Genomic DNA, 144,179 nt, shown 5'->3' on the forward strand with positions numbered 1-144,179 from the left:
AGTATTTATGAAACTTCTTTCAGACAGTCCTCTGTTATAGGTAAGTGCATCATCTGCAGAAGGTCTGAGCTTACTACTAATATTGTCTGCAAGGTCATCGGAATACAACGTGAACAGCAAGGGTCCCAACACACTTCCCTATGACGCACTCAACGTTATTCCAACATCTGTCAATGACTCTCCATCCAAGATTACTTACTGTGCTTCCCTACCAAAAGTCTTCAGTCACAAATTTCAGTTGGTACCCAATATGATCAAACATTTGACAATAAGCCTAGATGCAGTACCGAGTCAGTGCTTTTCAGAAATCAAGAAATAGATCTGCCTAACTACCTTGATTTTAAGATTTTAGTATGTCATGAGACCCCCCCCATGAACCATGGACCTTGCCGTTGGTGGGGAGGCTTGCGTGCCTCAGCGATACAGATAGCCGTACCGTAGGTGCAACCACAACGGAGGGGTATCTGTTGAGAGGCCAGACAAACGTGTGGTTCCTGAAGAGGGGCAGTAGCCTTTTCAGTAGTTGCAAGGGCAACAGTCTGGATGATTGACTGATCTGGCCTTGTAACAATAACCAAAACGGGCTTGCTGTGCTGGTACTGCGAATGGCTGAAAGCAAGGGGAAACTACAGCCGTAATTTTTCCCGAGGGCATGCAGCTTTACTGTATGATTACATGATGATGGCGTCCTCTTGGGTAAAATATTCTGGAGGTAAAATACTCCCCCATTCGGATCTCCGGGCGGGGACTACTCAGGAGGATGTCGTTATCAGGAGAAAGAAAACTGGCGTTCTACGGATCGGAGCGTGGAATGTCAGATCCCTTAATCGGGCAGGTAGGTTAGAAAATTTAAAAAGGGAAATGGATAGGTTGAAGTTAGATATAGTGGGAATTAGTGAAGTTCGGTGGCAGGAGGAACAAGACTTCTGGTCAGGTGACTACAGGGTTATAAACACAAAATCAAATAGGGGTAATGCAGGAGTAGGTTTAATAATGAATAGGAAAATAGGAATGTGGGTAAGCTACGACAAACAGCATAGTGAACGCATTATTGTGGCCAAGATAGATACGAAGCCCACACCTACTACAGTAGTACAAGTTTATATGCCAACTAGCTCTGCAGATGACGAAGAAATTGAAGAAATGTATGATGAATTAAAAGAAATTATTCAGATTGTGAAGGGAGACGAAAATTTTATAGTCATGGGTGACTGGAATTCGAGTGTAGGAAAAGGGAGAGAAGGAAACATAGTAGGTGAATATGGATTGGGGGACAGAAATGAAAGAGGAAGCCGCCTGGTAGAATTTTGCACAGAGCACAACATAATCATAACTAACACTTGGTTTAAGAATCATGAAAGAAGGTTGTATACATGGAAGAACCCTGGAGATACTAAAGGTATCAGATAGATTATATAATGGTAAGACAGAGATTTAGGAACCAGGTTTTAAATTGTAAGACATTTCCAGGGGCAGATGTGGACTCTGACCACAATCTATTGGTTATGACCTGTAGATTAAAACTGAAGAAACTGCAAAAAGGTGGGAATTTAAGGAGATGGGACCTGGATAAACTAAAAGAACCTGAGGTTGTACAGATATTCAGGGAGAGCATAAGGGAGCAATTGACAGGAATGGGGGAAATAAATACAGTAGAAGAAGAATGGGTAGCTTTGAGGGATGAATTAGTGAAGGCAGCAGAGGATCAAGTAGGTAAAAAGACGAGGGCTAGTAGAAATCCTTGGGTAACAGAAGAAATATTGAATTTAATTGATGAAAGGAGAAAATATAAAAATGCAGTAAGTGAAACAGGCAAAAAGGAATACAAACGTCTCAAAAATGAGATCGACAGGAAGTGCAAAATGGCTAAGTAGGGATGGCTAGAGGACAAATGTAAGGATGTAGAGGCCTATCTCACTAGGGGTAAGATAGATACCGCCTACAGGAAAATTAAAGAGACGTTTGGAGATAAGAGAACGACTTGTATGAATATCAAGAGCTCAGATGGAAACCCAGTTCTAAGCAAAGAAGGGAAAGCAGAAAGGTGGAAGGAGTATATAGAGGGTCTATACAAGGGTGATGTACTTGAGGACAATGTTATGGAAATGGAAGAGGATGTAGATGAAGATGAAATGGGAGATATGATACTGCGTGAAGAATTTGACAGAGCACTGAAAGACCTGAGTCGAAACAAGGCCCCCGGAGTAGACAATATTCCATTGGAACTACTGATGGCCGTGGGAGAGCCAGTCCTGACAAAACTCTACCATCTGGTGAACAAGATGTATGAAACAGGCGAAATACGCTCAGACTTCAAGAAGAATATAATAATTCCAATCCCAAAGAAAGCAGGTGTTGACAGATGTGAAAATTACCGAACTATCAGCTTAATAAGTCACAGCTGCAAAATACTAACACGAATTCTTTACAGACGAATGGAAAAACTAGTAGAAGCCAACCTCGGGCAAGATCAGTTTGGATTCCGTAGAAACACTGGAACACGTGAGGCAATACTGACCTTACGACTTATCTTAGAAGAAAGATTAAGGAAAGGCAAACCTACGTTTCTAGCATTTGTAGACTTAGAGAAAGCTTTTGACAATGTTGACTGGAATACTCTCTTTCAAATTCTAAAGGTGGCAGGGGTAAAATACAGGGAGCGAAAGGCTATTTACAATTTGTACAGAAACCAGATGGCAGTTATAAGAGTCGAGGGACATGAAAGGGAAGCAGTGGTTGGGAAGGGAGTAAGACAGGGTTGTAGCCTCTCCCCGATGTTGTTCAATCTGTATATTGAGCAAGCAGTAAAAGAAACAAAAGAAAAATTCGGAGTAGGTATTAAAATTCATGGAGAAGAAATAAAAACTTTGAGGTTCGCCGATGACATTGTAATTCTGTCAGAGACAGCAAAGGACTTGCAAGAGCAGTTGAATGGAATGGACAGTGTCTTGGAAGGAGGATATAAGATGAACATCAACAAAAGCAAAACAAGGATAATGGAATGTAGTCTAATTAAGTCGGGTGATGCTGAGGGAATTATATTAGGAAATGAGGCACTTAAAGTAGTAAAGGAGTTTTGCTATTTGGGGAGCAAAATAACTGATGATGGTCGAAGTAGAGAGGATATAAAATGTAGACTGGCAATGGCAAGGAAAGCGTTTCTGAAGAAGAGAAATTTGTTAACATCCAGTATTGATTTAAGTGTCAGGAAGTCATTTCTGAAAGTATTCGTATGGAGTGTAGCCATGTATGGAAGTGAAACATGGACGATAAATAGTTTGGATAAGAAGAGAATAGAAGCTTTCGAAATGTGGTGCTACAGAAGAATGCTGAAGATTAGATGGGTAGATCACATAACTAATGAGGAAGTATTGAATAGGATTGGGGAGAAGAGAAGTTTGTGGCACAACTTGACCAGAAGAAGGGATCGGTTGGTAGGACATGTTCGGAGGCATCAAGGGATCACCAATTTAGTATTGGAGGGCAGCGTGGAGGGTAAAAATCGTAGAGGGAGACCAAGAGATGAATACACTAAACAGATTCAGAAGGATGTAGGTTGCAGTAGGTACTGGGAGATGAAAAAGCTTGCACAGGGTAGAGTAGCTTGGAGAGCTGCATCAAACCAGTCTCAGGACTGAAGACCACAACAACAACAACAACATGTCATGAGAAAAGTGCGAGTCGGGTTTTGAATGAAGTTTCTGGTATCTACATCTACATTTATACTCCGCAAGCCACCCAACGGTGTGTGGCGGAGGGCACTTTACGTGCCATTGTCATTACCTCCCTTTCCTGTTCCAGTCGCGTATGGTTCGCGGGAAGAACGTCTGTCTGAAAGCCTCCGTGCGCGCTCTAATCTCTCTAATTTTACATTCGTGATCTCCTCTGGAGGTATAAGTATGGAGAAGCAATATATTCGATACCTCATCCAGAAACGCACCTTCTCGAAACCTGGCGAGCAAGCTACACCGCGATGCAGAGCGCCTCTCTTGCAGAGTCTGCCACTTGAGTTTGCTAAATATCTCTGTAACGCTATCACGCTTACCAAGTAAACATGTGACGAAACGTGCCGCTCTTCTTTGGATCTTCTCTATCTCCTCCGTCAACCCGACCTGGTACGGATCCCACACTGATGAGCAATACTCAATTATAGGTCGAATGCGTGTTTTGTAACCCACCTCCTTTGTTGATGGACTACATTTTCTAAGGACTCTCCCAATGAATCTCAACCTGACACCCGCCTCACCAACAGTTAATTTTATATGATCATTCCACTTCAAATCATTCCGCACGCATACTCCCCGATATTTTACAGAAGTAACTGCTACCAGTGTTTGTTCCGCTATCATATAATCATACAATAAAGGATCCTTCTTTCTATGTATTCGCAATACATTACATTTGTCTATGTTAAGGGTCAGTTGCCACTCCCTGCACCAAGTGCCTATCCGCTGCAGATCTTCCTGCATTTCGCTACAATTTTCTAATGCTGCAACTTCTCTCTATACTACAGCATCATCCGCGAAAAGCCGCACTGAACTTCCGACACTATCTACTAGGTCATTTATATATATTGTGAAAAGCAATGGTCCCATAACACTCCCCTGTGCCACGCCAGAGGTTACTTTGTCTGTCGACGTCTCTCCATTGATATCAACATGCTGTGTTCTGTTTGCTAAAAACTCTTCAATCCAGCCACACAGCTGGTCTTATATTCCATAGGTTCTTACTTTATCAGGCGACAGTGCGGAACTGTATCGAATGCCTTCCGGAAGTCAAGAAAAATAGCATCTACCTGGGAGCCTGTATCTAATATTTTCTGGGTCTCATGAACAAATAAAGCGAGTTGGGTCTCACACGATTGCTGTTTTCGGAATCCATGTTGATTCCTACATAGTAGATTCTGGGTTTCCAAAAGCGACATGATACTCGAGCAAAAAACATGTTCTAAAATTCTACAACAGATCGACGGTAGAGATATAGGTCTATAGTTTTGCGCATCTGCTCGACGACCCTTCTTGAAGACTGGGACTACCTGTGCTCTTTTCCAATCATTTGGAACCTTCCGTTCCTCTAGAGACTTGCGGTACACAGCTGTTAGAAGGGGGGCAAGTTCTTTCACGTACTCTGTGTAGAATCGAATTGGTATCCCGTCAGGTCCAGTGGACTTTCCTCTGTTGAGTGATTCCAGTTGCTTTTCTATTCCTTGGACACTTATTTTGATGTCAGCCATTTTTTCGTTTGTGCGAGGATTTAGAGAAGGAACATCAGTGCGGTCTTCCTCTGTGAAACAGCTTTGGAAAAAGGTGTTTAGTATTTCAGCTTTACGCGTGTCATCCTCTGTTTCAATGCCATCATGATCCCGGAGTGTGTGGATATGCTGTTTCGAGCCACTTACTGATTTAACGTAAGACCAGAACTTCCTAGGATTTTCTGTCAAGTCGGTACATAGAATTTTACTTTCGAATTCACTGAACGCTTCACGCATAGCCCTCCTTACGCTAACTTTGACATTGTTTAGCTTCTGTTTGTCTGAGAGGTTTTGGCTGCGTTTAAACTTGGAGTGAAGCTCTCTTTGCTTTCGCAGTAGTTTCCTAACTTTGTTGTCGTATCACGGTGGGTTTTTCCCGTCCCTCACAGTTTTACTCGGCACGTACCTGTCTAAAACGCATTTTAAGATTGCCTTGAACTTTTTCCATAAACACTCAACATTGTCAGTGTCGGAACAGAAATTTTCGTTCTGATCTGTTAGGTAGTCTGAAATCTGTCTTCTATTACTCCTGCTAAAGAGATAAACCTTCCTCCCTTTTTTTATATTCCTATTAACTTCCATATTCAAGGATGCTGCAACGGCCTTATGATCACTGATTCCCTGTTCTGCACATACAGAGTCGAAAAGTTCGGGTCTGTTTGTTATCAGTAGGTCCAAGATCTTATCTCCACGAGTCGGTTCTCTGTTTAATTGCTCGAGGTAATTTTCGGATAGTGCACTCAGTATAATGTCACTCGATGCTCTGTCTCTACCACCCATCCTAAACATCTGAGTGTCCCAGTCTATTTCTGGTAAATTGAAATCTCCATCTAAGACTATAACATGCTGAGAAAATTTATGTGAAATGTATTCCAAATTTTCTCTCAGTTGTTCTGCCACTAATGCTGCTGAGTCAGGAGGTCGGTAAAAGGAGCCAATTATTAACTTAGCTCAGTTGTTGAGTGTAACCTCCACCCATAATAATTCACAGGAACTATCCACTTCTACTTCACTACAGGATAAACTACTACTAACAGCGATGAACACTCCACCACCAGTTGCATGCAATCTATCCTTTCTAAACACCGTCTGTACCTTTGTAAAAATTTCGGAAGAATTTATCTCTGGCTTCAGCCAGCTTTCTGTACCTATAACGATTTCAGCTTCGGTGCTTTCTATCAGCGCTTGAAGTTCCGGTACTTTACCAACGCAGCTTCGACAGTTTACAATTACAGCCCCTCGCTGGGTACGCCCATGGTGTGGGATGTGAAATATGTATTACTGATAATCACAATAACTGCAGACCTGCAGAAGTTGAAAGTATATGCCAAAAGTTTGATGGCCACACAACTAAGTGAACAGCAAGAATTTAAGAAATGGGCCACCTCCACCTGAGATGCAACCAACTCAACAAATAGCTTGAACTGAAAAATCTAGAACTGTTTATTAATTTAAAGGTGAAATGTTGTTACCAAATTGTTCATGAAATTTACATAATTTGTAAGCCCTTATTCTTGATGTAGCTTCACTGCAAGAGCTCCTGAGCTGCTCTTCCATGCTGCTGTACGAAAATCATCATACAATTCACTAAATAAGTTCCAGATACAGGTTTTCCACAAAATTGTTTTTTTAGAATACAGGATGTTCAGAGGTGAAAAACATGTAAACAAAGTTCTACATGCTGTGCTGCTGATGACCGGTAACAAACTGCTCTCCTGCCATATGCAAACTGCTAGTATATATAAGATTTACAACAATTATTGGCAATCGGAATTTACAAACTTTATGAAACGACAAGTAAGTGCGTAACAAAATTAACTCACATACATAGAAAAATAATGAAAATGATGCTTTACAATTTTATGTGGTCATAGGCATAATTTCATTAAGAATTCCAAAGTGATTTAAAAGTTTCCAGAAAATAACAATACATAGTGCATTTTAGTTAACTGCAGTCAAAAGAAATAATAAAAATATTCCTACCGTGTGTATGAATTCCAAATAATATGTTTATCAACATTAGTTAGCAGATTTGCATAAAATAAATTTGTAAGCTGGAAAAATAAATTTTGTAATCACTGGCATAGCAAGTTTACACCAATTACTTAGTAATTATTGAAAGCAAAATATTCTTGTCATGTTCAAAAACTTTTACTGAACACAGAATACAAAAGAAAACTCAGATTTTATGTAAAATACAGACAGACAGACTAACTACCACTTTAGTTGCATTGTAAATTAAAAAAATTAACCAAGCATAAAAAATATGTAGTCTCTTCGGGAGGTGGCAAAGGATGCCCATGGGGCTGTTTAATTACAAGTGATATCCATGCCTAGAACATTAGAGAAAAAAGTGACTACTATTATCCATTATTAAAACTGTCAGTGGCTCAGAAAGGAGTTCAGTAGGTAGAAACAAATCTTTTTGGTCATTTGCCCAATACTATGAAATATTCGACAGGTAGCAAACCTAATTTTAAATCTAACTAAAATTAAATTCTCCTGAACAACTCATTCTATTCTATAGAAATATTTCTATTTAAAAACTGGTTACCTGCAAAAAATAGTTTTCATATATAGTTGCATGGGTAAGACTAAGAAGTTATGTGTTCATGAATGGCAACACTAATCATTTATACATATCCTGAAACTGTCTTGTTCCAAGTAATTTTAATAGATTAATAACTTAAATGATTTCTGGAACATGTAACTAAACTGTGAATTTTCTTCACAGGTATCCAATTAACCCTCTACCAGCAACCTGGTATTATGCATGTCACATTCATGGACACCAGAAATGGTGAGTATACATTCTTTTGTCTGGCTCTCATATCAGGACCTTTTTTGCAGCTGTTTTTGAGATAAGATATGATGCTGTATGATATTCTATCAATGTTCTTGTAGGATACTGAGTAAGAACAACAAACATGAATTTTAATTGAGTGCAAATACTACACTTTCCACACACACAAAATCACTAAGTAATATTTTCATTATTGCTGCATTGGTTGAGCAATACTCACTGTAACCACTCACTCACAAGCTTTAAAATAATCAGGTACAGATTTTAATACCAATAAAATGTAGGACACAAAAGAATGATAGTAGGGATGTTTTTAAAATGTCATATTTTATTCAACTGAGTCATCAATCAAATTTGTTGAGATTATGATCAGCAGGTCGTCAGCAGGAGGTCCATCAAGCTGATTGTTATGTCTATATCTACACTCTGCAAGCCACATTATAGTGTGTAATGGAGGGAACTTCATGTACCACTTTCTTCACAACTGCTAGTTACATTTTTGTACATCACTTGGTCTATCAACTTCTTAAATATAATGTTTTAGGATAATTCCTTTCAAACTGAGAAACTGGATTCACATTTTTCAAGGGCTTGTTTTAAGTCTCCATTCAGTATGGTTCCTTTTGTAAGGCACAACCAATACCTTTCTCTTGAGTTCCTCAATGGAGTCGTAGCTTCATCTCTAATTACATAGTTCTAAAAAATTGTCCAAGTAGAATAAAACAGCCATATCACACATGTTAGTATTTATTGATAGAAAAACTGTGCACACCATCAAAGCAGAGAAAGATTAAACTTCCTTTTTTCAACAGAACAAATATAATTGCATTTTTAAAATGTCAGTCACAGAAATGGAATAAATAAAGGAGCTCTTGTTCACTTATTTAACTCTTAACAACCCCCCTTGAAATTATATGTAAAAGTAAACACACATATCATTTTGAATGTAACATTTTCTTACAATGACATTCATTAACATTTTGATTCAATGGCTTGGTTAGCAAGTCTGCTTGATTTTCGTCTATCAAAATGTATCATATATCAGTCATTTCACATACTACATTCTTTCTGACAGAAGGCTGTTTTGTGCCAGTATGTTCTGTTCTTTATTTGTCTATCTGAATCTTGGAGTGAATAACTGTCACAACACTTGATTTTACATTCAGTCCTTTCAGGTCAAGTCTCTTCAGTAACTTCTCCATCCACACCTCCTCTCTTGTGTGTCTGCCAATGACAAATATTCTGCTTCAACTGCAGGTTATTTGACACTCCTGCAGCACACTGGAGATCCTGCAAGTATTACCACACATCCAGCAGTAATTTTGTGATCATTTATACAAATAACTCAATCAGCATCAGCGAAAGCATCGGTTATTTGACCAGGGGTACAGTATGTGAATTTGTAATGTGTTGTTTCCGTCACATATCTTAGTACCCTTTTTGCTACATTCCAATGGTTCATATTAAATGTTGAACAACATTCCAATTGTTCATATTAAATGTTGAACAACATTGTGACAGATTTTCCACTGAGGAAGCAGTCTTGTCAAATCATCTAATGGTAGAGTCCACCAGTAAGATCATGACATGGAAGTTTTATAACTTGATCCTCACACTTCTCATCAAGGAAATTTGATTTAATTTCCATTGGAATCTTGGCTCCCTCAGCATTTTGAACTCCAAATCTGTCAAGTAGTTAATGTACATATTTCCTCTGAGAAAGAGTAACTGTGGTGTGGCAGCCAATTTTGATGCAATGACAAGAGACGCAGCTGCATGCCCAGGTCTGACAGTCCCGTTTAATATTTTTCCAAATGAAACGCTCAGATACGAGCCGTGTGGTGGCTTTGATGCCAGGGTGAGTGAGGTTATGCCAGGCGTCGATGGCTTGTCGGTGCAATGTGGGCAGAAGCAACAGCCACAGGGTGCCGGTAGAAGAATCAAAGCACACCTTGTCCAAAACGCTGAGGAACATGGCTTTGGTAAACAAAATAGAAGTTTGAGGATCTGTGAGGAGAGCTTGAGATTCCTCGTTGGAGGCCTGGAGAGCGACCAGGTTAGATAAGTTGATGCGTGAGACAGTATTGATCCGCGAAAAAAAATCAGTGGGTTTGTTTTCTGTGCCTTTGATGTGGCAAACATTTGTTGTGAATTGAGATATGCCGAAAGGGTGGGTCCTCAGGAGGGTTGCAGAAAGCATCCACTAGTCGTTTGTGATCAGTAAGGATGAAGAAAGAACGCCCCTCGACGTCGGGACAAAAGTGTTGACAGCTTCATAGACCACCAGAAGTTCCCTGTCAAAAGTAGAATATTTCTTCTGAGCTGTAGACAGTTTTTCAGGGAAGAAATGAAAGGGACAAACCACGTTGCCTTTGTGTTGCTGTAGTACTGCCCCCGCCGCGATGTCGCTGGCATCCGTAGTGATGAACAACTCGGCAGACGGGTCGGGATGGGCGAGTGTCATGGTATGTGCTAAAGAAGTTTTTAGAGCCTTGAAGGCCTCCAGCACAGGTTCGGTCCAGCGAACTGGTTTAAGTTCTGAAATCTGTTTGCCTGACAGCGAGTCTGTCAGCATGGCCTGCATGGTGGCGGCAGAAGGCAGATGCCGATGGTAGTAATTTATTGTTCCCAAGAAATGTCAGAGTTCTCTGTAAGTATCCAGAGGCAGCAGTGATGTGATGGCCTGCACGCGAGATTTGGGAGGCAGTATTCCATCTGTGCAGATGGTGTAACCCAGAAATGTGACAGAAGACTGGTGCAATTGGAATTTGTCCTTGTTCACCTCGATGCTGTTGGAGTTAAAGGTCTGGAGGACCTTGGATAAATGACTTTCGTGTTCCTCAGATGAGTTGCTGACAATGAGTATGTCATCCAGATATTCAAAGCAAAACTCGAACTGTCGTAAGATTGAGTCAATGAAACATTGCCATATTTGTGCCGCGTTTTTCAGGCCAAATGGCATGAAGTTGTATTGGAACAAACCAAGTGGCGTGATAATAGCTGTCTTTGGAATGTCTATCAGTGCAATGGGAATCTGGTGACAGGCACATTTACATTCAATAACACTGAAGATTGTGGCACCCAATAAGATGTGAGAGAAATCGTGTATGTAATTGTCCATGACGGTACGAGTGTTTAAGTGTCTGTAGTTGCTGCACATTCAGAAAGAACTGTCTTGTTTGGTGATGAGGTGAAATGGTGAAGACCAGTTGCTGTCCAACTGTTGCAGGATACCTGCCTCCAAAATTTCGTTAATTTGCTGCCAGGCCACAGGCAACTTAATGGGGTTGAGGCATCTAACCTCGTGCCTAATAGGAGGGCTGGCAGTGGTAACTATCTTATGTGCCATTCCGTCAGTGACTGAAGAAACTGCAAACTGCACACGAGACTCAGTAATGTTCTGACGTGAAGTTTTTGGCCGAGTGGGAAACAACGCTGTGTAACTGTTATAGTGAGTGGGAAAAGGCAGAACGAATGTCACATTCCTACTATGTGAGCATGGCATGCACTTGTTTGGAGAGGGCAGTTGTGCACGCAGCGCGGAGTAGGTTGGAATGCTCTGCGACGGTCTGTTGTCAGCCTTGTCTTGGGTAACCGGCGCAGGTGAGAGAGGCATTGGTGATGAAGGTGGCTTCAGTGTATCTTGGAAGGCCTGCTGGTCCATGGTAGGAGGGGCCATACTGCAGCCCAGCACCACAGGCATAGGTGTGTTATTGGCAAGTACATGCAAAGCAACAGCAGATTGAATTGCCCTTGACATGTCGCGAAAACATGACGCGGCTTGCACAGTTGGTACCATGGAAATTAGTGGTTATGCAACATGTGTGGCAGTCCTGTAAACTGGACCAGAGGTTAGAGGTACAGATTTGAAATTGTCCTCCTCAGAAATGACTCAGAAGGCTGGCATGGCACACACAGGTGGAACGGTGGGAGAGGCAAGTGGCCGAACAGTCAGAATTGGGCCACTCATGCGTATGGGGGGGGAGGGAGGGGGGGAGAGTGTTGGTACTTCATGCGACAACAGTGTGGGTTGTCTGCGCACATTGGGAACACACCCCATGTGGTCAGACTATAAATTACTGGTGAAACTTGCTAAAGATCACATTGTTGCAGTAAAACATTCCTGGAAGGCGAAGCACCATAATATGTGCTCGAGCCCATGGGGTCGAAAAACTGAGCAACTGGTCTGTTGGGTGAGCAAGAGGAATTTGGTGCATGAAAATGTCAAGTGTTAGTTTGAGAGTGAGGCAAAATTGGAAAAGGGTGATAGTGTGTTCGTTTTGACAAATGGCGGTGTTGCACACGGCACAACTGTAACCAATGTTGCGGCCCGTTGAGAGTAAAAGTATGTGTGCAAATGTACATCACTTTGAACATTACACAACTGATTGGTAGTTACAGTTGTGAAAATTATCCACTTAACATTTCACATGTTAGCGAGCACAGTCCAGCGACACAAAACCTGAGTCCATTGTTTGAGTTAACAGTGTACTGCTCGACCGTTGTAGAACAACATAGTTTGAGGTTAACTTGGTTGGAGATCGCAAATCTCTGTCGATTAGTGGAGAGCCAGCTGTTGGTGCAGGATTGGAGTGGCCTGGTTATCATAGCTGGGCCTCCAAATCTTCGAACAAAGCATTGGGTGAGGTAGCCATGGCGTTGTGCGCATAAGCTGTTGATTTACAACACCCGGCGTGGAAGTCGGGGAAGTTGTAGAAACTTTGGGGTCACCAGTATGGGAACGGGTTAAGATCATCGGTTGAATGCAATAACTATCCCCATTAAATTCCACATAGAGAGATATTTTGTAGTTAGTCATAAATGTGTACACAGCTTGAGATACAGAACAGAACTAAAAACTAACATGGAGGCTCGGCAGAGCAATAAAAATCCAAAGATAGTGTTAATCGTAGTCGATATGACCTATCGATGCCACAAGATCGTTTTGAGATTTCACTATGTCAGCATTAATATGCTGAAGCATACACCAACAAAGTTTGGAGAAGTTATTTTAATTTTTAATTTCATTTTTAGATTATGGCATAATATTTCATATGCTACACAAAGGTGTGGTATGATGATGTGACACTGCTAATAGTGAACTGAGGTAAGTCTCAGCACACTCATCTCTGTACTTCTCACAATGATAAAGCATTTGCTTCACCACAATGTGTTACACCATTCCCATGTGCTAGATTTCAAAGCACCTTTCTAGAAGAATTTTCATCTTCCGCCCCTTCTCATCTTTCTGTGCAAATGTAAGCATGTCATCCACGTATACTGACAGAATAGCTTCCCGTACTTTGCACCAAATTCAAGTGCCTTGCTTAACTTGCAAACCAAACTTCTTTGACCCTTCTTGATGAAACTTTCTGGCTGGATAATGAATACATTTTCCTTTAATTTTATGTGGAGATACAGACTCTTCTCATCATACTGCTCAATGTGCCAATTTTTCTCAACACTGCCTGCTGTCAGTAGAGGAACTGTTTCAAAATTTGAAACAGAGGCATAAATCTGATCATAGTCTATACCTTCTACTTCTCTAAATCCCTTTGTAACTAATTGCACCAAATGGTGACTAGATCTATTTCCAAGGATCATAAATTCTTCAAGGTATAGATTGTATCATTCATTGCAACTATCCATTCTGTTAACTCATCAGAATAATGGCTTCACAATACGAAAATGGTCTGTTATCATTCTTTCCTTGTGTGACATTTATTTGTGCTGCTTCAGTATAAGCCTTCCCTCTTGTGATGGAGCCTTGCCCTGCATATAATTGATATATTGTAAAATGGTTGACAAAATAAAGTTCCGATCGAATTCTGTCAGAGAAAATTTGCTTGACATAGAATTGTTTTAGTTATTTGCAGGATAGGAAACCTATAACACCTTTCTGTTACACTATTTGTTACAGAATGTTCATAATTATGACAATATGCATCGTTCTTTTTGAGGCTGAAGTCACTGTTGATGTTGAAGCTGTTGTTGAGTCTATTGGTGGTGTTGAATGCCAAATAGCTGTGTTCTCAAAATAACATAAAAAGATATTAAATGTAACTTCTTCAAAATAAGACAAGAGTAAATAACTTCCATACATACTCTTAACTTTTAACTAATCACAAAATAACTTCTCCAAATTTCTTGATACATTAACAACATATCCCATTTAGGTATAATGGAAACAGGTTACATTTTGACTAATTTCTTCCACAGCACACCACCAAATCTCCACTACTGCTCGCAGCAGTATAAACATAAATCAAAGATACATTTATATTGACAATTCAGAGTATGATTCACATTGATAAATGCGTCATGATATAATTAAATTTTCTTAAGTTTGAATAATCAGATAATTTTTGAAATATTTTTAAAACAATGGATAGTAAAAAACATGACCTAAAAAATATAACTTCTCAGACATGAATTTGAGCCATTTTGTAGGCTTTCCCAGTGTAATAAGTCATGAAATTTTCATTGGGTTTGCTGCCGAATCCTAAAATCAAATAGATTCAATATTTCAGAAATACAACTGGTTGCCATCTTCAGGAGAATGCTGCTTCTGCTGATGAGTCCCACTGAGAAATGAAGCCAGGCTGCAAATCGACATCCTATATAGGCCACTGTGGCATATCTTTTAAGACTGGAAGAATTTTAAGGAATTTTAACATTGAGTGTGTTCCATATACCTTCTAAGATTAGGGCTCTACTTGGCTCTGTGAAAGATGATTTGGGGCTTAGGAAACCTGATGTATACAAAATTCCACGTAGGAAGGCTTACATCGGCCATTCGATTTGCACAGTTCATGACAGTTGTGTGGAACATCGCTGTCATACAAGGCTACAACAGCTGGAAAAATCGGCAGTAGCAGAACTCTGCTTAAATGAAGGACACAGTATCAAATTTGATGAAACTGTGATAGTCGTCAGCACTTCCGGTTTTTGGAACAGTGTCTATTAAGTGGCAATTGAAATTCAGTTGGTGGATAATTTAATTAAGAGAGACAATGGGTTTCCTGTACTATCCTGCATCAAAACAGAATTTTTCTCAGTGTGGCCATTCCAAGTGTTCGAAAATCATCCCTGAGTGCAATATATCGTTGCCGCTAGTGTTCTACAAAGGGCAGCACTAATCTTCCAGTCTTGGGCAGCAGCAACTGTGATGGCCAGTGCATGCACCATGTATGGTACAGTGGCCTATATATTACATCAACTTGCAACCTGGTGTCAGTTTTCAGGACGACTCATCAGCAGCAGCATTCTCCTGAAGATGGTGACCAGTTTGATTGCCAAAATGTCGAAGAGTGTTGATTTTAGGATCAGGCAGCAAACTCGGAGGCTTTCAAGGAGTTTGAGCCAGTAATCTCACACTGAAAAAAATATGCATTGCCAAAGCTACAAAATACACTACTGGCCATTAAAATTGTTACACCAACAAGAAATGCAGATGATAAACCGGTATTCATTGGACAAATATATTATACCAGAACTGACATGTGATTACATTTTTCATGCAATTTGTGTGCATAGCTCCTGAGAGATCAGTACCCTGAACAACCACCTCTGGCTGTAATAACAGCCTTGATACACCTGGGTATTGATTCAAACAGAGCTTGGATGGCCTGTAGAGGTACAGCTGCCCAAGCAGCTTCAACACGATACCACAGTTCATCAAGAGTAGTGACTGGGGTATTGTGATGAGCCAGTTGCTCGGCCACCATTGACCAGACGTTTCCAGTTTGTCAGAGATCTGCAGAATGTGCTGGCCAGGGCAACAGTCAAACATTTTCTGTATCCAGAAAGGCCCGTACAGGGCCTGCAACATACAGTCATGCATTATCCTGCTGAAAGGTAGGGTTTCACAGGGATCAAATGAAGGGTAGAGCCATGGGTCATAACACACCTGAAATGTAACGTCCACTGTTCAAAGTGCTATCAATGTGAACAAGAGGTGACCGAGATGTGTAACCAATTGCACCCCATACCATCACACCGGGTGATACACCAGTATGGCGATGACGAATACACGCTTCCAATGTGCGTTCACCACGATGTCACCAACATGGATGTGACCATCATGATGCTGTAAACAGAACCTGGATTCATCCGAAAAAAATGTTTTGCCATTTGTGCACCCAGGTTTGTCATTGAGTACCCCATTGCAGGCACTCCTGTCTGTGATGCAGTGTCAAGGGTAACTACAGCCATGGTCTCCGAGCTGCTGCAAACGTCATCAAACTGTTCGTGCAGATGGTTGTTGTCTTGCAAATGTTCCCATCTGTTGACTCAGGGATTGAGACATGGCTGCACAATCTGTTACAGCCATGTGGATAAGATGCCTGTCATCTCGACTGCTAGTGATACGAGGCCATTGCGATCCAGCACGATGTTCCGTATTACCCTCCTGAACCCACGGATTCCATATTCTGCCAACAGTCATTGGATCTCGACCAACATGAGCAGGAATGTCACGATATGATAAACTGCAATCACGATAGGCTACAATGTGACCTTTATCAAAGTCGGAAATGTGATGGTACACATTTATCCTCCTTACATGAGGCATCACAACAACATTTCACCAGGCAACGTCAGTCAACTGCTGTTTGTGTATGAGAAATTGGTTGGAAACTTTCCTCATGTCGGCATGTTGCAGGTGTCCCTACTGGCACTAACCTTGTGTGAATGCTCTGAAAAGCTAATCGTTTGCATATCACAGCATCTTCTTCCTGTCGGTTAAATTTTGTGTCTGTAGCACATCATCTTCGTGGTGTAGCAATTTTAATGGCCATTAGTATATAATGTAAATAGAGAATGTATCATAATGTACAATTGATTTGGGGTGCTTCAGCAACTAAAATACCCCAGCATTGGATAGGTGTAGCCTATTACATTCTGGAATGAAGTGGCACTGCATGAAAGTTACCGAAAGTTTTGTGTGTGTGTGTGTGTGTGTGTGTGTGTGTGTGTGTGTGTGTGTGTGTGTGTGTGTTGAAATTTGAGCATGTTCCACAAGTTCCTGATTACCTTCAGTTTCTTCCAGATTTTCCTCTTCATGTGAGAACCCATAAAATTCCTGTTCAGTAGAGTATTAGGATCTCTTTCACTTCATACTTGATCTTCAATACTTGGAAATGGTAATGCTCCTCCATTGTATGGTTGAATAAATTCTTTCTGTTCCTTATTTTCAAAAATTCTTTGAATATACAGTCCCGAGGTACCACATTTTGTTTATTTTCTGGCATCCAAATCCTGAATCCATGGCATGGTGGAGAATATCCAATAAGAATGCCTTTATTTGCCCTTGTGAATGATTTAGGAGGACATTATTGTTTGGGTATGTTGACAAAAACCTTTACATCCTATCACGTGTACATCCTTTCACCTCTCCAATTAATAAGATATTTTGTTGTTTTTGTGGTTGCTCATAACATGATCTCTTATGTATGTCACAGTGAACATCAACTAAGTCCATGGACTTTTTGTTAAATTGTTTCGCAACAACTGTGACCTTACATCATCTGTTAATGTTCTATTGAGCCATTCATCTATACCATTTGCTGCTGTGTAAAAGTCATAGTTACTTCATTCCAAATTTCTTCAGATTTATGGGTCTGTGACCATTTACATGGAACAGAACTCTCTCATTTTTAGTGTGCTGCCTCACAGATAAGAATGCATGGTCAATCTCAAGCACAAGTGGTGATTTTTTAGCTACAAATTCCTTAGCCAAATTTCATTGTTCATTATCTTTGCCCTTACTATAACTTCCCTTATGGCTTGAGTTGTTTTGACATCAACTAAGGTCATGATTTCGATTAAAATATGTTTGTGAATAGCTAAAAAATATTTATTTGGAGCCATGTGGTTAGTTGCTCTGGAATCCACTATCCAGTTATCACTATTCTTTATAACCATGCCACAGGAAGCACTCGTATAACAGCACCTCATTTCTTTCACTTTTTAAATTTTTATATTTTAGGACAATTTCTGGCTATGTGAATGTCTTTGTGACACTTGTAAGAAAGAAAAGTACTTTTTGATGTTGTTTCTTTCTTTCTTTCTTTATTCCTTTACTTGTCACATTGTTCCACAAGTGACATTTCCCAGTGCCTTTGAGTTCGAGCAGTAGCTTTCAAGGACAATGCAGAGTATGTATCTCCATTATATTCAGGAGCTCTAGCATCTTCAGCAAGCACATAATCTTTAATTACAGCATACTTGAAACCATTATTTGGCAAATTGCACAAACCCTAACTACTGCGTCCCATTCGGCTGGAAACCCATAGAGAATAGTCATTGCTAGATCTCCATCTTCAGTTTCATGAACAGTGCATACCAGATCTGCTACAGTTTAGTTTATCAGTCATAGCTAATTTCCCTCTGATTCACAGTTCATCCTTTAGAGAATATAATATCTGTCTCAGTTGCACAGGGTGAAATCTGATGTCCTTAGAGATGCATAATTTTAGGTTGTTATAATGTAATCACCTTCTTTGCTTACCACAACTGGATACTCCTTGAACTTAATAATTTGAGGTACATGTATATCTTTGCTGCACTAATCTCCACCTGAAAGTAAGTCTGAACTCTTTGTGTGTCAGCGGTGTCTAATCAAGTTAATCAAATCAAATTTATGTGGCTGAAACAGTTACTTGCTTTAGATAAAATGGTTTATTTTCACCACAAAGATGTGGCAGCCCACTGCACAACCATGCGAATGCTAGAACTACTATCATGGCTGACAGCATTCGCAGCACGCGCACGCAGGTCTACCATTGGCCAAAAGCCCAGCAACGGCATGGCACACACCGGACATGTGAAGACAAAGCGAGAGCTAGTGTGAGCCAGGCATTGCACGAAGGGCTGTCCTGCCTAGCTGCAAAGCACGTGGGTCAAGTGATAGCAGACTCCCCACATGTGCTAGTGCTGGGAGTCAGCTGTACAGACACATACCTGCGAATACATGGCTACGCGACATCTTGCGGAGTGTACGCCCTCCGGATCGTGCACTGCTCCACCTCAAACCGTCAATGGTGGTCACACAATCGGCGATAGACTATATCAGGCTGGATTGTATGCACCTCAATCATTGTAATAAATGTCTTAGCCTCAGGCTGGTTTTTCATTTGTATTCAGTCACCTTGGCCTCCTCTGAACAGGGTGCGTGGGTGTGACTATAGGGTTGGCTCGTCACACAAATAATCTTAAGCAGAATTACAAGCAATCCTGCTACACTGGTGACCCTGACATGATCTGAAGGCCAACGCGTGGTGACAAACTTTTCTTTTTATGGTACACCGTGCCCCGTGCTACGAACTGCTTATCTATGCTTATGATCTAACACAATTATGATTTTTTTTTTTTCCGAACCACAGTTCTATGTGAACAGGAACTTAATAGTGATTTTTGTGTTAAAATTTTGTGTGAATTGTCTAGTATTGTGTAAGATGGCAACCACAGAGGAGCTGGAAAGGAGTGTCCAGGACCTGCTAAGGCACAACCAGGCAATGGAGGCTAAGTTATGGGCACGAACAGCCTGCGAGGAGCTGCTGCCAAACTGGAAACCTCTACTACAAGCATGGGACATATATTAGTTAGTCTGCTGCCATTCTGGCCACGCAATCCTTTCCTGTGATTTAGCCAGGTGGAAGCAGTGTTCTATAGCTACAACGTGACGTGTTAGCCTGTGAAATTTAGCCATGTCATAAGCCAGTTTGGCAAGAATGTCACTGTCGAAGTGCAAGACATTATCACCGCCCTAACAACACAGGCTGCATATAAGTGGCTGAAGGATGGACTAATCCAATGTCTTTCAGCATTGCAGAAGCAATGGGTGCATCAGCTGTTGCAACATCAAGAATGCAGTGATAGGAGGCCCTCGCAGTTCCTGCATCATCTCCTGGGCCTGGTGCAGCCCCTATGCTCTCGGATTTGCTATTACACGCCATCTAGGTACACAGCCTGACAATGCGAGTACAAGCAGTGATTGCAGCTCGAGCTTCCCGTGCCGCCAGCCCCGCAGCACCTGTACCCACCACCGCCAATGACACACAGATGACACCGGCTGTCATTCCGCTTCCAGCTGTCACATCACCGTGTGCATATCACCCCACCCCACCCCAGCCAGCCAGTGCAGCAGCCTGAAGCAGCCCCACCACAGCCACCAGTGGACTGTCATGTGCTCCAGCCTCTGCGTCCATTTCAAATGCCCATTCTGCATGACAATTGCGCCTTGCCGCCAACACCAAATGGGCGAGATCTCGGCTTGCCAGCTGCCACCTGCTGTAGTGACTGTCTCCAGCGGGCCTCCTCATCACTGAGCCATTACCAATTGAGCCCCGGACTTTGGCGCCCGAGTCACTGGTTATGTATCCGTCAGCGCTCCTTGGACTGCATCCGCACCGTGTTGCCTTCACCATGTTGGGTGTCAAGGCAGGTTTCCCCCGCACTGGTCCCCACAGTTGGAACCGTGTCCACACTGAGATGCCTCTGCTCCACCGAGCATCAAGGCAGTCCTACTCCTGTGCCAGTTACTGTAACAGTTTCCCCGTCGAGCTCCAGACGGCGCCCCCATTCCACCGGACCCAACTGTCGCACTTCCAGGACTCGCATACTAGTCATGACGTCACAGAACTGTGTGCTTATGGCGTGTGATGCTTCAGACAGTTCGGAGCCAGCGCTGCCAGCTGCTCCTGTCATAGCTGCTGCACGGGGGACACGCCCCCCATGTGCCCTGTAGTACTACCTGCCACCACTGCCATTAACCGTCTGTGTATGTGCAGGTGTGTGTGTGTGTGTGTGTGTGTGTGTGTGGGTGTGGGTGTGTGTCCAATTTTTTTTTTTTTTTTTTTTTTTTTTTTTTTTTTTTTTGCGACTCAGCACCTCTGCTATATGGTCAGTAGCAACTATTCTATTCTTTATATTGTTTCAAAATTTTTAGGCATTGTGAACATGCCCTGTAAATGACAATATTGAAGATATAACATAATTAACAAAAAAATTGTTGTTCTGAGGGGTAGAAAAACATAACAGCTGGAAGGAATCCATTTGCTTTGTGAATAAAGCCAAAATAAATAAACAGATGATAAATTATGGTTGCCCAGGGAAGAACGGTTTGGGTTCTAGAGAAATGGAGGAACATACAAGGCAATAATTACCTTATGGCTTATACTAGAAGATAGGATGAAGAAAGGCAACCTACATTTATAGCATTTTCAGACTTATACAGTGTATCCAACAGTGTTGACTGGACTGCACTCTTCGAAACTCTAAAGGGTTACACACAACTTGTGCAGAAACCAGATTGCAAGCTGCAAGAATTTGAGGATGTGACAGGAAGCTGTAGTTCAGAAGGGAGTGAGACAGGTTTATACTGAAACCATACAGTGAGCAAACTGTGAAGCAAACTGAGGAGAAATCTGCAAAGAAAGTATCAGGGAGAAAAACAAAAACTTCATGATTTACCAATGACATAGTAATTCTGGCAGTCAGCAAAGGAGCTAAGAAATGCTTAATGCAGTGGATAGTGTCTTCAAAAGAGGTAAGATGAATATCCACAGAAGTAAAACAAGGATAATAGAATGTAGCTGAATCGAGCTATGCTGATGGAAAGAGATTAGCAGACCAGACACTAAATGCAGTAGATGAGCATTGATATTCAAGCAGCAAACAAACTGATGATGATCAAAGTAGGGAGGATATAAAATGCAAAGTTTCAATAGCAAGAAAGAGTAGAAAAGGAATTTAATGTTTTATATTGATTTAAGTGTTAGGAAGTCTTTTCTACAGATATTGTCTTGAGTGTGGTCATGTATTGCAGTGCAACATTCACAGTAAGTAGTTCAGCTAAGAAGAGAATGGAAGCTTTTGAAATATGATGCTATAGAATAATGCTGAAGATTATAGGGGGTTAGAGTTATAGATCATATTTTACGTTCAAGAATTTTGGAGATCAATAGTCTCCTATATAAATATCAACATGGATTCCTTAGAGATGTTGTGAAATATGGCTCACACTGTTCCTTCACAAGATCGCTTATGCCGTAGACAATGGTGCTCAGGCTGATGCTGTAGCATATTGACTGGTCAAAAAACAAAAACACACCAGAGTGGAAGTGAGTTATGACAGACCCAGCCACAAGCAGGTGAAAGGATTGAGTTTCAAAGCAAAGCACAGTCTACTGGTACTGAAAAGCGGAGCCAGCTGGGTACGGTACATTATCAACAGCCGACGCTACAATACACTAGTGGAAGGATGGAAGCCTTTCCTTTCTTGCCACTGCAGAAGTATTTAAAGGGCATACCTTAAGTGCTAAACATAGTCTGAAGCATATAAGTACTCAACTATTCATGTACTAAATGATTCTTGTCTCAATATCACAGCCTACACCACAAGCCTGTGACACTTGGAGCGACATCCTGTAATGGAGTACGGAGTCCACTGTTTGACCAGAAGACAGGGCAGCCTGTCCTGAATTGAGAGAGGCCCACCTGCTCACTGGATGGAGTTCACAGCCATTGTCACTTGCGCTGCCATGCTGTCGTCGTGGCCACAGTCACAGCCAGACATGTCAGAGACGTCACTGACAGTGACGTTCCAGCAATGCCAAGCTCGGCCCCACTCTTTGCACTGTTAGCAATGCTGGATGTCTATTGTTTTGCATGAGAGGCAAATGGATGCCTCCTCCAAGCTGTTCCTGATATACAATGGCCAAGGTCATAATAAAGAAATTAACTGAACAAGTCTACTGCCATCCTGATTTCTCACTTCACTCTCTGTGACAAATGAAGGGTCATTTAAAAATGCCATGTTCCTTTACTTCAGGAAGGCATTTTACACCATCCTGCACTGCTGTTTAGTGGACAACTACAAATGTACTGAGTATCACACCAGATCTGCATTGGATTAAAAATTTTGTTGCAGATGGAACTCGACACATCACTCTTAATGGAACAAAATCGGCAGTTGTAAAGGTAATTTATAGAGTACCTAAGGATTTGTGATAGGACTGTTATTTTTACATTGTATAAAAATGATCTAATAGAAAGCACTGCAGCTCTTTAAGACACTCCACAGATGATACGGTTGCAGATCAGAAAGTAGTAATGCCAGAAGGCAGTATCAGTTTGAAAGATGACTGGCAGAGGACTGACAAATGGTGCAGGCTGTGGCACATGAACCAGAACATAAATAAATGGAACATATTACACATACATAGGGAAAAAATCCATTGATGTAAGACTACACTGTTGATGACAAATTGCAGGAATCTAGGAGTAACTATCCAGAGTGACCTCAGGTGAAATGAAATGACCACATAGAACAAATAGGTGGAAAAGTAATGCCAAACTGAGATCTGGAGAACCTTAGGGAAATGTAAGTTATCTATAAGGAATGTGGTATACAAGTTGCTTGTTTGACTGATTCCTGAGTATTGTTAATCAATCTGGGATCCTTAGAGGTAGAAGTGATGTAAGAGATAGTGACAATCTAAAAAAGAGCAGCACATTTTGTCATGGCATCATTTAGTCATTGTGAGAGCATTACAAGGATGCTCAACAAACTCCAGTGACAGTCACTACAGGAGGTGTTGTGCATCATGGAAAGGTTTACTATTGAAATTTCAAGAGAGAAGACTTTCTGAGAAGTGTCAGACAGCGTGTCACATCCTCCCACGTATATCTTGTGAAATTCCCTAATGAGAAAATTCGAGAAACTAGAGATGACACAGAGGCTTACTGACACTCATTCTTCCCACACACCATTTGAGAATGGAACAGAGGAGGGCAGATGAGTTAGTGGTACCAGAAGTACCCTCCACCAGACACTATCAGGTGACTAGCAGAGTTCAATGTAAATAGGTAGGAGATGGTAAATTTGGAGAATGTGGTAGTACTAAATTAAATTGGGAGAAAAAGACATTTATGGGACTATTTGAGTAAAAGAAAAGATCAGCTGATAGGAGACATTCTGGTGTAACAAAGTATTGGCAGTTTAATAGTGGAAGTAAGCGCTTGGGTAAAAATTGTAGAGGGAGACCAAGGCTTGAATGCAGTAAGCAGTTTCAAATAGATGTAAGTTGTGGTAGTTCTGCAGGGATGAAAAGGCTTGCAGAGGATAGACTAGCACGGAAAGCCATTTCGTACCAGTTTTTGGACTGAAGATGATTACAAAGATGGTGGAAACTAGTAGTAGTGTTAAAATTTCAGAATGAGAGTTATTAGACCTTCAGTTTATGATATTCTGCATTCAGTATAAGATCATATTGTCCTTCATGCTCAGTAGTTGCATACCTGCTCATATAATGGCTGGTAAGAGAGCTGTAAATACTGATACATCTGACAACTGGAAATGACTGTAGGCAGTGATTCCTCCCAGGGCAGTGACACAGCATTAATTAAAAATGACCACCCTTCCAAAGTACCAGGTGGTTATAATTAAAGTGCAGCTACTCATGGAGGTCCAATACCCACTCGCCCACTAACGTGCTGCTTCCTGGACTCAGGTAGGCGTGCCGGCCCCAGATCAAATCCACCCGGTGGATTAATGACAAGGGCCGGTGTGCAGGCCAGCCTGGATGTGGTTTTTAGGCGGTTTAGCACATCCCACTAGGTTAATAATGGGCTGGTCCCCATGTCCTGCCTCCGTTACATGCGTTGCAGACAATTGAAACATATCCGCACTATTTCAAGATCTACACTAGATGCAGACAGTTGGGGTACACTGATTCCGTCCTGGGGGGAGGGGGGAGGGGGGAGGGGGTGGCGGCAAGAAGGGCATCTGGCTATCCCTACCACTAACATTGCCAAATCTGATGTAACCACGCCGACCCTGCGATCGCTGTGGGACTATGGCATCAGCGAAAGAAAAGAAAAGACTTGTGGAGGTCCAATGTGAGCTGTAATTGCCATAGGGCAGCAAAACTTTATAGAGGGCTAATGTGTTAATGCAGAACTGATTTGTGCTCGAAAAGAAAATCGGTTCCAATTTTGGCCACCAGGTGCAAATCTGGCACTGTGAATGCTACAAACGTTTACAGAAATATTTCCATATGTAATGGATTAGGAATGGGACATTGGAAGTAAAGGCCAAACAAATGAGAGAGGCATAATGTTGATTTTATTATTAACTACTGTTTATACAATTTGTTAAATATGACCACTGTAAACATCATGAAATGTTGCATCTGAAAATTCACATGATCAACAGTTGGTTGCAGCAGTTCTCATGGAATCTGAGCAACATACTCCTGTGTACTGGCAGATCAGGTACACAACAGACATGTCCCTGGTAAACACATTATTTTAGATATCCCAGAGCCTAAAGGTGATTTTGATAGCCATGTATTTGGAAATGAAATGAAATGTCGTGTGGCTAGGGCCTCCCGTCGGGTAGACCGTTCGCCTGGTGCAGGTCTTTAGAGTTGACGCCACTTCGGCGACCTGTGCATCGATGAGGATGAAATGATGATGATGATTAGGACAACACAACACTCAGTCCCTGAGCGGAGAAAATCTCCGACTCAGCCGGGAATTGAACCCGGACCCTTAGGATTGACAGTCTGTCACGCTGACCACTCAGCTACCAGGGGCGGACTGTATTTGGAAAAATCTCTGGCTGTTTGTGGGAGGTAGTGTTAAGCAGATTTTTCAATGGGTGAGCAACAGGAGGTATTGCCCCATTCTGCATTAAAGCAGTGGTTTTCATACAGTTGTGCTCTTCCAAAGCAGGAATCAGATGCTGTACAATAAAGTCTAGATAATGTGCAGATGTCACAGTACACCTGACAGGCTCTATAGGTGTATACTCTTCAAAGAACAATGGACAGAATAGAGGTGCTCTTGAATCTATGGTGATGCACAACACATGATTCAACAGTATCCCAAATTTGGCATTTCTGTGTATTCAGTGCACTCTTTGGTGCAAAATGTACCTTGTCACTTCATAGAATATTGTCCAGTCAAATGTCATCAACTTTCATCTGTGCCAGAAACTGAATGGAAGTTTTGGACCTAGCTGTGGATCATGAGGTTTCAACTGCTGCACCATATGGATCTTTCACAGATATTAGTGCAATATAGGTGGCAAAAAAAACTTTTTACTGCTGGCCATGGGGTGGACAATTTTTAATGCATGAGCACTGGCACTACTTGGGCATGAGCTGCATGATCAGTTTTGGCAACAGCAATCTTGTCAATAACTTCCACTGGGATACAATGCCTTCCCATTCCAGTTTGCCTGTGTTTTCAAATTTCATTGTCTACTTTAAACCTTTTAATGAGATTCAGTCTCTCCTCAGACAATACAGTCAGCAATACTTTCTCAATGCAGCTCTGTAACTACTCCCATTCATATAACAGTTTCGTTAACAGCACGGTTTCGCTTCTTGATAGCTATACTGTTCACTCATGTTATGGCTTTTCAAATGACTACATGGATGTCTTTCTGTCATACAAACTGTGTACAATACCAGATTTACAACTGATGGCCAAAACTCGAACTAATTTTTTTCCAGCATAAATCAGTTCCACATTAATGTATTGGTATATTTAACAAGCTTTAATGCACCACTGGATCTCTGTGAGTAGCTGCACTTTTATTATAACCATTCAGTATACTGTAGTGTGTCTGATCAGTAGTTAGAGCTATCAGTAGTCAGAGTTGAGTAGAGAATCATTGTATCACATTTTTCTTAGTGTCTCTGTTTACTTTGTTATTCAGGTTGATCAGGCTGCTGATGTCTGTAAGCAGAAAATGTGACCCTAACTCGCTGCTGTCAGTAGTGTATGAGTGTGTGACTTATATACCGTTTATAGAGGATGAAGAAGTACCGAACTCTACACTTCAGTGTATGTTGGATTTATGTCTTGAACTTGGTTTTTCAAACAATTTTATCATGTCAAGGATTTGGAGGAAATTCAGGAAACCAGGTATGTCTTTTGAAAAAAATTGCAAAATTACTAATTCTGTCTATTGCTTTTGGGAATGTATCATAATTGTCATAATTTTTTTAATTATTACACAATCATGATGACAGCCTACTAGTTGAGTCAGATCTGCTAGTGACCTCCACTAAAATATTTAGGTACTACCTGACACTTTTGAATTATCTGTTCAACTCAAGTGACAAAAATGTGATATACTATGTAGTGATACATTGGTTTCCACAAAGTTTCTTGTGCATGTTTCTATGTGTACTTTCCAGTTCTACTTCAGTGACATGTCAAATACAAAGAATTGAGCAAAGGTTCAGAGAATAAGATTACTCAACTTAAAAATGTATGAAAGTGGTCAATGAATAGCAAATATTTATGATGTGGGTAGAAAACATTTTCTCACAAAATGTCAGCAGATAGAAAAGCACAAAGACTTAACACTGTAAGCTTCCAGAACCATGAGGTTTTCCTGGCATAAGCTGGGGAATGTTAGGAAAAGAGGAGTTACAGGGCTTAAGGATATAGAGTAAGTCACAGAAGTGGTCACCCTGAACCTTGGGCCTATGCTTGCTAGACAGGATGAGACAGAAAATTGATTGCAGCTTTTTTACTGTGACTTTAATCCTTACCATTCTCTCTTCCTCCAACTCTTCCTTCTCTTAATGTGGAAAGAAGAGGCTGTGGCCGTAAAAGCTAGCAATGGTACATCTTTCTAGCCTCACATTTCAACGAGTCTGCTGCACGTGGACAATGTTGCTCCTCTCCTGCTTCAGTCAAATCCCAGAATTATCCACTGTTGTTATAACTGCATAGTCTTTGGTGACATGGTGACTAGTCAGTTGATGTGAAAGTTTACTGAATATTACACTGTCATAATTTTAAAAAGCTACACTGGAGAAACAAGTGTCTCGGCCACAATTAGTGGTCTCATTCTGGATCTACTGGTCTGCTTTAGTTCTGTTGAGTCATTTATATTTTGACATTACTGCTCACTGAGCATGATGTTCCAACACATTTTCAGAGAGATAATTGTTATGATTGGTCTTTTTAGATAAAAGGAGCAGAAATTTTATTGTAAGTTGCTGCAGCAGAGGAAGTGGGAAGAGGTACACATCGATGAGACCAGCAGGCCTGTACCAGAGTGAATGCAAGAGTGGAAGCACTTACATTCATATGGGACAACATGGCTGAACCCTAGTAAGACTGCAGAAAGGAAATCAAATTTAACAAAATCTGTGTCTTGGCCAAGCAGTTGGATTTTACGAAACACTTGATCAGAGAAGTGATGGAAGTAGTGAAACATCTTACAACATGAACAGAGAGAATGGATAGAAGCTTGCCTCATCCTGGCTGGCTGCCCACACAGCCCAACCGGCTGCACTGACAACACGTAACACGAGCACTACTGGTGAGTAACTTCCGCCAGGTGGCCTGCGTCCAGCAGAAGGAAAACAAGAGCCCACGCCTCATTCACCAATGACCACAAATCATAAGAAACATTGCAAGAACAATAGACAACAACAACAGCAGCAGATCTCCACTCCCTCCATCATTGCAACCTATTTTGATTGAGTTCCTGCTCTGCCTGCCTCAGGTGAACGATCATTACAACCACCTTCTGAAATTATAACATAATATCATGCTCATTGAGCAACAATGACAAAATACAAGTGACTCCACACAGCTAAAGCCCATCAGCAGACTCAGAACAAGGCCACTGTAATCATGGCTGAAACTTTGGTTTCTCCAATATGGGTTTTTGATGGTGGCAAGGTACGATACTTAGAAAATTTTTTGTTAACACTTATCTAATGTTATCTGAAATGTGGCTGGTAAACTGCACCTTTTCATCTCTTTACATTTTTACAGGTATAGTTTTTTCTACCTTTAAATCTATATAATTAACATTTCACAAGATGTACAACGTATCTTCAAGAAGTAAGTTTTTTTTAATTTTGCAAGTGTTCCATATTAGCTTTTAAATTTTTTATGTTTTATTGTTTTTTATTTTGTTGGTATACATTTTAGAGGTAGATGTTTGCATTTTAAGCTGTTTTCAATATTTAGTTCGTAGGCAATTGAAAAGGTTACATGCAATTTCGAGTGTTTGCTAAAGTTTTACTTTTGAAAAATATGGATCAAAGAATTTGCATTAAAATGGAATAAACTGCAGCACCACCTTCAAAATGTGACTTTTGCCTTTAGTAAATCTGCTATGAGTTTACAAGTGGTATAAACAAAGAGGGTGGTGGTGGTGGTGGTGGTGGTGGTGGTGGTGGTGGTGGTGGTGGTGGTGGTGGTGACGGCCCTGGATGCCCGTGCACATAAATTACTTATGACAATGTAGAAAAAGTAAAGAAAATGGTTCAGGAAAATCACCATGCCACCCATCAGAGGGGTTAGTGATGACATAAATGTATCCTTTGGCTCATGGTCTTTTGGACATGAAACATGTAGCAGCAATTTTTTTCTTCAAGTAGCTGAATTTTGACCAATGACAGTCCCATGGACATGGCTCAGCAATTTTCTGAGTGAAGTTGACAGTGATCCAGAACTTCCAAAGGAGATTATAACTGGGATGAAACATGGTTTTGTGGGTATGGTATTGAAACAAAGACCCAATAGTCCCAACTGAACCTGTCTGAGGAGTCAACATAAAAAAAATTCAACAATTCTGATCACATGTGAAGGTTCTTCTCACTATTTTCGTTAATTACAATGGGACAGTGAATTGCGAGTGCATACTTTATGGTCATATGGTCAATAAGGAACACTAATTGAAAGTTAAGTGCCATTTGTCTCAGTCAGTCTGAAGGAAGTGACTAGAATTGTAGCAAAACCATTTGTGGGAATTGCATCACAACAATCCTCCCACACTCACCTCAGTGCTTGTTTATTTTTTTCTCAAAAAACGAAACTACTATGTTGCCTCAGCCACTGTTCACTGGATATGGTTCCTTGTAACTTTTTTATATTCCTGAGGCTGAAGAGAACTGTGAAAGGATGGCATTTTGCCACCATTGATGAGATCAAAACAGCATCACTGAAGGAGCTGATCACCATAATAAAGAGTTCCAGCAGTGTTTTCAAGACTGGAAAAAGTGCTTGCATACATGTAATATCTGAGAAGGGTTACTTTGAAGAGGACAAAGTTGATGTTGATGAATAAAGAAAGATTTTTAAGAAAAACAGAAATACTCATTACTTTACCAATCTAAGTGGTGCACTGGTTAGCACACTGGACTCGCATTCAGGAGGATGATGATTCAAATATGTGTCTGGCCATCCTGCTTTAGGTTTTCCACAATTTCTGTAGATTGCTTTAGGCAAATGCTGGGATGATTCCTTCAAAAGGACATGGCTGGCTTCCTTCCTTTATCTGACTGGACCAATGACTTCACTGTTTGGCCCCCTCACCAAACCAACCAACCCTTTACTTTTTGATCACACCTCATATGTGTAATTCATTAATTGCAAAGGGCACAAATATTTTATTGCTGTCCAGCAATTATCTTTCCTGAGTGGCACACAGATTTGTTGGAGAGCCCTATTAAATTCCCCTCCTCAGTGACCCCCATACAGACATCAAGCTACAAACTTCCACATATCACACTCTCTGATTGTCCTACAGCAACATCCAACTTCTCACACACTATAACATAAAATCTCTATTAGAAACCAGAATAAAACTTAAAATCCACACATTTCCATTACCAATACATAACAAAATTAGGGCTAGAATATTGCAATTTCTTTGCTCATTATTTATCCTAGTTCAGTTTATTCAGAACTGAGTTCCATAACATTTGAGCTGATGACATACAATCATCCAAAATGCCATTTTTTTTAAAGATTGCCATGCTTTGGTCTTCATGATTTTTCTCTCTGGTTGTACTTTATGAAATATCTGTGTAATATGAACTCTCATTATGGTCTGCCAATGTATAGCTAAAATTGTCAAATGTTAATCAAATAAAATTTTTATCAATTATGGATGAGGATCACTGTGACTGTGATCAATAAAGGTTTCAAGAAACCTTTAAATGTTAGTTAATTCCAAGTCCTACAGCTGATTTGCACAATATACATCAATGACACAGAAAGGAGTGAAATATTAGAAAATCTTTGACCATTTACCTAGTGATATGAAGAATCTAATACATAATAAAATTAACTTAAATCTAGATTGAAATTATATCTCCTCAACAACTCATCCTACTCCATAGGAAGATTCTGAATTTGTAGCAATATAATGAGTGTCTAAGAATGAAAATGGTGGTAGAATCACACACAATAATTGTTACACTTGCAGCATCTTATGGCCTATACATCAGCAAAGGGAAGTAACTTGTAATGGCTTCCCTAATAAAGGTAGGTATTAGCACAGCTATCTCAGATGTGAAGTCCATATGTAGAATGGACCCTAATTTGGGTTTTGTCACTGTGACTGCAAAGAGTACTAACAATGGTGCAACTGTTAGAGCAAAAATACACTTGGTGTAGTCAACATCTTAAAATCAAATGAGATGAAAGACTAAAAACTTAACACCATACTGTTTGAAACTGATTCTGACATGTATTTTCACTTCAACAGTTGCACTAATATATTTTAATGTGTTGTATGCTGCCATAGTGACAAAACCCCGATTAGGTTTGTGCTTTTTCCATTTCAAATATGGACTTAATACAAGGAGTAGTTCCACACACTAAAATCACTCCCTTCACTCATTTTTGCAGTGTAATCCTGAACCTTTCTTATTATAAAAAGGAACAGTTCTAAATGAACATCAGCATTTTTACTTATCGTTCGCTTCCCTCAAGATTGGTTCCTGTGCCATCCATGAATGCATACAGAGAAGTGTGGCACAAATGGTTGCAGGTTTGTTTAAGTTGTGGGAGTGTGTGTCAAAGATACTGAAGGAACTGAAACGACAGACTCTTCAAGACATATGTAAACCATCCCGAGGAATTTTATGAATAAAGTTTCAAGAACAAGCCTTAAAAGATTACTTGAAGGATATACCTCAACCCCTTATGTATCGCTCACACATGGATCATGAGGATAAGGACATTAACTGTGGTACCACTGACAGACTTTACATACATATTGTTAAGATTATTTATTTAAAACAGACACACACATGCACACTGGCTTGAGTTTTGTACACCCTCCATACTACTGTCAAAAGATTTAATTGTACACGTGCAACAAAGATATGAAAAGCTCGCATCACACTGATATTACACTACATTTCATTTTTCTTTTAATATTGACACTTCCCCCAAAGAAAAATAAAAGGTGTGTACTGAATTTCTCATGGATTTAATCTTCTGCACTCCAATGCTTTCACACAGCATCTTGAGTCAAACCCTTTCCAATGGCTTGGTTAGTAGATCAGCTAATTGGTTGGTCCTGTCAATGTGTTCTAATTTAAGATCCCCATTCAAGAATCTTTCCCTGATGTAGAAATGATGGAATTCTATGTTCTTTGATTTTCAATGATACGGTCTGTTTGGACAGTTTTACTGTACTTGCATTGTCAATGTACAGTGTAGGATGTTTCACTTGTTTGGAAGTTCCAATCAATTCATACAACAGCCTTTTTAAACAAATTAGCTACTTTGCTCCCTCAGCGGCTGTTATTATTTCTGCTTCCACAGTAGGTGTTGCCACTGTCTTTTGTAATTGACTGGTCCATGATACAGCCCCATGACTGATAGTTGTGACAACACCTGTTGTTGAGTACCTCGTGTGCATCTCACCACCATAATCAGCATCACTGTAGACTTTCAACCTCTCTTTGTTGTTGTACTTATTTCTGTAGTCCACTGTATTCCTCCAGTACCTACAAATTTATTTTACTTGATTCCAGACTTTAACTGTAGTAGGATGTTCCATCGTTCTAGCTGTTCTGTTCACTGCAAAAGCAATATCTGGACATGAGACTTCAGTGAAATACATCAGACAACCCACTGCATCGTGATGTGGAACTTTGGCTGTGATCTTCTTTATGACATTATTTTCTTCATGTCCAATTGGAGTAGAAACTCCATTAGACTCGGCTATTCCAAATCTTTTTCAGAATTTCCTTTGTGTAATCCTCTTGGTTCACTGCTATTGACCCGTCTTCATTTTGCTGCTTCTTCATACCCAAGAAGTTGTTGAGAGACCCTCTAGGTGTATGAAACTCCAGCTTCAACATTTTCAAGAACTCTTCAATATCTGCTCTGTAGCTGCCCACAGCTAAACCATCATCAACATAGATTGCAACATATAGACAGTTCTTGTTGCTCCAACAGAAGAAGAGAGACGTTTCAGCATCACTGTTTTCATATGTAGCCTTCATCATGAAGTCTAGGAAACATTTGTACCAACAACGTGGTGCCTGTTCAAGAGCATACAGACTCTTCTTCAGCAAACAAACATGCTCAGTACCATCATCAAAACCTTCAGGTTATTCCGTGTATACATCTTCTTTGAGTACGCCATTTAGAAAAGCTGTTTTGACTTCAAAGTGGTGGAGCTTCAATTTCTCTGCAGCAGCCACTGCCAAAAAAGTTCGAATTGTATCATAATACATGACATAATACTATCAGTTTAATAAGTCACAGCTGCAAAATACTAACGCAAATTCTTTACAAATGAATGGAAAAACTGGTAGAAGCTGAACTCGGGGAAGATCAGATTGGATTCTGTAGAAATATTGGAACACGTGAGGCAATACTGACCTTATGACTTACCTTAGAAGAAAGATTAAGGAAAGGCAAACCTACATTTCTAGCATTTGTAGACTTACAGAAAGCTTTTGACAATGTTGACTGGAATACTCTTCCAAATTCTAAAGGTGGCAGGGGTAAAATACAGGGAGCGAAAGGATATTTACAATTTGTACAGAAACCAGATGGCAGGTATAAGAGTCGAGGGACATGAAAGGGAATCAGTCGTTGGGAAGGGAGTGAGACAGGGTTGTAGCCTATCCCCGAAGTTATTCAATCTGTATATTGAGCAAGCAGTAAAGGAAACAAAAGAAAAATTCGGAGTAGGTATTAAAATCCATGTAGAAGAAATAAAAACTTTGAGGTTTGCCGATGACATTGTAATTCTATCAGAGACAGCAAAAGACTTGGAAGAGCAGTTGAACGGAATGGACAGTGTCTTGAAAGGAGGGTATAAGATGAAATCAACAAAAGCAAAACGAGGATAATGGGATGTAGTTGAATTAAGTTGGGCGATGCTGAGGGAATTAGATTAGGAAATGAGGAGACACTTAAAGTAGTAAAGGAGTTTTGCTATTTGGGGAGCAAAATAACTGATGGTCGAAGTAGAGAGGATATAAAATGTAGACTGGCAATGGCAAGGAAAGCATTTCTGAAGAAGAGAAATTTGTTAACATCGAGTATAGATTTAAATGTCAGGAAGTAGTTTCTGAAAGTATTTGTATGGAGTGTAGCCATGTATGGAAGAGAAACATGGACGATAAATAGTTTGGACAAGAAGAGAATAGAAGCCTTTGAAATGTGGTGCTACAGAAGAATGCTGATGATTAGATAGGTAGATCACGTAACTAATGAGGAAGTATTGAATAGGATTGGGGAGAAGAGGAGTTTGTGGCACAACTTGACAAGGAGAAGGGATTGGTTGGTAGGACATGTTCTGAGGCATCAAGGGATCACCAATTTAGCATTGGAGGGCAGTGTGGAGGGTAAAAATCATAGAGGGAGACCAAGAGATGAATACACTAAGCAGATTCAGAAGGATGTGGGCTGCAGTAGGTACTGGGAGATGAAGCAGCTTGCACAGGATAGGGTAACATGGAGAGCTGCATCAAACCAGTCTCAGGACTGAAGACCACAACAACATGACAGGGCTGAACGTTTCTTCATACTTAGTTCCTTGTCTTTGTACATGTCCTTTGGCTACAAGTCAACCCTGGAAGTGAACTTCCCCAATTTTTTGCTGTTTTCTTCCATAAGACCCATTGATTTTGCAAAATCCGTACACCACTTGGACGCTCAACTGATATCAAAGTATTATTCTCTTTCAAGGACTTTAATTCTTCATGAATGGCCTCCAGCCACTGATTTTTTTTCCTAGACCGCAAAACTTCTGCATATGAACTTGGATCCTTGTCTCTGATGATAGGAGTTGCAGCCATGTACACATAATCTCCACTGGTCATCCATTCTGGTTTCTTCCGCTCGTGTTTGCTTCTTCGTTTCTCACTCAAAACTTTGCTTCCTCCAGAACTTGTTACCATACCTAAATCTTGTCCTCTTTATTACTTTCTCCGGAACTTGATGTTGTATCCAAGTCTTCTTCCACTTCACTTACTGTTTCTGTTCTCTCACCATGACTGGCAGCTTCTGATTCCTTTTTATCATCAGAAGTCTTATTAGGCTGACTCTGTTGAACAGTGTCTTCACCAGCGACTTCAAATTCAGCAGCACTGGTGTGCAGATTGCTTACAACTTCAGGCTTGAATTTTACATCATGACTTAGTACAACTTTTCATTGAGATGGAATCCAGACCCTAAAGCCAACTCTGTCATTTACGTACCGCATCAAATGTCCAAGCACAGTTTTTTCATCAAATTTTGCATGAAAATTATTATTCACATGCACATAACATTCTGTTCTAAAGTATCTCATATGATCCAGGTTGCCTACTGGTTGTCCATATCACAGTTCATATGGAGGTTTTTCAGTGGAGGAGTTCCCAGTATTGCATGCTTCCACCTGCAGTTCCTTTGGAAATTTACTGGGGTTCAGCATAGAATGTGCGCACTCCTCAATAGTGCAGTTTTCTCTTTCTGCAACACCATTTTGCCATGGTAAGTAAGTTCGAGTGATGCGACACTCTATGCTTCTTCTTGCCAGCAATTCTGAGACTTGCTTGCTGTTGAACTCTCTCTCACACCTGAACTGTTTGACATGACCATCTGTATTGGTTTCATTCAAGAACTGTTCCAGAACTGATGACTTCACTTTTCTGCTTAAGAAATAAAATTTTACAGAACTTGCTATAATCATCTTTGAGACATACATAATAGCAAGCTATTCTGAGAGACTCTGTAGACATAGATCCATTTACGTCAGTGTAGATTTGTTCACCTGTAACCATTGGTAGATTCATTCTGTTTCTGAATGGTAGTCTATGCATTTTTCCGAGTGCGTGTCCATCACAGAATTCTTCTTGGCACCCATCCACATTGAAGTTCATCTACTTCAAAATGCATTTTATGTGTCATTTGTGATGTCCAAATCTCTCATGCTTAACTAGTAGCATAACTGACAATGTCACCAAATTCACTTGAGCTGGCTGTACTGGTTTAACAAAATCTATGTCAAGAACGTAGAGACAATGGCTGACATGATCAGTCATCACTGTTTGCACAGTCACTCTTTATTCAATTTCAACACTTTTGTCATCAAGTCTGGTCCAAAAACCTCTATGTGCTGCTGCTTTGACAGAGAAAAAGTGAGCACTCCCTTCAGGAACATAAAGTACATCTTCCAATTCACTGATTTTTCTGACGTTATTCAACTGCATTTGAATTTTCAGTTCCCTGTCCATGAGCCAACATGTTCACACCACTTTTCCCAATAGAAATTTTTTCAGGGACGACAAATTTCGTATGTGATACGAAATATTGTTTATTTGCAGTGATGTGATTTGTGGCACTACTGTCACAGTATCAAGTGTTGATTCCAACCAAGTTTTTGACTGAAGCACTAAAAACATGTGACAAAAATGCAACATTATTTTCTATGTTCTTTTCAGAATGATTGATGCATATGTTATCTGTCTTTTATGTTGGACACTCTGCTGCCCAGTGGCCTACCTGCCCACATTTGTCACAAGGAAATCATTTTGCGCATTCAGTATCGTTTTTCGATTTTTCACTACCAATATCGTCACTTTTTTTTCTGAATTATCTTTTTAGGGCAACTACATGTAACAAATGCAGCTGATTCAAACATACTTTGATCACACACTTGAATTGTGCACAGTTCTGCAATCAAAAGGTTCTCACTTTTATTTTCAGATGGAATCATGTCCCAGAGGTCATATTATTGCCTAATGTGGAGAGAATTCAGCCATTTAAAATTCTTTTAGACAGATCATTTTCATTGTGCTTCTGCAAGTTCTCATTCAAATCCACAAAAAGCTTCTATACTTTAGCAACATGTGTGCTAATGTTGTCTTTGATGTTACATTGAACACAACAAAATGCTTCTATCAACATGCTTACATGGTGTGTACTCCTTTATTCAAAACATGCATGTAGCTTACCCCAAGTTTCACTTGTGTGGATGCATGTTAACACAAGCTTGGCAATGGATTATCTTAATGCACTTGCTAGTAAACTTACTCCCTTTGCATTGTCTTTCAAACACTGTTGATGTCACATTTTTCTCTGCTGTTGAATCCTGTGGCATTTCATGACATCTGTACATACTGTTTATGATGTCTTCAAGTGCGTATGCTTGCAACAGCATAAAAATGTGCCACTTCCACTTCACCCAGCCTTCGGGTGCTTCGAGCTTTTCTACTTTTATTTTGTAATCAGCAACACCAGTTGCAATTTTTATTGAACACACAAACAGGTCAATTCATGTTATTTCAGTCATGAGTGAAAACAATTACTTTGCTACTGTATGTGGCCTGGGCCCATAACCTGTTAAGATTATTTATTTAAAACAGACTACAAAGTGTGTAAGATTTACAAAAATGGGTTTTTGGGATGTGTCTATACATGGCAGTAATTGAAGGCATCTGGATTGCACTTCTTCAGCAAACTGTGTTTGTTAAAATCTCTTACCTGTAGCTTTATGCTTTGTATCAAACCTATTGTTGCCATTCTTGATGGAGACCCTTATTCTAGGGAGGACCCTTCTCATTGTTAACCATTCTACAAGGTACAGATTCAGCCACTGTTTGATCAACTGTTCTCCTGCATTTGAGCCACAGTTTCTCTGCATTCTTTTCCCCAGAGCTAAATGTTTTGAGTTCCGCCTTGGGATACGCCACTACTTCCTCTAGTTCACTGAACAGAAAAAATTCCTACTTGTTTCAGTTGCCCTTTGTACTGTGGAATTGCTGTTTCCAGAAAAATACTTTACCAGCTACAAACCCACAAAGAATATTCCCCTTCTGAGATAATTGAGAAAATGTTGAGGAAAAACACTGGTAGTGGTTGCTGTTACAACTGCCTCGTCCTCAAAAAGGTAAAGTCTATTTGTTGTCAACATATAACATATATAATATATTTCTGTCGTGAGTGGTCTTCTAAAGTATCTGTTCTAAGCTGTTTCCAGAAAAATCTGAGGTTATTCTAGCTGACTACTGGGCTATTAAATTCTTGTCCAATGATGATCTACATCTATACACTGCAAACCACCTTGAGAAGTGTGACATTGTGTACATCCCATTGGACCAGTTGTTAAGATTTCTTCCTATTCCAAGTCACATATGGAGCTGGGGAAGATTGTTTGATGTCCCCCGTGCGTGCAATAAGTAATATTATCCTCACAATCCATATGTGAGCAACAAGTAGTGGGTTGTATTAGATCCCTAGACTAATCGTTTAAAGCCATTTCTAGAAACTTTGACTTTCTCCCCATAGTTTACCTCTGTCTTCAAGATTCTGTCATTTCAGTTCCTTAAGTGTCTTTGTGACACACTCGCATGAGTTAAACAAACCTGTGGCCATTTGTACTGCTACAGCAATATTCTAGAACCAGTCACACAAGTGATTCTTAAGCAATCTCTTTTGTACACCGATTGCTTTTCCCCAGTATTCTACCAATAAACCGAAGTCTACCATTGCCTTCTTTACTCATGGCTGAACCACAGTATGATGGTAGTATATGTGATAGTGAGCTGAAGTCCTTAAAATATTCAATTACATCTGGGAAGACGGCCAGGTGGTTGGTGTAAGGACCCAGTTATAAATTTACGCCCACTATATATAATGAGTCTTGCACAAATGACAAAAGCAAGTTCAGTTCTATCTTGATCGATATGAGATTCTTGTCTACTGTCATAAATTCACCATTTCCATTTCCCATTAGCCTACACTTTTCACACAAAGATTCACCTCAGAAATCTCACTGCAATCAGCTTTAAGTTTTAGGTGGCTTCCTGTAACTAGTGTTATGTAAAGTGTACCTCTTGCTGGTCAAATGTTTCAGTGAACTGAAATGAGCCTCCCTATGACTTTCACAATGGATTTTTGTCTGAATTTTCTTAACCAAACAGTGTGGGTAATGGACAAAAGGGATCTCAAATTACATTAAAGTAATCAGGTGATTAAGAAAAACTTCAGTGGCAATTAAAGCAAAAATTGAAATGTGTGACATACAATTAATGCTGTTGAAAACGAAGTGTCTGGCATTAGGAACTTGATTATTAATAATAGTGATGCTGTAACTGTTGGTTAGCATCTTTACAAACTACAGCTCGTTGGCTGTCCTTTTCTTTAATGACAAACATCTCACATGCAAAGTAATAGTAATGTCTCTTAAGACAGCCACCAGAACAAGCACAAATAGAACACGAAGTGACACACATGTTAGATATAGAAGAAAAATTTCAGCTGACATATATAGAATACAAAGACGCAAATACAGACAGACCATTCTTGCATAGACTGCCAAATAACCCACAAGTTGAAACAACAATAAAAACTATAAACACAATCATACACAACAAAATAAATGAAAACACAACTATGGAAGAGTTACAACTACTGGTTTATATAGGAGCACTCACTACACTAAATATACACACTAGGCAGAGATCAGAACCAACCAACACACAGAAGAAACCCACAAAACCAGCATGGCAACAAAGGGTACAGATCAGAATAGAAAAACTGAGAAAAGGCATCGGACAGCTAACACAGTTTATAAAATATGAACTGTCAGAAAAAAAAAAACGAAAAAGGTTAGGTAAAATCTCACAACAAGAAGTGATAGAGCAATTAGATGAAAAGAAGCAGAAATTACAAGCATTGGCCAAACGACTTAGAAGATACAAAAAAGTGAAAATAGAAGGAAACAAAACCAAACATTCAACACAAACCAAAAGAAATTTTACCAGACAATAGATAACACACACATTAAAATAGACAATCCACCAAACATAACAGACATGGAACACTTCTGGAGCAACATATGGTCAAACCTGGTACAACATAACAGGCATGCACGTTGGATACAAGCAGAAACAGATACGTACAAGATGATACCACAAATGCCTGAAGTGATAATTTTGCAACATGAAGTCACCCAAGCAATTAATTCTACTCACAATTGGAAAGCCCCTGGAAAAGATAAAATAGCAAATTTCTGGCTAAAGAAGTTCACCTCAACACATTCACATCTAACTAAATTATCTAAGTATCTATCGGCTGTACTGAGCTGAGGTAAGTACTGGCCAGCCCCTCTATCTCTTTGTTAGTATTTGTTTCACATCTTATATGAGATTTTCCATTAATCATTTACATCACCTATATGGTCCACATCCTTCATTGTTTTGTCCCTTTTGTTAGCTATCACTTACGTCTGTCAACTTAACACTTTCTCTTCTTCTGTGTTTTATATATACATAAATAAATATTTTCTTCACCAACTGTGCTAGTTTCATCTTCCTCCTATTATCTTGTTCCGTTTATAGTCCTCTTCTCTTTTTTATTTATTGATTTATTTATTCAACATTCCATAGTTTTAACGTTCGTTATTCGCTGTTTCCCAGCCAACAATCACTGCCAACAATCTCTTCCACACCTACCAGTATCATCCATTTCCGTCGATTTCTTGTTGCTGGCAATATTTTTGTGCCATTGGCTATCTTTCTCTGCCACAAGAAAAATTTTTTGGGACATTTCTGCCCCACGCGCGATCTTTTTTGCGGCACGCGCGATCTTTTTTGCGGCACGCGCGATCTTTTTTGCGGCACGCGCGATCTTTTTTGCGGCACGCGCGATCTTTTTTGGGGCACGCGCGATCGCGATCGCTTTTGGGGCACGCGCGATCGCGATCGCTTTTGGGGCACGCGCGTTCTTTTTCCCCTGATCTGGACATACTAGCTTGGTCTGGTCAACTTTTTCCGTATTTTTCTTATTTAGTGGTCTTCCTTTGGTATTGAACATTACCAACACAATTTCTTTCCTTCTCGTCCTTCCCTCCGTGTTTTACTCCTTCTTATGATTACTATTTCAACTTTAGTTATTTAATTTCCCTACCCACCAGTTACCCACTATGTACCCTAATCCTATACCACATTATTTACATTCATTCCGGAAACATGCATTCACCGTAGCCAAACTGCAATCCCACATACTTTTCCTCCAGTCCTGCTTAACCTTTGGAATTACCCCTAAAGGGCTCACCTTAAAAGTTCCCATCTCCGGGTGCAATTCCTCCTTCCACCAGTCTCTCCTGGACTTCCAGAACCTTCAATCCTTAGCCCTTACCCAACTTGTCCTGAATCTCTACACTACTTCATGTAACCACCACTCCCAACAGCTCCTATCTCTCTTCAAAGTCCTCCACCTCTCAAACCCTTGCTTGGAGAACACACTGAGGAACATCATCCTAGAAGCCAGCTGCAAACTTGAGTTCCATGCCACACACCACCTGAAAAAACTATCCACAGTGCTAGTGCAACACCTAAGAAGTGGGGTCCCTCTCCCTATCCCTCACAAACAGCAACCACAACAGAACCTTCAACAAACCCCCCTCATAGCCAACAAACCTAGCCTAGCCACCCTACTGAATCTCTCCATCCCAGCACATACCCCACACAGACCAAATCTCAACTATAACCACAGTCAAATGCCACATATCACCAGTCCCAATTCAGTCCTAAACCTCTCATCCAGATCCCTCTCTCCTCCGGAGACATCTGTTCTATCAAAAGGCTTAACCTTTAGCCCCACACCTAAATTCAACCACACTGCCCTGGTTAAAGATCTCCTCTCATTCACCCGGAACCTCAACTGGACATATCACTTCACTACCCAAACACAGCCCCCAAGTACTAGACCCAGTGTTGAACCCTGTCTAGAACAGTTCCGACTGCCTTCTCAAAGGGATCCTCCTCCCCTCCCCCAAAACCACCCCTTGCAGACATTTCAGGAATTCCTCACATCCAGTGTTGCCTCCCAGTCCTTCTTGAAGAACATCCCGACAACCCCCAACATCACCCCAGCTGAATCCCGTGCCATTGTTGTTGTTGTTGTTGTTGTTGTTGTTGTTGTGGTCTTCAGTCCTGAGACTGGTTTGATGCAGCTCTCCATGCTACTCTATCCTGTGCAAGCTTTTTCATCTCCCAGTACCTACTGCAACCTACATCCTTCTGAATCTGCTTAGTGTATTCATCTCTTGGTCTCCCTCTACGATTTTTACCCTCCACGCTGCCCTCCAATACTAAATTGGTGATCCCTTGATGCCTCAGAACATGTCCTACCAACCGATCCCTTCTTCTGGTCAAGTTGTGCCACAAACTTCTCTTCTCCCGAATCCTATTCAATACTTCCTCATTAGTTATGTGATCTACCCATCTAATCTTCAGCATTCTTCTGTAGCACCACATTTCGAAAGCTTCTATTCTCTTCTTGTCCAAACTATTTATCGTCCATGTTTCACTTCCATACATGGCTACACTCCATACGAATACTTTCAGAAATGACTTCCTGACACTTAAATCAATACTGGATGTTAACAAATTTCTCTTCTTCAGAAACGCTTTCCTTGCCATTGCCAGCCTACATTTTATATCCTCTCTACTTCGACCATCATCAGTTATTTTGCTCCCCAATTAGCAAAACTCCTTTACTACTTTAAGTGCCTCATTTCCTAATCTAATTCCCTCAGCATCACCCGACTTAATTAGACTACATTCCATTATCCTTGTTTTGCTTTTGTTGATGTTCATCTTATATCCTCCTTTCAAGACACTGTCCATTCCATTCAACTGCTCTTCCAAGTCCTTTGCTGTCTCTGACAGAATTACAATGTCATCGGCGAACCTCAAAGTTTTTATTTCTTCTCCATGAATTTTAATACCTACTCCAAATTTTTCTTTTGTTTCCTTTACTGCTTGCTCAATATACAGATTAAGGAGCTGAAAATAGACCGCTCTATTGTCATCCTCCCGGCGGATAAAGGCTCCACAACTGTCATACTTGACCGTGTGGAGTATGTGGCAGAAGGACTGTGTCAACTCTCTGACACCTCAACCTACAAAGCTGTTACCCAGGATCCCATTCCCTCCATCCAGACTGAGCTGCAAAAAATCCTAAAAATCCAAGGTCCCTCACAAGGCCTCACAACGGCTTCCATAGACTTACTCACTCCACCTGCGCCACGTACCCCTACCTTCTACCTATTACCCAAAATCCACAAAGAGAACCATCCTGGCCGTCCCATTGTAGCAGGCTTCAAATCCCCAACCGAACGTATCTCAGCTCTGGTAGACCAGCACCTACAACCTATCACCCGCAGACTCCCATCCTACATCAAAGACACAAACCACTTCCTAGAACGCCTCAAATCCATTCCCACTCCTCTCCCACCTGAAACCTTTCTTGTCACCATAGATGCTACATCCCTTTACACAAACATCCCACATACCCATGGTCTCTCCGCCCTTGAGCACTACCTCTCCCAACACCCACCCGAAGATCTTCCAAAAACCTCGTTCCTTATCACACTTACCAACTTCATCCTCACCCATAATTACTTCACTTTTGAAGGCCAGACCTACAAACAAATCAGGGGAACAGCCATGGGAACCAGGATGGCTCCCTCCTATGCCAACCTCTTCGTGGGCCGCATGGAGGAGGCTTTCCTGAAGACCCAACAGCTGCTTCCCCTGGCCTGGTATAGGTTTATAGATGACATCTTTGTGGTCTGGACTCATGGTGAAGAAACACTCCTTAATTTCCTCCATAACCTCAACTCCTTTTCGAATCTGAATTTCACCTGGTCCTTCTCCAAAACCCAAGCCACCTTCCTGGATGTTGACCTTCATCTTGTTGAAGCTCACATCCACACCTCTGTCCATATCAAACCCACAAACAAACAACAGTACCTTCACTTTGATAGCTGCCATCCTTTCCACATCAAACGCTCCCTTCCCTACAGCCTAGGTATTCGTGGCAAACGTATCTGCTCCAGTGACGAATCCCTCAACAACTACACCAATAACCTGATCAGTGCTTTCCTCTCCCGCAACTATCCTGCAGACCTTGTCCACAAACAGATTTCCCGAGCAATACATTCCTCCCCGTCCAACAACAATGTTCCTACCCCCAGACCACACAGAAGCATCCCCCTTGTCACCCAATATTATCCTGGCCTCGAAAACATCAACAAATTACTCCGCCAGGGATATGACTTTCTCAAGTCAACCCCTGAAATGAGATCATCCCTTGACAAAATTCTCCCCACACCACCCAGAGTTGCCTTTCGTCGCCCCCCTAACCTCCGTAACATCCTTGTTAAACCCTACAATATTCCCAGACTACCTTCTCTACCCAGCGGTTCCTACCCCTGTAACCGACCCCGCTGCAAAACCTGCCCCATGCATCCCCCCACAACCACCTACTCCAGCCCCGCTACTGGTAAAACATACACAATTCAAGGCAGGGCTACGTGTGAAACTACACATGTCATTTATCAACTGACATGCCTGCACTCCACAGCCTTTTACATCGGCATGACAACAACCAAACTGGCTGAGCGCATGAACGGACACAGATGAACTGTCCGCCTAGGAGATGCCCAATACCCAGTAGCGGAGCATGCCCTCCAGCATAATTCTAGGGACCTAGGAACCTGCTACACCGTATGTGCCATTTGGCTTCTCCCACCCAACACCAGTCCCTCTGAACTGTGGAGATGGGAACTTGCACTCCAACACATCCTTTCATCCCGCCATCCCCCTGGACTGAACCTACGTTAAACAACCTCACTCCCATTCACTCTTCAGTCTTCTCCTCTTTCCCTTTCCTCTTTAGCCATTCACGCATCTTTTCATCCTACATAGTTGTGTTTATCTTTATACTATATACCTCTTTGCTTCTGTATGCATCCTCTTTGGTTTGAAGCTGGCACAGTACTTACAGTAGAATATCTTTGGCTTCCCTCTGACAACCATGCCTCCATCCTTGCTACCCTCCTTGTTTACCTTTCCCTGTTACTTCATAACCTGGGTTGTGAGTAATTGAATCCACTTTCCCTTCTTCCCTTTTTTCCCCTCTCTCCTCCCTGATGAAGGAACAAAGTTCCGAAAGCTAGGAATGTAAATTTTCAGTTCTGTTTTATGTGTATCTATCGGCTGTACTGAGCTGAGGTAAGTACTGGCCAGCCCCTCTACCTCTTTGTTAGTATTTGTTTCACATCTTATATGAGATTTTCCATTAATCATTTAACTAAATTATTAAACAGTTGCATTGCAGACCCATACACATTCCCTGATACACTTACACATGGAATAACTTATCTGAAACCTAAAGATCAAGCAGACACAGCAAACCCAGCAAAATATCGCCCCATAACATGCCTACCAACAATATACAAAATATTAACTTCAGTCATTACACAGAATTTAATGACACATACAACACAGAACAAAATTATAAATGAATAACAAAAAGGCTGTTGCAAAGGAGCACGAGGATGTAAAGAGCAACTGATAATAGATGCAGAGGTTACATATCAAGCTAAAACTAAACAAAGGTCGCTACACTATGCATACATTGATTACCAAAAAGCTTTTGATAGTGTACCCCACTCATGGTTACTACAACTATTGGAAATATACAAAGTAGATCCTAAATTGATACAGTTCCTAAACATAGTAATGAAAAAATGGAAAACCACACTTGATATCCAAACAAATTCAAATAATATCGCATCACAGCCAATACAGATTAAGCGTGGAATATACCAAGGAGACTCATTAAGTCCTTTCTGGTTCTGTCTTGCTCTGAACCCACTATCCAACATGCTAAATAATACAAATTATGGATATAATATTACTGGAACATACCCACACAAAATCACACATTTGCTATACATGGATGACCTAAAACTACTGGCAGCAACATATCAACAACTCAACCAATTATTAAAGATAACAGAAGTATTCAGCAATGATATAAATATGGCTTTTGGAACAGACAAATGTAAGAAAAATAGCATAGTAAAGGGAAAACACAGTAAACAAGATGATTACGTATTGGATAACCACAGTGACTGCATAGAAGCGATGGAAAAAACAGATGCCTATAAATATCTAGGATACAGACAAAAAAATAGGAATAGATAATACAAATATTAAAGAAGAACTAAAAGAAAAATATAGACAAAGACTAACAAAAATACTGAAAACAGAATTGACAGCAAGAAACAAGACAAAAGCTATAAATACTTATGCTATACCAATATTGACCTACTCATTTGGAGTAGTGAAATGGAGTAACACAGACCTATAAGCAATCAATACACTTACACGATCACAATGCCACAAATATAGAATACATCACATAAATTCAGCAACAGAAAGATTCACATTAAGCAGAAAGGAAGGAAGAAGGGGATTTATCGACATAAAAACCTACATTATGGACAGGTAGACAATTTAAGAAAATTCTTTCTAGAACGAGCAGAAACTAGCAAAATACACAAAGCAATCACTCATATAAATACATCGGCTACACAACTGCAATTTCATGACCACTTCTACAACCCTTTAGATCACATAACATCAACAGATACAAAGAAAGTAAATTGGAAAAAGAAAACACTACATGTCAAGCACCCGTATCATCTAACACAGCCACACATCGATCAAGACGCATCCAACACATGGCTAAGAAAAGGCAATATATACAGTGAGATGGAAGGATTCATGATTGCAATATAGGATCAAACAATAAACGCCAGATATTACAGCAAACATATTATTAAAGATCCCAATACCACAACAGATAAGTGCAGATTTTGCAGACAACAAATAGAAACAGTAGATCACATCACAAGCAGATGTACAATACTAGCAAATACAGAATACCCCAGAAGACATGACAATGTAGCAAAAATAATACATCAACAGCTTGGCTTACAACATAAACTTATCAAACAACACGTTCCCACATACAAGTATGAACCACAAAATGTACTGGAGAATGATGAAAACAAATTATACTGGAACAGAACCATTACAACAGATAAAACACCACCACATAACAAACCTGACATCATACTCACCAATAAGAAGAAGAAATTAACACAACTAATCGAAATATCCATACCCAATACAGCAAATATACAAAAGAAAACAGGAGAAAAAATTGAAAAATACATCCAACTGGCTGAGGAAGTCAAGGACATGTGCCATCAGGATAAAGTTGACACTATACCAACTATATTATCAACTACAGGAGTCATACCACACAATATCCACCAGTACATCAACACAATACAGCTACATCCAAACTTATATATACAACTACAGAAATCTGTAATTATTGATACATGTTCAATTACCCGAAAGTTCTTAAATGCAATGTAACACATACCGTACAGTTAAAAGGAAGTCACGCTTGATCAAGGTCCGCATCGCTTTCCATTTTTAACCAGACGTAACATCTGAGAAAGGAGAGAAAAGATAGTAATAGTAATAGAATATTGATAAATTGTAACTCAAGCATTATGAATATAACTTGAAAAATAAAATAAGAAATTAGAAAAAATGTTCAAAAATTTTTGCAAAACTGTGTGTCTAAAAGTAAGAAATAAAATAGATTAAAGAAACATGTGGTGCTCAAAATCACATGGACTAGATGGAACATCTCCTAATCTAAAAAAAAAATCTTGTTTACAGCCAATAGTCAGCCAGATGGGTAGCAGCCTCCAATGTGTAGTGCGTCACTGATACATTTAGGGGGATCCTACAGATCTCAACCCAGCCCAGGACATTGCAGTGTAGCTTATCAAAGAATTGTCAAAACCCCTCTTACAATCTATCCATTAAACTCATAACTAGGGTGCTATAATGAGTTCTGAGAACAGTGCTGGAGATTGTGACCTTTTTTGTCAACCCATGAGCAGGTCTGGCCTTCCTAACCTCCTCCAACAATTACTGAAATGATCCAACTGCAAATCTGAAAGCCAGATGACAGGTATCTTTTGATCCAATGCACACCACAATCTGCAGCTTGGTTGCACAAGTTCCCACAGTGGCTTTCAAAATAGCCTCTTTAACCCTTAAGTGCACATGCCAGTTTTCAAACCCCAGCAGCCCATGGTACATTTTGCAAACATGCACAGAATAGCTGCCTTTATGTTACCAAGGTAAACATGTATGAACAAAATTACAGCTTAGCCATATTTTGGCATTATATGAGCTAAATGACTGTTTAATTAAACAAACAGTAAAAAAATAAACCTCTCATTGTCTTGCTCTGTTGCCACACACAAGTGATATCTCAGTGTAATGACCCTCTCAAAGCATTAAATAGTGCAATTGTATCAGATTCCTGCCAACTGCTTATTTGATTACTTATTATCTTGTAGATAACCCCCTCATTTTGGGACTGTGCTGCTAGCTCAGAATTTGGGTTATTTTCTTGCATGGATCATAAATTATTTTCTCACCTAGTTTTCTGTTTACTTTATATTTCTGCTGCTCACTTTAAGATATGACAACACAACTTATTACTATTTTAGTGGATGCAATAATGAAGGCATAGGTATAGGTACAGGTACACAATTTTAAAATAACAATTGCATGGTACAGTACAGTGTTGTTTGTGATTGGCACACTTAATATGCAGGTACACCCACTCATGGGTTAACGTATCAGAATAGAGCCCAGAGGTATGTGTACGGAGTGCTCAAATTGATCTTTTCTATATCTTGCTGTCATTTCCCTTAGGGGTACCATTATTTGCTGTGTATTTGAACTGTCAGTGATTAACAGATCCCTGTGTTTAGTGCTTACTTTCCCATGATACGGGAAACATCAGAATTTTCCACAGGTGAAGTGTGTCACAAGGCTTAATAAATAAGGCTGCTTGGCTTGGCTTGGCTTCAGCACTGTTTTCTAAGTCAAATGTTTTCAGCAAGTTCCCATCCAACATAAAGCAACAATTTGAGAATATTTTAAAGTGCAAAAGCAAGTTCAAAATTTTTTTGATTAGCTGTGACTTCGACTAAGTATGTGTCTGTCTATGTTCAAGAATTGAAAACTCCAGTTACATGCAAGATAAGTCAAACTTACACTGTAGACAGATCTGGATTTGTATAATTGTAGATATGTTTCTCTTTGATCAATGTTGTTTTGGTTATATACATATTAAGCTAGCAATACTACATCAACAGCAGCCATTTAATGAAACTGATGAAACAGAAACATGTTTTCCAAGCAGCAGGTTTCCAGATAATTTTACTGTGCTAAATGTAAATTGTGTACATTCTGGTAGGATATAGCAGTACAGTGGTGTCTGACTGTAGGCTTTCCTGGCATGCGAAGATTTTGAAATGTTCTCAGATATTCAGCTGGCCGGTGTCATCCGAAACAGTGCAATATTTTGGCAAACTGACTTTCAACCATCTTCAGGCAGTCCTGCAGCCATTTTTTGTTTTCTGATGGGGATTGTCTTTATAAACCATCTCCTTCTCATTACAAAGCTCAGGTCAGTGGTATCCAACCCCCTATGTATCACTCACATATGGATCGTGAGGATAAAGACATTAAGTGTGGTACCACTGACAGACTTTACATACATATTGTTAAGATTATTTATTTAAAACAGATGCACACAAGCACGCTTGCTTCAGTTTTGTGCAACCTCTATACTACTGTCAAAAGATTTAATTGTACACCTGTAACAAAGATATGAAAAGCTCGCATTACACTGTTATTACACTACATTTCATTTTTCTTTTAATATTGACACTTCCCCCAAAGAAAAATAAAAGGTGAGTACTGAATTTCTCATGGATTTAATCGTCTGCACTCCAGTGCTTTCACACAGCATCTTGAGTCAAACCCTTTCCAATGGCTTGGTTAATAGATCAGCTAATTGGTTGGTCCTGTCTATGTGTTCTAATTTAAGATCCCCATTCAAGAATCTTTCCCTGATGTAGAAATGATGGAATTCTATGTTCTTTGATTTTCAATGATACGGTCTGTTTGGACAGTTTTACTGTACTTGCATTGTCAATGTACAGTGTAGGATGTTTCACTTGTTTGGAAGTTCCATTCAATTCATACAACAGCCTTTTTAAACAAATTAGCTACTTTGCTCCCTCAGTGGCTGTTATTATTTCTGCTTCCACAGTAGGTGTTGCCACTGTCTTTTGTAATTGACTGGTCCATGATACAGCCCTATGACTGATAGTTGCGACAACACCTGTTGTTGAGTATCTCGTGTGCATCTCACCAGCATAATCAGCATCACTGTAGACTTTCAACCTCTCTTTGTTGTTGTACTTAATTCTGTAGTCTACTGTATTCCTCCAGTACCTACAAATTCATTTTACTTGATTCCAGACATTAACTGTAGTAGGATGTTCCATCGTTCTAGCTGTTCTGTTCACTGCAAAAGCAATATCTGGACATGAGACTTCAGTGAAATACATCAGACAATCCACCGCATCGTGATGTGGAACTTTGGCTGTGATCTTCTTTATGACATTATTTTCTTCATGTCCAATTGGAGTAGAAACTCCATTAGACTCAGCCATTCCAAATCTTCCAGCTAATTTTACTGTGCTAAATGTAAATTGTGTACATTCTGGTAGGATATAGCAGTACAGTGGCATCTGACTGTAGGCTTTCCTGGCATGCAAAGATTTTGAAATGTTCTCAGATATTCAGCTGGCCGGTGTCATCTGAAACAGTGCAATATTTTGGCAAACTGACTTTCAACTATCTTGGGACAGTCCTGCAGCCTTTTTTTGTTTTCTGATGGGGATTGTCTTTAGAAACCATCTCCTTCTCGTTACAAAGCTCAGGTCATTGGTATCCACAGTCGGGTCCAATGGTGAGGTGGAAGTGCGCTGGTGGAGAAAGGGTCACAGTCCTCAGTTCTGTGCCACAAATGCAGGGGAAGAAATAAATCATGAAACGTGTTGTACACTCACAAAGGCTATTCTAACAAAACCAAATCTTTCTAAGGAGAAGAGAAAGGCACTTAAATGGCTTAAGGAAGAATCTGAAGCAGTTATCCTACTACCAAACTAATAAAATTCCACAGTTGTGTTACTGTTTCAAGTATACAGACAGAAAATAGACAGCCTACTAAGAGAATGATACCTACAAGGTTGCTTAAGAGGATCCAACACTCCACAAGAGAAATTTAACTGAAATTCTCCAGAAAAGACTCCAAGAAAAGGCAGTGGAAAGACTTTGTCTACAGTTGACTCCACCTCCTAGACTTCGTGGACTACCTTAATTCCACTCCATCCCCTAGAAGGTAACATTAGCACAGCAGTGTATGAGCTACCAGAATGCTGGACAGGGATGCTCAGCCTCTTCAAAGGTTGTAACCGGGCTAGGAGGACAACATTGTTAATACTGCTGCAGCTTTCCTCTTTTACTAGGACACTTCTGAGACTTGCTCAACATCATATGAGGGAAAAAGATTTTAAAAAATTGAAATGTGTTACTGTTGTAAATGAAATTGCTCACTCATGCATCTGCTCTTGAAGAGTTAACAGTAAACCTCTGTGAAGATTATATGTTGTCAGTTACATTACTGAATGTCTGGCACATGTCAATAAGCTCTGAACTGTAAAGTAATTGGTGACCAAAGAAATTCTCTGAATTTAAAATGTTTGTAAGGCAGTCATTGTTTCTTGAGACAGAATACCAATAGCAAAAGGTTTAACTACTTGAGCTGATTTGTTATAAAGAACTTCCAGAAACTGATTGCACTGATAGTTCTTCAAGAAATAACCACAGAATTAATCCAAAGGTTATCAGTGAAAGAGTCAGTGATCAATATACTGGGAATTATCTGATTTTCTTTCAAAGTTAGGATCTCTTCACTTAAGTTTTCAAAAAGTTACAAAAAATAATCTCAGTTCTCTCTTTCATCATTTAAGTATTTGCAACCAGGAAAGATTTTCTTGGTGTATCAGAAAGTCAGTCACAGTATCCGTTAAAAGAAATGCTAGAGCAGAGGATACTGCAATGGTTACAATCAATGCCAGATCAAATATGCCATAAAAATGAAGGGTTCTATGGTATGTCTAGCAGACAAAGAAGAGAGGACCTCTTGTGATGGCTTTCTCTCTTAAATTAGTAACATATTCATAATAATTGGCAGAATACTCTGGAAATACATAGACTGTGTTTTGCTACCACCCAAGACAAAACCATGTAGGGGTCTGTTATTGATGACCTAGAACTCCGCATACCAAGAGTCTATTGCTACCTGTGACAGTGAATGGAAAAAGTATGTAGGCTGGGCCACTCGTATAATAAAGAAAAGATGTAGAGAGTACAGGTGTCACACAGATAAGAAACAATCCACAAAGACAATTGCATCAGTGCACCACTTCTAAAAAGCACATGGATTACAGTGGAAGTTCATTATTAAAACAGGCCAATACATTCTAGTATTCAGTTTTAAAAGACCTGCAGGCACCCAGCTACACAATCAACTGGTAAAAAAGACAGCAGTTGCCACCTAAGTAACACCTGGGATCCAGCCTTGCACTTCCTGAAAGTGCAGCAACAGGCTGTGAGGAGAAATGTTCGTGCCACGTACATCAGCACCATCTTGATCAGTGATGGCATGGAGACTGAGGGCCAAATAGGAAAGTTATTGGTCCGTTTGGTACCACACTGATTGTCTAATGTACAGTTGGATGTCTTCCAATAACTGTGATGACGTGATGACAACATATCTTTGGAACTAAGGATACTTTGAATAAATTTATATTCTCAGTAATAAAATAGGAACCAACGATGTGTGTTTTGGAAAATATGCATCAAACATCGATAGACCAAGTGTGTAGATTTCCAGCTTGTGATTAGTGCATATTGTGAAGACTGCTTTGCCCATGGCTTGTAAATGACGCTTCTTCCTTGAACAAAATTTTGGGTAAATACATAACTTCACAAATTTTTTAGATAACATTCAGAGAATTTAATACATAACCAGCTTTTGTGTCTACAGTTATGCTCCTTAACATCTTGATTATCACCAATCTTGAATGAGGTGCGTAACACTGCTTGCTGCATAATGTCCACCTGCAGTGAAAGTGTTCCTTTGACCTGTCAGGAGCTGCATGTCTAGTCAATCAAATATAATGGCAGAGGCAAAACAGTAAAATATTTGACACCAGGAGCTCAAAGGCAATGGGTAGAAACAAAGTCCCGCAGCTCGACAAGGCCTTATTGAACCAAAACACTACAAAGATGTTTCCGAAACTCGGAGCAACTAAAGAGCTGGCGAACAGGTGTGAAGTTTAAACCAAACACTCGCTCAAGTCTACTTGAAGGAGGCAGCAACTTATACAGTCCATGGGTGGAGTTAATGATACACACCCATAACCCCGAAGATGTCAGGAAGCATCTGCAATAGAACACCTCGTCAGCATTCATATTAATTGGATAAATATCTACCAGCAGGGCAATATATCCAGGCTCATCTTTTCAGGAATTCATGCAAGCAAACAGCCAAGCCATAAGTCAGAGTTCATAACTATGATCAAAAGTGATGTCTGGGATCACTGCACTACAGCCATTCCACCAGATAACGGAAGGTAAAAGAGGTCACTAAGTAGATGCAAACACCTGTGGCCCTCTGTCTGAAAAACAATGGGGGCTATCTCCTGTATGTTTTGGTGGTCATATCCTACATCCTGTTGCCACTTCTGTCTGACCAGAGCCTCTCCACCCAACTGCTCTGCGTCAATCACTTCTACCACCATATTGCCTATCGCGCCCTCTCATGGCCATGGCCACGGTCACTGACATCAACCTGCTGCCCTGAGGTGAGCACCCCAACCATGAAATACCACAACCATTTTTGGTATCCTGTATCCTCTTCGTCACATTCCTATTCTCCCGTAGAGTACATATGTGTAATAGTTACTCATGTGTAGTTTCATATATGTATATTTACAGATATAACAATATGAGAGAAGGAAAGTTGCTATTTGCCATATAGCGGAGATGCTGAGCCGCGATAGGCACAATAACAAGATTCACGCAAACATAGCTTTCATCCATTAAGGCCTTTGTCAACAGTACACACACACACACACACACACACACACACACACACACACTCACGCAAGTGCAACTAGCACACACATCTGCAGTCTCAGAGCTGAAACTACACTGTGAGCAGCAGCACCAGTGCATGATGGGAGTGGCGACTGGGTAGGGATAAGAAAGTGACTAGGGTGGGGAGGGGGAGGGATAGTATGGTGGGAGTGGCAGACAGTGAAGTGTTGCAGTTTAGACGAAGGGTATGAGAGAAGGTGCAGAGGGGGGAGGGGTTAAGTAACGGAAAGGAGAGAAATAAAAATAAAAATAAAATAAAATAAATTAAAAGACTGGGTGTGGCGGTGAAATGACGACTGTGTAGTGCTGGAATGGGAACAGGGAGGGGGCTGAAAGGGTGAGGACAGTGACTAATGAATGTTGAGGCCAGGAGGGTTACGGGACTGTAGGATGTACTCTAGGGAAAGTTCCCACCTTAGCAATTCAGAAAAGCTGGGGTTGGTGGAAAGGATCCATATGGCACAGGCTGTGAAGCAGTCATCATGTTTGGCAGCGTGTTCAGCTACAGGGTGGTCCACTTGTTTTTTGGCCACAGTTTGTCGGTGGCTATTCATGTGGATAGACAGCTTGTTGGTTGTCATGCCTATGTAAAATGCAGCACAGTGGTTGCAGCTTAGCTTGTAGATCACATGACTGGTTTCACAGGTAGCCCTGCCTTTGATGTGATAGGTGATGTAAGTGACCGGACTGGAGTAGGTGGTGGTAGGAGGATGTGTGGGACAGGTCTTGCATTTAGGTCTATTACAGGGGTATGAGCCATGAGGTAAGGGATTGGGAGCAGGGGTTGCGTAAGGATGGACGAGTATATTGTGTAGGTTTGGTGGATGGCAGAAGACCATGGTAGGAGGGATGGGAAGGATAGTAGGTAGTACATTTCTCATTTCAGGGCATGACAAAAGGTAATCAAAACCCTGGTGCAGCATGTAATTCAGTTTTGTCACCGATGGTACTGAGTTACAAGGGGAATGCTCCTCTGTGGCCGGACTGTGGGACTTTGGGAGGTGGTGGGAGACTGGAAAGATAAGGCATGGGAGATTTGTTTTTGTACAAGGATGGGAGGATAATTACCGTCAGTGAAGGCTTCAGTGAGACCCTCGGTATATTTAGAGAGGGACTGCTCGTCACTGCAGATGCGATGACCACGGGTGGCTAGGCTGTATGGAAGGGACTTCTTGGTATGAAACGGGTGGCAGCTGTCAAAGTGGAGGTATTGCTGGTGGTTAGTAGGTTTGAAATGGATGGAGGTACTGATGTAGCCATCTCTGAGGTGGAGGTCAACATCTAGGAAGGTGGCTTGTAGGGTTGAGTAGGACCAGGTGAAGCAAATGGGGGAGAAATTGTTGAGTTTCTGGAAGAATGTGAATAAGGTGTCAGTAGCAATGACTTAAAATCCTTAGAACAGGTTCTCACTTTTGATTAAGAAAGGACTACGCCCAAGTTTGCACATATAATAAATTTTATCATAGTGTAGTTCCTCTGCACATGTTCACATTCCTTGGTACTCAAAAAAATATACTATACAATTTACATTCATTGCACTCTCCATCCTTTAGCAAACAAATTTTGAAATAAATATGATCACTATCAAATTCTCTTGAAACCATTTCAGTAACACCAAAAATTTAAACAAAGGCTTTCGAAGTGAACTCGGAAAGAAACTCGTCTCACAACCAGGCTAAAGTTTACCTTTCCCTTAAATAAAGTATACTAAAAAACTCAATGTTAAAAAGACACAAGCATAATTGCATTATATATATATATATATATATTTACTCAATTAATAAAATTATTGAACGTTCAACATTATCTTACCAAACCTTGAACAAAGCAAAATTTCTGCAAGATTAATTACAACACATTTAAGCATAAGCTACTCAGACAATTACCACTCAATAAGAGTGGTAAATTACAGGAAGAAAATTTAATTTAGAATTTTGCAGTCCTTCTCTGGACACATGCCCTTCTTGCTCTCCGAACGGACCCACACAACCTGCGTACTCCTCCGGGCCAAGGTACATAAACATTGAAACCAGAACAAGAAAGCCTTATAGAACACACAAAAATCTGCAATTAGAAACATTTCTACCCATGGCCTTATACATACGTTGCAGTCTTTAACATGCAAATAAAACGCAGTAAAATAGTGGCCATACAATTAAGAAAACACCGCAAATTAAGTAAAAGTAAAAAAAACCTTAACAATTACACATCTCTCTTTAACTAATGAAAAGAACATTCACTGATATACACATACAAAAAACCAAAATGCCTCTTTTGCAACCAATTAGTGTGTCCCAGCTTTGTCAAATAGTAATTAATGACGAGTAATGAGCAGCACCAGTATTATAATCTGAATCTGAAATGAGAAAGTTTTTATACGACGAACTAGCCGTGCAATTCTTTAATTTTTGCGATAACCACAGTTGTTGTTGGAATGATGCTCACTAGAAAGATTATCGGTAAGACTTAAACTCCATCAGATGGAAACAGAACCCCATAACCAATGTCTGAGGGCTGGAGAGCAGATAAATGTCCGGTGTTAACACCAAGGCAGTCCAGCCATCACTCGCCTCTCTTGCACACTGTGCTCAAGCCCCAGTGCACGACAGTTGCGCCTCCTGGTCACTCAGTTCCATCCACCTCACTGAATGAATGCCTCGGACATGCACTATATACCCAGCCAGCACAAGACAAAATTGATACTGGCTAGCTTACATAGTCTTTGAACCAGAGGAGATAGATTCTATTACCTCGATGTGAACACATCAATATCCTCACCTTCAATCCAGATGGCAAAGATGTCTATCAATGAATCTGAACCAGGTGAGGGGTTTACATGTAAATATGTAACAATAACAAACAGAGGTGATTTGTACACTGCCATAGGGCAGTATGGAGTGGGGGAGGGGCGGCGGCAGTCTGTGGGGGAGGGGGCAGTCTGACATCAATTTCACACATGTAGTTTGCTGCTAAACATCTAGCATATGAAGTAAAACTCTTTGTGAACAAGAAATACTGAAACTTCTTTCAACCATTTCATGATTCTTGTGTGGCGATGCAGTAACATAAAGAAGCAGCTACAGCAGCATTAAGAAGCAGCACCCCAGATTACACAAGATTAATATTATTTATTTGGTGGAGGATATTTGTAATATGACGTGGTACACTGTTTTCCTTGTGTTAAGCATTGATACGCATCCCAAACTTCGCTGTGCAAAAACATACTCCATGTTATATTAAAACCAGAACAAGAACATCCGAGACGAAAATAAACAAAGGACACATGGGCCCTGGGAATTGAAAGGAAGCTGAGCTGCATGGATCAAGAAAAAAATTGTCATAATTCAGTGATTATAGATGATAAAACTTACTTCTCACTGCCAGGAAATTTGTCATTTTGCCTGCTATAATATGTCAAAAACTGCACCTCGGCATATGTATTCATTCTGTGTATATTTGGAATGACCTATCTTAGCTCCCTCACCCTGTGTAAGATGACACCAGCATATCAATCAGTCACCAGGAGTGCCTGAAGAAGCCAATACGATAGCCTGCCAAAGTTTCACACCATTGGATGACACCATATACTTAAATAATTGAGAACATTTCTAAAAGCAGTGCAGTGAGTGGATGAAAAACCATTCCCTGAGCAGTTTGTATACCATATTCGGAGTTTGGAGCAAGCATTTGTTTTCTTTGGTAAAAATACTTTATACCATTTATGTATCATATCTTCCTGTTTCCCGGACAATGAACTTTTAAAATACATAAAGCTTTCGATGTTTCAGCTCTGTTCAAGTTTTTTTGATTAGTAAGCCAACTCTTTCCTTGATGCAAATATTAGTTTCAGTATATGCAAATATGAATATAAAATGGTTAATCAAACTTAATAATATACAGAATAAAACAGTCATAGTTCTTAAAATTATAACTGAATGTGTGGTAAATAAACTGTAGAAAATATTCTGTTTTATTGTTCTTATGTTGGCTGTACTCTTGAAGGCAGAAATTCATTGAGCTAAACCTCCACTTGCAACACAATACAGATCTTAGAATTTGCAGTTCTTGTAATATAAAGTTCTACTTGATAATTTTATTGTACAATCATCTTTAATTTTGCAGCACTGGCTGGAGGAAGACAGCAAAACCAAGAAGAGGGAACATCTGATATTTATCTAACTGTTCCTGAAGCACTTACACCACCTTCACTTTTAAAGTTGTGCCGTATTGTAGTTGTTAGACATTACTGTCCATCAGTCCTAAGGAAATGCAAATTACCCAGAGCCATAAATGATTTCCTGAACTATAGGTCTTGATGTTGAGTACTGTTACAAATGTATTTTTATATACAGTAAAAAATTAATATTCTCTTTTACACTTTTTTACTATTACTAAATTTGTTCTTATCATTGCATTTTGGTATTCATTAAGGACATTTAAAGAGAAACTGTCATAATGTGTGACTGTCCATTTTGAATCATAAAGTTACTGAATGAAAAGCTCTAGGACACTATCATCCTTTTGGTTCAGATGTATTTATTATTCTGTGTCCAAAGGAATAAAATGTTTTATTTCTTGACAAGAATACTGAACATCAGTATAGAGGTTGTTCAACACCAGTTGTCCAAAATGTGTGATATAATGTGTCTTGGGATGACATGATCCCATTATCAGGTTCTATAAAAAAAAAAAAAAAGAAAACACAAACAATTACATCACATTAGTATGTGTATTAGCAGACTCTTGACAATAGTGTATGCCCATCTCAAGGCAGCCTTCTTACAAAATTTCAAGAACCAGTTTTAAATGATGACTCTAGATACATACTGCAACACCTTATGTATTGCTTCTGTAGCATGCATGGCGGCATTTAAATAATCATTCCTCCCATGCTCCATACATGAATGTAATGGGAAAAAAACACTAGAATTGATACAATGGGGTGTACCATTTACACTTCTGTGGTTTGCAGAGTATAGACGTAGATGTAGGTGTATGTAATTGAAATCTTTTTGTTCAAATGGTTCAGATGGCTCTGAGCACTATGGGACTCAACTGCTGAGGTCATTAGTCCCCTAGAACTTAGAACTAGTTAAACCTAACTAACCTAAGGACATCACAAACACCCATGCCCGAGGCAGGATTAGAACCTGCGACCGTAGCGGTCCTGCGGTTCCAGACTGCAGCGCCTTTAACCGCACGGCCACTTCGGCCGGCAAATCTTTTTGTATTGACATTAAATGTTCCATATCTTAAAATAAATAACCATTAAACACAGTCAAAAATAATAAACAAATGGCGAACATGCATTGCCAAATATAAGATTGTATGTGTAATAACATGAAATAATGATTTTTTATTTTTTATTTATTTTTTTATTTTTAAATATAGCCATCCAGAGAGTGGGACCATATTGTCCCACAAATATTGTGTTCAATGGCACATTTTGGACAACTGAGGCATAACAACCTTTGTACTGATACCATGATGTAATTGAATTATGACTTCACAACAGATGCTATTATATATCTTGGGTAACTGCCATCAGGATAGTGAAGATCTGCAGAGACAGATTTTGAGAAAAATTGAAAAATGACATTGTTTATACAAACATGTATCCACAGCATTTTAATTACAGATTGTCAGCTTCAATTTGCTTTGTTCTGTTAGATCATATTTTAACTAGACTGTATCACCCATTCTTTTATATGGTGCATTCAATATATTTTTATTTTTTTAATGAAGTCCATTAAAAATTGCAGTTGATGTCCCAAATTTACAGCAGCTATGGAATCGGATAAGAAAGCAGTTACAGAAACACTAATTTCCTTCTGTACAGAAATTTATAAGTGCTAGTCTAAAAGAACACTGTTTAATGTACCTAAAATATGTGTGTAACCCGGTATATCTAACTTCCGCCTGACTTATTCACTTCTTAATTTAATTAGTTTATATGTGTATTGCATTGTAATCTGTACTTGATGGCTTTATGTAGAAACATATAAGAGTGATGACTATCTATGAATATTGTGTGCCTTACATAACAGAATACCTCAATATTCGTGCATGTATGTAACTTCATTGTGCATTATATTTCTTATAAACTCTTTGCTGAGTCAAGAAAAGGGTGAATAGGGCAAAAAATTCGTGTAGTTATAAATTTTTGTACAGGGTTGAGGGGTAGTTACATGAACAACATATAACCTCCACCTGTGGGGTGAGAGCTTTGGGATGAGGGAATGTGTAAAGCTCACTTTCTGTAAATTTTTCTTAAAGAACTCAATAAATGTTTATTAGTACAAAATTAAATTTCCACTGGAAATGTCAGTCATTTTTTTTTCTGTAGAACTAACAGTTTCTGTGTTTCAGAGAGGTGGAAAAAATGACAAATTATTAAAAATACTGTTTAATGGTAGAAAATTAAAGTTTATTGTTAAATTAAGTGGTTTTAGACCAAATATTAAATGACTGTACCAGATTTAAGTACACTAGAGCTGTATTAAGGGATAAATTGTCTTCCAGGAATGTGAATGGTGGCAGTGGAAGGGAGCAGGGCTGGAGGATACAAGTGTGAGGGAAGGCAGGTTGCCAGAATAAGGTCACTTATTTCCCTCATTTGTGCAGCTGCAAAATGAAAAGTGAGCCAATGAGTACGCTCTCTCTCTACACCACTATACCACAGCAAACAGCTATAGGCTGTTTCGCAGTCATACCAACCCTTCTGCGGCACACCTTGTAAGTCATTGGTGATAGTGTGTGTGTGTGTGTGTGTGTGTGTGTGTGTGTGTGTGTGTGTGTGTGTGTGTGTGTACACGCACACTCCTGGAGAGTGTTTATTTTGTACAAAATGAATTGCATGTAGGCACATCCGGGAAGAGTTTATTTTCCATAAAATGCCTTAACACTAAATGGAATACTGAATGGGAGATCTGTTACTGTACAGGGTTGGGGGTGGGGGGAGGGAGTGTGTTAATTATGATATGTAAAGGTTCCACTGAGACTGCTCGTCACTGCAGATGTGACGTCCATTGGTGGCTAAGCTGTATGAAAGGGACTTCTTGGTATTGAATAGGTGGCAGCTGTTGAAGTGGAGGTATTGCTGGTAGTTGGTAAGTTTGATATGGACAGAGGTACTGATGTAGTCACGTTTGTGGTGGAGGTCAACATCAAGGAAGGTGGCTTGTTAGGTCCAGTAGGAACAGGTGAAGCAAATGGGGGAGAAGGTATTGAGATTCTGGAGGAATGTGGAGAGGGTGTTCTCATCCTTGATCCAGATCACAAAGATGCCATCAATGAATCTGAACCAGGTTCAGGATTCTGAGTGTTTAGGAAGGATTCCTCTGGATGGCTCATGAATAGGTTGGCATAGGATGGTGTCATATGAGTGCCCATAAGTGTGCCCCGGATTTGTTTTGTGACCTTTAAATGCCACCCCACCCTCACTCACACCCCACAGTGCACATTTTTAGTGTGCTATGGATAACACTCTTCCCTATCACTGTACAGAAATTTGAGACTTCATGAATTTTTCCCCTACTTTTCCTCGACTAGACTATATGGAAAGAACAGATTGCTGTTCACCACATAGAGGAGACATTGGTTGCAGGCAGGCACAATGGACAGAATGCTGAATGTTCAGCTGTTGGGCAAGTCCATGTCCATAATCTAAGCACTTAGCATTATTTTCATTGTCTGTCTGTGACTCCCTACATAGTGAGTAGAATCTATCCTCCACACATTGTTGTTATTTCATCTTGGATTTTCCAGTGTTTGAATATCTTAGAAATATACAAATTTATGGGTATATGTAACATAATTGTGCTTTATATAACTGAATATCTCAAAATTGTATATATTTTTTAAAGTATGGACATTCAGTATTTCCTGTGACATGTCCTATATCTATGTGTAATTACTCAGTAAAATTTCTGAGATCAATAAAAAATCAAATTAGTGCTACTGTGTAATTTCAAATGGATGCAGGAAAGTTGGTAGCAGAGCTATAACATCCCTCGAAAGGAAAGTTAAAATGTTACTAATGCATATTTCATATAAACTCTACAGCAAACATAAAAGAAATGAAATTCCATGCTATAAAACCATCTAAAATTTATTCCATCAACTGTAAGGGAGCTAAAATTCCAATGCTACAGGTCACCAAATGGAAGTACATACTTTCCAGTCCAATGGCAGTGAAGTCTAAAGAACCTTCTGCAGCTACACATGGAAAACATTGCCCGAGATGTACATTTAAATCCATTTCGTTAACGGAAACAGTTACAAAACATAAGAGTACAAACTGCCATTTTAATAGGTTGTGCAGGAGCATACTCTGCCAAACATCCTTATTAATAAATGGTACAACAAAACAGATTTTTATTTCTGAATAATGTGAATTTTTGAATGGTAGTTTTTGGATACTTGAGTACTATTGCTTCAGTTAGCTTCATTTAACTATACATATCATCCAATTACTTGAAATTAGATATTGAGTACATGCATCCTATCCCGGCAGAAAACTTTACACAATACAAAGAAGTAGTAAGTTCTTGTGTTACTGCATGGTTTATGTAGTGTCAGTGACAGGTCAAAAATTTCGTATCATACATGCATGTCATCATAAGTGAATAAGAGATATATCTACTTTACATGTATATTTATATGCTAAAGTCACCTGTGTGCATTGATGCACACTCTTTGGTAAATGTCTCGGAGAAAGGGCTGATCATACCATAAAATTTGGAGCTTTAAGTCTTTCAGACTTGTGAAGATTCAAGTCTTCATACACAACTAAAATCAGGTGACAAGTCTTACTGAACTACTGTTATTAACAAAGTACTTAAGTCTTTGGTGTATACTTGTAGCTGTGAACTTGTGCAACATGAATAAACATCTACAGCATACATAACAAGCTATGCAAAGGCTTTTTTCTGTGTGCAAGTACCTTACTGATTAACAGCAAAAAATAGAGATTTAAAAAATAATAGAAGTGGTTAGACAAAAGTCTACTCACCAAGCAATGGCAGGAGAAAGTGCACATAACTTAGCAGTAGTTGTTAAGATGAGGGAATAGACAGAGGATGTATAATGGCCACACACAATATCCTGTTGTAGAGTGTGGTCTACAACTTGACAGTCAGACCTTGGTGCCTGTTTCACCAAACACTCCATCTGTATTCTTCCCCCCTGACGCAAGTTTCTCAGGACTCTGTAGGTTGTAACTGCTATTTCGACATGACCTTGATTCTCGCCACTCACCTGGTCTTAATTTACATTAATTTCTTTGGTCTAAGCATTTCTTCTCAGTAATTATTATTTTCTTCATTCCCTTTTATTTTCCTATATCTTTTATTTCCTGACCTATTTATCCCTGTGACGGGACTCAAACAGGAAGTGCTGGGTGTCATTTATCAGCTCTAATTCAATCACTGCACAGCCTTTTGTATTGGTATGACTACAAACCAGCTGTCCCCCAGGATGAAAGGCCACGGCAAAACTGTGGCTAAGAGCAAAGTAGACCACCCTTGACACAACACGCTGCTGAATGTAACACACTTGAATTTAATGGCTGTTTCACTACCTGAGCCATCTCGATCCCTCCCACCACCACCAGCTTTTCTGAACTGTGTAGATGGGAGTTATCCTTACAACAAATTCTCTGCTCCCATAATTATCCTGGCCTCAACCTACAACAACATACTGTCCCTGCACCCTCCACACAACTGTTTCCACCCCCTCTGTCCATCTCTCCTCCCCATTCTCGTCTCCCACCCTGTTTATCTGCAGCTGTCTGCCAAAGCATCGAGATGACACCATCTTGTCTGCTTGGCCATAATGGACAGAACAGCTTTGCCCACAGTACTGGCATTATGTCGGGCCACTGCAACAGGTGTGGACATATCTGTATTGACAGAGGAAATCCTTCTTCTGAGAAATCGACAAGTGGCACACATGCTGTTGAATCAGCTTGTATTGGCCAGAACCCACCAATGCCACAGACATGAACACCGACTGGTGTGCTGAGGGGCAAAATTTAGTGTCCTTGGATGAGTCCTGCTTCAACTTGTCCTACAGTGATGGACACATGTGTGCAATAGAGAATGGAGTTTGGAAGGCTGTATCATTTAGTGGCATAGTGGACAAACACCAAGTGTCATGGTTAGTCTCCATTGCCTATCTTGAGAGCAATCTGAACAGCTACTGCTACGTCATGGAGGTTTTACAGCCTGATGCACTGCCTCTCCTGCAGGCTATTCAACGTGCCTTATTTCTGTAAGACAACACCTTGTCGCATGTGGTGAGGAGTGTGCATGCCACCTTCAGAGAATGGCAGGTACCGCTGCTTCCCTGGCCACCTCATTTACCCAGTATGTCACCCATCAAACATGTTTGATGCATGGTAGGTCCTCCTGCAGCCACAGCTCATGCCTTCTGGATGCACCTACAAACCATATGTCAGAGTATTCCTCAGCAGCACATTCAGGCAATCTTTTATTCCACACCATGACATCTAGTAGCTCTGACTGCAGCACATAGTGGTGCTACTTCTACTGAATTTCCACAGCCATTGTATTAAACCAGGGACCTATAAAGGACAGAGAGGCTTCATCCTGCTGTAGCCCTCAGTGGTTCACAACCCCACAACAGGCCACAGCACTCCACTCACCCCACTACCCCACACCAAACCCAGGGTTATTGTGCAGTTCAGCACCCAGTGAAGGTCTCATACCAGATGAGTGTAACCCCAAATGTTTGCATGGTAGAATAATTGTGTTGTACACATACCTAGAAACGGTGTTTGTGCAGCAATCACCAACACAGTGTAACTGAGGTGGAGTAAGGGGAACCAGCCTGCATTTGCCGAGGTAGATGGAAAACCACCTTAAAAACCATCCACAGGCTGGCTAGCACACCAGACCTCGACACTGCTGCGCAGCTAGCCAGGTGGGCTTCACAGCCATAGTGCATGTTTAGGTCTGTAATGTTAATCGTTTGTGTAGTGTCATCTCCCTAATTTGTGGAATAAATTTCATTGTGATCACATCTCTCTGTCTCGATGATTAACTTTTTCAGATATATCCATGCTGGGTGACCAAACAAAAGGGGAAAAAAAGAAAATGAGGGGGGAAATGAGGGGTCTAATGTGCATACCTTAAGAGAGATGAGGCACTTGTTCAGTAGCAGGTATGTGTTTCACACTAATGAACCCGAACAAGGTGCTCATAGCTGTCCTGGATCTAATGTCACTGTGTGGTGTGGAAAGATATAACAAACTCTTTATATTGACAATCTTGTATATTAAAGGTATGATATCGGCATCCCCTAAATTGGTGATCCCCAACTGAATTGTGACTCTTTCTTTTTATCACTCTACACAATGGATCTTCCTGCTAACACTCTGAAAATGAAATGTCAAGGTTTCACACCCAAACTCCTGACACTCAGTCTCATCTCGCCATCATGTAGTCTTTGCCCTCTTCTCCCCCCCCCCCCTCCCCCCCACACGTGTACCCTGCTATCCTTACCCTTCCCAGTCCCACTCCAGACTGCTATTCATATGAAAGCCATATTCCAGTCGGAGCTGTCCATGGTAACAGTCATGTGCGTGAGATGTGCTTGCTTGAGTGAAGGTGTCTATCGTTCCTTTGCTGAAGAAGGCTTTGGCCAAAAGCTATAATTTGTAATTGTCTTTTTATTGTTCCTGTCTGCAACTCATTGGGTAATCTTTATGGTGAGTAGCAACCTTTACTTTCCCTAATATTGTCAGTGTTTCATATCGATCATACAGCATGTGTAAGTAAATATACAGCAAATAAAAGTTCCATCAGTTTATAGAATCACTTGTTGTTGTTGTTGTTGTTGTTGTTGTGGTCTTCAGTCCTGAGACTGGTTTGATGCAGCTCTCCATGCTACTCTATCCTGTGCAAGCTCCTTCATCTCCCAGTACGTACTACAACCTACATCCTTCTGAATCTGCTTACTGTATTCATCTCTTGGTCTCCCTGTACGATTTTTACCCTCCACGCTGCCCTCCAATGCTAAATTTGTGATCCCTTGATGCCTCAGAACGTGTTCTACCAACCAATCCCTTCTTCTGGTCAAGTTGTGCCACAAACTTCTCTTCTCCCCAATCCTATTCAATACTTCCTCATTAGTTATGTGATCCACCCATCTAATCTTCAGCATTCTTCTGTAGCACCACATTTCGAAAGCTTCTATTCTCTTCTTGTCCAAACTATTTATTGTCTGTTTCACTTCCATACATGGCTACACTCCATACAAATACTTCCAGAAATGACTTCCTGACACTTAAATCTATCCTCGATGTTAACAAATTTCTCTTCTTCAGAAACACTTTCCTTGCCATTGCCAGTCTACATTTCATATCCTCTCTACTTCGACCAGCATCAGTTATTTTGCTCCCCAAATAGCAAAACTCTTTTACTACTTTAAATGTCTCATTTCCTAATCTAATTCCCTCAGCATCACCCGACTTATTCACATAGGAAATCAAATATCAGTTCTGTATACTAACTAACTAATGTAAATCAAAAGTGTGTGTACCAGTTGTGCTGATGCACATTTCAAAGATAAATGATGATTCTGAATTCAAAAAATCACATATCTAAATCTGACTAAAACATCTATGTAATCACATAATATGATGATTTACACTTCATTTGTCAAGCAATGAAAAGTAATTTCATAATCTCAAATTCAAGTATACATGTAATTCTTTTGGTAATGTTGCCTACTACTAAATGAGATGATCTTGAGTACATTCAAATTTGTTGTTGTTGTTGTTATAGTTGTTGTTTGGTTACATAATCAATAAAAGCTCGAACTTCAAACATAAAACCAAAAGTAAAACTATTCTCCTCTTCCTTCTTTAAAACCCACTTCAAATAACATGGGTGTGGAATAAACAGAGCCTACATTTCCTGTGTAATTGTTTCTGCATCAGCGAAGTGCAGTGATCAATACAGAGTGCTACAATGAATGAGTGGCCAACTCTGTATCAAAGAATGTATCACCTCTACAGTGTTACGCATCTGTTTCTGTATCATAGTGTCTGTCTCCTAATGTAAAAATTTCTCACCAGAACATAATTAGTGCCTCTTTTCTTCAGTATTGTACATTAGCGATAATACAGTTCATAAAAGCAAATATGTATATACATGTTTCTGGTGGTAAGTGGATTGATTCATCAAAGCTGCTAGTAAGTGCAGAGTATGTAATCATTAGAATAATGTTGAACTGTTTATGCCTCTCTTTCTCTTACAGTGAAATAAACTATGAAAAAAATATGACTACTATGTGTCATCTATTTACATTCCGTATGACACTTTCGCACTATACTTATGTTTTTTCCTTCTATCTTTTTCCATTTCTGGAAAAACTTAATCCCAAAGCTATGCAATGTGTAATACTTATTACACTTTATCATTCTGAACTCAACATCTCAATTGTTAGGGAGGACTGCTGATTCAGTTTTTCAGGTTAGCAAATGGAAAGTTATGGTGCAGAAAATGGCCCTGGCATCACCTGATAGTGTGTTAGTGACTGGGAGTGGGAAATTAATAAACAGTGCAGCATTAATCTTTAATCATTATTAAATAACTTTGGAGTTAAATGAGTGGTCATAGGTTTGATTAATCCATGTGAGAGTATCACAGAGATACCGAAGGAACTGAATTGGAAGATTCTTGAAGATAGCCATTAACTATCCCGAGAAAGTCTATTAACAAAGTTTCAAGAACCAGCTTTAAATAATCACTCCAGGAATATATTACAACCCACTACGTATCACTCACATAAGGATTGTGAAGATAAGATTAGAATAATTACTGCACACACAGAGGCATTCAAACAATCATTCTTCCCACACCCTATATATGAGTGGAACAGGAAGAAACTCTAATAACATAAAATGGGATGTACTCTCCACTATGTACCTCTCATAATGGTTTTCAGGGTGTAGGTGTAGGTGCAGAATTCTAGAAGAGTGTTGTACACTAAGTATACTGCATCATTTAAGTGTATGATGCATGCTATAGGAGGATTTTTAAAATTGCAAAATTCATTCTAACAAATGCTAAAAGCACCAAATGAAAAAAAATGAATAAGAATATTTTAGCTTTTACTTTTATAGAATATAATATTTGCCAATGCCTTGAGCATAACTGTTTCATATCTAAGAATAATTATTGAGAGAATAAATTATGTTGAGACGCTTATACATTAGAGACATGTTATTAGATTAATTCTTATGAAGTCTATACAATAGTATCTGAGCTACTGTCTTGAGCAATAGTGAAGTTGCTACAACAGAAGTCATTTCTGAATGACAAACAAAAGTTATTGTATCACAGAAATGATAAAGACAACTGGAATGAATGGCAGCTGTACGTATAGTAAGAATACAGCTGCGAATGAAAGAAATAAGTTTGGTCTTTCTCATTAGGCAACACTGAGAAGAAAAGTTCATTACTACAAATTATAAGGGATAGATAAAACACCATGGCTATAAAAAGATGCCAGAAGAATTTTCCTTATGTGTGAAAGTAAAATCACTTGGTAAACTTGGTAAGAAAATACACAAAACTTTACACACATTTAACAAAATTTTAACATTCTCTACACCAAATAATTGGAACTTCGTTCGAAGTTCATCGACATGACTTTCATTTATACAGATGGCTCTAAGACCAATGACGGGGTCGGGTGTTCCTTTATTGTCGAGGCACAAAGTTTCAAATACCGGCTCCATGGCCATTGTTCTGTCTTCACAGCTGAGCTCTTTGCCCTCTACCAGGCTGTTCTTTACATCTGCCGCCACCGACATTCTGCTTATGTCATCTGCTCAGATTCCCTGAGCGCCATCCAGAGCCTCAGTGATCCGTACCCGGTTCACCCTTTCGTCCACCGGATCCAACGCTCTCTTCAGCAGCTGGTGGACGTCGGTTCTCCAGTTAGCTTTATGTGGGTTCCTGGCCATGTCGGTATCCCTGGGAACGAAGCTGCAGATGCCGCGGCCAAGGCTGCGGTCCTCCAGCCTCGGACGGCTTTTTGTTGCGTCCCTTCGTCCGATTTTAGCAGGGTGATTTGTCGGCGCATCTTATCTCTGTGGCATGCCGATTGGGCTGCACTTACCGACAACAAGCTTCGGGCCTTAAAACCTCTTCCCGTGACTTGGACGTCCTCCTCACGCCCTTCTCGGCGGGAGGAGGTCGTTTTAGCCCGGTTAAGAATTGGACACTGCCGGTTCAGCCATCGCCATCTGCTGACGGCTGCGCCGGCGCCGTTCTGCCCATGTGGGCACTTGCTGACGGTTAGACACATTTTAATGTCCTGTCCAGATCTTAACACACTGCGCCTCGATCTTAACCTGCCAAATACTTTCGATGCCATTTTAGCGGATGACCCACGAGCAGCTGCTCGTGTTCTTCGTTTTATCAATTTGACAAACCTCGCTAAGGACATTTGATGATGCTGTTTTTTAATCCTATGCCTGTCAGTCTGTCTTTTATCGTGTTTTCCCTTTTAGTTGTTGTGGTCAACTTGTGCCTCGCGGTGTATTCTTAGAGTAGTCAGGGCGCTAATGACCATTGAAGTTGTGCGCCCTAAAACCACAAAAAAAAAAAAAAAAAAAAAAAAAAAAAGAAAAAAAAAAAAAACACCAAATAATTACAGTATGTTGAGAGAAACTGTATGAGGTAGCACTATCTTAAACAGTGTGGCCCTGTATCTGGGAAGGTTGAGGCTCCAATTTTCATACAGCAATTCTGATTTGGGTCTCCTGTGGTTTCTCTAAATTATTTCAAGGAAATGACAAATCAGTTCCCACTATAAGGTCACAGCCGACTACCAGTCCCAACCTGCAAATCTGTAACAGTCGGTATATGTGAATTATTTTACTTTTGATGTTCTTAATTTCTATTACCAAGACATGTCCAATATCCTTGTAAAAAGAGATCTATGGATAAATAAAACTACCACTACTAATATATACACGGGGTAACAATTATTGAACTGTATGAAAGAAAATCGTCATAACTTCTAAACGGTTCATGTTAGGACATTCAAACTGTATGGTTGGACACAGGACATGATGGTAATTAGCATGAACTGTATGGTTTGGTTTGGCAATGAAGCCCACTTTCATTTGGATGGGTTCATCAATAAGCAAAAGTGGTGCCTTCGGGGGACTGAGAATCTGCATTTCGTGATCAAGAAGTATCTGTGTAGTGTGCAATGTCCAGTCACAGAATAATTGGTGCAATATTCCTTGATGGCATGGTTACTACTGAATGGTATGTGAAAGTCTTGGAAGCTGGTTTCATCCCCAGTATCCAAAGGGACCCTGATTTCAACAAGATGTGGTTCATGCAGGATGGAGCTCGACCCCATCGAAGCAGGAGAGAGTCTGATGTCTTGGAGAAGCACTTTGGGGACCGCAATCTGGCTCTTAGTAACCCTGAGGCTAGCAGTATGGATCCCGATTGGCTGCCATATTCTACGGATCTGAACACGTGTGACTGCTTTTTTGGGGGCTATATTAGAAACAAGGTGTATAGCAATAACCCCTGAGCTGAAAACAGCCATTTAGGACGTCACCAACAGCATCAATGTTCTGACACTCCAGTGGGTTATGCAGAATTTCATTATCCATCTGCGCCACATCACCCACAATGATTGCAAGCATATCGAAAATGTCATAACATAAATCCAAATATCTTTAGTGATGTTCATATGCTGAATAGTGTGTGCACATTGTAGTTTGTAACTTATTTGTTTTTTCCCATACAGTTCCATAAGTGTCACCCTGTAAATGTTTGTGAATCTTATTGCAAACAACTGAGCTTCTCTTGAGGGTTGCAAGTTTTCTCTGCTGACTTTCATCAGCCAACTTTCGTCAGCCGCATTATTCTTCTTGCTGGAACTCTTATTTCAGAAGGAAGCCTCTCAAGTTTCCATCCATTCTCAGCTCAAAAATTACAGCCATAGGCACAGCACTGTCCCATTCAAAGAGAAGTATGAAAAAAATTTTTTTTTCCTTTCCTATGTCACACAAGCAATGTATGGGACAAATATAGTGGAAAATATCACCAGCAGAAAAAGGCTCCTGTTGGAGCACCACAAAGGCAAATATGTCCCTCTTTAAAAGACTAGCTGCCTCAGTCCTGTTTTTGCCTTCCTCACCAAAAATTTTGTCATGTGAATAGATTCACACGTGTTTATCACAGAACATTTTTAATCCTCTTCCCCAGTCTCTCTACTGGAGCCTTCACACTCAGCATCTCCCTCTCACCACGACTGTCTCCTTTTTCTCTCACTGATTTATGATATATCCAACTGCCACCATCTCCTCTCTCACTTACGCTTCCTTCTTTTTCTTTCCCACTGCCACTGTCTCTACCATAACTCAAAAATTTTTCCCCTATATCCACCCCCAAGGAGCTCACAGTTCTTTCATGAGTTTGTGCATAGCACATGCAGGCACCAAGTTATTACAGCCAATTCTTCCTTCCCTGGCTGCATTTCCTTCACCCTGCCCTCCCTCCCTATCCTCACTCCTTCCCCATTGCCACCTCCTTCCCCTCTCTCAATGTTCTGATTTATGTCGACCTAGTTATCCATCTGGTTTCCTGCACTGGTTGCAATTTTGTTCCTTTTGCCTGTTTTTTCATCCTATTTAGCATTTCGATCCCCACTTGAGGTCTGACCTCCAAAATTTACAATTTTTAGTGCGAGCCATATGCTGAAGGACTCCCTCCCTAGTATCTCCGGAGTGGTTTCCTCTCCCCCCTTCCTTCCCCCTCTCCCTTCCCCACTGCAGCCCCCCTTCTACCCTACTAGGTCACCAGCACATGTAACCAGTCCACGATGTGGGGCTGCTATGTGCCCACATGGCTAAGCCCCCTGAGAACACAGGGATCACACTACCGATACCTGAGCTGTTCCCTCCCCATGTATGCCAAGGAGTGGTTGCTTATCTTCTTGGAGCATCATAACTCCCGGTAATGGACGCCATGCCAGATGGCCCTTGCTGTGGCTGGGTGGCTCCCATGGAGAGAGCCCTGGTCGGAGTGGGTAGTATCAGGGTGATGCTTGCCACACGAAGCATATCATGCTGCAAAAATCTGGCCACTCTTAAATGGCTGTCTCTTCTAATGGTAAAGGATTGTTGAATGCTGTGTCATATGACCTGGCAACCTTCCCTTCCATGGCTACACCGTGGAAAGAAGGCCGGGCTCACTGTCTTGGGATGAAACCCTTTTCCTGTTACCTTGTCTACTACGATGGATGGGGACACATTCACCACCACAAAGCCATTTTTTTACTTGGAAAATATTGAGGACAACTTTGGTGAAGTTGAGTCTCTTAGTAAGATGTGGCCGAGCTCCCTGTTGATCAAATCTACCTCTGCCACCCAAACTACAGCTCTTCATGCTTGTGATCATCTTGGCAATGTCCTGGTGTCTATTACTCCTCGCCAATCCCTGAATATGGTCCAGGGAGTAATTTTTCATAGTGGCTCCATCCTGAAAACTGATGGGGAACTCCGGGCTAATTTGCAGCGGTACAGCATTCATTTTGTTCGATGTGTACAGAAGGGTCACAAAGATAACTGCACTGATACTGTCACCTTCATTCTGGTTTTTGAGGGGATACCCTCCCAGAGAAGGTCAAGGTTATGTGCTACACATGTGGTGTACAGCCGTACATCCCTCGACCTATGTGATGATTTTGGTGCTTGCATTTTGGGCATACACTATGTGATCAAACGTATCCGGACACCCCCCAAAATATGTTTTTCATATTAGGTGAATCGTGCTTGGGCGATTCTAGAAGTCTGTCAAAGGGTGGTGGGGGACAGGGTTTGAGGGAATAGAATATTGTTTAATGAAAGAGGAGTTGGGGTCCTCCACTGACAAATTGGTAAAATTTGGTTTTCCTCAAAGTAGTTTTTGGTAACCATTGTGGAGTTCAGGATAAAAAAATGCGTATTAATTAATAATAAGACAGCCATTTTAAGTTAAATGATATTTATTGGCTTAGATAGTAAGCTATTTGCCGCTCTTATTCTTTTGTTAAAATGTGTTTGAAATACATTGCAACCTATATTGCTACATAATTATAAAAAAATATTGAATCTGTTGGAGTATTTGTAGATTTCTGAAGTCATTGTGTCCATCGTAATATGATACTCCATTGGGGGGGGAGGGGGGGGGGGCGCTATAGCACCAATAGCCAGTACCCCCCCCCCCCTTCCTTGCTACCGCCCCTCATTGCACTGCCACCTACAGCCAGGTACTCCATTTCAGCGACCTCAGTATCCATCAGACATTGTAAGAGAGCAGAATGGGGCACTCCACAGAACTCACAAACTTTGAACATGGTCAGGTGATTTTGTGTCATACATCTGTTTGTGAGATTTCCACACTCCAAAACATCCCTAGATCCACTATTTCCAATGTGATAGTGAAGTGGAAATGTGAAGGGACATGTACAACACAAAAGTGTACAGGCCAACCTTGTCTGTTGACCGACAGAGGCCACCGACAGCTGAAGAGGGTCGTAATGTGTGTAACAGTACACAATGTGGTGATCCAGTGGCATAGTGTGGACATTGTCTGCCAACATGTGTAGTGCCAGCCAACAGTAAAATTTGGAGGCAGTGGTGTTATGGTGTGGTCGTGTTTTTCACAGAGTGGTTTGCACCCCTTGTTGTTTTGCATGGCACTATCACAGCAAAGGCCTACATTGATGTTTTAAGCACCTTCTTGCTTTCCACTGTTGAAGAGCAATTCAGAGATGGCAGTTGCATCTCTTAACGCAATCAAACACCTGTCCATAATGCACGGCCTGTGGCGGAGTGGTTACATGACAATAACATTCCTGTAATGGACTGGTCTGCACAGAGTCCTGACCTGAATCATATAGAACCAACATTGATATATCTCCTCAGTGCACCACTCCATGAAGAACGGACTGCCATTCCCCAAGAAACTTTCCAGCATCTGATTGAACATATGCCTGCAAGAGTGGAAGCTGTAATCAAGGCTAAGGGTGGGCCAACACCATTTTGAATTCCAGCATTACCGATGGAGGATGCCATGAACTTGTAAGTCATTTGCAACCAGGTGTCCAGATACATTTTATCACGTAGAGTATGTCTTCCCAGTGTTTTGCGGACTCTTTGTGTGGTGACTGTGCCCAGCCATTCCATGAGGGAAGCCCCGTGTTCCGCCACCTGTGTGCATCAGTTGTGCTGACCGCCATTCCCTTCACTCGCTGAATTGCATGGCTTACAAGAGAGAAAGAATATCCAAGTATAGAAGTCCCTGGATTGCCTGTCTTATGCTGAGGCTCAGCAAAAGAATGAGAGATTCCATCCAGTGTCATTATCTTCAACTTTTGGCTCTGTTACTTCATTTCTTCCTCCTCCCTCATCCTTATCCCAACCCCATCCCTCTCTCCCCTCCTCCACCCTTGCATTTCCCACAACCTCCCATGAGGGTGCCACTCCCCTCCCCAGCCAAAGAAGTGCCCTCCCTCTTCAGCATCTGCTGGTGATCAGGTTCCCTCTTGGCATCCCTCTCTCCCGCGTCTCTCAAGGCAGAAGACTCTTACCATCACTCGGCCATAAGGTGCACCATCTGCGCGCCCCAAGGTCACCTGCTCTCTTTCAGTTCCAGATCTTGGATAAGCCAGTACTCTCCCTGTGACCTGCCCTCCTCCAACTCAGAAAGAGAAGAAGGAGAAACAAAAATCCCAAGACAAGGTGTTCCTGGTACCCCTCACAACCTGAGACTGACATAGTATTTACGTATGTCACTCCATCATTGTCAGTGATGACTAGTGATAGTGACCTGACCTCCTCCTTGGCTTCTTTATGTCTACCTTGGACTCTCACCACATGATCATTGGATGGATACTATCATCACCTACCAGAAATGCAACATCTTGTCTTCTCCTATTCTGTCTTGTTCTTCAAGAAACACATTTTCATGATGACCACTCTCCAACATTTCGTGGTTATTGGGCATTCTATCAGGATGCTACTGCCAGAGGGTAGCATCTGGTGGGTTCTGCACTTTGGTTCGCTCCTATGTCTTTAGTGACTGGATCCCTCTATGTACCAACTTGGAAGTGATAGTGATTTGATAGCAAATGAACCCGCCAGTCACCACTTGCAATGTCTACCTCCCTCCAGGTAGACCACTTCCTTATGTTCCACTGTCTACTTTAATCCAGCAACTCCTGCCACCATTTCTCTTCCTTGGGGAATTCAGTGCCCACCATGCACTGTGGGGGACTGCCACAACAGGTAGGGGTATCCTAGTTGACAAACTTATCACGAAACTAGATTTGTGTCTCCTCAATGATGATTCCCCTACCCACTTCAGTGCTGCTCATGGCCCCTTCTCTGTATTGATCTTAAAATTTCCTCCCTCTGCCCTCATGGCTTCCCCTACTTCAGTCATTCTATGATGACCTTCGTAGCAGTGATGACTTTCCGGTGATTTGATGGCTCCCTGCTGCTGCCAGGCAGACAGGTCCCCATGTTGGATATTCGGCAGGCCCAATTGGCTTTTATGCGTGTCTGCTGTACATTTTGATGCCTCCCTCTCGAATTCCATTGATGTAAGTGTGAAAGGCATCTCTACCACTATTCTTCATGCTGCTGGCACTGCTGTCCCACTATACACAGGTCACTTCATTATCGACCAGTACCATGGTGGACGAAGAATGTCGCAGTCACTGTCCAGGATGGCCGATGGGCACTGCAGCAATTTAAACGACACTCTTCACTGACCTACCTTCTCACTTTTAACTGTTTCCGTGCTAAGGCTTGTCACATTATTAAGTGGAGTAAAAAGGAATGCTGGAAGCACTATGTTTCCTCCCTGGGAACGTTTGCTTCTTCATCACAGGTTTGATCCCAGCTCCGTAGCCTTCTGGTTGGCAATGACAGTCAGCTGTCCATGGTCTGAAGCTCCAAGGTGCTTTGTGCAGTGATCCATTGGTCCTCACAGAACACCTCGCGACACACTTTGCGATGGCCTCGTCCCCCTCTTCCTACCCTATTACCTTTCTCCGGCAGAAACACAGAGTTGAACAGATCTCCCCACTCTGTTTCAAGCCACTCCACGTTGAGCCCTATAATGCGGCCTTCACTGAATGAGAATTGGTGCAGGCTCTTAGCTCTTCATGAGACACAGTCCTAGGCCTGGATTCTACCCACAACCAAATTATCCAGCCCTTGGACACTCCTCAGAGGCAACAGCTCCTCAGGGTCTTCAACTGTATTTGGCTCATGGGTGCTTTCCTGTTACAATTGCAAGACAGTATGGTTATCCACGTCCTTAAGCCTGGGAAGAACCCAAAGTCTCTAGACAATGACCACCCAATTAACCTGACAAATGTACTTTGTAAACTGCTCAAATGGATGGTCAACTTCAGATTATGTTGGGTACTGGACTCTACCTCAGGGAGTCACACCTAGTGATACGTGGCTGGCGACCACGGGGCCCCGAGCTGAGTCCTGGCATTGCTTCCACTTACTTATGCCAGGCTCCTCACTCTTATCTTTCCTATCTGGCCACCCTCGGCCAGCTCTTGTTCTTTTCCGACCCTGACGCTATTAGGTTTCGAGGGCTAGGGGTCTTTCATTTTCCAACCTATACTTCTCATGCAGCGTCTGACCCGGAGCGGGCGGCTGCAAAAGGCGTCTGTATCCCATGTTAGGGGCGGCCTCCAGAACTGCGGAAGGCAACGGAATACCACCGCAGATTATCTTCCCTGCATAATGCAGTCTCCATTTTATGCACAAAAAATGGCTTCCTCTCATGTTAAATCAGTGTCCGGAGGTAAAATAGTCCCCCATTCGGATCTCCGGGGGGGACAACTTGAAAGGAGGTAAAAAATCAAAACGAAAATTGGTACCTGGAATGTCAGAACTCTGCTACAAGCAGGAAAACTAGAAAACCTTAAAAGAGAGATGGAAAAGAATCATATGGACCTTGTAGGAGTTGCTGAAGTAAGATGGAATGGACATGGAGAGTTGCAGTCAGATGAATATGTATTCTACTACTCAGGAGGAGAAGTAAAAGGAATTAAAGGAGTAGGAATGATTATGACAAAGGAATTGGCTAAATGTGTGGAATATGTAGAGTATGCAAATGACCGGGTTATTGGTGTAAGGCTGAAAGGAGCACAAAAAGATTTACTGATTGTCCAGGTGTATATGCCAACTTCAGAACATGATGACCAAATTGTAGAGGAAACGTACAATGTAATAGAGAGAATAATGGACGAAAATAAAAAATGCTGCAAAATAGTAATGGGAGACTGGAACGCCATTGTGGGAGAAGGGAAAGAGGGAAACATAGTAGGCAGTCATGGTCTTGGAAAGAGAAATGACAGAGGTGAATGGTTAATTGACTTCTGCAGGGAAAGGCAGCTGATAGTGGCAAACACATGGTTCAAGAACCATAAGAGGAGGCTCTACACTTGGAAATCACCAGGGGATAAATATAGAAACCAAATCGATTTTATACTGGTAGAAGAAAGATACAGGAATGGAATCAAGAAGGTGCACACATTACCAGGTGCAGATATTAATAGTGACCACAACTTACTTATGGCAGAAATAGAAATAAGAATGAAAAAACTGAAAAAGGCGACAATGGTGAAGAAATGGGATCTAGAGAAGATAAGGTCCAACAAAGAACAAATTACAGAAATGCTGTCTCGGGACTTTCTAAACACATTACGAGACAAAGAAGCACCTAATAATGCCAACGAGTACTGGAATATGCTGAAAGAAGGAATCATTAAAGCAGGACAGCAAAATATAGGATATGTAAAAGGGAAAAGGTCAAAAAAACCATGGGTCACACAAGAAATGATTTCCAAGATGGAGGAGAGAAGAAAATTGAAAAACAAGAACACTGAAGATGCAAGAAAGATATACCGAAGGTTAAATAACGAACTGCGAAGAGAAACAGAGCAGGCTAGGAAAAAATGGCTAAAAGAGGAATGTGATGAAATTGAAGAACTGGACAGGAAAGGAAGATACGACTTACTATACAACAGAGTAAAGACTATGACATGGGAACAAAACAGAGCAGGAAGTGCTACTATGGAAATTTTGAGTAAAGACGAAGAGGTAGTGTATAAAGATCGTGACGATGTCCTCCAGAGATGGGAAGAATATATAAAAGAGCTATATGCCACAAATAGCAAACCAGAAACTCTGGAACTCGAATCACACAACAGTGTAAGTGATGAAGAGAAAGGACCGACCATCATAATGGAAGAAGTAAAGTCTGCTATTGCTGCAATGAAAAATGGCAAAGCAGTAGGTACAGATACAATACCGGGAGAAATACTAAAATGCTTGAACCACAATGGAATAAGAGAAATATTGAGGTTATGTAATAAAATATATGACAGTGGTGAATGGCCTGAGGACTTTTTGACAACAGTAATGATTCCATTGCCGAAAAAACAAGGAACCAAGAAATGCAGCGAGCACAGGACAATCAGCCTCATTTCACATGCAGCCAAAGTGATGTTAAGAATAATTAATAAAAGACTTGAAAAAGTAATAGAGGAGAATCTCGGCGAGGAGCAGTTTGGCTTTAGACGGAATACGGGCACCAGAGATGCAATAGGGCTCCTACGAATCTTAGGAGAAAGGTTTATTGAAAAAGGAAGAGACCTATATATGTGCTTCATCGATTTAGAAAAGGCATTTGACAATGTGGTTTGGGACAAGCTGGCGACTATTATGAGGGAAAAGAGAGTGGACTGGAAAACCAGAAGACTTATAAACTCATTGTACCTTAATCAAAAAGTTTCAGTTAAAGTGAGAGGAGAAAGTACAAACTGGATCAGACTAGGGAAAGGAGTAAGACAAGGATGCTGTCTATCACCTACTCTTTTCAACCTGTACTTGGAAAATATGATTGACCAATGCTCATTAGATGACAAAGGAGTAGAAATTGGAGGAAGAAGAGTAGGGTGCTTGAGATTTGCTGATGACATGGTCCTTCTAGCCACAGGGGAAAAAGAATTACAGGATTTGGTGGACACCATTGCAACTAACGGAAAAAAATATGGAATGAAAATTAACACAAATAAAACAAAAGTATTGGCAATAGGAGGAAATAAGGAACTAAAAATTGTGCTGAATGGAGAAAAACTAGAACAGGTGCAAAATTTTAAGTATCTTGGAAGCAGGATAGACACCGACTGGAAGTGCACCACAGAAATTAAAACAAGGATAGCAATGGCAAAAGAGGCGTTTTATAAGAAAAGGAGAATCTTCTGCAGCGGTATGGACAGAGAACTCAGAAAGAGACTCATAAAATGTCTTGTATGGAGTGTTCTTCTATATGGCGCTGAAACATGGACTATGAGGAAAAAAGACAGAGAAAGGCTGGAGGCTTTTGAGATCTGGACATGGCGGAAGATGGAAGGAATAAGTTGGATGGACAGAGTAAAAAATGAAGAGGTACTGAGAAGAGTGGGAGAGAAAAGGCAGTTACTAGATGTAATAAAGAGAAGAAAAAGAAATTGGATTGGGCATATATTAAGAAAAAATGACGGACTGATAAAAACAGTTTTAGAAGGTTATGTAGAAGGGAAAAGGAAGCGAGGAAGGAAGAGATTCCAGATACTGGATGACATGATGGACGGTACAACATACAGCAGCCTTAAGAAGGAAGCAATGGATCGCAGAAAATGGAGAGGCAAAGGACCTGCTAATATAGCAGATAACTGATGATGACTGGAAACTCAGGGCCTTTTGTCCCCTATGATGTGGCTCCTGAGCAGGGCAATCTCCAACTGACCATTTACTTCAATTGGGATCAGCCATCTGACAGGCTTTTACTCACCACATTGTTGTGGTCTTCTTTGACCTACATAAGGCATATGACATGGCTTGGCACCATCACATTTTAGTTACTCCCCCATGACTGAGGCTCCCGTGGTCCCCTTCCAATTTTTATCCGTGAGTTTTTATCTCATCCTCTCTTCCAGGTTTGACTTGGCACTTCACTCAGCACCCCTCAGATTCAGGAGAATGGTATCCTACACGGTTCTGCACTAAGTGCCACACTCTTCCTCATTGCGATCAATGGGCTTGTGACCTGTTGGGCCTCTGGTTACCCCAGCATTGTACATTGAGAAGTTTTGCATCTAGTGCAGCCCCCACATGGTAGCATCTGCTGAGCACCAGCTCCAAAGTTCCATCCGACAGGCCTCTGTGTGGGCCACGGCCCATGGCTTCCAGTTTTCTCCCTCCAAAATGCAGGTTAGGCATTTTTGTTGTTGACACATGGTACATCCCAATCCATAACTTTATTCAGGCAACCAGCTCCTTGATGTTGTAGCACAGTCCCATTGCTTGGGTCTCATTTCTGATAACAAGCTTACTTGGCTGCCTCATCTAAAGACTACAAGTATGCAGAAGTTTAATGCACTCCACCTCCTGGCCCACACATCTTGGGGTGCAGACCGCCTCACTCTTCTCCATCTTTACTGTGCTCTGGTTTTATCCAGACTAGATTATGGTAGCCAGGTTTATGACTCAGCAGCTCCTTCCACTTTGAAACTCCTTGACCCTGTCCATCACTGTGGGTTGCAGAAGGCATCCACCAGCAGTAAGAATGCTGAAAGGACAGCCCTTGATGTCAGTGCAGAAATGTTTGATGGCCTCGTACACCACCAGAAGCTCTCTATCAAAAGCGAAATATTTCTTCTGTGCTGTAGATAGTTTTCTGGAGAACAAATGAAGTGGTGAAACTGTGTCGTATTTGCTCTCTTGTAATACTGCCCTGACCGTGGAGTCGCTGGTGTCCGTAGTGATGAACAAATCGGCAGACGGATCAGGGTGGGCGAGTACGACTGCATGAGCTAAAGCTGTTTTATGAGCCCTGAAAGTCTCTAGCATGGGTTTAGTCCAACAGACTGGTTTAACACCCAAAGTTTGTTTGCTGGAGAGTGAGTCCATCAGTGGGGCCTGCACAGTGGCGGCAGAAGGTAGATGATGGCGGTAGTAATTTATAGTATCTAGGAAACGTCTGAGTTCTTTGTATGTAGCTGGGGGTGGCTATGACCTGATAGACTGCATGCGGGATTTGGGAGGCTGTATTCCATCTGCGGAGACAGTGTAAGCCAGAAATGTCACAGAAGACTGATGCGATTGGAATTTTTCTTTGTGGACCTCAACACCGTGGGATGCCAGAGTCTGGAGGACCTGGGATAAATGATCTTCATGGTCTTCAGTTGATTTGCTGAAAATGAGTATGTCATCCAGGTATACGAAGCAGAACTTGAATCGTCGTAAGATTGAGTCAATGAAAGTTGACATGTTTGTGCCACATTCTTTAAACTAAATGGTATGAAGTTTTACTGGAACAAACCAAGTGGCATGATGATCACAGTGTTTGGAATGTGTTCTGGTGCTATGGGAATCTGGTGATAAGCACGTTTGCAATCAATCACACTGGAGATTGAGGTACCTGATAATATATGAGTGAAATCATTTATGTTTCGCATGGGGTAAATGTCCATGACAGTGTGAGAATTTAAACATCTGTAATCACCACACATTCGAAAAGAACCATCGTGTTTGGTGACGAGGGGAATTGGTGAAGACCAATTGCTGTACAGTGGCTAAAGGATGTCTGCCTCCAGAAGTTAATTAATTTGCTGCCAGGCCATGTGCAACTTAATGGGGTTGAGGTGTCTAACCTTGTTTCTAATAGGAGGGCCAGCAGTGGTAATTATCTTGTGTGTCATTCTGTCAGTGATGGAAGAGACTGAGAATTGCATATGAAGCTGAGTAACATTCTGACGTAGAGTTTTGGGATGAGTGGGATGTGATGAGGCTTAGATGTTAGCGCAACTGGGAAAAGGCAGCATGAAAGTCACATGCCTATTACACGAGCGTGGCATGCACTTGTTTGTAGAGGTTGGCTGTGCGTGCAGCACAGACTGGAGTGGGGCAAGCAGTGACTGTCTGTTGTCAACTTTGCCTAGGGCATCCAGCGTGGATGAGAGAGGTACTGGTGTCATGCGAGGGACAGCGGTGGCCACTCAGTTGCTTGGCATGTGCGCCGAAGAGGGAGAATGTTTATCAACTAGCAGGGCGACTGCCTGTGTAGTGGGTGTGGGCGTGCTGCATGAGCAACCATTATTAGAGACACTGTTTGAAACACAAGGCATTGCGTGTAGTGGGCACTTGGGTAGTGCGGAGGTCACTGAATGCAAATTGTCACATGCAATGAATGCTTTTGAACTAACCTGATGAGTGTTCGAACTGATGCTTGGTGATGAAGTTCGATCCAGTGAAGGAACTGCAGATTGCAGTTTCAACAACGAGGTGCAGGCCACAGCGAGCTTGTTGTAGGTGTGAGCAATGCATTGTTTCAGATCGTTGTTCTCCCAGTGGAGGTGCACCGCTGAGCTGTACTCTGAAAGTAGATTTGTGACACAGGTCACAATCTTGCTCACGAGGGTGGAACACTCCCAAACTAAATCCCATGTTGTGGCGGAAACGGAACAAGGAGAATGGGTGCCAGAGTATGGTATCTGAGTGTTAGACGGGTGGTGTAACACTGAACACTGAACTATGTTTGGGGAGAGCTTGTAATGGGACAAAAAATCCATACCGAGAATTGGTTCATCGATGTCGGCAATGTAGAAGGTTCACGGGAAACACAGAGGAGGGGATAGGTGCACCATCACTTTCACAGAACCGACAGTTTGTAACATTGATGCATTGACAGCTCGTAGGAGAGACTTCGTTGGTGAAAAGCCAACAATAAAGGTATGATAGACACGTCAGCACCAGTGTCAAATAGGTAGACAAACTGTGATGAAATGTCTGTCACGTATAAATGACTGCTCGGCTGAGGGGACAAATGGACGGAGTGCAATGTTAGGGGACAACTGCAAAATTTCCTGCAGGTCTCAGCGTCACTTAGTTCCTGCGGTCGGTGTTTGAGTGTTGGCAAGGTAATCTGCACTTCTTGGCCTCGGCCCCAAAAGTCTTGTGGTACCACCAGCACGGATGAGCTGGATGTGGTGGTGGCAGTGACTGTGATAGCAGGAAAGGCTTGTCCTCGTTAATCTGTTCTGGGATGTAAACCAGGACGTACGGAGCATGGGCGATTCTTGAGTGCTCAGAAAGAGGAAAGAGTGAATGAGTACTGCCTGGTGGCGTAGAAGGCATGGAAGCAGAATGGGCCCTGCCCCTGCCTGCAGACTGCTGGTAAACAGGAGGTGTAGTGTCCCACAGCAGTGGTGGATGAGCTGGGTGTTTCTGTTGCAGGAGCGCGGACAGCTGATCTGCAATGCATAGGCGAGAACCGATAGACTCGAAAGAGTGCGGCAGTAGGTGTATTTGTAGGTTGGTAGGTAACTTGGTAGACCATACTGCCCGCAGGGTGACGTGCCAAAGTTGTGATGGAGTGCGGTCCCCCAGGTTCTCCATGTACAGAATCTTGATTATCAATTCCTGTGGCAAGCAGGCAAGTCGGTCCAATATTGTTTTCATGGCAAATTCATACTTCGGTGGTGGTGGAGGCGAAAGTAGGAGATCACAGATTAAATCCAAGTGGTCGTGAAGGTGTGTGACCAAACATAGCAACTTGGAGTAGTCATCAGTCACTTGAAGCAGCTCGAAGAGGTGCTCCACCAGTGCGAACCTTGAAACTGGATTGTCCTCGTACAGAGGAGGTAGCTGGGTAGGTGGTCTGGAGGTGGAGATGCAGGTGGCTCCAGCATGTCTTGGGAGGTCTGTGGTCCCACTGCACAGAGTTCATGCTGGGATCCGGAGCAGAAATGTTACTAGCACACACATTCAGAACAATGGCTGGTTGTAATGTCTCTGAAGACACCTGAAAACCTGGGTGACAATCTGAGCACTTCTCTTAGGCTGTTTGCAGATGATACTGTAATTTACCGTCTAATACGGTCATCTGGAAACCAGTATCAGTTGCAAAGAGATTTAGAAAAGATTGTTGTATGGTGTGACAGGTGGCAGTTGATGCTAAATAACGAAAAGTGTGAGGTGGTCCACGTGAGTTCCAAAAGAAATCCATTGGAATTCGATTACTCGATAAATAGTACAATTCTCAAGGCTGTCAATTCAACTAAGTACCTGGGTGTTAAAATTATGAACAACTTCAGTTGGAAAGACCACATAGATAATATTGTGGGGAAGGCGAGCCAAAGGTTGCGTTTCATTGGCAGGATACTCAGAAGATGCAACAAGTCCACCAAAGAGACACCTTACACTACACTCGTTCGTCCTCTGTTAGAATATTGCTGCGCGGTGTGGGATCCTTACCAGGTGGGATTGGTGGAGGACATCGAAAGGGTGCAAAAAAGGGCAAATTGTTTTGTATTACCATGTAATAGGGGAGAGAGTGTGGCAGATATGATACGCGAGTTGGGATGGAAGTCATTAAAGCAAAGACGTTTTTCGTCATGGCGAGATCTATTTATGAAATTTCAATCACCAACTTTCTCTTCCGAATGCGAAAATATTTTGTTGAGCCCAACCTACATTGGTAGGAATGATCATCAAAATAAAATAAGAGAAATCAGAGCTCGAACAGAAAGGTTTAGGTGTTCGTTTTCCCTGCGCACTGCTCGGGAATGGAATGGTAGGGAGATAGTATGATTGTGGTTCGATGAATCCTCTGCCAAGCACTTAAATGTGAATTGCAGAGTAATCATGTAGATGTAGATGTAGATGTATAAAACACAACACGACAGGTACGGTCAGTACCACAGAAGCGAACAGGTGAGTGGCGTGTAATGAGAGCCCGTAAACTGGACCGGAAATTGCAGGAATAGCACTGATATTGTCCAACTCAGAAAGGACGCGGAAGACCGGCACGGCAGACAGAGACGTTACTGCGGAATGAGCGAGTGGTTGTATGGTCGGAATCGAGGCCCCCCGTGGGTGAGTGGGGTGTAGGGGGAGGGAGGTGGCCTGCAGCTTAAAGTGGCAACAATGAAAGTTTTCCGCGCACACTGGCCACACACTCTTTGTGGTAGGACCATAAAACACTGGTGAAACCTGCTGGCGGCCGTACTATCGTAGTACAGTGTTGCTGGGTGAAGAGGCTATGTTGATTGCACTCATACCCACGTGATCACAAAACTGGGCCTCCAATTCAGTGGTTTGTTCTGGCAAACTGGATGCATAAAAATGTCTGTTACTGATTTGTGAGGAAGGCGAGGCTAGCGTAGGTTGGTAATAGCTGACTGCATGTGTGTTTTGCACAAATGGAGGCATTGCACATGGCACTACTGTAACCGACGTCACGGCGTATCGAGGATCAAAGCACGTGTGGGAATTTTGGTCCCTTTGAACTTCATATGAGCGATCAATCATCACACTATTTAGTAGATCGTCCACTTCACTTTTCACTTGTAGTTGTGCATAATCCAGTGAAACAAAACCTAAGACCATTGTTTGAGGTAAGTGCATAACACTCGATCATTGTGGAGTTGCTAAAGTAGAGGTTATCCTCATTGAAGATCGTAGATCATTGTCCCTTACATCTACATCTACATCTACATCCATACTCCACAAGCCACCTGACAGTGTGTGGCGGAGCGTACCTTGAGTACCTCTATCGGTTCTCCTTTCTATTCCAGTCTCGTATTGTTCTTGGAAAGAAAGATTGTCGGCATGCCTCTGTGTGGGCTCTAATGTCTCTGATTTTATCCTCAGGGTCTCTTCGTGAGATATACATAGGAGGGAGCAATATATTGCTTGACTCCTCAGTGAAGGTATGTTCTTGAAACTTCAACAAAAGCCTGTACCAAACTACTGAGCGTCTCTCCTGCAGAGGCTTCCACTGGAGTTTATCTATCATCTCCGTAACGCTTTTGCGATTACTAAATGATCCTGTAATGAAGCGTGCTGCTCTCCGTTGGATCCTCTCTATCTCTTCTATCAACCCTATCTGGTACGGATCCCACACTGGTGAGCAGCATTGAAGCAGTGGGTGAACAAGTGTACTGTAACCTACTTCCTTTGTTTTCGGATTGCATTTCCTTAGGATTCTTCCAATGAATCTCAGTCTGGCATCTGCTTTACCAATGATCAACTTTATATGATCATTCCATTTTAAATCACTCCTAATGCCTACTCCCAGATAGTTTATGGAATTAACTGCTTCCAGTTGCTGATCTGCTATACTGTAGCTAAATGATAGGGATCTATCTTTCTATGTATTCGCAGCACATTACACTTGTCTACATTGAGATTTAATTGCCATTCCCTGCACCATGTGTCAATTCGCTGCAGATCCTCCTACATTTCAGTACAATTTTCCATTGTTACAACCTCTCCATATACCACAGCATCATCCACAAAAAGCCTCAGTGAACTTCTGATGTTATCCACAAGGTCATTTATGTATATTGTGAATAGCAATGGTCCTACAACACTCCCCTGCGGCACACCTGAAATCACTCTTACTTTGGAAGACCTCTCCATTGAGAATGACATGCTATGTTCTGTTATCTAAGAACTCTTCAATCCAATCACACAATTGGTCTGATAGTCCATATGCTGTTACTTTGTTCATTAAACGACTGTGGTGAACTGTATCGAACGCCTTGCGGAAGTCAGGAAACACGGCATCTACATGGGAACCCGTGTCTATGCCCTCTGAGTCTCGTGGACGAATAGCACAAGCTGGGCTTCACACGATTGTCTTTTTCGAAAGCCATGCTGATTCCTACAGAGTAGATTTCTAGTCTCCAGAAAAGTCATTATACTTGAACATAATACGTGTTCCAAAATTCTAAAACTGATCGACATTAGAGATATAGGTCTATAGTTCTGTACATCTGTTCGACGTCCCTTCTTGAAAACGGGGATGACCTCTGCCCTTTTCCAATTCTTTGGAACACTACGCTCTTCTAGAGATCTACAGTACACCGCTGCAAGAAGAGGGGCAAGTTCCTTCGCATACTCTGTGTAAAATTGAACTAGTATCCCATCAGGTCCAGCGGCCTTTCATCTTTTGAGCGATTTTAATTGTTTCTCTATCCCTCTTTCATCTATTTCAATATCTAGCATTTTGTCATCTGTGCGACAATCTAGAGAAGGAACTACAGTGCAGTCTTCCTCTGTGAAACAGCTTTGGAAAAAGACATTTAGTATTTCAGCCTTTAGTCTGTCATCCTCTGTTTCAGTACCATTTTGGTCACAGAGTGTCTGGACATTTTCTTTTGATCCACCTACCGTTTTCACATAAGACCAAAATTTCTTAGGATTTTCTGCCAAGTCAGTACATAGAACTTTACTTTCGAATTCATTGAACGCCTCTTGTGTAGCCCTCCTCACACTACAAATCTTAGCTGTGAAATAACCGATGGTGGAGGGCTGTGTTGGCCTGGTTGTGAGAGCTGGGTCTCCAAATCTCTGTAAAAATGTTCGTCGATGTAGCCATGGCATCGTATGTGAAATCTGTTGATTCTATATGACCGGCGCGGAAGTCGCGGAAGACATAGAACTTTTTGTCCAGGGTCACTAATATGGGATTCTGGATACTGATCGTAATATATGTAATAAACAGTTCCCAGTTCCCAGTTTCCTATATAAACATATATTTTACCATAAAGACTGATACACATGAAAACTGCATGAAGTACTTAGGCAGACTGAATTAAAAATGGTGGCTCATCAGAGCAGTTAATGTTCCAAAGATTGTGATTTGTGTGGTGGATGTGACCTATTGACGCCACAATGTATTAAAAGTGCATAGAGAAAGAATCCCCCCGCATGAACCATGGACCTTGCCGTTGGTGGGGAGGCTTGCGTGCCTCAGCGATACAGATAGCCGTACCGTAGGTGCAACCACAACGGAGGGGTATCTGTTAAGAGGCCAGACAAACGTGTGGTTCGTGAAGAGGGGCAGCAGCCTTTTCAGTAGTTGCAAGGGCAACAGTCTGGATGATTGACTGATCTGGCCTTGTAACAATAACCAAAACGGCCTTGCTGTGCTGGTACTGCGAACGGCTGAAAGCAAGGGGAAACTACAGCCGTAATTTTTCCCGAGGGCATGCAGCTCTACTGTATGATTACATGATGATGGCGTCCTCTTGGGTAAAATATTCCAGAGGTAAAATAGTCCCCCATTCGGATCTCCGGGCGGGGACTACTCAAGAGGATGTCGTTATCAGGAGAAAGGAAACTGGCGTTCTACGGATCGGAGCGTGGAATGTCAGATCCCTTAATCGGGCAGGTAGGTTAGAAAATTTAAAAAGGGAAATGGATAGGTTGAAGTTAGATATAGTGGGAATTAGTGAAGTTCGGTGGCAAGAGGAACAAGACTTCTGGTCAGGTGACTACAGGGTTATAAACACAAAATCAAATAGGGGTAATGCAGGAGTACGTTTAATAATGAATAGGAAAATAGGAATGTGGGTAAGCTACTACAAACAGCATAGTGAACGCATTATTGTGGCCAAGATAGATACGAAGCCCACACCTACTACAGTAGTACAAGTTTATATGCCAACTAGCTCTGCAGATGACGAAGAAATTGAAGAAATGTATGATGAAATAAAAGAAATTATTCAGATTGTGAAGGGAGACGAAAATTTAATAGTCATGGGTGACTGGAATTCGAGTGTAGGAAAAGGGAGAGAAGGAAACATAGTAGGTGAATATGGATTGGGGGACAGAAATGAAAGAGGAAGCCGTCTGGTAGAATTTTGCACAGAGCACAACATAATCATAACTAACACTTGGTTTAAGAATCATGAAAGAAGGTTGTATACATGGAAGAACCCTGGAGATACTAAAAGGTATCAGATAGATTATATAATGGTAAGACAGAGATTTAGGAACCAGGTTTTAAATTGTAAGACATTTCCAGGGGCAGATGTGGACTCTGACCACAATCTATTGGTTATGACCTGTAGATTAAAACTGAAGAAACTGCAAAAAGGTGGGAATTTAAGGAGATGGGACCTGGATAAACTAAAAGAACCAGAGGTTGTACAGAGATTCAGGGAGAGCATAAGGGAGCAATTGACAGGAATGGGGGAAATAAATACAGTAGAAGAAGAATGGGTAGCTTTGAGGGATGAAGTAGTGAAGGCAGCAGAGGATCAAGTAGGTAAAAAGACGAGGGCTAATACAAATCCCTGGGTAACAGAAGAAATATTGAATTTAATTGATGAAAGGAGAAAATATAAAAATGCAGTAAATGAAGCAGGCAAAAAGGAATACAAACGTCTCAAAAATAAGATCGACAGGAAGTGCAAAATGGCTAAGCAGGGATGGCTAGAGGACAAATGTAAGGATGTAGAGGCTTATCTCACTAGGGGTAAGATAGATACTGCCTACAGGAACATTAAAGAGACCTTTGGAGAGAAGAGAACTACTTGTATGAACATCAAGAGCTCAGATGGAAACCCAGTTCTAAGCAAAGAAGGGAAGGCAGAAAGGTGGAAGGAGTATATAGAGGGTTTATACAAGGGCGATGTACTTGGGGACAATATTATGGAAATGGAAGAGGATGTAGATGAAGATGAAATGGGAGATATGATACTGCGTGAAGAGTTTGACAGAGCACTGAAAGACCTGAGTCGAAACAAGGCCCCCGGAGTAGACAATATTCCATTGGAACTACTGACAGCCGTGGGAGAGCCAGTCCTGACAAAACTCTACCATCTGGTGAGCAAGATGTATGAAACAGACGAAATACCCTCACACTTCAAGAAGAATATAATAATTCCAATCCCAAAGAAAGCAGGTGTTGACAGATGTGAAAATTACCGAACTATCAGCTTAATAAGTCACAGCTGCAAAATACTAACACGAATTCTTTACAGATGAATGGAAAAACTAGTAGAAGCCAACCTCGGGGAAGATCAGTTTGGATTCCGTAGAAACACTGGAACACGTGAGGCAATACTGACCTTACGACTTATCTTAGAAGAAAGATTAAGAAAAGGCAAACCTACGTTTCTAGCATTTGTGGACTTAGAGAAAGCTTTTGACAATGTTAACTGGAATACTCTCTTTCAAATTCTGAAGGTGGCAGGGGTAAAATACAGGGAGCGAAAGGCTATTTACAATTTGTACAGAAACCAGATGGCAGTTATAAGAGTCGATGGGCATGAAAGGGAAGCAGTGGTTGGGAAGGGAGTGAGACAGGGTTGTAACCTCTCCCCGATGTTATTCAGTCTGTATATTGAGCAAGCAGTAAAGGAAATGAAACAAATATTTGGTGTAGTATTAAAATCCATGGAGAAGAAATAAAAACTTCAAGGTTTGCCAGTGACATTGTAATTCTGTCAGAGACAGCAAAGGACTTGGAAGAGCAGTTGAAGGGAATGGACAGTGTCTTGAAAGGAGGGTATAAGATGAACATCAACAAAAGCAAAATGAGGATAATGGAATGTAGTCAAATTAAATCGGGTGATGCTGAGGGAATTAGATTAGGAAATGAGACACTTAAAGTAGTAAAGAAGTTTTGCTATTTAGGGAGTAAAATAACTGATGATGGTCGAAGTAGAGAGGATATAAAATGTAGATTGGTAATGGTAAGGAAAGCATTTCTGAAGAAGAGAAATTTGTTAACATCGAGTATAGATTTAAGTGTCAGGAAGTCGTTTGTGAAAGTATTTGTATGGAGTGTAGCTATGTATGGAAGTGAAACATGGACGATAAATAGTTTGGACAAGAAGAGAATAGAAGCTTTCGAAATGTGGTGCTACAGAAGAATGCTGAAGATTAGATGGGTAGATCACATAACTAACAAGGAGGTATTGAATAGAATTGGGGAGAGGAGGAGTTTGTGGCACAACTTGACAAAAAGAAGGGACCGGTTGGTAGGACATGTTTTGAGGCATCAAGGGATCACAAATTTAGCATTGGAGGGCAGCGTCGAGGGTAAAAATCGTAGAGGGAGTCCAAGAGATGAATACACTGAGCAGATTCAGAAGGATGTAGATTGCAGTAGGTACTGGGAGATGAAGAAGCTTGCACAGGATAGAGTAGCATGGAGAGCTGCATCAAACCAGTCTCAGGACTGAAGACCACAACAACAACAATGAAAGGCACATAAATGTAAACAGTAGATATGGTTTTAGGGCGCAAAACTGCTACGGTCATTAGCATGTAAACAGTAGTAAAATATGTTTCATGAAGTTTAACAACAGTAGTTTTAATGATGAAATTAAACTATACATAGGCAGTGAATTAGTAAAAAAAGAGTGTAGTATAAAATTCCTCACTGGCCGGTGTGCCCGAGCGGTTCTAGGTGCTTCAGCCTGGAACCGCACTACTGCTACAGTCCCAGGTTCGAATCCTGCCTCGGGCATGGATGAGTGTGATGTCCTTAGGTTAGTTAAGATTAAGTAGTTCTAAGTTCTAGAGGACTGATGACCACAGATGTTAAGTCCCATAGTGCACAGAGCCATTTGAACCATTTTTTAAAATTCCTCATTTTAACAATTCAGAGCAATTTAAAGTGGGACACACATGTTGATACTCTAGCATATAGTTTGTCTAAGAATACATTTGCAATTAATATGATCAGCAAGTTCTGCAGAGACACTGTTTTCCTAAAGACTGCATACCTTTATTTTCCTCTCGCCTGAATTACGGAATAGAAATATGGGGAGCAACAACCAAAGCAATTCTAAATAAGCTATTGCCACTTCAGAAAAGTGCTATAAGGATAATCTGTGGAGAAAAATATAAGGAATCATGCCGTGGCTTGTTTCCAAAAAGTGGTGTACTAACCACAGTAAACATGTCCATTCTAAAAGCAATATTGTTCGTTAAAAGACTATACCATGGCCCACACGTTCACTGGATTTGACGTTCCCAGATTTCTTCTGTGAGGAAAGTTGAAGGCTATTTGCTATTGTGATCCACCACCAATGCCTGACAACATGCATCAGCACATTGTCAATGAATGTGCAAACACTAGGGAAGGCGAACTACTTGCTGTTGAGAGGAATGTCGTTACACTTATTGCCAAATGCACTAAGGTTGATGGACATCATTTTGAGCATTTATTGCATTAATGTGGTATTTACAGGTAATCACGCTGTAACAGCATGCATTCTGAGAAATGAGAAGTTCACAAAGGTACATGTATCACATTGGGACAACCAAAATTTGTATCAGTACAATACCAGAGGTGCACGGCAGTGGGTACATCCCATTGCACCAGTTATTAGGGGTACTTCATGTTCTGTTCACATATGGAGTGTGGGAAGAATGATTGTTTGAGTGCCTCTGTGTGTGTGCAATAATTATTTTAACCTCATCCTCACTATACCAGTGTGAGCAATACATAGCAGGTTGCAGTACATCCGTAGAGTAATCATTTAAAGCTAGTTCTTGAAGCTTCATTAAATAGACTTTCTCAGGACAAATTACATCTGTCTTCAAGTGTCTCCCATTTCAGTTCAGATCTCTGTGAAAGTCCCATAGATTAAACAAACCTGTGACCATTTGGGCTGCCCTTCTCTGTGTATATTCAATGTCCTCTGTTAGTCTTGTCTGGTATGTGTCCCACACTCATGAGCAGTATTCTAGGATGGATCACACGAGTGATTTGTAAGCAAGCTCCTTTGTAGATTGATTGCACTTCCCCGGTATTCCACCAATAAACTGAAGGCTATTACCTGCTTTACCCATGACTGAACCTACGTGATCATTCCATTTCAATCCCTACAAAGTGTTACACCTAGGTACTTGTATAAGTTGGCCGATTCCCAGAGTGACTCATTGATATTATAGTCATAGGATTACTTTTCATGAAGTGCAAAATTTTACAATTCTGAACATTTAAAGCAGCTGCACCACTTTGAAATCTTACCAAGATCTGACTGAATCTTTATGTAGCTTCTCTCAGATAGTAGTTCATTGTAGATAACTGCGTCATCTGCAGAAAGCCTGATTTTACTATTAATATTGTCTGCAAGGTTATTAATGTGCAACATGAACAGCAAGGGTCTCATAACACTTCCCTGGGGCACACCCAAAGTTGTGTCTACATCTGATGACATCTCTCCACCCAAGATAACATGCTATATCCTTCCTGCCAAGAAGTCTTCAATCCAGCCACAAATTTCGCTTGACACTCCATATAATCGTACTTTTGACAATAAGTGTAGGTGCAGTACATGCAGTACTGAATCAAATGCTTTTAGGAAATCAAGGAACACTGCATCTATCTGGTTGCCTCGATCCAAAGCTTTCAGTGCCATATGAGAAAAGTGCAGTTGGGTTTCACGTGATCAGTGTTTTTGAGAACCATGCTGTTTGGCGTTGCTGCAGAGGTCATTCTGTTCAAGATACTTTATTATTTTTGAGCTCAGAATATGTTCTAAGATTCTACAAAAAGCAATGTCAAGGATATTGATGGTAGTTCTATGGATCACTTCTACTACTCTTCTTGTAGGCGGGTGTGACCTTTGCCTTTTCTCAAAAATTGCCCACAGTTTTTTGTTTGAGGTATCTACGCTAGATTATAGTGAGAAGAGGGGCTAACTCAGCCACAAATTCAGCATATAATCTGACAGATTGTTTTGGACCTTGATCTTTGAACAATTTTAATGATTTCAGCTCTTTCTCAACACTACTGACACTAATACATATTTCATTCATTTTTTCAGGGATACATGGATTAAATGGGGCAATTCTCTTGGATTTTCCTTTGTAAAGAAACATTTGGAAATGGAGACAACTATTTCAGCTTTTGCTTTGCTACCCTCAGTTTCAGATCCAGTCTCATTCGCTAGAGGCTGGACACTAACTTTGATGCCACTGACAGCCTTTACATGTGACTAGATTTCTTTGGATTTCGTGAAATGTCATTTGGCAGTATTCTGCTATGGTAGTCATTGAAGGCATCATGCATTGCTCTCTTGGCAGCCAAACATGTTTCATTCAGCATCTCTTTATCTATAGCCCTATGCTTTGCTTTACACATTTTGTGCAATAATCTCTGTATCTTTAGAAGTTTCTTTACAGTGACCCATTATGAACTGTTATGCTGAGTACATATCTTTCTAGTACATTGTCAACTACTCTCATAAATTTCCACCCAGGGGGCTCACGGCTCTTTGGTGAGTATGTGCTTGGCGACCACAGCGCCCCAGCCCTCGCAGCACCGCTTCTCTATCTGTGCTGCTTGTCTCCTCTTCTCCTGTCCATTACCACTCTCTTGGGGAGATGTCTTGTGCCTCCATGGGCTCTTGAAGCTCATTTGTGTTGGGTTTGCTTGTAGGAATATTCTCTCATGTACTGCTCTTTCCCTGCACTGCTCTTTCCCTGCACTGCTCTTTCCCTGCACTGCTCTTTCCCTGCACTGCTCTTTCCCTGCACTGCTCTTTCCCTGCACTGTTCTTTCCCTGCACTGCTCTTTCCCTGCACTGCTCTTTCCCTGCACTGCTCTTTCCCTGCACTGCTCTTTCCCTGCACTGCTCTTTCCCTGCACTGCTCTTTCCCTGCACTGCTCTTTCCCTGCACTGCTCTTTCCCTGCACTGCTCTTTCCCTGCACTGCTCTTTCCCTGCACTGCTCTTTCCCTGCACTGCTCTTTCCCTGCACTGCTCTTTCCCTGCACTGCTCTTTCCCTGCACTGCTCTTTCCCTGCACTGCTCTTTCCCTGCACTGCTCTTTCCCTGCACTGCTCTTTCCCTGCACTGCTCTTTCCCTGCACTGCTCTTTCCCTGCACTGCTCTTTCCCTGTACTCATCTTTCCCTGCACTGCTCTTAACCTGTACTAATCTTTCCCTGCACCGCCCTTTCCCCGTACCGCCCTTTCCCCGTACCGCCCTTTCCCCGTACCGCCCCTTGCCCGTACCGCCCCTTGCCCGTACCGCCCCTTGCCCGTACCGCCCCTTGCCCGTACCGCCCCTTGCCCGTACCGCCCCTTGCCCGTACCGCCCCTTGCCCGTACCGCCCCTTGCCCGTACCGCCCCTTGCCCGTACCGCCCCTTGCCCGCACCGCCCCTTGCCCGCACCGCCCCTTGCCCGCACCGCCCCTTGCCCGCACCGCCCCTTGCCCGCACCGCCCCTTGCCCGCACCGCCCCTTGCCCGCACCGCCCCTTGCCCGCACCGCCCCTTGCCCGCACCGCCCCTTGCCCGCACCGCCCCTTGCCCGCACCGCCCCTTGCCCGCACCGCCCCTTGCCCGCACCGCCCCTTGCCCGCACCGCCCCTTGCCCGCACCGCCCCTTGCCCGCACCGCCCCTTGCCCGCACCGCCCCTTGCCCGCACCGCCCCTTGCCCGCACCGCCCCTTGCCCGCACCGCCCCTTGCCCGCACCGCCCCTTGCCCGCACCGCCCCTTGCCCGCACCGCCCCTTGCCCGCACCGCCCCTTGCCCGCACCGCCCCTTGCCCGCACCGCCCCTTGCCCGCACCGCCCCTTGCCCGCACCGCCCCTTGCCCGCACCGCCCCTTGCCCGCACCGCCCCTTGCCCGCACCGCCCCTTGCCCGCACCGCCCCTTGCCCGCACCGCCCCTTGCCCGCACCGCCCCTTGCCCGCACCGCCCCTTGCCCGCACCGCCCCTTGCCCGCACCGCCCCTTGCCCGCACCGCCCCTTGCCCGCACCGCCCCTTGCCCGCACCGCCCCTTGCCCGCACCGCCCCTTGCCCGCACCGCCCCTTGCCCGCACCGCCCCTTGCCCGCACCGCCCCTTGCCCGCACCGCCCCTTGCCCGCACCGCCCCTTGCCCGCACCGCCCCTTGCCCGCACCGCCCCTTGCCCGCACCGCCCCTTGCCCGCACCGCCCCTTGCCCGCACCGCCCCTTGCCCGCACCGCCCCTTGCCCGCACCGCCCCTTGCCCGCACCGCCCCTTGCCCGCACCGCCCCTTGCCCGCACCGCCCCTTGCCCGCACCGCCCCTTGCCCGCACCGCCCCTTGCCCGCACCGCCCCTTGCCCGCACCGCCCCTTGCCCGCACCGCCCCTTGCCCGCACCGCCCCTTGCCCGCACCGCCCCTTGCCCGCACCGCCCCTTGCCCGCACCGCCCCTTGCCCGCACCGCCCCTTGCCCGCACCGCCCCTTGCCCGCACCGCCCCTTGCCCGCACCGCCCCTTGCCCGCACCGCCCCTTGCCCGCACCGCCCCTTGCCCGCACCGCCCCTTGCCCGCACCGCCCCTTGCCCGCACCGCCCCTTGCCCGCACCGCCCCTTGCCCGCACCGCCCCTTGCCCGCACCGCCCCTTGCCCGCACCGCCCCTTGCCCGCACCGCCCCTTGCCCGCACCGCCCCTTGCCCGCACCGCCCCTTGCCCGCACCGCCCCTTGCCCGCACCGCCCCTTGCCCGCACCGCCCCTTGCCCGCACCGCCCCTTGCCCGCACCGCCCCTTGCCCGCACCGCCCCTTGCCCGCACCGCCCCTTGCCCGCACCGCCCCTTGCCCGCACCGCCCCTTGCCCGCACCGCCCCTTGCCCGCACCGCCCCTTGCCCGCACCGCCCCTTGCCCGCACCGCCCCTTGCCCGCACCGCCCCTTGCCCGCACCGCCCCTTGCCCGCACCGCCCCTTGCCCGCACCGCCCCTTGCCCGCACCGCCCCTTGCCCGCACCGCCCCTTGCCCGCACCGCCCCTTGCCCGCACCGCCCCTTGCCCGCACCGCCCCTTGCCCGCACCGCCCCTTGCCCGCACCGCCCCTTGCCCGCACCGCCCCTTGCCCGCACCGCCCCTTGCCCGCACCGCCCCTTGCCCGCACCGCCCCTTGCCCGCACCGCCCCTTGCCCGCACCGCCCCTTGCCCGCACCGCCCCTTGCCCGCACCGCCCCTTGCCCGCACCGCCCCTTGCCCGCACCGCCCCTTGCCCGCACCGCCCCTTGCCCGTACCGCCCCTTGCCCGTACCGCCCCTTGCCCGTACCGCCCCTTGCCCGTACCGCCCCTTGCCCGTACCGCCCCTTGCCCGTACCGCCCCTTGCCCGTACCGCCCCTTGCCCGTACCGCCCCTTGCCCGTACCGCCCCTTGCCCGTACCGCCCCTTGCCCGTACCGCCCCTTGCCCGTACCGCCCCTTGCCCGTACCGCCCCTTGCCCGTACCGCCCCTTGCCCGTACCGCCCCTTGCCCGTACCGCCCCTTGCCCGTACCGCCCCTTGCCCGTACCGCCCCTTGCCCGTACCGCCCCTTGCCCGTACCGCCCCTTGCCCGTACCGCCCCTTGCCCGTACCGCCCCTTGCCCGTACCGCCCCTTGCCCGTACCGCCCCTTGCCCGTACCGCCCCTTGCCCGTACCGCCCCTTGCCCGTACCGCCCCTTGCCCGTACCGCCCCTTGCCCGTACCGCCCCTTGCCCGTACCGCCCCTTGCCCGTACCGCCCCTTGCCCGTACCGCCCCTTGCCCGTACCGCCCCTTGCCCGTACCGCCCCTTGCCCGTACCGCCCCTTGCCCGTACCGCCCCTTGCCCGTACCGCCCCTTGCCCGTACCGCCCCTTGCCCGTACCGCCCCTTGCCCGTACCGCCCCTTGCCCGTACCGCCCCTTGCCCGTACCGCCCCTTGCCCGTACCGCCCCTTGCCCGTACCGCCCCTTGCCCGTACCGCCCCTTGCCCGTACCGCCCCTTGCCCGTACCGCCCCTTGCCCGTACCGCCCCTTGCCCGTACCGCCCCTTGCCCGTACCGCCCCTTGCCCGTACCGCCCCTTGCCCGTACCGCCCCTTGCCCGTACCGCCCCTTGCCCGTACCGCCCCTTGCCCGTACCGCCCCTTGCCCGTACCGCCCCTTGCCCGTACCGCCCCTTGCCCGTACCGCCCCTTGCCCGTACCGCCCCTTGCCCGTACCGCCCCTTGCCCGTACCGCCCTTTCCGTGTTCCTTTCTTTCCGTGTTCCTTTCTTTCCGTGTTCCTTTCTTTTCCTCCGCTGAGGCCATTCTTTCTTTCCTCCTTATCTTTCCTTCTCCTCCCTGTGTGTGCCTGATATCAACCCATGCATTTGATGCATAGCAGGTGACTTGGCAACGGATAATTCCGAGCCCTTGGTTGGCATGCAGGGCCCGCACATACCCTCTGGTATAGGCCAGGTCCAGGGAGGGGTAATTTCCTGAGCTGTTACCTTACTCCTCTGCTGATTGTCCCTCTTTCTGTCATTTGGGAGGTGTGACCTAAGGTGAGGACAATCACCTAAGGTGGGGGGCTCCCCTTTGGAAGGCCCCTGGCTGGAAGGAGTGTGCCATTGGAGACGCTGGCAATCATGGGGGACTTCTTCCCAATGACTGATTTTCCTTCTCTTTCTCCGAGTGTTTCACACGAAAGACAGTGGAATGAGGCTCCTGCCTCAATGTCTCCTTCTGTTGTGCCTCAATATCTAGTAGTTTCACGTTTAGACGAAAACCAGGCTTTTGCTACAGTTAACCCCTTTGTTATACAGAAGGGCATGGATGGCATAGACAGCCCTGTGAAGTCATGCTCTCGTCTCCTCAATGGAACTCTGCTTTGGGAAATTGATGGTGCTCTCCAGGCCCAGAAACTACTCTAGGCCCAAATCCTCCATGAATATCCTATAAAAGTGAAGGCTCACAGGACACTTAACTCATCCCGCGGTGTTATCTACACCCAGATGTTGGATGGTTTGATAGAGGACGAAATAACTAATTATCTATCAGATCAGGGTGTCACTGCTGTTCATCAAGTTATGAAGAAGGAAGCTGTCGATTTGGTTCCTGACTTTTGAATGGTTAACGCTTCCTATCAAGATAAAGGCTGGCTATGAAGTCATTTCTGTGTGCCCTTAAATTCCCAATCCGTTGAGGTGTTATAAATGCCACCAGTTCAATCATATCAACACGTCATCTAAAACACAGTCAAATGTGTCACTCATAGCAGGGATGCACACAAGGGCACCTATCCACCTCCTTCCCCCTGCTGCATCAATTGTAATGGAGAACATGCTGCGTCTTCTCATTCTTGTACTGTCTATCAAGAAGAGTGGGCTGTTTGGGAGATAAGGGTGAAGGAAAAGGTACCATTCCCTGTTGCCTGGAAACTGTTGGCGAGCTGTAAACCGACTGTCCCTTCGTCTGGAAGCTACAGCACCATGTTATCCTTTCCCCATCCCACAAAAAACATGACTATGCATACTTGTGACTTACGGTTCAGTTCGACGGTGGCAAAATCGCCTCGCCATAAAGCTGACACTACGTCTCCCACTTCCCGGGCTGTAGATTCCGCTACCTGCTCTTCGCCCTTACCCAGCCAGTGAACCGTCAATTCAAAAAGAATTATTCCTGAGAAGATTTCTTGCATATCTTAAGTTCGCAGCAGTCTGGCTCTTCTGCAAATCGCCAAAAGTCAAAACAATCATCCAAAGGCAAACAGTCTTCCCCCTCTCTGACTCATCAGCCCTCCTCGACTCGTCAGTCCTTTTCAACTGACCGACACCGGGGAAGCTCCGTTGATCCCAATGTATTGATGGACGAAGATCCTCCACCTGTGGATTCCAGTGGCCGTCCTCCTTCGATGACTCACCCTAAGTGGCCGTTGAGGTAGGTATTTCTTATTTATTTTCCAGTGTTCCTAAATTTTATGGCCCTTTTACAATGGAATATCCATGGCCTTCCACCTAACAGGGTGAACCTCCAGCTGCTCCTGCAATTGCAATGTCTGCTTGTAGTCTGTCTCCAAGAAACCAAGCTACGTGCTCAAGACCATTTTGCTCTTTCCCATTTTACTTCGCTACAGATGGACCTTCCCCTTACTGTGGGGATTCCTGCTCATGGTGGAGTCATGCTGCTTCTACAAGAAGATGTTTTTCATTGTCCTATCCCCTTGCACACCCACCAGCAAGCAGTTGCTGCCCATGTTTTCTTTCCCAAATTTACCTTTTCTCTCTGCACCATTTATATCCCTTCGTTTTCTGCTGTCACTAGGGCAGACCTAATGCAGCTTGTTGCTCAGCTTCCTCCACCCCTTCTGCTCCTCAGTGACACCATTGCCCAACATCCTCTTTGGGGCTCACCTGTGACATGCCCAAGAGGTTCTCTTTTTGGCGGATCTTCTTAATCATCTTAATCTTGTGTGCCTTAACACCAGCGAAGCCACGTTTCTCTCTGATTCTACTTAGACATCTTGATCTGCTCTGCCCAGCTTGCTCGATGTCTCAAGTGGTGTGCTCTTTCCAATACTTACTCGAGTGACCACTTCCCTTGTGTGACTCGCCTGTACAGTCATACCCTGATACAGCCGCCCGCTCATTGGAAATTCTCTCTTGCTGACTGGCGGCTCTATTCCTCCTTAGCAGTCTTTGACGAATGACCGTTTACCAGCTGTGATAATCAGGTCGAGTACCTCGTGGATGTTATTCTCTTGGCTGCCAAATCCTCTATCCCTTGTACTACTCTACTTCTCCCCATAGGGTCCTGGTCCCTTGGTGGACTGTGGAATGCGGCAATGCGATTCGTGCTCAACAACGTGCACTTCGTGTCTTTCACTATCATCCTAAGTTAATGAACTGCATCCGCTACAGGCAACTATGTGTGCAGTGCCATTGCACTATTAAGGAAAGCAAGAAAGAATGCTGGGTTTGCTTCATCAGCTTGTTCAACAGATTTACTTTGTCCTCTCTCGTTTGAGGTGGTCTGCACCGACTTTCTGGGACTACTCCCTAGTCTGACTGTGGCGGGAAATGTCATAGTCGACCCTGTAGATGTTTCCAACGCTTTGAGCAGGTACTTTCCAGATGTTTCAAGCTCCACCCACTACCATCCTGCCTTCCTTCCTCAGAAACAGGCAGAGGAGGCTCGTACAATCTCTTTTCTCTCTTTGAATCGAGAATGTTACAACACTCCATTTCCTATGAGGGAGCTCAAGCGTGCTGCCTCCTCACCCAGGTCTTCTGCTCCCGGGCCCGATACAATCCACGTCCTCATGCTGCAGAATCTTCCTCTTGTGGGAAAATGCTTTCTCCTCAAAACCTACAACTGTATTTGGAATGACGGTGTATTTCTCACGCTTTGGTGTGAAGCTACTATTGTTCCCCTACCTAAGCCTGGTAAAGATAAATCTCTTCCTTCCAGCTATTGTCCAATTTCTCTTACCAGCAGCGTTTGTAAGGTGATTGAATGCATGATCAATGGTTGATTACTGTGGTTGCTGGAGTCACACCATCTTCTCACTAATGCTCAGTGTGGGTTCTGAAACTACCACTGAGCAGTTGATCGTTTCGTCACCCTGTCGAGGTCATCATGAATAATTTTCTGCGGAAGCATCAAACAGTGGTCATTTTCTTTGATTTGGAGAAAGCCTATGATACCTGTTGGCAGACAGGCATTCTACGTACTATGCACACATGGGGCCTTCAAGGTCATCCTCCCACTTTCATCCAGGAAATTTTGACAGACCAAGTTTTCTGGATATGTGTGGGTTCCTCCTTATCCCACACCTTTTCACAGGAGAACAGGGTGCCTCAGAGCTCCATTACTGAGTGTCGTCCTCTTCGCCACAACCATCAACCCAATTATGGACTACCTACCAGCTGGCATTTTGGGCTCTCTATGCATTGACGACTTTGTTATTTATTGCGGCTCCCAGCAGACATGTCTCCTGCAATGCTGTCTTAAACGTTGTCTGGACCGACTCTTTTTGTGGAGTGTTACAAACGGTTTCTGCTTTTCTGCTACCAAATCAGTTTGTGTCAACTTATGGTGGTATAAGGCATTTCTTCAATCGCCCTTACAACTGGGCCAAAATGCTCACCCATTCATGGATGCAATGAAGTTCTTAGTTGGTCTCCCCACGTGTCCTACCTGGCTGCATGCTGCACCTGGTCCCTCAATGTCCTTCATGCATTGAGTGGTACCGGACTGTCCTCCTCCGCCTCTATCGATCTCTTGTCCACTCCAAGTTGGATTATGGATGCATTGTCTACTCCTCTGCATGGCCATCCATCTTACACCGTCCAAATGCAACCCACCATTTGGGGATCTGTGTCGCCACTGGTCCCTTTTGTACTAGCCCAGTTGGAGTCTATACACAGAAGCCGGTGAACTATTACTCTCATACCAGCGCAACATCCTACTCAGTAGATATGCGTGTCGGCTTTCTTCCATGCCAGGCCACCCAACCATTGACCCTTTCTTTGATGACATTCTTGACTGCCAATATGAGATGTACGTTTCTTCTATGCTGCCTCCCGGTGTCCGCTTTCATCACCTGCTTCAGCAGCTGCAGTTCACCGTTCATGCCACTTTCCAAATGGGTGAGAGCCCTTCACCACCTTGGCTTCAGGCACAGGTTTGTGTTCATTTTGACCTCAGCTCATTACCCAAGGATTCACTCCCATGCTGACCTATCGCTGCAAATTTCTCGAACTTTGCTCACAACTTGCCAATAGCATATTTTTTTTTTGTACACTGATGGTTCCAAGTCTGCCCACGGTGTTAGCAGTTCTTTTGTCATCAGGGATGATCAGTTTCAATACCAGCTTCTTGACCAGTGCTCAATTTTTACTGCAGAGCTTTTTGCCCTCTATCAGGCTGTTCACTACCTCCAGAGGCACCAGCTCACTTGCTGTGTGATCTGCTCTGACTCCCTCAGTGCCCTTCAGAGTCTGGATGATCCAGATCCAGTCCACCCCATCGTTTGACAGATCCAGTACTGCCTCCATTTTTTCCCGGATGGGGAAGTCCAAGTGATGTTCATGTGGGTTCCTGGCCATGTTGGTGTGCCTGGGAATGACGCTGATAATGCTGCAGCCAAGGCCGCAGTCCATCTCGGTCAACTCGCTTCTTACTCTGTTCCCTTGCAAGATATTCGTAATTTTCTCTATCGGTGTATCACGTCACTTTGGCATAACCATTGGTACTCCCTTCATGGGAACAAACTCAGAGAAGTCAAACCTGTCCCAACACCCTGGTCGATTTCCTCCCGGCCGTCTCGCAGGGAGGAAGTAATGTTAGCTCAGTTGCGAATAGGGCGCTGCTGCTTTAGTCACTGCCACTTGTTGAGTGGCAACCCTGCACTCAGCTGTCCTTCCTGCAGCCAGCCATTAACAGTCAGACATTTCCTGATTCTCTGCCCCTATTTTAGCTCCTTACGTCTCAGGGTCGGGCTGCCGCCAGGTTTGCTGGACATTTTAGCGGATGACATGGGAGCTGTGGCTCGCGTTTTCAGTTTTTTAAAAAGCAGTTACATGACAAAAGAAATTTGATTTCTACCTGGTGACTCCAGTGTCTTGTCGACATCTTTTAGATACTCTTCAGTAACATCTTGACGTTTTAGATTTGTTTTCTCTTCCTTTCTGTATTGGACCTTGAAACCGTTTTTTACCCTCGTGGTCCCAGCATTCTATGGTTCTATATTGGGCGCTTATGACCTTAGATGTTTTGCGCCCTAAAACCACAAAAAAAAAAAAAAAAAAAAAAGAAAAATAACCTCGTAAATTTGAGCCGGAGTTGCTCTACATGCTCCTGACCTGTGCTGAAAGTTTAAAGTTCCTCATTTAGATGTTACATTACTGATTTTTTATCTAGTTTACTGAACATGTATATCTTTCTGCTTGTTTTAGTTGTCCTTTGTACTCTGGTAATCATTATTGTCACAATTGCGTCGTGGTCATTGGTACCAGTTTTGATGTGGACGTCCTCGAAGAGGTCAGGTCTATTTGTTGCCTTTAGATCCAATATATTTTCATCATGTGTATGGTGCCTAATTATCTGACCTAGGTACTTTTCAGAGAAGGCATTTAGTAAAGTTTCACAGGACATCATCACATCCACCACTAACAAAACTGTAATTTTCCCAATTAATTGTTGGATGATTAAATATGATTGAGGAACTTAGGTACAATACAACTGAGTTTTTCTCTGAAGTGCTTCCTTCAACCCCTCAAACAATCAGCAATAATAAAGAAGCTTGTAAGTGAAGTTGACCTAAATAGGTACTAAAACAGATTTTCTCGGTAGAGAAGACATCATCTCATAGGGTGATAATCTGTTCAAAATACAAAACTTTCACATAAATGATTAAATCAGCAAACAAACACATGGTATAAAGGATGTAGAGTCTATTGTAGACTATGAGCATGGGAAAAGAGTTAGCTTGCAGAAACATCACACAAATTACAGTTAACTAAGCATTTTTCCTTTTTTTAAGCAAGAGGCTCCAGATGTTGATATTAAGATTTCAAAATCTTATGACTTGTGGCCTAAAAATGTTCCTCTAACTTCTGAAACGCCTCACAGTGTATCTGTATGCAAATGTCATATTGACTTCAACTTCACCTTTAGAAAATTCAAGGGTGGAACTAGATAGGATGAGGAGGGAGAAAGAGGCTGGGAAATGAGAACTGACAGTTGGTAAGAAGGCTGCTACTAGCAGAATACATTCAAACAGTTTCACTTGGTGTATCAGCAACAAATTTGGCCAACTGTCAGAGTTTAGTGGAGAGAAGTGTCTTTTAGCTGTAGGTGTAGGAGGCATGCAGCAGACCTCAATCCTACATCAGATGTAAATTCAAATAAAGAGAAGATTGTTTTACTTTAGGTAATTCTCATAACAGAGGTGTAGGTCATGTTGGGGAATGAGTACCAAGTCACTAGCATTGTGAAGCCTGTTGCAGGGTTGACTCATATGACTGATAACATGGGGGTTTTACAAGAGAGGATCAGATAGTGCCTGTGGGTGGAGCTGGGAACAGTCTTTATAGGGACCTGAAGTATAATCTGGAAAGAGAGCTACTCTACCTGGTGGCGCACATGTGCACCTTGTACAGCTGTTTCAATGTCATGACTGGCCTCATCCTAATACAGCTGTTATACATATCATATAAACCTACTTTTATGTTCCCCAAAATTCCTGCCATTTACAACATTTTTTATCACTCCCATCAAATTTCCTATGGTTGCAGCATTAATTTGCAACCATTTTTTTCATTAACATATTTATAATTTTCCCACTTTTCACACTTTATGAAACAATGTTAGTGGATGAAAAAACTGATGTAATTGACATTAAATTATGCTAGCATAACAATGGCCTTCATTTAGTGTAAACAAATGTTACTTTTCTAGACACTTGGGTCTTCTACTCAGCAGATCACAATTGGTAAATTTGGGACAATTCATGATTTATCTCCTGCAGCTGCCAAACTGTACATAACTTTTACTACCTAAAAAGTTATCTATCACATTTTACATTTTCCATTTTCCAGTCTTTCACACATTTTTATAAAGTCCCTTGAAAAGTGTAAAAGTGGGTTTTACTGTATTAACATGAACTTGAGAGGTCATTAAAAAAATGAAATGAAATGATCGTATGGCATTGTTGACCAGGAGGTCCCGTGTCTGTTTCGCTGCCAAGTGCAAGTCTTATTTCAGTTAGCACCACATTGGGTGACTTGCGGACGATGATGAGGGTGAAATGATGATGAGGGCAACACAATGCCCAGACCGTGAGTAGAGAAAATCTCCAAGCCGGCCGGGAGTCGAACTCGGGCCCAGTGCATGGGAGGCAAGCATGTTACCACCCAGCTAAGCAGGTGGACTTAAGAGGTCATTGATGACAGTGTATGGGTCACATTGCAGTGGTTACAGTTGAGTCTGTTGATAGGATCAATTTTCAATAAGTATGGACTGCACCTCAGTAGGTATGAGAACCGGCGATTGGCAAGTGTTATATGTGACAGTGTAACGGGGGATAGTGGGATTACTCACGGGAAAATTACTGTACAGTTGGTGTTAAACATACACCTGTTTTGGGTTTTGGGTTTGTGTTGTTTGGGGAAGGAGGCTAAACAGCAAGGTCATCGGTTTCATCAGATAAGGGAAGGACAGGGAAGGAAGTCAGCCGTGCCCTTTCAAAGGAACCATCCCGGCATTTGCCTGGAGCGATTTTGGGAAATCGTGGAAAACATAAACCAGAATGGCTGGATGTGGGATTGAACCGTCGTCGTCCTGAATACGAGTCCAGTGTGCTAACCACCTCGCTCGGTTGCATCTGTTTTCGACTGAAGTCAATTGATAGTTATCCCTACTTAAAGGAAGTATCTCTAACAAAGGAACTACCTTCAAAGAATGGTCAAATATTTAAATAACCAGCGGTAAAATACTCATGTTGGAGCATAAGAAATATGACTGTGTTTTGGTTTATTTAAAAGACTGACTGAAAAGTGGGGTGCCACCTGCCTCATTCTACCTTCCTCAGCACCTTTAAAAATTTTCCCAAAAATTTTGGTATGCGAACATAATTATGCTTTTTTTAATGGGCAACTCACCTCGAACTCCCACACCCTACCCTAAATGTAACTCACTCACACCCACTAGTCCGCTGCTGTAAGTTGGTCATACACGTCCACCCAAAGCTGCCCTTTCTCACTCACTCATTCAGCCCAACTCACTGCCATTATCTATTTGTGTCTCTCTGTCATTGTCTCATGTCACAGCCACAGCCCCTTCCTTCTGTCCTACTATTACAGTCTCCTCTCACTGTCATTGTTTCCCTCTTGTTCTCTCTCACTGCTAATATCTCATTCTTTCCTTCCTCCTGATGCTATTTCTTCTCCCTGTCACTCTCTCTCTCTCTCTTCCTCATTGGCATTTACTCTGTCTTTCATTATCACAGACTCTCACTCATTTTCATTTTCTCTTTCTCTGCCGGTAGGGGCAGTGCTATGCATTGCTTCACTAGGGTACTCTGTTTTTGTTCTTGCATTGCCCAATGTGATATGATAATGCTCATGGTAGTGGTAATACAAGTCTATGATAAATCAGTTTACATTTACAAAAACAGAGTAGCCTACCAGAGCAATGTGTAGCACTGCTCCCTATCAGTGAGAATAGAATCGACAAGCCCAATTGCTGCACGTGCCGTGAAGTACATTATCTGGTGATGTCACAAATTCAACATTTGTCATCCACTTTTTGGGTATTTCCCAACATGTGCAGCCCATGTGCCTTATACTAAATTACTTGTCTCAGTGTCATCTACGTATCTTTGCTGGTTTTTAAATGTAAACAAGAATCACCCTATACATGAGTAACGGAGTTTGAGAAGTTAGTCCAAAAGATTTGTTCACTCCCTGTGCTAATCATTTCTTAAATATTTGTGGAGTTCATGCAGTGTTTGTTATGATTCAGTTGTAGTCATAAACTAAAAATGGGCAAACAGTTGTGAGTACTTTGCAATATTCAAGATTCATCGAAGGCAATCCTTGATGCTAGATCTGCAGCAACTTTCATCTTCCAGCTATATGTGATTCTTTTCTTTCTGACCTACATCAACTTTTGGTGCACAATACAGGAGAAGGTAAATTTAATCCACTGATTCTGTGTAAAGGACTTACCAAATTAAAAACCCTGAATGAGATTTTAGTGACAGAATGAACTACAACTATAGACAATGCCATTACTTTTGGTATTAAAAAATGCAATGACATTGACAGTAACACTGAGCAATGAGGAAGAAGAAAAGTAGATAAAAACATACCAGGTGAAGTAACTCATGACATTGCACTGCATTGTCAGTTCAAGAAGTAGATCGTCAATCAATATGTGAAAGCACAGACCGATTTATACGAGGAATGTCAGAATGATACACAGCCATAACGGGTATCACCAAAATTTTCCAAATTGTTGAAACAAAATTTTTGACTGGAGCTTCTGATGATGCTCTGGCATTAGAATCTGGTAGAGAAAGAGCAGGTGGTGCAAGAAATAAAAAGGTATCATACGCATCTATGACCCTCCAAAAAAAGTGTGGATGTTGCTGCCAGATGGACAGCCGAATAAATCCTTTATTTTATAATTAAATGGAACTGAAATGGGACTTCAGTGAATTGTGACAATGTACCTCATTTATAATCCAATACTTCTAGACCATTTGTATCTCTGTCACATCATACAAGAGAAGTTTCTCTAAGCTGAAACTAATAAAAAATTATCTTTGCTCTATGATGAGTCAAGAACATGTAGATAGTCTGCCTATTTTGTCAGCTGAAAGAACAGTTTCAAGTGAAATAAGAATTCAGTGATGTTATTGATAATTTCAGTAAAATAAAGGCATGAAAGCATATACTATAATAATATCAGTAATAACTACTATTTGCACTTAGGTTATGAAACTACCTATATTACAACTGTACAAGCTTTGTTTCCAGACAATTAAATAAAAGGTAATTCACTTATTCTATTCTTTATTATTTCTTTGCATTCTAATGGATGGCAGTGGTGCTAAATGCTGATTCATATTCTAAGCTTCTTACCTATATCTTTAAGTATGTGTATTACAGTTACTAGAATGCAGAGTACACACATTATAAATACTTGATTTTTTTGTCAACCATTATATCTACATTATTCATATTTTAGAAAATGTGCACTATGATACATCAGTTTCTAAGCAGGCCAGAGTCCAGGGGCCTCATTTACCTGGGCCTCTGACCAGCTTAACGTGCCAAGGTTGTATGGAAACATATATTTTTTCCTCGCTCCACTTTCAAGTGGAACAGGACAGGTAATGACCAGCAGTGATATTAGGTATCCTCCACTGTGCAACATAGGAGGGTTTGTGGAGCAGGTATGTAGACATCAAACAATGGAAAATCCAGGATAGAACAACGACAATACTATATACGGATAGACTGCTACTCAACATACAGTGAGATGTGAAGTCGCAGACAGGCAAAACAAAAAGACTACTGAATGTGTAAGCTTTTGACCAGAAGGCCTTCTTCTGCAATAGACAACATATACAAACTCATTCACGCAAATACAGCTCACACTCACATGACCACTGTCTCTTGCTGCCGAGGTCAGACTGTGTGCAACTATGCGTGATGGGAGAAGCAGTCTGCGTGGTGGGGATGGGGTAAGGAGGAAGTTGGGGCGTGAGCATACAAGGATGAGATGGAGAGAGGGTAGGGCAGCTAGGTGCTCTCGGGAGGTTAGACAGAGGGCAGGAGGAACGGAAAAAGAAAGAAGTAAAAAGACTGGGTGTGCTTGTGGAATAGAAGGCAGTGTAGTGCTGGATTGGGACAGGGAAGGATAGGTAGGTGAAGGACAAGATTGAGGCCAGGAGAGGTAGGACATACTGCAGAGAGAGTTCCCACCTGCACAATTCAGGAAAGCCGGTGTGGGTAGGAAGGTTCCAGATGGCACAGGTTATGAAGCAGTCTTTAAAATGAAGAACATTTTGTTGGGCAGCGTTCTCAGCAACTGGGTGGTCAAGCTGTTTCTAGGCCACAGTTTGTTGGTGGCTATTCATGCAGACAGACAGACAGACTGGTTGTCGTGCCTGCAGAGAACGAAGAACAGTGGTTGCAGCTTAGCTTTTAGATCACATGAGTGCTTTCACAGGTAGCCCTGCCTTTGAGGGGATAGGTACCTATCCCACCCAGTTGCTGAGCACACTGCCCAAGACAACATTCTTCATTTTGATGTCTGCTTCACAACCTGTGCCATTTGGATCCTCCCTACCAACACCATCTTTTCTTAATTGCGCACGTTGGAACTCTCCCTGCAGTATGTCCTACATTCCCTTAACACTCCTGGCCTCAGCCTTCATTAGGCATTGTCCTTCACCCATCCCCTTCCCTGTTCCCACTACACAACCTCCTATTACACAAGTGCACCCACAGTCTTTGTACTTCTCTCCTTTTCTGCTCTTCCCCGTTCCACCCTTTGTCTTATCTCCCAACTGCACCTAGCTGCCCAACCCTTTCTCCATTTCATTCCTGCATGCTCCCACAAGCAGCACTTTACCATCCTCCACCCGTACTCTGCTCTCCCTCCCCCTCCCAGCCTCCTCCTTACCAACACCACCCATGTTGCTTCTCCCATCATGTGCAGTTGTCTGCAATCTGGCCTCAGCAGCCACAGACAGTGATCAAGTGAGTGTGAGCTGCATTTGTGTGAATTTGTGTCTGTGTGTCATCTATTTCAGAAGAAGGCCTTCTGGTCAAAAGCTTATGTGTTTAGTAGGTTTTCTGTTATGCCTGTCTGCAACTCAATGTGAGCAGTAACTTATCCTTTTCTAATATTATCAGGTACGATATATGCAGATTTTTTGTGTTTCTAATTCTTAGATAAACCTAATATGAAACAGAGATAAAACATAGCACTTTATAAACAATGAATAAAGTGTATATCTAGTGAGTTATTTTGTGTGATATACATACAAAGATGGTGCGACTTACCAAACAAAAGCGCTGGTGGGTTGATAGACACACAAACAAACACAAACATACACACAAAAATCAAGCTTTCGCAACCAATGGTTGCTTCATCAGGAAAGAGGGAAGGAGAGGGAAAGATGAAAGGATGTGGGTTTTAAGGGAGAGGGTAAGGAGTCATTCCAATCCCGGGAGCGGAAGGACTTACCTAAGGGGGAAAAAAAGGACAGGTATACATTCACGCACACACACACATATCCATCTGCACATACAGACACAAGCAGACATTTTTTTCCGCCTAAGGTAAGTCTTTCTGCTGCCGGGCCTGCCAGTGCTTTAGTTTGGTAAGTCACATCATCTTTGTTTTTAGATATATTTTTCCCACATAGAGGGAAACATTCCATGTGGGAAAAATATATCTAAAAACAAAGATGATGTGACTTACCAAACAAAAGCGCTGGCAGGTCGATAGACACACAAACGAACACAAACATACACACAAAATTCTAGCTTTCGCAACCAACGGTTGCTTCGTCGGGAAAGAGGGAAGGAGAGGGAAAGACGAAAGGATGTGGGTTTTAAGGGAGAGGGTAAGGAGTCATTTCCATGTCTGCTTGTGTCTGTGTATGTGCGGATGGATATGTGTGTGTGTGCGAGTGTATACCCATCCTTTTTTCCCCCTAAGGTAAGTCTTTCCGCCCCCGGGATTGGAATGACTCCTTACCCTCTCCCTTAAAACCCACATCCTTTTGTCTTTCCCTCTCCTTCCCTCTTACCTCATGAGGCAACAGTTTGTTGCGAAAGCTTGAATTTTGTGTGTATGTTTGTGTTTGTTTGTGTGTCTGTCGACCTGCCAGCACTTTCATTTGGTAAGTCACATCATCTTTGTTTTTAGATATATATTTCCTACGTGGAATGTTTCCCTCTATTATAAGAATACAGTATTCACTAGATTTCAGGATCTGGCCTTCTTTTTACTAGAAAGCACACATACAGAGCCAACCAATTACCCACAGACAAAAACATGGTGACACAATGAAACTGATTATTGGTTATAAAGTGCAATTGGCTATGCTGATGGGTGCAGTGATGGGGTAAGCAAGGACATATGAAGCAAGGAGGAGGTAGAGAGGGGTAGTGTGAACGAACAGGAGTGGGAAGACATATGACTCAGTGGCTGCTGGATACAAAAGGAGTTCTTAGAGGGTAGTGCATGTAAGAGACACATAAAGATATTAGAGTGAGGGGCAGAAAAGAGGAATGTGGAGACAGATAAGGAGACAAGGAGAGGGGGAGAGAGAGAGAGAGAGAGAGAGAGAGAGAGAGAGAGAGAGAGAGAGAGAAGGGGTGAGCAGCGGTGAGCAGCATAAAGGTGAAAGAGAGAGGTAGAGAAAATGACTGCTGGGGGGGAGAACAGTGATGCGAGAAAGCTGTACATGATCCTCATGGAGAAGGAGTAGGGCGGACAATGAGAGAAGAGAAGAAGGAAAAGGTAAGGTGAGGCAGTGGGAAACAGCTTAGCAGAGGTTTAATCCACAGGGATTGTGAAAATGCAGGAAGTGCTAGAAGGGAGTATCCAAATGGCACACATAGTGAAGCAGGTGTTAGTCATTTGTGGGATGTGCAGAATGTCTGTCAACTGGATCCTCAAGTCTGTGATTGCCCTCAGTTTGGCGGTGGCTGTTCATGTGAGTAAACATTTGGTTGCCTGTCATGCCCACATAGCAAGCTGTACAATAATTGCAACACAGCTGATCTATAACATGGCTGCTTTATCATGGGTATGTCTTCTAAAGGGTGGCAAACATGTGTCACTGAACTGTGGTAGGAGGTGGTGGATGGGTGTGTGGAACAGGTCTTGCACCTGGGCCATCCACAAGGGAATGACCCTTGAGTGTAGGATTGGAATAGGGATGGACAAGAATGCAAGGTGTATCAAAAACAATCATTCAGTTTAAAAAAATCATAACTATTATGTTATTTGAGAAATGTGCGTTAACAATGTACTGTTGGAAAAAAAAAACAAGTTCTTGAGTTTTACATGGTTCCCACTAGGTGGCAGCAGTGTGCACCCGCTTCACTTCTATCAAAAATGGTGTCGGGACAACAGAAAGCATTTTGTGTTCTACACTTTGCGCAGTGCTAGTCAGTAATAACTGTTCGGTGTGACTTTCGTATTGGGTATGGAGTGCATCCTCATACACCACAGAGTATTAGATGATGGCATGAACAGTTCCAAGAAACAAGCTGTTTGTGTAAAGGCAAATTGGCAGCTGTCCCCTAGTGTCTGACACAGATGTGAACACATCCACCATAGTTTCCCAAGGATTCCAGGAAAACTAACAAACTAATCTTGGAACAGGCTGGACTGGGGAACATAATTACACTCACTGTCATAAAAAGAGGATAAGGTAGATTGCAATTGTTGTTGGCGGGCAGGTAAATGGTTACACTTGAAACTATGAAGGACTACATGTATTGTGCTGTATTGCCACAAAATGTATGTGTTGTTATGGTGTCAGGCCCCCTTTGTTGTGAATACAAGCCTACAGATATCACGGTATGGAGTTGTAGAGGTCTCAGATGTAGTCATGTGATACTCCATCCCATGCCACTTGCAACTGAGCATGCAGATTCTACAGAGTGATGGGTGGAGGCAGAGTCGTACTTACATGCTCCATGACACCCCTCATATTCTCAGTCAGGGAGAGATAACGTGATACCGCTGGCCGTGACAGCGTATCTGCAGTCTCCAGACACACTCGGAAAGTGGCATTGGTATGAGGGCGAGAGTTGTCCCCTTGAAACAGGGAATGGGTGTGGGCTTCCATGAACAGCAGAGCTGTTGGTTGCAGGAGCTCATCCATGTACCGTGTGCATGTCACAGAGCTGGTTAGGAAAACTAATGGTGAACAGGCACTACAGGATATTGCTCTTCACACCATCACATCAGGTTAGTGGGATGTGTGATGGGAGATCGTTAACCACTGTTTGTGGCATTCTCCACTATGCCTCTGGACATGGGCTTAGTGGTTGTCACCTCCAAGGCAGAAGCTAGACTCACCTGGAAAATGACTCACTGCCAGTCAGCAGTCTGTTGTTGCCAACAACAGGCAAGTTGCTGCAGGGGTGTGAGTTGCAGGCGTCGTAATGATCAGTGTGCAGCAAGCCCTGCATCATGCAATAACTTGCCATTGGTAGTAGCACTCAAGGGATGTTACTTAGAAGGTGGGACAGCCCACTGAATGGCCCCTATTGTTTCAATTGGATCCACCCACACTTGGTGGACAATCTGTTAGTGCTCTCTCCTTGTGGTGCTTGTCGAACATCCATATCCTACATATTGTGCATATGTACCTTCCTGTATCCATAGCCACCAGCAACAGGCAGTGTTGGTGTCCATATTAATGGTGTGGCATACAGTATGACAATAGAACTACCCTGCCTCCCGCAGCCCCACGATGCAGCCCGTCTTGAACTCATCTAGCTGGGAAAACTGCTACCTGGGCGTAGTGCACATTTAGGTGATGCTGCAATAAAGCTAGCTGCTCTCATACAGGTCAGCATGGCTGTTTGGGACCCTCTTCCATCAATCGATGGGTACGACATCGTGGCCACAATTATATTTGCCGAGTGTACAGCTGGACCTGGAAAAATGATTGTTAGCATAGCTGATGTTGTGCAGTATACCCACCCAGTTTGCAGTGGATTGGTCTGGTACTTGTGCGCACAACTTTTATTTAATGATGAGTGCATTATGGGAAAGAAAATGAAAACGAAATGGCAGTGGGTGAGACAGGTAGCCAGATGAATGGCAGACCAAAAAAGTCCTTTGTGGGTTTCCAAGAGTTAAGGAAAGGATGATCTACTGAAAGGTCAATAGATGACATTAGAAAGCATCTGGGGTGACATGGATGAATATAGCTAAAGATTATATTTTATGAGAAACTTTAGAGGAGACCTTTTCCAGCATTGAATGCTGAATTTCTGCTGCTGATAGGGATGAGTTTTTGCTGTATCAGGTTTCAGTGATAAATTGAGCTCTTGGTGACTTCCCTGGTCATCATCATCAGGATTTGACACACTTAACTGATGCAGTGGTGTTATTTTATATTTAACAGCTGGTATAATGAGAACAACATAAAATCCCTGTGATATTTATATGTGGTACTACGGATTATGCTGATATCTGTGACAGCAAGATGCTGATAGTGCCACTGATCCCATTACAAAATAAACAACTCGGTTTATTTCTCTGTAATGTTTGTAGGGCTGTCGTTTATTTATTGTTCTTGGAGAAAAACTTTCTCTCGAGGTCATCTTGGATAATTTCGGTAAGGGTATGATTCAAATAACTACTCATGGCAAACCCATCCTCTTGTTTATACATTTTACTGTTAAATTCAGAACACTTAAAAAAACTGGTTCTGTTTTGTGTTATTGAAGGATTGTGCTGCATAGTTGTTATTCTGCTACCTCCACTATTTTATCTCTCTCTGTCACCCTGTCATCTTCTATTGTATTATTATCCACTATTTCAGTTAGTTATTACCTAATGATTTGTTTAAAACTGTCAACAGCCTGATGCAAATAAACACAAATTATCAAATTCTACAATATAAATGAAGCAAGGGTTATTAAGGAAGTTTAGGGGTATGGCAGGAAGAAGAACTGCATTAGAGAGCAAGTTTCTCTAGTTCCTAGAACCAGTATTAACTAATGAATCTAGGGATGTATTGTAGACGCTTGTATCTTACTCTTGTAGGAACCTTCACAGGTAAGGTTAGGCTAATTACCTTGTGCACAGACGTAACAGAAAGAAACACTAAACATGGGCAGTGGAAAGTATCTGAAATGGTGGGGAGCTAGGATCAGGGAATGATAAGGTGTTGAGCCTAAATAAAATAAACTTCAAACATATTTCTTTATTTACCACAGAGGCCAAATCAAGCTCAACAAAGAAAAGTAATACTTGTTCACCACAGAATTTTAAATAGCTGCTTCTGTAATTGTACAGAGAATTCCTTTAAAAAAAAAATCACAATAAAGCAAAACTTTTGGACTTGATCAGAATAGGAAAATCACCTCCAGAGGCACTAAGTTGACTTAACAATTATAGAATAGAGAAGATAAATTTCTTTCCCAAGATTACTAATACTAACCCTTATCCTCGATAACCGATTTTAGTAATGTGGTATCATCTTCAAATCTCAACAAGCAGGTTCTTGCATATTTCTTAAAATAGTAGTAATAGTAGTCCTTATAATGAATCAGCAGGTATGTAACAGGCTAAATGACTGATGCATCAGCATGTCAAAATTTAAACAACTGTATACACAGTTATTCATGTCATACATCTGTCTTATGCCACTCACAACAGAGCACATCATTGCAGCCAGGGTGCCACTGCTGTGATGTGCTGTGTTGTGAGTGACATGAGACAGATGTATGTGATGAGTAAATGTGTATATAGTTATTTTTATTTTGAAATGCCGAAGCAACTGTCTTCTAGTCTGCTATGTACTTGCCAAGTCATGAGAAAGAGTACTCTTACTGCTATTTTAAGAAATATGCAGTATGCAGTAATAAGTCTGTTGAGATCTGAAGATGGTAACATTGATTACCTAAACCAGTTATCAAGAATTAAGATTGTTAATAGCAAACTTGACAAAGATGTCTGCTTGTGTCTGTATATGTGTGGATGGATATGTGTGTGTGTGCGAGTGTATACCCGTCCTTTTTTCCCCCTAAGGTAAGTCTTTCCGCTCCCGGGATTGGAATGACTCCTTACCCTCTCCCTTAAAACCCACATCCTTTCGTCTTTCCCTCTCCTTCCCTCTTTCCTGATGAGGCAACAGTTTGTTGTGAAAGCTTGAATTTTGCGTGTATGTTTGTGTTTGTTTGTGTGTCTGTCGACCTGCCAGCACTTTCATTTGGTAAGTCACATCATCTTTGTTTTTAGATATATATGAATACTGTATTCTGTTACATTTATCTATGGGCCACACATCAGATTGCTATAGATGAGAGGTTGTTTGTTTGTTTTGTTTTAAGGCACAAAAGCAACTAGAGTCATATGTGCCCACATCAAAACTGTATAACACAAAGACAAAGAGAGTAGTTAAAAACAATTACATGTTAATCCCAATCGATGGAAGAGAAGACGGCTAAAAACAAGAACATGGAGAAAGGTCTATAATATACACCACAGAGAAACAAAGGTCACGAACCAAAAATTAAATGTCTTCGCCCTATTGCTACAATGGATAAGAAGTAAAATGTGGTCGACAGCCCACGCGGTAACTCAGACGGTAAACACTAATGAGAACTTAAATGGTTGAGAAAAGGGCATTCAATCAGGAAATGGTAGACCATCAAAGGCTGAGTGCAATGAGTGCAAAGTGGTGGGGGAGCACAACTTAACAACTAGCAGTGGCTAAAAAGATGGTGCCCAATATGCAGCCTAGCTAAAATGATCTCCTCAGGCGAGAGGACCAAGAGGAGGTCGTCCACACAGTTGGGAGAGGATTAATAACCTGGAGCTTGTTCCCATGAGGGAAGACCTGTGGTGATGCCAAAGTGACACCACATGCTGACAGAAGGCAACACAGAGATCATCAGAGGGAATGTAACAACTAGCATGCTGAGGTATGAGGACTGCAGCCTTGGCAGCAGTGTCAGCAGCCTCGTTTCCTGGCAGACCGATGTGACCAGGAACTCACATAAACATCACAGTGACTCCATCAAGAGTGAGCAAGTGACAGCTTTCCTGGACCCGTTGCACTAAGGGACGGATGGTGTACAGCGCACAGAGGCTTTGAAGGCCACAGAGAGAGTCAGAGCAGATGACGCAATTGGTAAGCCTGTGTCGCCAGATGTACTGTGTGGCCTGAGCAGTGTTCTGGAAGCCGATACCAAGAAACATTGCTGCCAATGATGAAGGCCACCTGACACCGCAGTCAGTCCGAGAGCCACCAATGTAAACAAAGATACTATCACGTAGTTCCATACAGAGGTTGTGAAACTGAAGGTGATGCAGTGAGGCTGGAGTAGTGTCCTTAGGAAATGAATGAAAGCCAAGGTGAACAGGGACCGCCGCACGAAGCCACAGTGGTGCAGGGTTTACACCCACTGGGAAAGTAGCACAGGTAGCATGAAGGTAAGATGCCGGAGCAAGTGCCGAAAGTGAACTCCAGCTGTAACAAAGAAGAGGGATGCACTCCATACTGGCAATCAAAGGAGTCATTGAAGGAGGCAGCATAGGATAGGTGGCCACGCATGGTGGACTAATGGCATGTGTAACTGCTGAGGACAAAGTCACAGTGGTAGTTTGGCAGCTTCTGCATACTGGGCCATGGAGGAGCAGAGCTGCAAGCAGTTGTTGTGCTTGAGAATCAGAACTAGTCTCCAAAAGCAGAGAGTCACTGCATAAATGAGAGCAGGATTTCATAGGGCCAGTAACTGTATCAACACCTTTCTGATTAATAAATGGATTTACAGTAGCGCAGGTCTGACCGTCTTCAGTACGTGAAACCATGAGGAGTGCAGCTGGGACGATCTTTGAATCATTAGCCTCATTCTGTTTACGTTTTGTAGCCACTGAGAAAAATCCCCCATGATTGCCAGCGTCTCCGATGGCACACTCCTGCCAACTGGGGGCGCACCCACCTTAGGTGATTGTTCACACCTCCTAAACATCTGACAGAGGGACTAATCTGTAATTCGAGAAGGTAGCAGCTCAGGCAATCACCCCTCCCTGGGCCTGACCTGTACCAGGGGGTACGTGTGAACCCTACCTGTCAACCTGCGACTGGGAATTATCACCAGTTACATATCAGACATGTGGGCCGGCCTTCAGGAGCACCCAGAGGGAGGAAGAAGAAAAAGAGAAAACTCAAATGCCAAAGTGAAAGAAGGATAGGAGAAGGTGAACACAGAAAGCAAAAAGGGAGGAAAGTATTCCAATATTGACTACCAAAAATGCAGAATACATTTCCAAAATCAGCCCATACATGTTCTCCAATGGAGGGGAAAAAGAACAGCAAAAGGATAAAAATGAAGCAGGGAAGAGAAAAGATTTGCAAAGGCTGGGACCCCATGGTAGCCAAGCACGAACCTACCAAAGAGTGGCGAGCCCCCTGGGCTGGGGAAGGGCAGGGGGGAAATTGCTTTCCCTTGTTTCACATACTGTTCCAGCCAAAAAAAAAAAAAAAAAGAATGTTGTACAAGGATAAAGACCAGACGAAAGGAAACTGACAAATTAATGTGGTCCTCAGGTGATTAAAACTAGTAGGAGAAAAAGTAATTTTGAATAAAAACATCTTCAGTAATAATTTTTTCATGTTTCATAAAATTACACAACACATTTCAGACCCTGTGGATCCATTGTCAGGTGCAAGTCTAATACGTAACTTACTTTTGTGCTGGAGTGAGATGAAATGCGTTTTCCTGTTATGAGGGAGTGAGATGTTAGGTTTTGAATTTTGTGAATAGGCTGTGGAAAATATGTGAGAAACAGTGGGGGGGGAAACAGTTAAAAAATCACCAAACAAACAAGGAAGAACATTTTTAACCTTTTGAGGTCAGCATTCATTTGTTTATTCATTCTGTCATCACACATCGTGTCACTCAAGGTGCACATTTGTTTAAACATTTGAAAAGTACTTCATGGAAATAGTTTAACCTAATGTGATCAAAGATAAGTTTATTGCATAGAGTCCAAGATCTGAGTTCTAAGATGTTGATCATTGCAAGGAATAAATTTAAAATGAATTTTTAAAATTACTGAAATAACTATGGTTAGGATAATGTGTCTTCATTTAACACAAATTCATGTGTTCTGATTTTGTGGAGGTACATTTCCATTTGTTCTAACAGTCTTAGTGTCTTACTACTGGCTTCACTACGTAGCATTCCAAAATTAATTTCTACCTTGTTGGTAATGTGTTTGGTTTCTAGCATATGCAGTCCAATAATTGATTTTCCAAAGCGGTTCATTCTGAAAGCAATTATACATTCTTGAAAATGGTTTTGAAATTTGTCTGTTTTCTCTGCATAGCAGGCAGGACAACCAGGGCACGATACTTTATACACTTCACTACTGCTCAATTTTTGGTTATCTTAGTGAGGCAATTCCCCAAATTAGGTACCTGAAAACTTTTTATTGGACTGCTGTGTACATTTTTGGCAATGAAAAAGAGTCAAAAGTTTTATCAAATATACAAATCCATAAAAATGCTAATTCGTTATCACTGTTTCATTCTATAACTTCATTAATGAAGTGCAAATGTACAGAATGTTCACAAAATTTATCAGCGATAGCATAAGGGAGGGGAATTAGATTCCAATTAGCTGAAGAAACAAATGGCTTTTGAAGTGGATACACGGCAACTTGCATCAATATTACATATATGGTAGAGTGTTCTAGTTTGAATGTTTTGAGATTAAGAAATTATTTGTTATAAATGAATACTTAGATTTTTGTTAACATAATCAGCTTACATTTTATAGCAACAGCTTAAGCTTATAGCAACTGTTCAAAGTGATTGGTGTCAGTCTCAATGCGTGCATTTGTGCTGATAAAATGAGACAAGTGTGGCATGTGGATTTTCATGAGTCAAGACAATGTTGTTATGGCAGTTGATAAATACATCACAGCTCAAAGAGGCCTCAAGTGTGAATAATTCAAACTGTACTGTGATGGAGTGTTTGATCATCCTCCACACAATACTGATCTTTCGTATAATGATTTGCACCAATTTCTGAAGATGAAAAAATTATTAGGGTCACATCAGTTTGAAGACCACTATGAATTAAAGGAGAGTGTCAAAGAAAGGCAGCAGATTTTTACGAGGCAATGAAACCCTCATTCCTTGATCTGTCAACTACCTTAATGAAGAAGTCAACTACACAGAAAAATAATTGACAGTTGCAGATTCTAATTGTATATATTAAGAAATCTCTTACTTTTTTCATAAATTAACAGCAACTTACAGTTTGAATAGCCCTTGTACATTGAAAGAAATGATACCTCGGTTCGAACTCATTTGGCCCATTGCCTGCATATGCTATTTGTGAGGGGGTTTAACTGCAGCTCCACCAGTACTCCCTGCAATGTATTCTTTATGTATTACACACATCAATCATTCAAACCTTGTACTGTCTGAACTATTCATTTCAGACTTTCGTTCTTTACCTGAAATACTTAGTTAGCATCCTATAGTGCCAGTGTAATTCTGACCCTGGAAGAAAGTTGCCTCACAAAACTACTTTTCCAACGTACAGACTTCAACACAAAACTTTGCCTGGTAAAGACAATGTTGGAAGAAAACCTAAAGGTAGGAGTGAATTAAAGAGTATTATTAAACCTAGCAATATACTCTCTGGCACAAAACTGTGTCACACAGTAACCCAAGATGGGCTGTATCAACTGAACATTTGTGATACAGCTGGAAGGTTAGTGGTAATGTCTAGTTTCAGATGAACATAATTAACAGAAGAGACATTTTTTCAGTTCACTTGTAATGATCCCAATTATATTACAGTAGAAGACAAAAGTTTATTTGATGAAAATATCTCCTTTGGTCTTCACAATTCAAGGAATGAATATGTTTGACATGATATGCTGGAAGTTGTGTATCTACATAGTCAGACTGATGCTGTCTTCCCTGATTTCTAAAATCCATTTGACTATATACCACATGTAAGCTTATTATCAAAGGTACGGTATTATGTGGTATCGCACAAAACTAGTGACTGACAGGATTTCTTGTTAGGGAGAACAAAGCTTGTTATCTTGGATGAAGGGTCACTGATAGATGTAGAAATAACTTCAGGTGAGCCCCAGGAAAGTGTGTTGGAACCCTTGCTGTTCATGTTGTATATTAATGACCTTGCGGACAATATTAATAGTAACCTCAGAATTTTTGCAAATGATGCAGTTATCTATAATGAAGCAATATCTGAAAAAAGCTGCACAAACATTCAGTTGAATCTTGAACAGATTTCAAAGTGGTGCAAAGATTGACAACTTAGTTAAGAAATGTAAGTTTGTGTTGTTCACAAAATTAAAAATAAATGTAGTTTTCTATGACTACAAAATTAATGAATCACAAATGGAATAACTTAACTTATACAAATTCCTAGATGTAACAATTTGTAGGGGTGTAAATGAAATGATCAGATAGGTGCACTCTTAGGTAAAGCAGATGTCAGATTTCACGTCATTGGTAGAAAACGAGCAAAATGCAACCCATCTACAAAGAAGATGGGTAAAAATTACTCCTGTAATCCAGCCAACAATGCTGTTCAAGTGTGTGGGGTCTGTATCCAACAGGACTAACAGGGGACATGTACATGGAAGACAATGTGAATGGGCATTTGTTTGTTTGATCAATGGGCAAGTGTCACAGAGATGCTGAGAAACTGAACTGGCAGGCACTTAAAGAAAGACGCCTACTATTCTGTGATACCCTACGTAATAAGTTTAAAAAACAACTTCTAAGTGAGGAAACTAGGAGTATACACCATCTATCCAAAAAGCTAGGTGGCTGATTTTGTTCCTGGCACATGAGGGATGCCAGTGTAGTAACTACTGTGGCAGTTGGAACTAACAACTGTAAACAGCAAATGTGCATTTGAGCAATAGTTGTGAACAAGTAGTATTAAGTAGGATGTACGACCATAGTTTGTCAGTGTTGTTCTGTCACAAACTGACAGTGAAGCAACATATAAAAATCAAGTGTTCAAGATTTTTCCAGGATGTTTTGCACAGAAGAAGAGTGCATGCAAAATTTGTCTGGCACACTCCTACTCCTGAACGAAAGCAATGGCGCATGGATGCCAGAAGCAACTGTATTGAAATGCAAAACATGTACAACCCTTTTCTGGAAAGAAATCACTAAGGGTGACAATACTTGGTGTTATCAAAACAAACCTACCACAAAAAGACTAAGTGCAGAAACTCACATGAAGGGTCAATACTTTGATGGCATACAGTAACTGCCATTCAAGTTATTGCGATGGAAAAGTTGAACATAATCCCGAAGAAGGCCTTTACCGACAGTTTCACATGGCTGCGTGAAGATTTTGTGCATTGAGTCAAGTGTATGTAGAATACATACAACACATGAAGCATTAAAACCACATGTAACCATGTCTATACTTTTTATTTCTCCAGTCTCTATACTTTCTAGATTGATGGGGTACTACAATCCCCTACATATTGCTCCTATAGGGTTTGTAAAGAGAAGATTATACTACTTACACCTCATACAGAGGCATCTAACCAATCATTCTTCCTGCATTCCATATGTGAGTGGAATGGGGAGAAGCCCCAGTAAGTGGAATGTTATGAGGTACCATCTGCCATACACTTCACAACAGTTTGTACAGTATATATGCAGATGTATAGGTATACACACTACCTAGCCACTGCAATCTTTCTACATCTACATCTGCATCCATACTCTGCAAACCACAGTGAAGTGCATGGCAGCAGGTAAGCCCCATTGTACCAGTTATTAGTGTTTCTTATGGTTCCATTCACATATGGAGCATAGGAAAAATGACTGTCTCAATTTATCTGTGCATGCTGCAGTTATTCTAATCTTGTTCTCATAGTCCCTATGTGGATGATACGTAGGGGAATGTAGTATATTCATGGAATCACCATTTAAAGCCAGTTATTGAAACCTTGTTAGTAGGCTTTCTTGGGATAGTTTACATCTATATTCAACAGTCTGCCAGTTCAGTTTCTTCGGTATTTCTCTAACATTTTCCCTCGGGACAAACAAATCTGTGGCCATTTGTGCTGCCCTTCTCTGTATACTCTCCTCTGTTAGTCCCACACACTTGAGCAGTACCCCTGTTAATCCCACACACTTGAGCAGTACCCCTGTTAATCCCACACACTTGAGCCATATTCTGGAATGGGTTGCACAAGTGATTTGTAAGCAATCTCCTTTGTAGTCTGATTGCACTTCCCCAGTATTCTTCACATAAACCAAAAGTTTACCACCTGCTTTATCCATGACAGAGCCTATATGATCATTCCATTTCATATCCCTACAATGTGTTACACCCAGGCATTAGTATGAGTTGGCCTATTTCAAGTGTCACTCATTGATATAGTCATAGCGTACTTTTTTTTTCATTTTGTGAAGTCCATAATTTTACGTCTCTGAGCATTTAAAGCAAGTTGCCCATCTTCACACAACTTTGAAATCTTATCGAGATCTGACTGAATATTTGTGCAGCTCTTTCAGGCAGTACTTCATTATAGATAACTGCATCGTCTGCGCACTCTGAGGTATTATTAATAGTATCAACAAGGTCATTAATATAAAACATGAATAGCACAATTACATGCTGAGGTCGGGCCACATGATTTAGGTTTTTTTTTTTTTTTTTTTTTTTTTTTTTTTTTATATATATATATAATGGTAGATCTTTGAAGATATGTGGGGAAGGGATAAATCGGACAGCTGCTATTGTTACGTTCACCTGTAACACTACCAATTCTCATTACTGTCTAGTAAAATAATGTCCATGGAAGTTAAGGCTTTACCTCATTTCTTCTTAATAGCAGCAGACTCGGAATTTTCTTCTGCAGCCTTCCACTTACTAGTTAATAAATTCCTTCTGACCAGTGACACCAATAAGGCATTGTCTTCATGATATAAAATTTTCTTAGTAGGAATCTTAATAGATGCAGGTTTTCCTCCTACTAAATAAAACCCCACTCCAAACTTTTAATAAACTCTGTACTGAATACTTTTTGAGAAAAGTTTGTACTTTTGTCTTCACAAAAAAGATGGAGCATCTCTCTAAAAATCCTAACATGGAGGTATCCAAAACAAGAGAAGTGATTTATATATATAAAAAAAACTGTTAAAAATGAACATTAAAGAAATTGAGATTACTAAGGTAGCATTGATTCTATACCACATGTTGTAAAATCTTGTTGGGTTTATCTTTCTATAAATCATGAGAAAAAAAAGAGACAAACAATTTTTAAAAAATATAGTTCTTCAGGTAACCCAGTTTAGGCATGCTACAACGCACATTACTACACTCTAGCAGCTCTATAGGAATTGAATTGTTTCTTTCTGACAAGTGATATAAAACCCATTAACCACTAATGGCCAAGTGCACCAATCTTGATTAACAGTTAATCACACTTAAGTCGATATATAATCCTGTTCAACGCAAAATTCTGGTGCACCAACATCGATCTAAGTTAAACGAGGGAATCAATCATGGTTATATTTAACTGGGGCTCTTTCCCAGTTTTCTCGACATAACCACGGTTTTAGAAGCATACGCTATTAAGATGGCGGCGCGTTTTGATGTTATGGATAGCATTGAGGACGAATTGTTATACCTTGACCATTTAAATCGTGGCTGAAACCATGTTGGAGTGATTGTGGAAAGGGGAAACCCTTTTGAAGATTATGGTGACAGTAAGTTTGAAGACAGATTTCGTATGTCAAAAGAAACAATGTGGTGGTTATTAAACCAAATTAATGATAGGTTAGAATTTCCTACTCATCGGAATAACCCTATTTTGTCGATGAACATACTTTTGATTACTTTAAGGGCATATGCAACAGGTGCATACAACATTGCTATTGCGGACAACAGTAATGTACATCGTACAACAGCACAACAAATCATCGGTGATGTACCAGACATCATAGCATCAATGTCTCCTTGCTTTATAAAATTTCCTACAAGAGAAGAAGTGCGCTCCATGATGTATGGTTTTAGTCAATTGGACCAATTTCCTGGTGTTCTTGGTACCTTGGATTATACCCATATAACAATTCAGTCTCCTGGAGGACATAATGCGGAACTTTTCCACAATAGGAAATCATATTTTTCTACATCTACATCTACATCCATACTCCGCAAGCCACCTGAACGTGTGTGGCGGAGGGTACATTGAGTACCTCTATCAGTTCTCCCTTCTATTTCAGTCTCATATTGTTTGTGGAAAGAAGGACTGTCGGTATGCCTCTGTGGGCTCTAATCTCTCTGATTTTATCCTCATGGTCTCTTCGCAAGATATACATAGGAGGGAGCAATATACTGCTTGACTCCTCGGTGAAGTTATTTTCTCGAAACTTCTGTGCCTGACAGTACCATATTTCTCAACTGCGCTCGCAGAGCTCAATTTGAAAACCAAGAAATACCACAAGGTCACTTATTGGGAGATAGTGGTTACACATGTAGATCCTACTTGTTAACTCCACTTTTAAATCTGCAAAATGAAGCAGCCCATCAATATAACAAGTCTCATATTATAACTAGAAACACTGTTGAGAGAAAATAAAGCTTGTGGGAGAGAAAGTTTTCCCATATTATCTGTAGGAATAAGATGTAATCCACAGAAAGCAATGTCAATAATTGTGGGTACAGCTGTCTGGCACAATACAGTGAGGAGTACAAGCAGTGAGGAACCACCAGAAGATCCAGAAATTTCTCGACTTTTAAATCAGTTACGTGATGAGAGAGGCCCCAACATTGAAGATAACGAACCTGTGCTACCTGGACAGCAGATGCATAGTGATGACACATTACCAGGAAGTGCTGTTCGCCGTGCTATAATTAATGAACATTTACAATAAGGTAACATAAATTCAGACATTGTTCAGAATGAAAAATTATGATTATAGTTATGGGATTTCACCGTATTTTTAATTTTCCCGATTATTTCGGCATGTAATCTATTTTTTCTGTTATCTAGGGAACATGAAAGTACTCACTGAACTGGATGTGTGATGAGAAATTTGAGGTTGTGGCGTACCAGGGACTGGATGTGCTGCCTGCATACAATTACCCAGCTGTTGCTTTTCTGAGAGATTTTTTTTAGTGTGGAACTTTTCATAATTCATTATTAAAGATATATTTCTCATATAACATTGGTTGTGAAAGCAATGCAGTACTCTGTTATTTATAGACATGTTCAATTTATGTGTATGTACAGTCTTAGACATAAAAACTGGCCGCCAGCTGGCCGCCACAGAGGCTAAGTACGAGTCGTCCACTTAAGGTGGCCAATAAAACTGACCGCTCCTGACAACTCTAAGTCCGGCTATCTGCACAATCTGGCAACACTGTAAGATGTGGAAGTGTTAGGAGGAAGTGTTGTCTGCTTCGAGTTGTTTTCGGACTGGGAGAGCCCGTGGTCTAGTGGTAATCGTCGTGCGTTCTAAACTTGTAGTCGCATGTTCGCGTCCAGTGTACTTTCTTTTTATTTTATTTTTTTTGCCACGTGTTGGTCAAAGTTATGGGTCTGATTGAATATGGAAGATAATTCGCTTAACATTCTACCCACCAGCAACAACAAGTATTCCAGAAACAATTCCGCAGGACAGCTCGTGGCTACGTCGCGATCATAACAGCTTACGCTCGAGCGTTTCCTCGCGCTGCAGCGGCTACCGGCCACAGGCCAGACGCCACCCGCCGCCTGAAATCCGGCGCCGCCCAGGTGAACGCTGCGCGACGCTGTCAGTGTATGTATCAACTGTCATTTTCGAATTTGAAGTTCTAACTATCATCTTGCAGTTAAGCATTGGATTTTGACTACTTGAAAATCATGAACTACAGTTAAGCATTTTAAAATTGAGTCGCAAGTGGGAAAAGGTGTAACATCTGCAACACAATGTTTACTTTTGGTATAACATAGGGGTGAACGCAGAGGAGGCAGCTAGAAAGATTTGAACTGTGTTTGGAGGGAGGGCTTTTGGGGAAAATACACCAAAGACCGTTCTGGCATGAATGATTTTCCACATTAAAGAAGTCTCAACTACTGATATATGTGATAGATTACCATTTTACCATCATGCGACATTTGCATTCAATAGGCAAAGTTCAGAAGTCTGGTGAAGGAGTACTGCAGGCTCTAACTCGAAACAACAAAAGTCAACGGAGTGACTATTGTTGAAAGTCATCAAGTCGCTCATTGAGCATTTCTATGCAGTACTGTTACTGGTGACGTGTTATGATGCCTTTATCATTAACTTCCTACGAAGAAATGAAAGGCTGAGCCCCACCAAAAGACGTAAACTTCAGCAAAGTGTAGTGTGAACATAGTATTTTTCATCTGATAGCTCCAAAAGTGTGTTTTGGGCTACGAATTCTGCCCCAAGGGGTGTGTGCAAACACAGCTGGAATTTGTTGGCATCAACTGAGGCACTTTACCGTGGCAGTGTAAGAAAATGGAGCAACAAAACTACATCACCTGTGCTACTGCATGATAACGCACTCCGTTGATTTGAGAAACAAAACTATCCAGGAAATTGATAGGAAAGTCATCTCTCAGGCACTTGTATTGATAACGAACTTCTCTCTCAAGCACTTGTCCCTCTCGTCATAAATTAGTAAAATTTTACCTTTCCCGCTCCTGATCGGTCAACCGTCAAGGCAATTCATTTCTAGACAGAAATACTCTTAAAGCTACTCTGATTTAATGACATCGTTGCAACCAGTGGAATTCTACGGGCGTAGAATTTGTAAACAACTTTAGCATTGTCAGATTCTTTTAGATATCGCGAAAGAAAATTCTGCTGCTGATTAATTTCTCTTTGATGATTACTGTCGTGTTTAGTGAACTAATGGAAAGTGCAATTAATATATTCGCTGTACTAATACAAATTAAATTCAGCTTACTACAGAAACATCACGATGGCAGTCTATCTTAATAAAGCATTAAGTACAAAAATGTTTCAAATGGGTCTGACCACTATGGGACTTAACTTCTGAGGTCATCAGTCCCGTAGAACGTAGAACTAGTTAAACCTAACTAACCTAAGGACATCGTACACATCCATGCCCGAAGCAGGATTCGAACCTGCGACCGTAGTGGTCTCGCTCCCCAGACTGTAGCGAAGCATAAAGTGTCTGTAAGACGACTGAGGCTGTTTTAACAAGAATTAGTGGGATATTACCGACTTTTGACTTCGAAAAGATCTGTATTTACTTCACTTCCTGTATCATTCGCAAGTATTATGAAAATGTGGCATTTCGTAGATAAAATTATGTATTCACTACAACAAAAAATATGTCGGCAGAAAAGAAAAGTGGCATTATGAAATTGGCAGTACCGTACGGTTTTCGCTCTGACACTAAGGATTACTGAAAGTAGCAAGACGAATTTTGCTCGAGCGTTGTCTTACGATTCCCTTATTGAATTTTTATCTGCCTGCTTGTAGCTCTGCTACAATGAATGACAAGTCTTGCTTTCATCGAGTCTCGAAAGGCGAACGAATGCAGCTTGCACCTGGTAGCCAAGCATATTACCTGAGAAATAGTTTTTTCCTAAAGTGGGAAGACATCCTATTGAGATTGAATTGTTGGCAAATGTCAGTCAGACGTGTGTCGTTGGTCTAAGCGTTTCGGTGTGTTGAATTTGTACCAATGATTTTTCTATAGGTTTTTTCTGTCCCAAATAGAGAGTTGAAGTCTCCCATTAGTATTTTCACGTCATCTTGGTGAATTTTGCCCATAGTATCTTTGAGTGTGTTCCCAAATTTTTCGACATTTTCGGTGTTTTTCTTATTTTCGATGTTGGTGGGGGCATGTGCATTGATGAGTGTATATTTTTTACTGGGGCTCTGAATGGGTGTGATTTCTTTGACAGAGATGATGATAGATCTGTGTTCGAGAAATGCCATGCCGAAGATTGGTACACCTTTCACTACCTTTTGTTGTATTTTGCTCTTGAAGATACAATGGTTTCCATAATGCAAGGTTTCATTGTCAGTTAGTCGTGGTTCTTGAAGAGCAAGGATGAGAATTTTTTACTGGTTAATTTCTTATGTGAGATTATTTAGTTTTCGTATTTGGATCAATGTATCGATGTTTAGTTTTCAAATTCATATTTTCTGTTTGTAGGGAAATTTACCAGAGATCTTCGATATTCTCTGCCGTGCTAACTTGGACTCCCCAGAATCCGAAAATTCAACTGCCGCCTGTCGACAGCCGGGTCGTGTACCACCAAGGGTAAAATTGACTTTGCATGCACAGTTCATGTTTGTTTGTGTTTCATTGGTTTAGCCTGGGTGATTCCAGGACCGGACAGGACCAGATGGTGTTGAAGCTTTGGAACAAATATTTTCAGCCGATCTCATTGAACTAACAGACGGTGACCAGAGAAGTGGTGATTTTCACTCAGAAGTGTCTGGATTTTGGATTCAACGGATTGAGTAGCCGTTCAGGATTGTGTTAGTATTTGGTTCACCCCAAGTACTTAATTTCAAAATGGGTCAAATGGCTCTGAGTCCTATGGGACTTAACTTCTGAGGTTATCAGTCCCCTAGAACTTAGAACTACTCAAACCTAACTAAACCAAGGAAATCACACACATCCATGCCCGAGGCAGGATTCAAACCTGCGACCATATTGGTCGCGCGGTTCCAGACTGTAGCGCCTAGAACCGCTCGGCCACACCGGCCGACAGTATTTGATTTCCTCGGTACCACCCATATGGGGTAGGGTTTCCCCTATCCGCCATATGGGATTATTATTATTATTATTATTATTATTATTACTATTATTATTGTCATTATGTCATCAGCAAATCCGATATGGTGTATCTTCCCACCACTGAAATAGATGTGTATTGTTCGATTGAGTATTTCCATCACATATATATGGATTATAATTACATTATACTGCTGCTAGTAGACATATTTCTCACTTTTTCTTAGACAGTTGCTACCTGTTACTCCATCATAGCAATTTATGTGCGCAGCATTGTTGCAATACAGACGTTTAAATTATCCGATTTCTGTAATTTCTTTTCAATACCAGATCGTTCTAATCGGATTCAGCCAGTCAGTCTTAATGTGGATATCCGACTATGACTCTCATCATATGATGAATTTTGTAAACCACATTCTTAATCGGTCTGTTGAATCTAGATCACTTATCTATGACAGGGCCTGAATTCTTAAACACTGTGGAAAATAATAATCCAATATGCTTATTACAAACACGTTATTTAAATATAAATATATAAACTAACGAGATAACAAATGAAACTTCCTGGCAGATTAAAACTGTGTGCCCGACCGAGACTTGAACTCGGGACCTTTGCCTTTCGCGGACAAGTGCTCTACCATCTGAGCTACCGAAGCACGACTCACGCCTGGTCCTCACAGCTTTACTTCTGCCAGTATCTCGTCTCCTACCTTCCAAAATTTACAGAAGCTCTACTGCGAAACTCGCAGAACTAGCACTCCTGAAAGAAAGGATATTGTGGAGACATGGCTTAGCCACAGTTCTGGTAATGAGATAACAGTTTATTTACAGGAGCAGAGCCCCATCCACCATAGCAGAACAGTGCGAGATTGGTTTCAGGGCCAAGAGAGGATAAAGCTGTTGCTTGGACACTGCAGCAGACGCTTCGCCATAAACGGGAAGAAATCGCCTTGGCTCTGACTACAGTGAGCGGATATCACTGCCTGCATCTTCTTATAGAAACCAACGCGAGACTCTACTCACAGGTGCCATGGAGCAATTGCAACGGGTATCATGGCAATAGTCATCAGAATATTAACCAGTGATGAAATGTCCACTTTATTTTAATACCAAGAAAATAGGAACCTTCTCACTAAGGAATGTGAGGTGATATCAAGATTTACCCAACATACAAAAATTAACTGCAGGGCTTTCATGTATGCAGTAATAGCACACAAGAGAATATTATGTCTTGGAAGCGTATATTTCATTTCCTCTTCTCATATTAACGCCCTTGTTTTAGTATGAAGTGAGAAAATAAACAAGAAAAACTAAAGTTCCTGAGAAGCATATAAGTCATTTCCTCTTCTCATATCATCGCTTTTGTTTTAGTTTGAAGCAAAAAAATAAACAGTATAGGTTTGTGAAGCATAATATGACACCAGATCCTTATCGTAGGCGCTATCGGAAACGCATAAATCAGGGAGCTGTCCATTCTTTTGTCCAACAGTCTGTTTACTTTCATGCATTACTCCCGCTAGGAGATTCTTATTTAAGGACTTGTGGGCATCAAGTTCTTCAGCAGAATAAGCCTAGTGTTATTGTGCTAATTACGGTATTGAAAAAATGCAATAAAGAGTAGTTCCCCTAGAGCAGCGAGGATATTTGCACATGTCTGTATTCAGCAATGACTGCCAGCTGCCACAACACTTCACAGAATCCATGTGGCAGACAACACAACTGTGCGTGCACTTCAAACTTCATTCAGTAAGATGCCAGGTGATGGATGGAAACGTCAAATTAACGTCATTTTCAGAGTCGTATTCAATCCAGAATGAGGTGTTATTAAGGTAGTTGAGCGTTCTAGCAATTACACTTTTATAATTCCCATATGAGTATTTCGATAGCCAAGAGAACCCGTTAGTGCGAAACCATCGGGAACTGCATTTATATCAAACTGCAAGAACTTGAGACAATACGTGGACTCTTCTCTTCGCTGGGTGACCTATTACTGTTATTTAGGATTCTCTCCGTCCTAGTCGCAATGCAAATGGAACTTCAGAGGTGCTTTCTGCTATTCTTGACAAACGTCAGCAACTTGTAATCACTGCGAGGCACAACTGCGTGATGATAATGGTTCAGGTTGTCAGTAATTGTGTTATGCTGTCAAACTGTGTTCAGTAACGTTAATGGTGGTGCACATAATTTAGCACTGACTGCCTACTTAAGTAAAGATAGTGTTGTGGCGTCGTCGCTTCTCTTTATTTGGCCTCAGCTTGAGTAATCCAATTTAACGAACATAGTACTCCATTCGTGGGCTGCTAATGATACAGTATGACGACAGAGATCATCGTGGGAGTATTACATTAATTCTGCAATGAATTGCTTCACAAATATTACTCTTAGCTTTACAGCTGGAATGATTCTTTATCAGGTACTCTATGCTGCACTTAGTTAAGTGATCAGTTCGCTGCAATGCTGCTTCTACTGTTCGCAGATACTTGTATACGTCAAAAATGGTTCAAATGGCTCTAGGCACTATGGGACTTAAATTCTGAGATCATCAGTCTGCTAGAACTTAGAACAACTTAAACATAACTAACCTAAGGATATCAGACACATCCATGTCCGAGACAGGATTGGAACCTGCGACCATAGCGGTCTCGCGGTTCCAGACTATAGCGCCTAGAACCGCTCGGCCACCATGCCTGGCAGTATTTGATTTCCTCGGTACCACCCACATGGGGTAGGGTTTCCCCCTTTCAGTACCAGATAGGCGGAAGCAAAGAGGGGAGTGGTCGAAGATCCGAGGCCTGGCCACAATTCCTCCCCCATACCTGTCACTGAGCAGCTTCATTATTCACATGTATTCCATGTTTGCACCCATATATTACTTTAAATTGTCGAACAAAATTGATATAGTTATTAAGGAAATAAAGACGTACTTTTAAACTAATACATGCCACTGAGACAGGCATTACGAAACTTCTGTTCCACTCGTTAAATCCTGGGGTTAGGAACGCTCCTGTTAATGTAGCATGCCAGCCTAGATTACGTCCGAAAGTACTATGGTGATTGGAGCTGTATGACTTCCACCAGCACAAACCAACACTAGGACCATCTATAATTATACTACCAGAAATCGTCTTCACAAACCAATTCCAGTAAATTAACCTACAAAAAAACTGGAGGAATGTCTGGAAAAATATCAACAATAAAATTATACCAACTAGAGTCAGGTAAAATAAATTACAGATTGCAGCCTCCAATGGCGTGCGTTCCTTGTAGAACATAACTTATAACAGTGAAAAGGGTGACGGAAAAATACATTACAAACATTCATTAAGAAATATATTCACAGTTTAAGTAATTATGCACTGGCTGCATATGAGGCCTGTAATGAAGCCATTTATTTTTCAAAAAATGAAAGAAATTTCGGAGCCGGAGGGGTTTTGCCAAATTAGAACAGTTCTGATTTTAGAACCAACGTAAAATAAAATCCAGGAATAAAAAAAATGAAAGAATAGTAATCTGCTTCTAACCAATAAAACTGTCCACCTCTTTGTAGCCCACATAAAGCAATAGATAAAAAAATTTGAAACCATTCCTTATATTTGCTTCTTCTTCAGCTTAAAATGTTCTTCTGTAATATAAAACAAGTACTCTTCTAAGTTCTAAGTTTTGTTTGTTACGACGTAAAACAGAAACTGTCCCAGAAGCCACGAATAACTGTTATTCTTAGCGGACGTGTAACATTTCCAGTCTGGTTGTAAAGTTTCAGTTATCGGTATATGACTTTCTGCGGTTCTGTTGATAGTGGTGTTTTCTTCCTAGTGCAGTTCCAAATTCTGATTCTATTTTCACATAAGAAGATGTGCGCTACAGTTTCTACAAGCCGAAATTTGTCGCAGTATGAAGATGGTCTCAATTTGATTTTCCATAATCGTTCCGCTGTGGGTATGGTTTCGTTTACAATATCGCACCATACGGAACTGACTCTAGTTGGTAGAATTTTATTGTTGATATTTTTCCAGACGTTTCTCCAGTTTTTTTGTAGGTTAATTTGCCGAATTCGGTTTGTGAAAACAATGTCTGGTAATATAATCATAGATGGTTCTAGTGTTGGTTTGTGCTGGTGGAAGTCTTATACAGATCCAATCGCCATAGTACTTTCGGACATAATCTAGTCTGGCATACTGCATTAACAGGAGCGTTCCTATGCACAGGATTTAACGAGTAGAACACAAGTTTCGTAATGCCTGTCTGAGTAGCATTTATTAGTTTAAAAGCACGTCTTTAATTCCAAGTCCTCCATTTTGCCTCTGCGAAGTTGCCGTGTGGAGGGATACTTTGAAGATATTTTGTTTCCACACATACCAAGAGGCTACAGCTAATATTTTATGTGCAGTGACCTGCAGTATCGGTAAGACTGCTGCGACATGATATACTTGGCTAAGTATGTATGTATTTATAAACTGAACTTTCTGCAGTCGGTCTAATGTCACATGTCATGGTCCTTCAACAAGGTTCCGATGACATTAAGTTTCCGCTCCCAATTGTTCGTGTCCATGCGCTTGGGATTCGCCCTTTAGCTCAAGCCGAGTTGGAGTCTGTCTTCAGTTACAGCTAACCAGTGCGCACCTATTGCACTATTGTAAGAACCGAGATGCAGGTTCATTTGGCTACAAGAATGCGTATGTTCCTCCAGCATGACAGTGCTCCTGCACATTCTAGTCGTCAGGTGACACATTATCCAAACCTAACATTTCCCGGAAGATGGATCATTAGATATTGGCACTCTTCTTGGCCTTCAAGGTCCCCGTACCTTATCTCTCTGGATTTTTGACTGCGGGGATGGTTAAAGGCGAAGTCTACAAAGAAAAAGTAAACCCACGAGCCGATTTGATCGTTCGGATGATGAATAGTGCAGTCCTCATAAAAGAACGCAAAGACGACCTCAGAAGAGCTACACGTGGTGTTATCAAGAGAAGTCAAATGTGCATTAAAGTTGGTGGAGGAATTTTTGAAAATCAATTTTGAATGTCCTCATTTGCCTTTCTTTGAGTTTGTTAGGGTTACGTACTAACAGCTGTATCTCTGTACTCAATAAAAAGTAGACGCATTTATATGGAATTTTTTTATGCAATTCGTCTGTACTACCACCTGCTAAAATATTACTATTCCTCCTGAAACACCCTGTATATGGATATATGTGTGGTGTCTGTTCTTTCGGACATGTCCGAAAGAAAATGCTTCATGGCAGTCTGCAACGACCTTCGATCTAGTTGCAGGGGCTGATAGAGATTTCAGAGCTGCTTGGCTGTCTCAATAAAAGTAGATGCTACGATTTTTGTAGGGTCTACTCTAATTCTCCACTGTGCACATGCTGATAGAAGATACCATGTAATTCTGTGGCCATCTTCCCTATAGAGATTCTAGGCAGTACACCACACCCAATACTTTCATTTGTTTTTGACCAGTCAGTAAACCACTATATTATGTCTCCTGCTCGGTTTAGTGGTTCGTTCTTCCACTGATCCCTGTTTCCAACTGTTACATGGCAAGGTTTATTGAAACAGCTACAAGTTATTGTATAATTAGTCGGCATTTCCTCAGCCATCACCATACTGATTTGGGATTCCGTATATTCTAACTATATCCAGTTATTTCCAATTTTTAGCCTTTATGTCCCGGCCGCTGCCTCCATTTTAAGCCACAGATGTAAGGTGGGCATGTCTAGCATAATATCCATTTCGAGAGTGGGTGTCCTGCTAATTCCCCCTGTTTGTGAAAGCAGGCCAGTCTCTGCACTTTGCCAGATCCCTAGCAGCCACCTTCTGTTCGACTTTGTTCATATTATAGCCCAGTAAATTATCATTGGCCTTTTTGCAGAGGTATATATTCATTACGTACTGGGTTTAGACCCCAGTTTACCCTACAGCAGCTTCTAGTGCTTATAAGATTATCTTTCGCAGTGGAACATATTCGTTATGTGAGGTGTTCATAATAGTTTTCCATACAGGGCTACCTCTAGATACACTACAACCCTCTCTAAAGTTACATCGAGAAACATAATTTTTCAGTATGTGTGCTGGATGTGCTTCACCATAAATAATACTACACCAATTTTCGTGGAGCTCGTCTTTAAATATTTTTCACAACGTTCAGTGCATATAGGTTTAACAGTACTAGCAAATTTTCTAAGTTTTCCTGTGAATAAATCGTGTACTTATTCTTTTCCAGCAGTCTCTCACATTCAGCTCATCTACGAGTTCATTCACTGCTAGGTTCTTCATCTCTAACCATTTACTCAAAGGTCGTATTACTAGAAGCCCCTTGACATCCAGGAAGATAGAGAGAGCGTCCATAAAGTGTAGTGCTTTTACCACAGTGTTACTTCACGATTTGCTTCGCAAGTATTATAAAATTTGTGGCAGTTCATAGATAAAATTACGTATTCACAACAACAAAAATATGTCGACAGAAAACAAAAGTGGCATTATGAATTTGGCAGTACCGTAAGGTTTTCGCTTTGACACAAAGTGTTACTAAAAGGAGCATGACGAATTTTGCTAGAGCGTTGTCTTACGATTCGCTCATTGAATTTGTATGTGCCTGTTTGTAGTTCTGCTACAAAAGAATTAAAAATCTGGCTTTCAGCGAGTCTCGAAAGGCGAACAAAGGCAGCGTGCACCTGACGGGCAAGCACGTTACCTAGGAGCTAGCGATCAGGTGCGGGTCTTTGTCGTACTTATTGGCTCAGTAGCCACTATGGCAGATAAATCGCAACATAAGGGACGAGAGTAGTTGTATTTCCAGTGTGGAATCACTTTCGTTGACTCAAAAGCATTAACTGATATCCTTATGTCACATCTCAAGAGAAAATCACTCACAGTATTCAATTGAAATGACACGATAATATCAAGTGAATTTAGCAGGATAGTTCGGTGCCATCAAGGAAGTAACTCGTCGGTCACAGAGTTGCCAAACATATTCTGCGCTGTTGCCAAGTTTCAGTTATTCCAGGAAGCATACCAGCTGATGTGTTCTGTGAGTGACCTCAGAAGTGACTATAGCTCCGTCTCAAAGTTGCGGGTGGCAAGGGTCACAAGATCCTCAATTATATGTCAATGAACCTTATTCGCATTTCTGTAAGTAGGTTTAGGGGCTAGAGTGCAATTACTAGTAATACATCGATGCACTGAATGCAAACTAAATGTCATAAATTAATATCTGCAACAATTATTTGTGTTTTACTGTCTTAATCGGACCGAAACTTTGAAAGCGTATTCACAAGACGCGATTCACAATTTTGGAGCTTCTACAGTGGTTGAGTTGGCAATGTATCTTTGCTGTACAATATTGTTATTGAGATCACTGTCATTGGCACATCCGCCAGAAGCATGGAATGGCTTATTGTTGTCAGCTATCCTGATGGATATTCTGCCTTTGCTCCAAACGTGAAGACTTAAGGTTAATTCGAACATTCCATGTGGCGAAAATTTGATGTTTCTATTCTTCCATCTCTAACATTCAAGTAACAGTTGCAATAAGTGGCAGAAAAGTGCCTGTGAACCAAGAGTTAATAATGCAAGCATAATTAGTGGAATCTGACAAATTCCATCTGTCATCTGATAATTGTGAAAACTACTTTTTTCATCTTCACAGCACCGCAGTATGAACTCAAGGGTTTCATAGAGGACACCTATACTTAATTTCGTTGTGATCGTTTTCAATGACAGTAAGGGAGGAGCAAAACCTTCTGACTTGAAACATACTTTTCCAGCGGGATTTGAATCTTTAGCTACAGTTGCAGTAGCACGTCCAGTGAGATATCAAGAATGTGAGCAATCACTCATTGCTATAGTATAGGTTAGGGCAGAGAGAAGCAGGTTTCCGACAAAGTAAACAATGAGAGACACTGTCGCTGTCACTTATTAACCAGGAATTGTTCAGAAAATTACAACTATATCCAGTGAAATGAGTAGGTTGATGTAGCTGCAGTCCGGCACTATCATTGAGTTTCCAAACATTTTCCGAATAACACTTAAGATAAAAATGTGTGTGTGTGTGTGTGTGTGTGTGTGTGTGTGTGTGTGTGTGTGTTTGTGTGTGTGTGTGTGTGTGTCTGTTCTTTCGGACATTTCTGAAAGAACAGACACTACGAATCAAAATAGACAGCCTTGTTATCAGTTAAAGATCGAAGGACAGATGTCCTGGCTGTCATAGGAATTAAAATAGAACAACGACGTCAGATTAAAATTTGTGCCTGACCTAGTTCGAACACGGATTCGTAGTGCCTTTTCTTTCGAACATTTCCGAAAGAACAGACACCACACATATATCCATATAGAGGGTGTTATACGGCATTCTTTTCTGCAATTTGTCTATACTACCACCTCCTATAATATTTAATATTCCTCCTGAAACATCCGGTATAATTATTTGGGTCTCAACGGGTCATCGAAAGTTTTCACTGCTAGACGCACGACATCGTCCGAACAGTCGCGGGAATACAGTGTGGCCGCGAGCGAGTGGCATAATGGCCGGAGGGGGGAAGGGGGGGGGGGGGGTGCGGGGGCGGAGGGTACCGCATATGCGGCAAAGATGGGAATTCGCGTCTGACGAGGAGCGTGTGTAGACAGGTGCTGCAGAGAGGTTGGCTGCTGTCTCCCGACAGTGCCCACCGTCGGCGGTTCGAGTCCTCCCTCCGGCATGGGAGTGTGTTGTCCACAGCGTAAGTCAGTTTAAGTTGTATTAAGTAGTGTCTAAGCTTAGGGACCGATGACCTAAGCAGCTTGGTCTCATAAGTTCTTACTACAAATTTACAAAGTTTTAAATCAAAAATACTGCAACTCGGTTCTTACAATGGTGCAATAGGTGCGCACTGGTTAGCTGTAACTGAAGACAGACTCCAACTCGGATTGTGGTTAAGGGCGAATCCCAAGCGCATGGCCACGAACAATTGGGAGCGGAAACTTAATTTCATCGGAACCTTGTTGAAGGACCATGACATGCGATCGTTAGACCGACTGCAGAAAGTTCAGTTTATAAATACATACATACTTAGCAAAATATATCATGTTGCAGCAGTCTTACCGATACCGCAGGTTACTGCACATAAAATATTAGCTGTAGCCTCTTGGTATGTGTGGAAACAAAATATCTTCAAAGTATCCTCCCACACGGCGACTTTGCGGAGGCAAAACGGAGGACTTGGAATGAAAGACGTACTTTTAAACTAATACATGCCACGAAGATAGGCGTCACGAAACTTCTGTTCCTCTCGTTATATCCCGGGGATAGGAACGCTCCTGTTACTGTAGCATGCCAGCCTAGATTACGTCCGAAAGTACTATGGCGATTGGAGCTGTATAAGACTTCCACCAGCACAAACCAACACTAGAACCATCTATGATTATAATTACCAGACATTGTTTTCACAAACCGAATTCGGCAAATTAACCTACAAAAAAACTGGAGCAACGTCTGGAAAAATATCAACAATAAAATTCTACCAACTAGAGTCAGTTCCGTATGGTGCGATATTGTAAACGAAACCATACCCACAGCGGAACAATTATGGAAAATCAAATTGAGACCATCTTCATACTGCGACAAATTTCGGCTTGTAGGAACTGTAGCGCACATCTTCTTATGTGAAAATAGAATCAGAATTTGGAACTGCACTAGAAAGAAAATAGCACTATCAACAGAACCGCAGAAAGTCATATACCGATAACTGATGCTTTACAACCAGACTGGAAATGTTACCCGTCCGCTAAGAATAACAGTTATTCGTGGCTTCTGGGACAGTTTCTGTATTACGTCGTAACAAACAAAACTTAGAACTTAGAAGAGTACATGTTTTATATTACAGAAGAACATTTTAAGCTGAAGAAGAATAACAAATATAAGGAATGGTTTCAAATTTTTTTTATCTATATGTGGGCCACAGAGAGGTGGACAGTTTTTTTGATTAGAAGCAGAATACTATTCTTTCACTTTTTTTATTCCTGGAATATTCTTAAGCAGAATACTATTCTTTCACTTTTTTTATCCCTGGAATATTTTTACATTGATTCTAAAATCAGAACTGTTCTAATTTGGCAAAACCCCTCCGGCTCCGAAATTTCTTTCATTTCTTGAAAAATAAATGGCTTCGTTACAGGCCTCATATGCATCCAGTGCATAATAACTTAAACTGTGAATATATTTCTGAATGAATGTTTGCTATGTATTTTTCCGTCACCCTTTTCACTGTTATAAGTTATGTTCTACAAGGAACGCACGCCATTGGAGGCTGCACTCTGTAATTTATTTTACCATAATAACTACATCAGTTTTGTTCAACAATTTAAAGTAAGATATGTGTACAAACATGGAATACATGGGAATAATGCAGCTGCACAGTGATAGGTATGGGGGAGGCATTGTGCTAGGCCTCGGATCTTCGACCCCTCCCCTCTTTGCCTCCGGCTTCCTCGTGCTGAAAGTCTTCTCAACTTTTTAAAAAAAAAAGAAAAGAAAAGAAATACTAGTGCAGTGTTCAGCACTTGTGTCTACTAAGCAGGAGGTCCAGGTTCGAAGCCCAGTCGGTCAAGAATTTTCATTTGCCATCATTGCTGTATTTCAATGCGCTGTGACAGTGTGGACATCAGTCCTTCGATATTTAAGATGCAATTGTTTTTTGAGGAAATAGAGGTGATTTGCGAACATTTGTCTTGCCATCAATGTAACAGGACTTAAACGGCATCCAACCCTTAGTCATTGCTTTGTGCCAACACTAGCCCATGTCATAGATATGTGAATCAGATTGTAGTTCATATTTAGTCAAATAACGAATGGTCAGTATACAAGTATGCCGGCCGAAGTGGCCGATCGGTTCTAGGATCTACAGTCTGGAACCCGCGACCGCAACGGTCGCAAGTTCGAACCCTGTCTCTGGCATGGACGTGTCTGATTTCCTAAGGTGTAAGTTAAAAAAAATGTGTGTGAAATCTTATGGGACTTAACTGCTAAGGTCATAAGTCCCTAAGCTTACACACTACTTAACCTAAATAATCCTAAGGACAAACACACACACCCATGCCAAAGGGAGTACTCAAACCTCCGGTGGGAACAGCCGCACAGTCCATGACTGCAGCGCCTCAGACCGCACGGCTAATCCCTCGCGGCTAGGTTCGAGTAGCTCTAAGTTCTAGCGGACTGATGACCTCCAAAGTTAAGTCCCATAGCGCTCAGAGCCGTTTGAACCATTTTTCAAGTATACAAGTATTTACGAACAGTAGAAGCAGCATTGCAGCGAACTGATCACTTAACTAAGTGCAACATAGAGTACCTGATAAAGAATCATTCCAGCTGTAAAGCTGAGAGTAATATTTGTGAAGCAATTCATTGCAGAATTAAGGTAATACTCCCACGATGATCTCTGTCGTCATACTGTATCATTAGCAGCCCACGAATGGGGTACTATGATCGTTAAATCGGATTACTCAAGCTGAGGCCAAATAAAGAGAAGCGACGACACCACAACACTATCTTTACTTAAGTAGGCAGTCAGTGCTAAATTATGTGCACCACCATTAACGTTACTGAACACAGTTTGACAGCATAACACAATTACTGACAACCTGAACCATTATCATCACGCAGTTGTGCCTCGCAGTGATTACAAGTTGCTGACGTTTGTCAAGAATAGCGGAAAGCGCCTCTGAAGTTCCATTTGCATTACGACTAGGACGAAGAGGTTCCTAAATAACAGTAATAGGTCACCCAGCGAAGAGAAGAGTCCACGTATTGTCTCAAGTTCTTGCAGTTTGATATAAATGCAGTTCCCGATGGTTTCGCACTAACGGGTTCTCTTGGCTATCGAAATACTCATATGGGAATTATAAAAGTGTAATTGCTAGAACGCTCAACTACCTTAATAACACCTCATTCTGGATTGAATACGACTCTGAAAATGACGTTAATTTGACGTTTCCATCCATCACCTGGCATCTTACTGAATGAAGTTTGAAGTGCACGCACAGTTGTGTTGTCTGCCACATGGATTCTGTGAAGTGTTGTGGCAGCTGGCAGTCATTGCTGAATACAGACATGTGCAAATATCCTCGCTGCTCTAGGGGAACTACTCTTTATTGCATTTTTTCAATACCGTAATTAGCACAATAACACTAGGCTTATTCTGCTGAAGAACTTGATGCCCACAAGTCCTTAAATAAGAATCTCCTAGCGGGAGTAATGCATGAAAGTAAACAGACTGTTGGACAAAAGAATGGACAGCTCCCTGATTTATGCGTTTTCGATAGCGTCTACGATAAGGATCTGGTGTCATATTATGCTTCACAAACCTATACTGTTTATTTTTTTGCTTCATACTAAAACAAAAGCGATGATATGAGAAGAGGAAATGACTTATATGCTTCTCAGGAACTTTAGTTTTTCGTGTTTATTTTCTCACTTCATACTAAAACAAGGGCTTTAATATGAGAAGAGGAAATGAAATATACGCTTCCAATACATAATATTTTCTTGTGTGCTACTACTGCATACATGAAAGCCCTGCAGTTAATTTTTGTATGTTGGGTAAATCTTGATATCACCTCACATTCCTTAGTGAGAAGGTTCCTATTTTCTTGGTATTAAAATAAAGTGGACATTTCATCACTGGTTAATATTCTGATGACTATTGCCATGATAGCCGTTGCAATTGCTCCATGGCACCTGTGAGTAGAGTCTCGCGTTGGTTACTATAAGAAGATGCAGGCAGTGATATGCGCTCACTGTAGTCAGAGCCAAGGCGATTTCTTCCTATTTATGGCGAAGCGTCTGCTGCAGTGTCCACCCTCAACCAACACAAACAAATTGCGGCGGCATTGGGCACTGCTGATCGCTGCACTTGTCGCGAGCCTCGACAACAAGAGCGCACTGTCTCTGCTAACGATACTATGGAGTTAATACATCTTACTTAACGTAATATGCAGGACATGGGTTGGGTAAAAATTCAGTTTGTAACTTCCCATCGCATTAAAATACTTTACAGTCATATTTGATCCAATATTTATTGTTGGTTGTCTCTCCAATGTTAATAGTATTGATTCAGATTGTGCGTGAACACGAAAACATACACACACACACACACACACACACACACACACACACACACACACACACATACATACACACACACACACACACACACACGCAAACAGTCATTGATTCCAGTGAGGGTGACAACTACTGTGTGTTGAACAACACATGCACCAGTCAATTCCTCAGCTGGTGTTGAGTGGATGAGATTTTTCAATTACCTTGCATTGCAAGAATTGTAAGCAGGATACTGAAAGTAAATGGACTTGTACGCTAAAGAGCTGCGACAAAGCAAAGCTTGACCGATTATCAGATAATTGTCCACATGGGTTTTGTGGACGAGTATACTTTTTGTAACGACCCCACCCACGATCATTATGTAAGATTTCTCGAAGGCGTAGGGGCGTTGATTTCATTAAGTCATCGACAGTGTAGCGTGATGGTTTACTTTCCACAATACATTTTCTATAGTCATCCAAAGGTCGCTTGCATTTGTAGGTCCAAATGGCAATGACCTTGTTACCTCTGCCCACATATTCTCTATCTGCTTGATGTTCGGTGATCGTGGAACAAACGGCAACAGCTTTATCCTCTCTTGGCCCTGAAACCAATCTCGCACTGCTCTGCTATGATGGATGGGGCTCTGCTCCTGTAAATAAACTGTTATCTCGTTAGTTCATATATTTATATTTAAATAACGTGTTTGTAATAAGCATATTGGATTATTATTTTCCATAGTGTTTAAGAATTCAGGCCCTGTCATAGATAAGTGATCTAGATTCAACAGACCGATTAAGAATGTGGTTTACAAAATTCATCATATGATGAGAGTCGTAGTCGGATATCCACATTAAGACTGACTGGCTGAATCTGATTAGAACGATCTGGTATCGAAAAGAAATTACAGAAATCGGATAATTTAAACGTCTGTATTGCAACAATGCTGCGCACATAAATTGCTATGATGGAGTAACAGGTAGCAACTGTCTAAGAAAAAGTGAGAAATATGTCTACTAGCAGCAGTGTAACGTAATTATAATCCATATATATGTGATGGAAATACTCAATCGAACAGTACACACCTATTTCAGTGGTGGGAAGATACACCATATCGGATTTGCTGATGACATAATGACAATAA

General features: G+C 41.9%; 1 protein-coding gene across 1 annotated transcript; it reads right to left on the reverse strand.

Annotated features, from left to right (window-relative positions):
• Positions 1-20,567: 20,567 nt before the first annotated feature.
• On the reverse strand, positions 20,568-113,962 carry LOC126424569 (spidroin-1-like). Its single transcript, XM_050087313.1, has 3 exons — positions 113,837-113,962; positions 94,569-97,221; positions 20,568-20,767 (listed from the first exon to the last, which is right to left on the reverse strand). Exons 1-3 carry the CDS (start codon positions 113,960-113,962, stop codon positions 20,568-20,570), a joined length of 2,979 nt encoding a protein of 992 aa, XP_049943270.1.
• Positions 113,963-144,179: the final 30,217 nt, after the last annotated feature.

This window comes from Schistocerca serialis, chromosome 10 (assembly GCF_023864345.2).
Source record: "Schistocerca serialis cubense isolate TAMUIC-IGC-003099 chromosome 10, iqSchSeri2.2, whole genome shotgun sequence".
NCBI classification, from domain to species: Eukaryota; Metazoa; Arthropoda; class Insecta; order Orthoptera; family Acrididae; genus Schistocerca; species Schistocerca serialis.

What these genes read in the sequence shown, in the direction of transcription:
- LOC126424569 (XM_050087313.1), bottom strand. Translation starts at nt 113,962, where the DNA reads ATGAGTTCAAGACGGGCTGCATCGTGGGGCTGCGGGAGGCAGGGTAGT. An exon ending in GTGGCTATGGATACAGGAAG is followed by an intron (nt 97,222 to 113,836) that starts GTACATATGCAC and finishes GGTACGGGCAAG; the next exon opens with GGGCGGTACGGGCAAGGGGC. An exon ending in GACATCTCCCCAAGAGAGTG is followed by an intron (nt 20,768 to 94,568) that starts GTAATGGACAGG and finishes TCCCCCGTGCAG; the next exon opens with CAGCTATGACAGGAGCAGCT.